Below are 144,179 nucleotides of genomic sequence, written 5' to 3'. Positions count from 1 at the left end.
GCTCGGTCCACTAAGTGTGACCGGCTGCAGCCGCGGAGCGCTGCTCCTGTTCATCCTTCATCTGAGATGCCAGAGACAGAAATGTACATTTCCTTCCTGCCGGAGCCTTCAAACCTGCTGACAGTCGTCACGGCCGTTTCCTCTGCAGCTGAGACGGACCGCAAAGCAGCTCACCTGGTGCAGTGAGACATGCAGCTCACCTGGTGCAGTGAGACATGCAGCTCACCTGCAGTGAGACATGCAGCTCACCTGCAGTGAGACATGCAGCTCACCTGCAGTGAGACATGCAGCTCACCTGCAGTGAGACATGCAGCTCACCTGGTGCAGTGAGACATGCAGCTCACCTGCAGTGAGACATGCAGCTCACCTGCAGTGAGACATGCAGCTCACCTGCAGTGAGACAAGCAGCTCACCTGGTGCAGTAAGACAAGCAGCTCACCTGCAGTGAGACATGCAGCTCACCTGCTCTGTGAGTTGTTGGGTGTAATTGTGTCTTGTGTCTGTTCAAAATTCATGTGTTGGCCTTTGGGCTTGTAATATTGATTCAACTCCAGTTAGTGCAGCTAATAAAGACTTCCTGGCAGCGCAACTTAGTGCTGGCATGCTCGCTCTGTAACGTTGCCAATAATGTGGCACGAGTTGACAGATAATATAGTAAAAATCTGTGTACTTTATTCCTTTGGCTGCGTCTCAGCTGCGCTGCAGTGATCCCTCTGCAGGCCTTCATCATATATACAGCCGTGTTTACGAGCAGCCTCGTGCTGCAGGTGTGAAGGATCTGGTGCTCGCTGCTTTTCATGTAAACACTTTTTGTTCATAAATTCAAACAAGTGTAATGAGTTTCCCTTTGATTATTTTACCCCTGACTGCTCTGGGTCAATGTCATCAGAGCAGCATTCATCACGCTGCCTCCACTGTGGGACCATCACTTTGTGTTGTTCCCAGGAGCGAGTCAGCCATGCCTCCAGGCTCCTCCCCCTCTCCTCTTGCAGCATCCTGCTCTTTCCAGCTGAGCGTTTGTCTCTCGTTGGGCAGAAGACCCCAAAACCCTCCAAGGCCGAGAACGGAAACATTCATAGAAACCAAGGAGACTGTGCAGAGCGCGTGGAGCACATGTTCATGGCTAATCATGCAGCGGTGCAGCGGAGGGCTCACAGCGAGCACGCTGAACTATGCACACCATACGAGGAAGCTTCTGCCGAACGCAGCCGAGCCGCCCGGCAGCTTTTCCACAAGCATATCAATCAGAGTTGCTCCAATACGATGACAAGTCCAGCAAGAGCAACACGGTGGAGGCCCTGCAGGACGAGCGCTGTCACATGGAGGGAACGCTGCTCTGCTGAGCGGCTGTGGCTGGAGACCTGGTCAGCATCCACACCTCTCTGAGAGCTGAACCTGTGAGGAAAACGTCGAAAGGAGATTTTGTTATCATGTTGTGTGTTTAATAGGACGGCCGATTGGTCGAAAGGCTCCACAAAGAACCCTCACAAGGAAATGTGATTTATCCCAGGAGACAAGGCGCCTGTGATCCAACAGATGCATGTCTGAACTGAGCTACAGAAGAACTCAGCGGTGCTGTGCATGCAGATCTGATGCTCCTGCAGGAGACCAGAGGACGTTTCCTCCATCGTTCTGCATCCACTGAAACATCCCATCGACTTCTCTCTCCCATTAACTCTGTCAAACCGGCTTTTGAGGAGAATTCTCTCTTAATTTGTCATTCCAGACAGATAAACACGGCACAGGTAGACACATAAACACGCGCTGCCAGAGCTCTGATGGAAACACAGTAAACACACATATTTCCTTTCGGGGTCGCTTTGCGCTTATTTATTTCCCTTTTCTTGCTTTATTTATGCATTTATACTCCATGTGAACCCCCTGCTTTCCAGAGGGAGAGACGGACAGTATTTATGGTCAGAGTAAAAACAACGACATAAACAAAAACAGCAGAAAGCTTGAACAGTTGTTAACAGTCCTTTTTAGAAAATACTATAATATTGTTTGGATGTGGTCATGGCAGCATTTCTCTGTGTCAACACCACATGCTGAATTATAGTATCAAGCAAACCCAAAAGGAAATGGGAAAAGACAAGGGAACAAACAAAGATTAGCATGTTTATGTGTCACGCAAAGAAAAACTGCAGTTTCTGGACGCTGGACAGGTTTTCAGTCTCAGATAACAACATGTTTCAACCCTGGTCCACTGCCCTGTAGCTGCAACCAGATTGTTCACATGAGATTGTACCTGCAAGGCCAAAGCAAGGAAATTCAACATTTTTTAAACTTTAGCTTTTTGTGAAACTTTAAAACTCCATTTAAAAAACATTAACATCAGAAACTCTGCATGTTTTTTAACAGCTTTTAAACAATTTGACCATCGTCTTAAAGTTTGCCGTTGAATTGTGAACTTGAGGCTTCTGCCCGTGTGATTTAATCTGGTCTTTAAGGAACTATCAGGAGCTAATGAACCGATCTGCGCTGTGACGCTCGATCCTCGTGTTCATGAACACTGGATCCCGTTTCTCTCAGCCTCCAGAAGCCAGAGGGTCGGGGTCTGGATTCCTCGCGTCTGCAACAACACCTGCTGGACGAGACACGCTGCAGGAGAGACATATCCCACATGCACGCCTTGACCCGGCAGAACTTAAAGGAACAGCACGACGGGCGCTGAGGCGCCTGCAGACGTGACGAGAGCCTCGTCCTGCAGCAGAAGCTCCTCATGTCTGAACTCTTCACAGAGCGGGTTCAAGCACAAGATCCTGCAGACGCATGAATGTATGAATTCAGATGGAAAAGCAGCTAGAAAAACAAACATGGATGTTTCTCCAAAAACAAAAAGCAAGCACATTTGGCCGAGCATGTTTGGGGGAAGCTGTGCGGGTCCAGCTGTCCGCCGGCAGCCTTCAGCTTCTCTGAGCAGCGAACGTGAGGAAGGCGACATGTGAGCGCCTTCACACACAGAGCGCCCTGAGAGCCGAGGGGTTAATCCTGTTTCAAACAAGCCGGGTTTAACCCTCGTCAACCTGACCACCAGCGCTGCTGACACCACCCAACCGGGATGGAAGGACCTCTCACACACACACACACACACACACACACACACACACACACACACACACACACAGTAGTTGTTCTACACACAGCGTGCGCGTTTGTTTGGTGTTCTCAACGTTTAAGCAGCTGCGTTGGTGGTCGAGCAGCAATGCTGACAGCTGAAGGCCTGTTTCATAAAACCTCCTGCCTCTCTCAGTTTAATGATATCTATAACTAATATGCTCTACAATACAGATAAACACACACACACACACACACACACACACACACACACACACACACACACACACACACACACACACACACACACACAGCAGGTGATGTTGGGGCTCATATGGACGAAATATTGTTCTTTCTGTTATGAACATGCATGACCAGGCGGGTGATCTGGTGTTTCTCACAGCCGGGCGGCCTGGGCGTTGGCGCGTTGGCCCCTCCCCTATCCGCCCCCCCCCCCCCCCCCCCCCCCCCCTCACCCCTTCCTGAGCTCCATAACATCTTTATGGAGCGACTGGCGACACACAAACTACAGAGATGCCTTGTTGGGCCACATGCTGGGGGACAGAACGCTCCACATTTCATTTTAATACATTTTCTGGTAAATTTCCAGCATGTCGAGAGGTCTTCCCTCGTAACCTTGTGAAATATTGAATGATTCAGCAGCAGCGGAGGAATCGTGGAAAACGCGATGAAAGCCACAGACGGCTGAATGAGGAGCGACCTTGTGTGTGTTGACCTTGAATATTTCTCTCTGACTTTATCACAGATTCCATGAGACAAAAGTCACTTTCTGTGTTTTTCCTCATGCGTCTCGTCCCCACTTGGAAAGTTTCTCTTGTCGGATACAAAAGAAGAATTTCAATTGAATTCTTGTTGAGCGGCTGAAGCGCCGAGTGTGGACCGGATGGTGTGTGTGTGTGTGTGTGTGTGTGTGTGTGTGTGTGTGTGTGTGTGTGTGTGTTCACTGCATGTTGTTCTGGAAGATATTTGGGTTTCGTGTGTATTCATCCGTTGCTGGCTAGTTTGCATTAATGTGACGTGTATTTCCACATTAATATTTTCTGCATTCTCAAAGCTACACATTCCATATTCCTGACAAAAACACTCTTTAAATGGTTCTCCAATATGTGCACTAAAGATTGCCTTAATTACGCATACCATTTCAAATTAGTTTTGAAAAGGTTGACAATAATTTCTCTCCATCAAAGTCTCTTCACGCTGGAGCGAGGCCAACCTTTGTGGGGAATATTACGCTCTACCTTCCAAGTCGAACGTTTTCTTGGGGAGGATGTAAAATCATTTCACAGAGAACAAATCAGTTAATAGCTTCTTTATGGCATCCCCTAAATGCCTCATTTAAAAAGCTTTCAACTCAATAGAGGTCCTCCCATGTGGCCTCACTATACAAAGATAATTAACAGACACTCCACCATATTAGCTTGAATTGGGAATGAACATTTTTATCATCCATTCAATGTTTGCTAACCATTGTTAGACAGTGCAGTCGCTTCTTTTCTCTCCTCCCTTTGTGCCTCAGACACATCTGCTCCGTGGTGGAGTTTGTTTTGCATGCATGCGTTCCTCCTCGTGACAGAAACCATCAGACGAAGACCAGCAGGATAGTTAATACTTTAAAGTCTCATCAAAATGTAAGAACGAAGATGCTGCGTTTCTTTTAGATTCTCTCTCCTGCCAATGAAATGGAGGATGTGCTGCTGCAGCGTCGCCTGATGAAAAATAAACTGCTGCCGAACATCCAGAGAACCTTCTGCAGGGAGAGCGTGAGGACGCGTAGCCTTCTGCATGATCACTGGCTGGTGGCCAGGCCTGCAAAGCACAGCTTGACAACGCAGTCAGAACATTGTTTAAAGTACGTCTGGAACTTAAATTGGCCTCATATTTCGTTAAGGAAATAAAAAAAAAACCTTACTCTGGATAGTCGACTCCCTTGAGATTGTCCTTTTCTCAGATTTTGTTCTTGACAGTGTTGAACTCTGCAAGACGAGTGTTTGTGTGTTCGGGCTGTTATTTTCTTACTCCTGCTCTCAGAGTGTCTACTTTAATTTCTTCTTAATATCAGCTGTCATGCCACGGTCCAACGAGTCATTAGTAAATCATTTTAACACCACATCCAAAGCAACGCTGGATTCTAGTGCTAATTAAAATGACTGGATTCTGCTTGACTTTGTAGCGCAGGAGAAGCGAGGTTTGTGCCCGTGAGAAAGCACGCATGAGAGACACTTTCAGCAGAAGAACAGCAGACAAAAACAAAACTCGGGGAAGGTGAGAGAGCCAACAGGCTGAACTGATGTAATTAACCTGCACTCATCCAGACAAACAGTGGCGGACGGGGAATCGAGGAGGCGAGCTGTGCAGACACTCAACAGGAGGCCGTAGCTTCCAGGCTAATGAGGACCGTGCTGTAGAGCGATGTGCAGGGGTTCCCATGCGGGGTGCTCATCCGCTGGCTGGGTGCACAGCCAGACTGCTCATTTGTGCTGAGGAATGACAGGGTGAGCCCGACAGGGTGAGCCCCGACAGACCCGACAGGGTGAGCCCGACAGACCCAACAGGGTGAGCCCCGACAGACCCGACAGGGTGAGCCCCGACAGACCCGACAGGGTGAGCCCCGACAGGGTGAGCCCCGACAGACCCGACAGGGTGAGCCCCGACAGGGTGAGCCCCGACAGACCCGACAGGGTGAGCCCCGACAGACCCGACAGGGTGAGCCCCGACAGGGTGAGCCCCGACAGACCCGAAAGGGTGAGCCCCGACAGACCCGACAGGGTGAGCCCCGACAGGGTGAGCCCCGACAGACCCGACAGGGTGAGCCCCGATGAGTCCATGATGAGCGAGAGGTACGCACTTTCAGACGACGGCAGCAGTGGAGATGAAAAGCTAAAGGAAAGAAATAAATAAGACGGTAAAATCAAAGCCAGGATGAAGGATAAACAAACCAAAACAGTTGTGAATGTTCACAACGCTTTTTTGCCTGATTTGAGGTTAATTAATTTGTGGTTAATTCGCTTATTCGCAACCAGTTGTGGCGGAAAGGGGGCGTGGCTTTCACCCCGTTACCCTAAGTTAGCAGCACATAGCCTCACTAGCTAACCTAAACTGACCCGGTCACCTTCCTGTAGCTAGCAGCACGTAGCCTCACTAGCTAACCTCAACTGACCCGGTCACCTTCCTGTAGCTAGCAGCACGTAGCCTCACTAGCTAACCTCAACTGACCCGGTCACGTTCCTGTAGCTAGCAGCACGTAGCCTCACTAGCTGTTGCACTGTTTTTCATCATGCCGACGACCTCATTATATAAATAATGTCATGTGCATTGAACGTGTAGCTTCTGGGATCCTCCTCTGTGGCTCTCCTGACGGTTTCTTCTCTTCTTCTCAGTTAAAAGGCTTTCCAGGAGGAGTTCCTCCTGAACAGATGAGAGCGTCGTGGGACCGAGTGTGTGTACAGATTGTAAAGCCTTCTGAGGCAAATTTGTGATTTTGGGCTCTAGAAAATAAATTGACCTGACTTGAATATCCTCTTCTGGGCTTTGATCTCGTAACAACCTTAAAGCAATCTCACGCACAGCGCATTAAAATCTTAGTAATGTCAGCAGCGAGAGGAAGTGCCATCCAGAGCGAGTGGTGCAGGACTCTCGTCTGCATGTACCAACAGAGTGAAGATGAAGAGCCCTTCACATGCACTTCCCTGCAGAGGCAGCAAGGTTACTGTGTGGGAGCTGAACGCGAGCAGAAGAGTGAAGCAGTATAATACACTTTCCACTGCTCCATGTTACAGTAGCTGCTCTGTAAAGACATGCGGCTTCTAAGCAGAAGAAATGCACCAATCACTTGGCAGCCGATCAGAAAATCAATCCCCTTTCAGCTTGTCGGCCATGACAGGTGACGGGACAATCGGTGTTTTATTTCCATAACATTTACACACATGTGAGACGGTTTGACTTCACACAGCAGCAGAGAGGTTTGTTCTCGACAGCGTGATGAAAGTATCTCAGAAGCGATGATGTCATGATGTTCTGGACGACTTGGAGCGACCCGTTGCTGTTAGACCGTCCTGCTGCTTTTGCTTTGTGAAAAAGGAACAGCGCGCTTTATGGGATTCAATCAGCACTAAGAGCCTGAATCCTGTGTTTGCTAAATTAATGGAAAAGTAATGCTGTTTTATCTGAATCAGGATGTGCAGGAGTCACTGGATTGAGTCGCTGTCGTTCACTTTAACCGGGTTATGTGTCAGCACAGCAACACCTTGAGCCTTCCTGGTATCAGAGGCTCTGGGTCAGGACGGCGGCTGCGTCGGCCATTCGTTATGAAATGTCAGAAGTTACAAGTCCTTTTCCTTTGGTTCAGTGTTTTCATTTCACAAGCTCAAAGTTTATTAAAGGGCACCTGCAGAGTTTAATGAACAGTATGCTGTGCGTTGAAGTCCATCAACTACAGTTTGAAAAAGGTGAATTAATTAATCCCTCTGGCCCAAATACTTGAATCAAGATCCAAGTCATTTTTTCAGTTCTGGATGAACAGTGATTAGAACGGGTTAGTTTGTGCACGTTGTTGTTTTTATGCAACATGCATCCAAAGCATTACGTTGTTTTTGTGAACGGAGAGAAAGTGCATTCTGCATTTCTTATCATAAAATGTTCAAATCAATCCGGGCTGTGCATGTTGTTCTGTGTTCTTAGTATAAACTCACCCTGAGTGCACAGCGCTTGTAAAACTGTGTTTATAAAGTTAAGTCTGTCCTAAAGTAAATGGCTCTGTTCTGTCGCAGCTCTTATAAATGGACTCTGAACTCTGAGGATCGTGTCCTTTGCTGCAGAACAAAAACTCTCCATTTGGTGTGAAAAGACTTTTGTCTCTCTCTTTGTCTCCACGCTCGCAGCGGCAGCTTCTCACATCGCTGTAGCATCAAGCCTCTGACCACAGCTCTGATTGCATAGCCGAGAGGAGCAATTTCAGGATTTCAGAGCAATTGATTGAGTGTTCTTAAACCAGATGTTTGGTGGGCGTCAAATCGCTTCCTGGAGGGAGGATCCTCTTATGAAAGCATGTGGAAAAAATGCAAACGTGTAAGAAGAAAGCAGTAGAAACGTGACAAAGTGTTAGCATGTTGCTAACGCGCCGCAGCCGCTTCCACCTCTTTGGTTCTGACGGGTGAGTTAACAGACAAGTTGGATGATTATGAAGTATCATGTGACTTTTATACAGTCAAATATATGGAAACATCCCATATTCTCACAAAGGAAACACTGAACGCAGTGACAGCAGATCTGCTCGCTCCAGAAAGAAAAACAGCGGCTGCCATAGATTAAGTAGTGTGATTACAGCCTCGATTGGGATCTGATGTCTAAAGTAGAGCGCGTACTGTAACACAGCTCCCTCACAAAGGCCTCGTTGTTCCAGCGGCTGGGGGGTCTGTGCCCCCCCCGCCCCTCACACACACACACACACACTCACACACACACACACACACACCACCCCTCCGTTTCCCACACACACCCCCCCAACGTCTATTAACTGCACTGATTCCCACTTCAAATTGGCCCCCTGTTATTAATCCCAATCACCCAGAACACATCGACCACAGCGCTCCACCAGAAACACATGTGCCCCCCCCCCCCCCCCCCCCCCCCCGGCTCGGCGCACTGATTCTAATTAATTAATTACATCCCAGGTGATTTTACTTTGAGATGGAGGGAAGAAAAATAGAAGAGGGGAAAAGAAGAAGTGCCTCCCAGAGGCTGCAGCGACTTGGCAGCAAGAGGAGAGAGGTTCATTACTGAGAGACGCAGCGTCCTGCTGCCGCTCTGCTGCCGCTCTGCTGCCGCTTCCTGCTGCCGCTCTGCTGCCGCTTCCTGCTGCCGCTCTGCTGCCGCTCTGCTGCCGCTTCCTGCTGCCGCTCTGCTGTCCAACAAGAAACACCAAGAAACACCAAACACACCAAGAAACACCAAGAAACACATGAGAAATACTAAGAAATACTAAGAAACACCAAAAACACCAAGAAACACCAAGAAACTCCAAGAAATACTACTAAACACTCAGAAACACTCAGACATGCTCCAGTGCAACTCGTCCTCCTGCCACCCACAACAGAAGTTGCCAAAAACACAAACTGGAACGAACCCGCAACAAATTGATAGCATATTTAAGTATTTATGAGTATATTTATTGAAGCGCCTGAATAAAGAAAAGCGGTTCTGAGTAAATCATATTTTTGGCGGTAGCTTTATAGTTTGAGGACTATTTAGCAAAGCTCTGGCTCTGTCTTGAATTAAAAGAACGACGTGTTTGATCCAGTATATCTCATATATTTGAAAGTCAGAAGGTTGCTTCCTGCAGGTTACTCTGCTCTCAACAAAAACTTTCTGTGACGTTATCAGAATAATCTGCTGATGTCGAAATGTTTGACTCTGCAAGTTTTTTATGCACCGTGGTGAAATAATGATTCTATCAACAATCTGAGCGTCTTCATCTGCAGAGTTCAGTCTGAGCTGCATGTGACGCGGCAGAAGTTTGCAAAGTGTTGTGAAATGATTTCAATCAGAGCTTCAGTCGGATATGAGATATGAGTGACAGGGTGAGGGCTGAAGTGACAGGGTTATTCCTGGGAAGTGATTCTCAATAAATCAGCGTGAACTTTTGTTGAGAATTATTTACACATTGCTCATGGACCCGAACTGTGAACTGGACTTTAACATCCAGAAACATCATTTATCAATGAACCTCCCTGAAAAGAAGAAATGTTTAATAAACTATAACAGAAGCTGACGATACTGAACAGACTCTGAAGCCATGAATGTGTGTGAAGGGGTTGATTTGATAAAAATCTTAGTTTGCACATAGTTGCACACACTGCTGCTCTTTTAAAGAACATTATTCTGGCTGGATCTGTAAAATAAATATCTTGTAAGACATATTTTAACAAAGGCGCTTGTGTTATGATTATCCTCCTTCTGGCTCTCTCTTCCAGTAAGTTAGCCGCTCACAGTTTATTTGAACTGTAGATTTTATTTTTTCTCAAGTGTCCAGATCCTTTCGTTGGCTCGTCTTCATGGAAGAAGCTTCTTGACATGCGGCGCCGGCGTCTCTCCGGCCGACAGCACAAAGGACGCCAGGTTTACAGTCACAACACAACACTGCTCCCTGAATCTGTTTTCTTCTATCGCACCTTATTGATGTCTGGGTTTTCATTCAGCAGCACATGGAGAGATGCTCTTCTCACCTCCATGAATCTGTGGAGCCTCCAGATGAACCGATAACCTCTCGGCGGCGCTCACCTGTCCTCTTCAGGCGCCTTGACCTCATGACCTCATCGCTCACGCAGGTGTTGATGAAGCATCAGAGCTCTTCATGTTTGTGGCGTCTGGAACAAGACGAGAGCTTCGAGCCCTCAGGCCTGAAGACGGAGAGCGATGCTCATCGACACTTTAGCTCTTTGTCTCTGCAAAGATGCTTCATTTGAAACCAGCGTCACGCGTGACGTAACAGCGTGAGCACAACATCCAGTGACTTACTGCCGGTCATACCGCTCTACAGCTTTGTGGAGGACGCCGCTCTGCAGGAGGTCAGAGGTCAAGGCTTCCTGCTGAACCGCCTCCCTGGAGCAGTAACGCGCTGAAGGACGCCTCAGTGGGCGTTTGTCATGGTGACACTTTAACCTGTGTTTCATGTGTGAGGATGCTCTCCTGCTGCCAGATGCATTCTGGGATGGGAGTGTGCAGCGTGAAGATGTTGAACCAGAACAAAAGATAAAGTGCTGTTCTGTTGCAGTGGCTCATATTTACTTTAATACATAAACTTATGGGATGAATTGTTGGTTTCAAGTTATTTGTTCCTTAATTTTAAGCACAATCTACTTTCACTTCAGTTCCAAAATGCGCCCGAATGAAAAGCTTCTTAATCCGAATAATAATGATGTAAAAACATGAATATTTCAGAGACAGTTCCTTCAACAGAGGGCGCCGTCTCCCACAGCGACTCCTCTGACAAACAGGTGGAGACGCTGCACAGAGCACCAACGTCTCCTGACAGACGAGCTGCTGTAAAACTGTGTCGTGTCCAACGGCCACAAATAACCAGCAGCTCCTGTAAGAGCACACTGACACTCAGACGGCGTTCAAGATGTCAAAGCCGGATCCTGAGAGACACTCGAGCCGAGCGCAAAGAGGCGCCGAGCTCGCTCTGGTTTGTGTTGGACGCCGGCGAGCGAGCTCTCAAAGCGCGTCGGGGTCGGCTTGAAACACAGAGCGTGGAGTTACAGCAGAGCATGTCATGCATTTGCATCGCCTATATTTCCTGGACGGGCTCCAGTTCTGGGTGAAGCTTTGTCGGGATGTTCCTGCAGGAGCGTCGCTGATCTCCATCTCTGGAATGTGGAACGGTATGCTGCTCCGCGAGGCCGGACACATATTTATTTGCTCATTCATCACTCCTGGACAACCTCTGACCTACTACTGTGTTCCTGCTCTCCTCCTCTGCGCGTTGTCTTCTTCTCTCTCCAGTTACAGAAAAACGAGGCGGTGATGTCGGCTGAAGCAGCGACGTCGAGACGGGACGAGATGCTGCAGACGGTTTAGCTAACAAGTGAGCTCAGGTTTGTGAGAGTATCCGGGCAGCAGGATCACGGCTCGGCGTGTGAAGGGAACGGGTGTTTGAGATGTGTTGGAGGTGTTGGAGCTGCTTCTACTTCACAGAGTCTGCTGGGAAACGGCGGTGAAGAGAGGAAACAGATGTTGCTGCAGCCCGATGGGATCGCCTGTGAAAGACGAAGGTATAGAGAAGCTTAGTGAAGGATAAATGTAAGAGTTTAATGATGAGATTTGAATCCTCTGGTGAGGAAAACACTATTCTGGGCACAGTGTGATCTTTGCAAAGTGGATATGGAGACGCTTTCTACACCAGAGGAAACACAGACGCTGCAGGATAAAAGTTAGAAAAGTAGGTTTGTGACAAAAGACGATGCTTCTGACGCCGGCTGAAACATCTGGTGGAAGATGAAGGGAAAGAGTTATTAGTTATTTATATAAGACTATATGTATTTATAGCTAATCTACTGTGAAACAATTGCAGAATAATGCACACAACAAATAGAGATAAAACAATAATCATGAGATCACAAACAGTCAGAAAGACTTTAGATGTTCCTTCTCTGGTCTTCAGTGTCTGCTTCACTTTGTTTCCTCGGCCTGTGAAGATGAAATAAAGTTATATGTTCGCTCTGAAGTCGATCTGCTCTTTAGGGCTGAAACACATCTGCCTCTGAATATTTACATCATGTTGCGTCTCAGCACTTAACTGCAGGACATGAACCTGGATGATCTGTTCAGCTTCATGTGGGAAGAAACAGCAAAACATCAAACATGTAAATATTAATACTGCACGTCTGCAACTTAGAACATTTCCTGAAACTACCTTTAAAAAAAAACTGTATTTGGGACATGGGATATATTTACTAATATAATATAGAACTTACAAGGGTTAAAAAAAAACAATACAAAATGTCCCCTCAGTGAGAGACACAGGTTGCATTACCCACAATGCATTTCAACCCCTCGTACTGTTGCTCATTGACTGTTTTATTCTGCTGTAACGAGAAGAGAAGAAAAGAAGAGAAAAGAAAAGAAAAGAGAAGAAAAGAAAAGAAAAGAAAAGAAAAGAAAAGACAAGACAAGAAGAGAAGAGAAGAGATGCTCTGTGTCAGAGCTTCAGACGGCTGCATGTTGGACGCTGAGTTTCAGACTTTGTGTTGTTTTCCTCTTGAATATTTATCACAAATCAACAAATAACTTGTTTATTTTCTCTGTTGGTTTAACAACAGTTCTGTTGCTGGATTTGTCTTCTTTGTGTGAGCGGCAGCAGAGACGAGTCCAGAGCTTCATTCATTCTGTGGACGTTGTAATTATATCGATTAATTATTGATTGTTGATAATGAGTGAAGCGTTTAGAGGAAGAGGAGGAAGAGGAGGAAGAGCCAGAAGAACCAGAAGCTTTTACTCACCAGGTTTGTTACTTCAGGGACCAGAGAGCAGCCGGCGTCTGATGTTGGAGAAAAGCATCAGATGGAGAGCAGAAGGCGTTCTGTACCAATGAGACCTTTAATACTTTTATTCCCACATTTGATCCTGATAAGGAATAAAAGGGGAGGAAGAGGATCTCTTAATTGAGCAGAATGAAGCAGTGTGAAGTTTAAGGACGTCTTGATCTCGCTCTTGTTCTGCACAACTCCGACACTCAAACACTCATTTCATGTCTCTTTGATCGATTTAAACTTTTCTCGTGAGATAAAAGTTCAGCAACTCAAAGTGAGGTCGCGCTGCAGAAGAGTTTCCTCCTGGAGCTTTCTTTCAAAAGGTTTCTGAACTTTGTAGAATCTGTTGTTGTTTTAAAGATAATGATGAAGTCTAGTGATTTATCCAATGACGACTATTTCACATAATGTAACCTGATGAATATGAAAAAGACTTTTTCCATTTTTACGCCCAAACGTCTTTAACTTCAAACAGAAGAAAAGTTTCATTCAGAATCACAGGAAACTGAATTATGCATAAAACACCTGCAATGGTTTATTTAAAGGTTTCATGTTAATGATGAAGAAAAGCTCGCTGGCGTCTTATTCTCTGAGGATTAGTGAAGAAACGATTTAAAATGCCTCGAGATTCTGAAACATGTCTGTTGTTTAAAAGCAGGAGCAGCAGCCTGAAAGAAGTCTGGAGACCAGGTGTCTGCTGGTCTGTGGAGCCGGTCCAAGGGCCCGCCGGCCCCCGGCCCCCCGGCCCCCGGGCCCCTGGCCCCCCGGCCCCAGGCCCCCGGGCCCCTGGCCCCCCGGCCACCCAGCCCCCGGGTCCCCGGCCCCCGGCCCCCGGCCCCCCGGCCCCCGGTCCCCTGGCCCCAGGCTCCCCGGCCCCCCGGTCCCCTGGCCCCCTGGCCCCAGGCTCCCCGGCCCCCCGGTCCCCTGGCCCCCTGGCCCCCCGGCCCCCGGGCCCCTGGCCCCCCGGCCCCCCGGCCACCCAGCCCCCGGCCCTCCGGCCCCAGGCTCCCAGGAACCGGCTCTGTAAAGGGAAAAGGGCCACTAGCAGCGTGGGGATGAGCTACATCGCTGCATCTGACCTGGTAAAACTGGAGCTCCATCGCCGTCATTCTAGGGTTCCTCTCCAGAGACGGAGAGTAATTATAAGAGCGCCGGCCCTCAGGGGCCCCGAGGGGCCTTCAGGGGCCTTTAGGGGCCTTCAGGGGCTTTTAGGGGCCTTTAGGGGCCTTCAGGGGCCGGCGCTCGAGGATCCGCCCACTAATCACTCATCACACAGGAGGATGTTCCTCTGAAGCTGAAGCAGAAACCTCTGATGGCTAAAGGTCAGACTAAAAGCTGTGTGTGTGTGTGTGTGTGTGTGTGTGTGTGTGTGTGTGTGTGTGTGTGTGTGTGTGTGTGTGTGTGTGTGTGTGTGTGTGTGTTATTTGTTGAGCTCAAGTGAAGCATTCGGAGGTGAAATGTGTCTGAAAGTATTAACTTTGATTATCAAACTGATTTTCCATAAAGTGAGCGTGTTGTTTCATTGTGGTGTAAAAACACGTTTAAAGGGTTAAACATGCGTCTGCACAGTGTTTCATGTTTTATGTGTTTTGATGTGTGTGAAGTCCTGACCCTCTTATTTATATTTCATTTCATGACAAGATGAGACGTTGTTCCTCTTCTCATCAATAATCTGACTCAAGTCTGCAGTGAAAAGATGCAACACAACTTCATTTGCTGCGTCCACATCGTCAGGGATTATTATTATTATTATTATTATTATTATTATTATTATTATTATTATTATTATTATTAATATTATTATTTTAATGAAGGAGGAACATGAAGGTGGAGTCGTAATATCAGAATGGAACAACTCACTTGTGAGGAACACACAAATAAAAAAATCCTTCTTGTCGTCCCTCATTTCCTTTCCTGTCGTCCCTCGTTTCCTTCTTGTCTTCCCTCATTTCCTTCTTGTCTTCCCTCGTCTCCTTCTTGTCGTCCCTCGTCTCCTTCTTGTCTTCCCTCATTTCCTTCTTGTCTTCCCTCGTCTCCTTCTTGTCGTCCCTCGTTTCCTTCCTGTCTTCCCTCGTTTCCTTCTTGTCGTCCCTCGTTTCCTTCCTGTCTTCCCTCGTTTCCTTCTTGTCGTCCCTCGTTTCCTTCCTGTCTTCCCTCGTTTCCTTCTTGTCGTCCCTCGTTTCCTTCCTGTCTTCCCTTGTTTCCTTCCTGTCGCCCCTCGTTTCCTTCCTGTCTTCCCTTGTTTCCTTCTTGTCTTCCCTCCTGTCCGTCATCCTCTTCTCTTCCCATCGTTCCCTCAAACCAGAAGAACTTCAAGGTCTCTGATATCGTCACTGCGGCTCTGCATCTGGTTCCAATCTTCTGCAATTAACCCGCCGGCTCGGGAATGTTTCTGTCTTTTTCATCATTCCTCTCCTCTTTCCTCTCCTCTTTCCTCTCCTCTTTCCTCTCCTCTTTCCTCTCCTCTTTCCTCTCCTCTTCCTCTCCTCTTCCTCTCCTCTTTCCTCTCCTCTTCCTCTCCTCTTTCCTCTCCTCTTTCCTCTCCTCTTCCTCTCCTCTTTCCTCTCCTCTTCCTCTCCTCTTCCTCTCCTCTTTCCTCTCCTCTCCTCTCCTCTTCCTCTCCTCTTTCCTCTCCTCTTTCCTCTCCTCTTCCTCTCCTCTTTCCTCTCCTCTTCCTCTCCTCTTTCCTCTCCTCTTCCTCTCCTCTTCTTCTCTTTCCTCTCTTCTTCTTCTCTTCTTCCTCTCCTCTTCCTCTCCTCTTTCCTCTCCTCTTCCTCTCTTCTTCTTCTCTTCTTCCTCTCCTCTTTCCTCTCCTCTTTCCTCACCTCTTCCTCTCCTCTTCCTCTCCTCTTTCCTCTCCTCTTCCTCTCTTCTTCTTCTCTTCTTCCTCTCCTCTTTCCTCTCCTCTTCCTCTCCTCTTCCTCTCCTCTTCCTCTCCTCTTCCTCTCCTCTGTCCGTCTCCTTGCTTCTCGTCTCCACCCTCTGGAGGACCTTCGTTCTTCCCTCAGATCAACGTTGTGTAGATGAGTTTCTTCCTGAGATGGTTCACACACAGTGAACCCGTGTTGTTCTCCATCAGGACGTCTTCAGATGTGTGACAGGAAGCTGCTGCTGAACAGACTCCTCAGAGAGAAATGGAGGATGACCAGAAACAGCGCGTGTCGCTCAGTCTGCAGTCTGTGGCTCTGCGACCGTCGTGTTTTCCTTGGTTTCTGTACAACAACCGTCTGAAAAGACTTTTTATTTCTTGCTGAAACGATGTTTTCCTCGTCTCGCTGCAGTCGCCCATAAATCTGATGCAGTGAGCTTCACGAGGCCAAGAGCTCGAGGAGAAGCCGGACGCAGGCGGACGTTTATCAACTTTATCAAGTTTATCAAGTTTATTAAGTTTATCAAGTTTATCAAGTTTATCATGTTTATCATGTTTATCATGTTTATCAAGTTTATAAAGTTTATCAAGTTTATCAAGTTTATCAAGTTTATCAAGTTTATCCAGTTTATCAAGTTTATAAAGTTTATCATGTTTATAAAGTTTATCATGTTTATAAAGTTTATCATGTTTATCATGTTTATCATGTTTATCATGTTTATCAAGTTTATAAAGTTTATCAAGTTTATCAAGTTTATCAAGTTTATCAAGTTTATCAAGTTTATCCAGTTTATCAAGTTTATAAAGTTTATCATGTTTATAAAGTTTATCATGTTTATAAAGTTTATCATGTTTATCATGTTTATCATGTTTATCATGTTTCTGCTCGGCTGCCGCAAAGTCTTCAAAAGCTTTTTCCTCAAGAAGCTCAACAGGATGAAACGAAGCACCAGAGAACGAAACCAGCGACGCTCTGATGATGCTGAAGGACGGCGTCATACGCTGTGGCCTTCACAGAGAATATATATATATATATATATATATATATATATATATATATATATATATATATATATATATATATATATATATATAAACCAAACTAGCACTAAAGCTATCTCTTTGTCAACATGTTACAAACCAACCTTCACTCAACTAAATACATATATTTAGATTTCAGTTGTTCTTGTAAACCCTAAAGCATTAAAACACGTCTTCATGGAGTTCAGGCTCATCCCGATCAAACGAGTATTAAATACATGAATATGTATGAAATGAATGAGTATATATTGAAGAGTGACAGCAGGTCCTCTGTTCTCTCTGCTCAGCGTTTCAGTGGATGAGCTCCTGTAGACCAGAACTGTCATGAGTCATGAACCTTTCCCTCTGATCAACAGCAGTTTCACTGTTTGCTCCTCGGCTGAAACTCAGCGTGTTTGTTTGTTTACTGGAACCTGAAACACGGACCTGAGCGCTCGTCCTGTCGCTCAGGTGGCAGTGATTCATCTGCAGTTTGTGTGTTGGTCTGACACCGGCAGCTTTGGGCTTCGAGCATGAATTAAGCAGAACAGCTGTGACGCCGGCGTCTCGCTGCAGGAGATGAAGAGTCAACGAAGGCCTTGAGGCTCTGAAGCGCCTCCAGAGGCCTCGAGCGTCGCCGTGAAGGACTCAGACGCCACAGAGCGACTCCCCTCCACCTCGCAGCCCTCTGACTTTGCCCTGAATAAGGAAACGCCGGCTTCAGCTTCAGCCGCGTGGTGTTTTCTTCGTTGTTCGTGGCTCTCCTTCACGTGGAACTTCACAGCGTTTCATTCACTCCGTCGCTGCCGCGCGTGATCTTTAAAGCAGAGGAGAGCGAGGTCGACGTCTCCGGTGTGGCATCATATTATCTCTGGGAGTCGAATCAGCCGAGCAATTAACTCTCCGGCTCGGCGCCGCAGCGCAAATCATCCGGTTCGGGGTCGGCCGGGTTCCTCTCCAGGCAATTAGCCTCCTTCATTAATTAAAAATTCTAATCAGGACGTCGGATCGATAGTGTGAATCACAAGCAGCTCACGCGGGAAGTTGCATCTCACTTCCACGGCCGCATCGACAGAGTCATCAGTCAAACTCCTGCTGGAGGATGAACGGAGGAAGAGTCGAGACCATCAGCGTCATTACAAATGTTCCACGATGAAACATGAACACGTACATGCAGAGATGGCTCAAACCGGAGCAGACGCACTGTCAACATATGAGAATGGTGCACAGACGGCTCATTTTTTATTTGGAGAAACTTTAAATGTGACGTGAAATCAGCCATAAATACAAGATTTATGGATTTAGAAAATATTCCTGTAACTTAAGAAATGACATCAATATTTTTAACACCAGGAAAAGTTGGCAATAGCTGAAAATAATCCAGTATTTGTGTCCCCTGTGTGCAGGTCATCAATAATAGAGGCTCTTAGTGTTTGCTTGTCGCTCTCACGAGCCGCTCTGGAGACCAATTACTCTCCAGCTGAAAGCTGAAAGGAGCTTTTTCCATTTTTCCAGCGTAGCATGTGTGCCATTACACACGGGCACACACTATGCACACTGTAGGCTGACACACACACCAACAGCCACACCCAAACACACACACACACACACACACACACACACACACTCTGAGCATAACGACTGTGGGCTGTGACTTTAAGCAGCGACAGAGTTTGTCTGCTTTCCAAAGAAGTCGTCGTTTTGTTTGTGGTCTCTCGCGGTCGGACTCAGGAAATATCCCCAGAAAATGTTCCCGATGTTCTGAGGTCCATTTGGGAGGAAAATGGAATATTTCTGGATCCCACAAGAAGTGAACACGGACCCGATGTGTCGCTGTCATCAGAGGAACACGACGTCAACATGATGATTCATCACCAGAGTCCCTCAGACGTCAGGATGCGGTTCCTGTTGCTCGCCTGTGAGCTCGAGCAGAAAATGTGCTTCTGGTCCGAGTTTGGCTGCAGGAAATGCTGCGAGAGTTACTGCAGGTGATGCAGGTGATGCAGGTGATGCAGGTCTGCAGGTGATGCAGGTGATGCAGGTGATGCAGGTCTGCAGGTGATGCAGGTCTGCAGGTCTGCAGGTGATGCAGGTCTGCAGGTGATGCAGGTCTGCAGGTGATGCAGGTCTGCAGGTGATGCAGGTCTGCAGGTGTTGCAGGTCTGCAGGTGTTGCTCTCTCACCAGTGTCTCATGGTCTTTAAAGCTTCGTCATCTTCTAGCAGAGAAGGAAACTTCCTGCAGAAAAGCTCTGCAACGGTTTTGCTCTCCACACCTTTGCTTCTTCTTCTTCTTCTTCTTCTTCTTCTTCTTCTTCTTCTTCTTCTTCTTCTTCTTCTTCTCCTTCTGTGTCCTCATCATCATGGAGTTAGAGAGAGTTTCATGTCTGCAGCGTCAAAGCAGCGACCAGGAAACTTGAGCTCTGCTGTCACGTCAGAACAATTTGATTGATATTCGATTTAGAATGAAATTGGGCCTCGTGTTGATATCTTTATTGCTGACATGGGGATGTTTTGAAACACCTTTGCTTGGAGGCCATAACTGCTTCATGTTTTGATGTTTATTTAGCTGAATCTTCTTCTCGTCCGTGAAGGATTCGGTCATATCAAGCGTACGCTGCATGTTGTTTCTAAACACTCGGGTTCAATCACTGATGGCTTCCTCACGGCGAGGCTTCATGTGGCATCAACAGGTTTCAGCTCTGGTCCCTTTGGTTCTCCAGAGTGTTTTCTCCTTGTTAGTTGAATTAGGAAGAAATCTGGGAGTTATTTTGCTGTAATGTGTGTTTTTCCTTCACTTATTCAGTCCTGTTGGAGTTGTGTTTTCATCATATTTTTGGCTGTTTACTTGCACTCTATTGTGTGTTTCCGCTGCACTAAAGCAGAGTCGTGCAGCAGCTTGTGCACATTCTTCTCCCTCAGAAAGAAAAGCCACAAGCGGCCGATAATAAATCAGCTTTCTTTCATTATCAGCAGCAGGAAGTGTCACGACGTCAGACCTGTGTCCAACAAGTTGATTTTCTTTAAATTTATGGCCTTGCTGATAACATGTCAGCTATCGCTGCGACGCTGTAGATCACGTCGCCGAGCCGATGGACGAGAACCAGAGCTGCAGCGCCCGAAGGCAGCGAGGGAGATGAAGCCAGGAGGTCTGAGCTCCACCTTCAGGATCACGTGGATCTGGAACGGGTCAATGCTGAACTTCAGCTGCAATCATTGTTTTTACTCTGAAGAAAAACCCACGATAGCTGCTCCCTTTTGTCAGCTTGATCTACGAGCTGCGTGACGACGTCCTCATCCAGCCGCCGGCCTGCAGGCCAGATCCTCAGAGGTTCATCCACGATGCAGGTCCCAGAGTCCTGCAGCGTCGCATCAAACCCAGAGCGCCCGAGATGGTGGAAAGATCCCTGATGTACTTAAAGATAGTTTATGACGTAAGTCTGAAAAGGATCAGACTGTGACGCTCGTCACTGTGAACAAGAGCGCGTCCTTATAAATACATCTGAGCCGGAGACGGATGGACGTCGGTCACCTCCCCGTTCCAGAGAGGACTCGACCTCCACGTTGACCCGACTTCTAATCGCTCACAGCGGTGAGGACGTGACGGAGACGCAGCGCAGAGGGTTTCCACGAGCTGCACTGTGACTTTACAAATTGTTAGAGAGGTGAACAACAGCAGCTCGGCCTAACGGAGCAGCGACAGCAGCTCGGCCTGACGGAGCAGCGACAGCAGCTCGGCCTGACGGAGCGGCGCCAGCAGCTGCTTTCAATACGCTCATGCAATCTGAAAGGAGTGATGTTTACAGAACTACGACTCGAGCAAAAGTTGTTTAGTGAAAAAGGAAAAAGTCCCGTAAGAGAAAGAGAAAAACGATCTTCCTCTCTGGCGTTTGAGACATTGCCAAAGAGATTCGCTCAGACATAACGAGGTTTCCTGTGAATCTCTCCTGGAGGGTCTCGGCGCTGCAGTTTTGTTCATATTTGTGTCGTGTGGCAGTTCACAGACTCACTGATTGTTATCTGTGAGGGACGAGGCGAGTCGGCGCCTCGCGAGGTCGCCGTCAGACGAACGGAGACGGTGAGTCCTCTGTGACCTCGAGTGCAGACCAACAGATGTCTTCAAATGAGGCGACTCGCTGCGAGGACACGAGCCGGCTGATCTGCTGGTTTCAGGCCTCGTCGTGGAGGAACGTGACCGTGATGACCTCCTGAAGGCTCCTCTGCTTCAGGAAGGAACAGCGACACACGTATGGATGTGTTTTATTATTCCAGAACTGAAATAAAAGGCAGAACAATTCATGTGCAGGTTTAAATTAATTCACCGGCTGCTTTGTACTCTTTTTTTTTTTTTAGCGTCCAAAACAAGATGGCGGCTCCTGAAGGATGTTATTACAGCATTATTACAACATTATTTCAGCATTGTTTCTGTATTTCCACTCAGATGAACACAAAACCGAAGCAATCGGTGATGAACAAGATGCTGAATCCTTCATTTCTAAAACTCCAGAGATTTACACGTCGTGTGTTAAACTGCTGACGCGTTAACATTAATGAACAACATTGATGTAACGAGGACGAGCTCCTTGTGACTCTGCAGGTTTTCTATCAATCGTCTGCTCAAAATATTCTTTGATATTCTTCAGGTGATTGTTCCTCAGCAGTATTTCTTGTTCATGTCTCTTTAAAGTGTTTTCCAGGAAGCTTTCTGCTCGGTTCCTCCTCCCTCTGGAGCGGGTGCAGATTGGGTTGAACAGAACCGGCGGCTATAACGAGTCCATCCTCCCTCCTCCTGCCTGTAAACACACAACCTACTGAGGCTTTTCTGCTTCACTAAACATCACAGATGCACAACTCTGCAGTGTCGCGTCGGCACAGAGACGCGAGCAGCAGAACTTTATATCTCCTGCAGTCCTGCAGCTTCCCCTTCAGTACGTCCGGCTCGTCCTCAGAGGAGAACATCTTTGTTGGAACGGCAGCGAAGGCGCCACAACAGAGTTCGCTCGTCATCCCGCTCGGTCCTCGCAGCCTCGCGGCGGCTGATGGCGCTCCGTGCGCTGCAGCTGAAGTGGACTCGGCGGCGGCGGCTTCCCGGCTTTGTCTTGCGGTCGCATTCGCAGGAAATTGTCCTAATGGATGTGTGTCGGCGTGTTTGTGTGTGCAGTTAAGAGCCGAACCCGCTGACTGCACTCCAGAGCCCAGCGCACGCCGACACGGTGCACGCCGGGCCGACAGGGGAGAGCGCCACTCCACTCCAGAGGGACCGCGGAGCTATCACCGTGATTACCTCTAATGATCGGGGTGGAAATGGCTGTTCAGAGGGCCGTGGAGAGGATGAGCGCCACGGCGGCCCAATCTGGAGGGCCGACGCGCCGCATGCGGGCCACGCCGGCTCGGGTAATGGTCCCCATGTGTAGCGCCGGGCCGCCTCCCATGGGGCGGCGAGCACAGGAGGCCACTTGAGAATCTGTGGATGCGGCAGCAATCAGAGGCAGAAGCAGCGCACGGGGAGTAATCTGTTCCAGCTTGTGGAGCGTGCCGGGTGGAGGGAGCAGAGATGGAGCCGAGTGCTGGTGGAGGAGGGGGAGGGCGGGGTCACGGTCAGTCACATGGCGAAAACATGTCTACCCCACAACACACACACACACACACACACACACACACACACACACTCCGATTCCAGTACACATCTTGGAGACAACCGCCGATTTGTGAGCGGCGCTGGCAGCGCGGCCGCATCATTAAAGCCTCCAGCGATGAGTTATAGGTGGTTTGTTGACTTCCAAGGACTTGTCATGTGCGGTAGGTAAAGCTCAAGATCCAATCAGGTTTGAGCGTCAAGCTGCAAATATGCAGCACGGCTCTAACCAGACGACATGTCAACCAACTGTGCCGTGTTCTCTCCTCCACAGTATTTCATGCTGTCATTTAAAAACGGCTGAAGGTAAAGTTTGTTTAGTTCACTCAGCAGACGATGCTGAAGACCAGAAAACCTCCAGAGCTTCTTCTCCCACTGACGACCTGCTGATAACTACACGTATCAATAATAAATATATGTTTATAGCTTTTTCAAAGCGCTCAGCTGACGTGGATCTAACGGGATCCAAGAAGAAGAAGAAGAAGAAGAAGAAGAAGAAGAAGAAGAAGAAGAAAGAGGGAATAATCAGGCGGTGACCTAGAGGAGGTCATGCTGAGCCTTCTGGGAGTCGACTAATGAAAAGTCCAATCAGCAGAGGACGATTAGAAGGAGCCCCGGGCTGCGATGGAGAGATGGAGAGACTGAAATGAAGGAGAAGAAGATGAGCAGAGAAGAAGAACAAACGCAGTGAACTCTCCTTCTGATGAAGCCGCTGTGGTCCAGATGAACAACACGTGTTCGTGCTTTGTGTTGCTTCATGACCAGGAGAATATTATTCATATTATTAATAACGGGTTTTATTTGCGCTCTGGAAGTTGTCGCTCTCTTGTGACGGATCCTGTAACGCGAGACTTTAACTCTCTGCTCGGGTCTCTGCAGCAACGCTGTTTGGCAAAAGAAAAGAGAAGAAGATAGATTTCACATCTGACATTTTAACAGACAATAAACTTCATGGACACGCTGCTCTCAAACATTTAAACATTTAAACATTTAAACATTTAAACATTTGGGCTTCATTACACGTTTTAAGTTAAAACGCTTCATGAGACAACGTGTTGAGTCCTGGAGGCCGAGACCAGAACTCCAACGACAAAGACCAGAGAAAGTTTCTCCTCCAACACGACTGCAGCGTCCTGATGGCTCTGTGAACACAACACAGACACACACACACTGACACACACACACACACACACACACAGACACACACTGACACACACACACAGACACACACTGACACACATAGACACACACAGACTGCCGGTCGGCTACATTCGTGCATTTCTGAACAGTTTGTTCACTTGCCGCAGTCTGACGTCACCTGCAGATGATGATGATGATGATGATGATGATGATGAAGATCAACATGTAAAGTTAACTTTCTGGGTCAAAATAGTTCCTTAAATAGAATTTAAAGTCAGTCGCTCTGAATTTCCTGCAGCCGAATGTTTTTCTGTTCATAAACCAGTTATTGTATTCATGGATCGTGTTCATATATAAATACTAAAAATACAACATAAATCCAGTTTAAACCTCAGGAGATGAACCTGTCTGCATGGACGCCGTGACGATAATGACTCTTCAACTCTTTGTGTGTCACGTTTGTTTACATTTTACTTTCAGTTTCTTTGTCTCCTCGTTTTATTTATCCATCATGCTAAAGCGCTAACATTTAGCTTTCATGTAGCTAAATTTATCCATCATGCTAAAGCGCTAACATTTAGCTTTCATGTAGCTTTCATGTGTTCAGTCTCTGCAGCGTTTGAGCTCCATAACGTCGTTCTACATGAGCAGTGAACACATGAGCAGTGAACACATGAGCAGTGAACACATGAACAGTGAACACATGAACACATGAATGGTGAACACATGAACAGTGAACACATGAACAGTGAACACGTGAGCGGTGAACACATGAACACATGAACGGTGAACACTTGAACACATGAACGGTGAACACATGAACAGTGAACACATGAGCGGTGAACACATGAACACATGAACGGTGAACACATGAACACATGAACGGTGAACACATGAACAGTGAACACATGAACAGTGAACACATGAACAGTGAACACATGAACACATGAACACATGAACGGTGAACACATGAACACATGAACACATGAACGGTGAACACATGAACACATGAACACATGAACAGTGAACACATGAACAGTGAACACATGAACACATGAACACATAAACGGTGAACACATGAACACATGAACGGTGAACACATGAACAGTGAACACATGAACACATGAACACATGAACAGTGAACACATGAACAGTGAACACATGAACAGTGAACACATGAACACATGAACACATCCCGTGGTCACTAACGGGTCATCTTGTTGGTGCGGTCACGTCCGTGGAAGCTTCCAGACTCGTGTATTTGACGTCTCTCTTCTTGCTGTTCTCCTCGGGTCTGGAGACTCAAACCAGCGCTCTTCCGGTCACAAACCTCTTTCCAGAACCTTGAGGGTTCTGCTGCCCCATAAATCTGTCCCAGCTTCCCACAGCGGCTGAGAATCGGGTTATGCAATGTTTAAGAAGAAAACTTCCCTCCCTCAGCAATTACTGTCCTCAAGCAAGGCACTTATTCCCTGAGCCTGTGCAGCTGCTCAGCAGCCTCAATGTGCTGCATGTTGCTGCTGAGGAGGATTATTCATCATATCAGAGATGAATAACACCCATCACCAATATGTAATGATTGATTAAACTCCAATATCAGCAAATGATCCGATCGGTTCAATATTTAAAGTTTCATACAAGCAGCCAAACTCTCAAAGCCTGATTTCCACAATGTGTTTGAACTTCTGATGCACATGATGAGGATACAGGTCTGCAGATGAGGAGTGAACATGAATATCACGCTGCAGAGTGCAGCTGTTTCATGGATTCATTTCAGTCGTGTTCATTCTGCAAAAGGGGAACAAAGACGTCCTCCATTCTGGTTCTGCTGGTTCTCTTCAGGCCTTGTGTTGCTATTGATTAAAGTCGGTCTTTTGTTTTCTCCTGCCAGTGTTTTCCTCAGCTTGTTGTGAGCTGAGAGGAGACAGCGACACAGAAAGAGGAGAAAAGAGGAGGAAAGAGTAGGAATGAGGAGGAACAAGGAGGAACAAGGAGGAAAGAGGAGGAAAGAGGAGGAGTGAGGAGGAACAAGGAGGTGGAGGAAGCGAGTTCTGGGTGCCTCCATCCATCCAGGGGACCGGCAGCGTCCCCCTGAGGCCAGAAGCCTGTAACCGGGTCATTATCTGGCACAGCGTGGCGCCTGCTTCCCTCACGATGCTTCAGTCTGCTGCTGCAGGTCCTGGGAGGCGAGGCCGAGCTGCGAGGCCGAGCTGCGAGGCGAGGCCGCGAGGCCGCGAGGCCGCGAGGCCGCGAGGCCGCGAGGCCGCGAGGCCGCGAGGCCGCGAGGCCGGGCCTCTGTGTGTAAATCAGAGCGGCAGCCAGGAGAAGCACATCTGTAAGAATGAAGTCAGGTTAATGTGGAATCATCTTGGAGGAGCAGAAATGCATCGGGGAACATCTGGTGAGACTTTTGGACTGCTGGCAGTCGACGTTTTTCTCCATTTATTGTCGTTCTAATTTTGTTGCACTGTTTTAGTGCCTTCCATCTAATTTATTGAGCATCTCTGACTCTGCTGCGACGCGTTGCAATCTTTCCACGGCTCGGCTATTAGTTTTTTTCTGTTTGTCATTTCTTTCTGCTGGTTTCTGTCTCCCTCCTCTCTCACCATCTGCTCCTTCCCCGGCTTTTCTCCGGGTGTTTTTCCTCCATTACAGCATTTCTCTTTTTCACACCACTTTGGCAAACCCTGTTCTCAGACTCTCAGAGACTTTCTGGGGGATTGTAAACAAGTGTCTGCAACACTGTGCAGACAAGAGCTGGTACTGATGTTACAGCTGTGAAGCAGCACAGTGAAACGAGACCATGAAGCAGACTGAGACAGACTGCACTGATTCCACTTTGACTCATTTAATCCATGTTCCATACATGCACATTGAATCTCCAGTCATAACCAAACACGATGGGGTGCTTACAGTTTGCAGTGAGGAACGACCTGTGAATACATATCTCTATATCTCTGGAGGCTGCATGCTTACAAGTGAAAAACTGCATGAACACATGCAGACTTTAATGATCTGCTGCTGTGTGGATGGATCGGTCATGTATGACACGTGTGACCCAGTAAACAAAGACTCATCAGAGGCCCAAGCAGGAGAGGAGTGTCGTCAATCATCCTTCACATTGACTTCATCAGCACCTTTAACGTATTCATTGCGGGTCCGGCGGCCGGGGCGCTGCTGGTGAGACTGTAGAGCAGCTCAGACATGAGTCCGTGCACAGGAGGCCAGATGCGGTTTGTTTTTCATGTTGCTACCATTAGCCAGCTCGCTGGCTGCTGCCTGAGGGGAAAAGTCATTACATGTAATCTGGTGGGATGGAGAGCAAATGTGAAGACTCAGGAGAGAGAATGTGTTGCCTCCATTTAAATGACATTACTGCAGAATTAAAGCAGATACATACATGCCAATGGCAGCAGTGTTCGTGGTGTAATAGCATGTTTTGTTTACATCGGTGCATGCATTCAACATTTCCAACCACTATGTCGCTCAGCACGGTTTGACCACTTTCAAGAATGCTTTACCAGAAATAATGGCACATGGAGATAATCCTCGTTATCATAAAGAAGTCAGATTTATTTTCAGATTTAAGTCAGATGTACATGTTCATCCTGGTGATGGAGGGAGGGACCTGGTGGGTAAATGGAGAGTAAAATAAGTCCAATAAATTCTGTCTGTGTCAAAAGAGGGACAGCGGGATATTGAAACGCAAAATAAGATGGAAAATGTTTGCAAACATTCTGAATCAGTCAGCATGAACATCAGGAGGAGACGGCATGAGAGAAACAACCCGTTAGCATCCCGATGGAAAGATTCTGTCTGTTCATGGGTTGTGTTTCTGTTGGTGCTGAAAAACTTCCCCGCGCTGCACCACAGCTAAAGTCCTCGATGACAGATTATGAATGCCCACGGTTCATTCTGCTTGTGAAAAACTGCCTGAGGCAACGTTAAGACTTTTCTCTTTTGAGTCCAAACCACACACGGCGTGGACAGCGTTTACCGCGCGGCGCAGAAAGCAGCGACTTAAAGCCTCAGTTTAAAACGCAGCTTTGTGTTGCTGAAGCGGGAGCTCGGGTCACGGCCGCGACCTGAAAGGTCAAAGAAGCCGACTCACAAGAGCTTCTGCAATTACAAACTAATGCAAGTGAATGTGAAGACGCAGTGAGAGAAGTAGCCTTGAACACAGAAACACGTTGAACTGAACAGCCCAAAACGAGGCGGGAGCCATGACGGCGCCATGTGGAACACCAGCAGGCAAATCATTTCTAATAGCAGCAACATAAACTGTTTTAAAGACTGCAAGTCAGGGGTTTCAGCTTGATTCATGAAACATAGAAAGTTCCTTGTTGACAGAGTTATAACGCTGAAGATTTGTAGTTCTTAAGTGAAGGATGCAGACTGTTTAGTTGTTTACAGAAAACTGTAACATCAAAGAACAAGTAGACAAATTATGATAAGTTATGCATCATTTTCCATCATATTCTTAATGATCAATAGGATGCCTCGCTATGGCATTAGATGTTGTTGCGCTGAACATAATTCATTCCCAACCCGTGCGGCCATGATCTCACTACGTGAAGAGATTCAGTGAACAAGTCAATTTCTGTTCCCACCTGCTACCTGATACGTGCACACTCCCATGTCACCAGAGGAGAACATCGTGAGAGCAAATTGCCTCGGTTTGCATGCTCAGCATGAATATAGTTTTCTTTTCATGATTGTCTGAATAAACACATTGACATGAAATAATTGGAGCTCCTATCCTGATGCAGAGGACGAAGGTAAACGCCGAGGAGAGTCTGAAGCTGTCGATCTGATGATTTAATTAAGCTATTTGAGGCTCACTCATTAGCAGCAGAGATCTTATTCCACAGGACGCAACTTTAATTAGTCAGTTCAATTAAAGACATTATACACATTTAGCAGCTGCAGATGACGATCTAATGACAGTTTATGAAAGTGGATCAGAGACTATTTTTATGTATCAATTAGAATATTTTATTATCACTTGATTTCTCTCTTTCCTCACTGGCAAACATGTAAAAATACAAATGTATGTCAATAATTAGCGGCTTTACTATTTCTTGCCAGTTTCTGCATCAGTGCAGCAAAGTTCATCCAATAATCAGCTGTTGCATGTAAAATAATACAACGGGCAGTTTCACATAAGTATCAAAGTCACTGCAGCAGAACCAGAGATATAGTTTTTTATTATTCCATGCATTCCTCTTGCTTGTCTGGTGCCAACATTACCCACAATGCAACGGGACCGCAGACAGTTTGGTTGAAGGTTAGCGTGTGTTTCTAACTCCACATTCCCAGACTATCTTCATTCTTTACAATTGCAATATTAACCCAACACGTTAAGATGCTTTTTCCACATATGAGGTCGTACTTCTCAATGCTCTCTCTCTCTCTTTTGATGAGTAAAGAGACGTTAAAACGAAACTAAACAATCTTTCACAAGTCCAGAGCCGTCACCTGCCAGCAGTGTTTTTGAATGCTAACCTGCTGAGAACCACATCCCAAGAAAAGGACCAGTGTCCAATAAATCTTGTATGAACAAGCGCGGGAGGAATTTGAGACTTTTGGCGCTTTGTTGGAAGAGAAAGAGGGAAAGTAGTTATGAACCTGACATCACGAGAGCCAAGCAAAATGCAGAAACCACTGTCAGTGATTAAATTACTGCACAAATCCACTGACACAAATCCTAGTAATTTGTTTAAAAGATCATAATTCATATCAACTCCATCCCATTTCATTTCCGTTTTTGACGTATTTTTAAAAAATCAAAAAAGCAACAATCACAACTGTTGTGTGGAGACCTTCCTCATTCAAACACACATCCAAACTCAGCGCATACGCCGTAAAGTGATCCCATCAACAACATCGCTAATTATCCACACGGATGCTGTCAGAATGAGAACCAGCCGCCTCTGTGACCTCGCTGTGACCTTCTCCAAACCTCAACATGGCATCGTACTTCATTCGCCCGGAGGCAAGTCAGATAAAGCCGCTGCTTGCTCCACGGGATAACAGGCGTGAGTCAAAATCCGATATCTGGCCTGTGCTTGGATAGGCGCTTGTAGCAGTAAGACATGATCTGAGACAAAGTTGTTTGACATAATGGAGGAAGCCGGGAGGAAGTGCAGATGGATCAGTCGGGAGGAGGCGATGGACAAAAACCCTGCACACCCGTTGTTCAGCAAAGTGCGAGTGCTCGATACCATGGATCTAAAGTTGGAGAATTATTGTTCTTCTTTGTAAATTGCAGGTGCGTTTGTCTGTGATTTGATGGATTATGTGTGTGTGTGTCTACAATAGAGGATAAGATAGTTTAAGCTATCTTAAACTACGGCCCCTCACAATGGTTGTTCTCATGAGTGTAGTGAGGGAGGATAGCTGGAGGTGGTATTTTGTCCAATAACACAACAGGAGTAGTTTGAAAATAGATTTTGTATGGGTATTGTGTTGTTGTGGGGGAATATTGAGCTGAGGGGTCATGACCTTTGTGGACACACCATACACATGAGTAACACATCCAGAGACTGGCGTTGTAATAACAGTGAGCTGATGCTACTGTCTGCCATTTGAGCTGAACTCAGTCTGCAAACTGGACTCTGCGGTTTGAACTAAATTCATAATGAATAGGTTGCCCTGATTGTCAAAGAAAGGTATGTGTTTGAACAATGAATCAATCTCAAGTTGCATCAGATTCGACCTCAGACACATGCGGAGGTGCCAAGTTCCCATCCAGGAACTTTCCGACCAAAGTGGTCTTCTATGTGAAGAATGTAAAAGTGAAGGAGGCAAGACATTTGGGTACTTTATTTGTGACAATGATACATCTGCACAACGTTTAAAGGGTTGCTAAAAAAATCTAACAATATATAGTATGTCCATGTTCAGAAAATAATTTCTTGGCAAAAATCTTTTATTTGGAAAAAGCAAGATTATACTAATATCCTTTTGAATTGCCGAACCAAACCTGACAACTGAAGCTCTGCATTGTATATTTTTGAGACGATCTATTATTGTAATCTAGTCTAGAGGTCTGATGTCAGGAGGCTGTTATACCGCCTGTATTGACAGTTTCTTTCCAGTTATAGTTTAGAACATATTTATTGATTTCACAGCACAGATGGCTGGCCACACACACACACACACACACACACACACACACTCACACACACACACTCACACACACACACACACACACACACACACACACACACACACACACACACACACACACACACACGCACACAGCCTGTTTTTATGGCAAATCTAATTATATTGCAACTCTCAGGGCAAAAGTCACCCGCGCCACTGCTGAAAATAAAACCCTGATGTCTTAATTTCCATATTTTACACGAAAAATACAACTTTGTGTTTTGTGGAAAGCAGCTTCAGTGTTTCTGCTGACAGTCACAGCGCTGCTGAGCGTTAGTTTTGCACTGGAGAATTCCCCCCCTGGTATTGACACCCACTAAGAAAAAGCATACTTGTTCTAAATGGTCAAAAGGCCAGCGTGCGTGGATGTTATGTCTATGTTTGTTGATAGTTGCCATACAGGGTTCCCGTCAATGTCCTTGGGGCTGGCCTGAAAATGGTTAAAGTGTGTTTGAGTCCAGCCTTTGTTACTCGAGGCTGGAGCTATTTTAATAGGTGTTACCGCAGGGGAGGCAGGCCATTGGCTTTGGGATTGAGTTTCTCTTGTGCCAACAGAAGTGGGTTAATTGTGTATACCTGAGCTTTAATCAATGCCAAAAAATGTTGAAAGTATCATCAGGAATGTTGGCCAATAGCCATGGGACCTTGATGAAATTGCTGGAGATATCTAAGGAAAGAATCCTTGCAGCCGGTCTCGACAGTCTGCAACGTTATGTTAAACTTACTACACACACAAAAGGGGAAATAGAAAAAAGCATGAAACGTGAATATATATATTTCCAGCAAACTTAAGAGTTTAGTGCATGTATTTGACATGATGGTCCTCAAAGCATTTCTCTTTAGTCATTATTAATATTATACAATTAACCTAATTCTTGTCTCTGCTTCAGCTGTGGCTCGAGTACAGTTTTTTTCCCCGCAAGTCCCTCTTTCCCTTAAAGAATGGAAGCTTTCGGGTTCCCTAATCTCTATATTTCTACAACGTCACTACGTACAAGAACATTATTGTATGGAAATAAATACATCCTTTTATGGTCTTTGTAGCATAACTGAGCTGATAAATTATATGATAATGTGATATTGGACTGGTGCATATGTGACAAGTTGAAAGATGTGTTTGACCTAATGTGTGTTAGACTAGAGGGATCTTTTGAGATTGTTTTGAAATCTGGAGTCTGAGATCGATTACTTTCGTCTTGATCTTTTATACAGGCTGTGATATTGATGTATATAACTGTTTAAAGCTGTGTTGATTTCATTGTCTGTCTCATTGGAAATGTAATATGTGTTAGAGGGATCGTTTTGAGATCGTTTTGAATTGTTTGAGATCGTTTTGAATCGTTTGAGATCGTTTTGATCTAGAGTCTGGGCTCGACTGCTTTGGTCTGCGCCTGTACATCGCTCAGGCGGGAATTCGCGGTTTTTTCACTTCGGTAAAGTTTTTGCTGAGAGAAGCTTTGTGATCACTCTCGTGATGATTCCTCCCGCTGTTTCAGGTAAGTTGTTTTATGGTTTCAGTATGGATGTGGGATGTTTCCTGAGAATGTGTCTCTATTTTGTTTACTTTAGAGTGAGTTTGTGTGAGTGTGTGTGTGTGTGGGCCGCTGTGCTGTGCTGTGTGCGTGAGTTCCTGCTAGCTGTAGCTAGCTGTAGCTAGCTGTAGCTAGCTGTAGCTAGCTGTAGCTAGCTGTAGCTAGCTGTAGCTAGCTGTGGCTAGCTGTAGCTAGCTGTGGCTAGCTGTGGCTAGCTGTGGCTAGCTGTGGCTAGCTGTGGCTAGCTGTGGCTCGCTGTGGCTCGCTGTGGCTCGCTGTGGCTCGCTGTGGCAAGTGTAGCTGCCATTTTGTAAATATATTGGGTTTTGTGTTTGGGAATATGTATATACCTGTTTGTATGTTGATTATTGTTTTGAGTTTATAAATGCTAAGTTTTTTCTGAGAGAAACTGCTTGATCACTCTCGTGATTATTTTTCCCGTTTCAGGGGTGTAACACATAGACTTACTTGGGAAAAAAAAAAATAAAAAATATATATATATATATATATATATATATATATATATATATATATATATATATATATATATATGCACACCACAACAATTATGTATACGCTCTGTTCAGTCATCCAGCAAGCAACAAAAGACTTTTGTTATTTTTAGGAACACCACCTTTGGGCTTATATTGATGGCAAGCTGCTTCCAAGAGGGGCAATTGGGTATGCAAGCCACATATATATTTCATTAGGCGCTGTATGAATATGTATGAACAAAAGATCTGCAGGGCACTTTATGCAAACTCACACGTTCGTCACAATCACTCTGACTGAAGTAAGATGGTGTTTAAAGAACTTTGTCAAGAGTTTATTTGTCAGGATCAAAGACTCACCACCATAGATGGAGCCGTGGTAACTGTGTGCTAGGTTTATGTGAGCATTATGGTAAAGAGGTGAAAACACTATTTAGAGGCGTGACAACAAGTATGATTCACCTCTTGTTTTCCTGAATCCCATTTTGTTTTGTATTGTATACATATGATAGTAATCCATGCACCTCTGAGCCAGAGCCATATACATATGGACACAGCATATTGTGCTAAAACTGTATTTCTAGACATCTTTCTGCGTTAATTAGTGGTCCGTAAGACTCTCAAAGAATATAAATCATGTAATGTATAATGTCAAGAAACTTCATATAACACGCTGACACGTATTAATTACCCTTGTAAATTTTCGTACTAAATGTGAGAAAAAACACTGCTGGAGTGTCTGCCGCTGTGCAGGAGATTGTATGCATGTCAGTCATCAGCTGAAAATACATCTGGAGTGAAGATTTAAGCTCTGCAAACTCTCTACTGTACATAGACTGGGTCCTTTGGGCCGGGCAAAAGTCACTTCATGCTTAAAGAAAAGTGTGTGCGGTCTATGACAAGTCTAATTACACCTGCTATTGTCCCCTTGGGGATTCATCTTTACTGCCCCCACAGGGACGAGCATACAGATGTTGAACATGTGGAGCCATCTCTGCAGTATTGTTGTGTCCATTTACACTGTTTAAACTGGTTCCCACTAAAGCAATTTTGTTTTTATTTTCTCTTCTTAGTGAAGACCCACTTGAAGAACATGTGGGAGTACTAAGTACTGATGAGCAACCTAACATTGTTGGCGAAGCTCTCACATGGTGACGTTTCCTCCTCAGTGTCTGTGAGCTGTCACAGTTCCCATCACAAATCTTGTCTAATTTATGGTGTGAAGTGTGGTAAAAAGTCTTCAAGAGCTTTTCCATTATAACAATAAGATGAGCTGGCCAAGATCACAGACGCCTGAGATATTTGCATTCTGTCTCCCACAGCTTGACTGGTGGGAATTTGGATAGAAACACGCGGGAAGCATTTTGTTTCATTTTCTGGGGTATGTCCTCTAAACTGTTGGCAAATTACTTTAGAGGTCCACACCCACTCGCCCCCCCGACTGCATTTCTGTCCCCACCAGTGTCGATGTGTTATGAGAAAACGCAGTCTCTGCTAAGTGTCACATCTGCATGGGAGAGAAGGAATGTGGGGGGAGGGGAGGGATGGAGGGTTCTGGGAGTTTGAAGATCTGTAATTTAATCTGAAGCTCTGGAGTTGGGGTTCACTCTGCGGGACAGGACGGGGACCGTCTGCGGATTCTGATTTAATTCAAGCCAAGAAAAACAACACATGGGAAATGATGGCGCTGCCACGTGTTACTCAGTTTCACACAATCAGAGCAACTGATAATTAGAAATAAGACGTAAAGAAGGACAAGGTCCCCTTATCTTATTACGGGTTAATATCTATTCAACAGAATCAAGGTGATCTATATTGCAGACTATTCACATTGTTGCTGTATTGATTAGAGTGGCACAGCATTTCCCGACTGACAATTTTGATTTACAGAAATCAACAATGTGCAAAATGTTGTAGATACATATAAGAGACACAAGATGCATATGTTTCAATACCCATAAGTGAGATCAATAACTTGGATCAATCAACTGGTAACTGTCCTTGTACAGTTTTACTCCCGTTGACTGTCACGTTTATACATTGCTGCCTTTTTAAAAGCCCTGATGATAGAAGATGGTGATTATATTAAAAAGACAGAAGATTGGTGGTGTTTCTATCTTTAGTTCCGACTTGTTTAAAGTCAGAACTAATGACTAAAAACTAAAGAATAGCCAAATGGGTGAATTAGCATTTTATTTGCTATCGAAAGCAAACATCTTTCCTAAAAGCAAATCTGCACATTTCTGTTGCAGTCTCCGATTGAATCAAGCCAAAGATTGTTTGGCCTTGATCTCTTTCTTCTGGAGACGATCTCGGCCACATGCCTTCATGGGGCTCTCATAGGCGTCGCTGTCTCTCAAACAGTATTTTCTGGACTCACGGTCGCAGAGGAAGAGTTTTGCATTCATTGGCTTGTATATGTCGAAAAACCTGTTCATATGAGGGCTCTGCTTTTTCTGCTTGAAATAATTATTTGTATGATGTTAACCTTCTGCTTTTGTGGTCTTCCCACCAGTCAAATCACTTCAGCACTACATGTAATAATTCACCCATTCATACACTGATGGCAGTGGCTGAGGCGCCATCAGTGTATGGTAAGCTAACATTCCTAGAGCGTCACACAGCGTAGGCACAGCGATGAGAGCAACTTGTGTCTTGCCCAAGGTTACGTGGGCAAGACAGGGATTGAACCGGCAATCCTCTGATTGAAGGACAATCGTTGTAACCACGGAGCCACAGTCGGCCATATTGTTTACTACCATTTCCTACAAACTGTGGCGCAGGCTCCATTGTTGGTTTGTCTACGTTTTGTTTGTTAGATTAAATCCCAATTTAGAGAAAACAGGTTGTATTTTGGTTTCGTTCTCCCCAGCCCACTGTGACTCCCGTCTGGGTTTGTGCTGGCTTTGTGTCGCCCCTGCATTGCACCTTTTTTAAAAAGACAAACACACAGCACCCATAACCCCTTATTTCCAGGTGTATCATTTGTATTAAAGATTCAGGATTGAATGGATTCCCCCGTCACCTTGAGTACTTTAGTGAATAACATCCTCATAACCCAACGGTGTGAGATCCTATTTTTATTTAAAAAAAACAACTATTCCAGCAGATCCCAGAGTGATTTCTTCTGGTTGTGTGTGCACACTAATTAAACAAGGTAACACTTCTACGTACTGTACATGTGCAAAACACATTTTCCTTAACAAGGCCAGGAGGTGAATCTTAATATATGCCATATTGTGGATGCTATTTAACAATGAAAAATATAAACATACATGAAACAATCTCTGAATAATTGAATGATGAATAGAAAATAGTATTGAATGCATGTTTCTCTGTATTTCTCAGTGTGTTGAGACTAACCAGCAGAACTAAAGGACAATGAAGCCGAGGTGAGACTATATTTACAGCACCGCAAATATAATAATTCATCCTGTAATAATTATAATCTTGAATTCTTGAATTCATCATTAGACTTGCAGACTATGAACCTAGACAACATCAGATAATTGACAAAACAATTTCAGAGATGGAAAAGGGCTTCAACCAGCTGTCACCAAACATTCCATTAGTGCTCAAGTAGATAACACTTCTATTAGCCTCCATCAAATTCATTTAATTTAATATATAATTTAAGCCTTAGCGACTTTGAACTTAGATTTTATTGCACTTGTGTTGATTAAAGCATAGTTCTGATTCATCATGAATATCTGAACCCCTCAGCAGCGTTTGAAAGGATGTTAAAAGGAAGCAGAAGTTGAGAGCAATGCTTGTGAAAGTTAATTGCGCTGAGAAAAGTTTTGCTCGTCACTGCAGTTCCAAAATCCTGTGAAACGGTTAAGTGACTGTTTGAAGTGGACAGTATATATTTTCGTGGGCATGGTTTTCAGACTACTTGACTTTCATTAGCATTGCTTTGAATGTTGTTGCTGTCACTTTAAAGCTGGAAACGGGATCAGCAAAAGAAGAACATTTCCACATTTTTACTCAGAGCGGATAAATTGCAGCTTTTGCTTATTTTAGGCAAAATGAATATACTTTTTTACTCCAATCAAAACAAAAAGCTAAACATAATGACTATTGAAAGGCCACAGTAAAGCCCTTTCCAGGGAATACAGCCAGCTGCATAATGGATGGCATGTCCTGTTCAAGAATCCTCTATGCAAACCAACGGTTTTAAAGGATTCATCAGTTCCTCCCAGTGCGGTTGTCTTACTCTGTCAGCGCCACAGTCATGCATACAGTCACTTAGGTACAAGACCACGGAGACAGATATCAAATCTTCAAATTATAGTGATCATTGTCGTGATAATTTCCATCCTGCATTCCGGACATGAATCAAAAAGGATCCAAGAGTTTTATGTTTTACCCCGAACTGCAACCATTTGAAGCAGAAAGATGAACATAAAGAATGTGATTGTAGTTGAAAAAGGGCCCAAAAAAATATGCTGATGTTAAAAAAAAAAAGTGTGTTAAATATACAAAACTAGTGCAACAATTCAAACCACCTGAGGAAACAAGTGTAAGTCAACGGACTAAAGCCAACACCAGCTCAGAAAATCAGTTCTCCACCAGCCAATATCAATGTCTCTCTCTCTCTCTCTCTCTCTCTCTCTCTCTCTCTCTCTCTCTCTCTCTCTCTCTCTCTCTCCATCTCTCTCTCTCTCATGTGATATGTTCAAAGTAAATATTTGGTTAAAATGTTTGTTTTGTGTAAAAGAGAAGGTAACACGTTTTTTAATTGCTCCTTCCTACATTTTCATGAGTCAGTGGGTTTTAGTTGCTAAACGTTAGCGACCACAACTGCATCCAGCTTCTCCTTCTCCTGTCATCCCCCTTTCTCTCGTCCTCTCTCTCTCCTGCTGCTCTCTTGCTCCGGGGGCTTGCTAATGTTCTGGAAAACTGAAGGCACCCCCACAGAAAAAGAAGGCCTTTCCTGTGTGTGTTGGTCTTGTTGGAAGTGATTAAAAAGGGATTTGTGCTGGGAGGTTTGGGATTGTTATCGCTGCATTTGATTTATCACCCTGAGCTTGTGCGGTGAGGGTCCTGCTGCTGCCGTAAGAAAACCACACATTTCCAGGTGCACCCGGCACAGAAACCCAAATGAAGTCCATCCAGCGCCGGCACATGTGAGACACACAAACACACAAGCGAGGCGACAACCCCTCGCCGTCTCACATTCTCACATGTTCTGTTGATGAGATATTAGCTTCTGGAGGTGGAGCTGTTCCAGTTGCTTTAAATCCAATCCAATGTGGCTATCGCCACTTGTGAATGCTATGTTATTTTTTAATTTACTTCTGTTGTTGCCCTATGAAATAACTATGTGACAGTGACATCAAATACAACATATTTTATATTAGGGATAAAGATGATTTAATTTCTTATGTAGAGAGCAGCAAATACATATTTCCTTTTTTTCCCTTCAAATTTAACATGTCCTGTCTAAAGTGAAATATTCCAGTGAGAGAGAGACACACACACACACACACACACACACACAGCGTGATGCCAACAATATGCCTAGTCTCCGTGTTCAACATCCGGGTCCTACAGGCGGTTAGTACAGTTGATTTATTTCCAGACTCCCCTTCTGTTCTCTGGTACGTTTCATTCAGATTGTTCAGAATCTAAAATCTGTGAATGAGCATCACTCAGGGCCTCTACATCACCTCAAGCACATGTACAACACACTTAGTGAGTCATCACCAGCAATTCCACTCAGAAAGTAGAGATAATATTCACCTGCTTTACTATAATGAGAACCGGACACATAATCAAAATGGTGGGAATGTTCTACGATGTAAAACCACATTTTTAAATCGGCATAAAAATATCTTCCTCCAGAATCCTTTTCCTGCTCGTTCATCTGGCGCTAATGGCTCAGAGCGACTCGGAGCTCCTGTCTCTTCACCACACCCAGGAGCAGAAATAATGAGCATGCAGGTTTGCTCAGGAATATCGGATTTCTTTTCTGGGAAGGAAGATATGCAGAGAGAATAAGGAATACATCATGTTTTGCCTGCATAATCCTCTTTTGATTACCGTCCAACCATAACACAGCTTGCCAATGACGCTGAGTTTATGCACAGGGGCCTGGACTGAGTAATAGGTCAATTAATGGATTTGTATGTGTCTGATGATACTACCAGAGCGTGTGTATGCGTGTGCGTGTGTGTGGTCAGGTAGGCAATCAAAGACGAGACCAAGAACAACAACCGTGTCGTTGCTGAGGCCAAACTATCCCCATACACTTCGAGCGTGGAATCAATCTCATGCTGGAAACGGGTCTAGAAGTGTGGTTTTGACCCATGACGACACTGAATAATGTAAACGATGATGTTACAAATGCATGCGTGTTTTTATAAACGCCTTCCACTGGAAAGTCGATGCTGTTTCATCTGTCTTTTTCCCCTCTCGTGACTGAGAACCTGAGAAATGTTTAAGATAAACACAAGTTTCATTATTCTGCAGGATGCATTTAAATTGAGTTCCTGTCATATTTTGACGCTGAAAACCTCCCTTCACTGTTTCGCAAGAGTTTTTATAACCATCAGATGGGATGTAAAGCAGCGCATCTGCTTGTGACTATAAAGCTGCTCCATCACGAGGGGGAACTGTGGGAAAAGAGAGGACTTTAACCTCCATTAGAAGGAACAGGGCCGGCCTTATGGGAGGAGACAGGGTCAACTGGGGGGATTCAGTTACATTAGCGAGGAGCGTGCTCCCTGAGTGGTGTTGCTGTGGGTCGGCCCAGAATATTAACGTACATTAGTCAGAACAAAGGGCCGTACCAACGGTGGCAGTGCGATGGGGGTGGAGCAGGTCAAACGCTGCTCGGGGCCAGCTGGAAACCATAACAGCCGGCATTTTAGATAAAACGAGGGATAATGCGGCGATGCCTTGGATCAGGGAGAGAGAACCAAACGAGGATGGACGGGTGAGATTGTCAGTGTCCTTCAGAAGAGACCTTTTGTATTTTCCTGCTGTGCACCCTCTTCCAGTCACCTTGAAGGATTTTAGTTGTGGTCCCGCTCTCCGATCAGATATTGGTTCTGAGCTAATAACCTCATGAGTATGACAGGAAAATACAGTCGGCTTTGCTGGCACAGCTGTTTAATGGGGGTAAACTCAATTATTAAAATGGAATTGACTGTAAATGCGGCGGCGAGGAGTTATGTGGTGATACTGACGTTATTTATTGAGGTGTTTGGGGTCATTCACTGGCGTCCATCTAATATGAAGGAGAAAGACATCGTCCATATGGTTGTTTAATTCTGTGCACGGCCTATTACACGTTCAGGAAATTAAAACAAAGCTCACAGAGCCAAAGGCCGTCAGCAGATTTTTTGTGGAAAACAGCTCGTTTTTTATGTCAGCCTCTTTCATGTTGGTTTGGGACTTTCTCTGCGTGTAGTGATCTGGAACACTGTCTGGACATTTTTCTTTTCCTCGTATCTGTGGATTTGTGTGTGTGCGTGTGTGTGTGTGCATGTGTTGAGAGTTTGTAGACTAGCGTCTGGTCCGGGCTGCATTCAGTAACCACATGATGACAGCGCCCGATGAAGTCACAGTAAACAGTGAGCCAGTCCTCATTATCACTTGTGTGTGCTTTTGGATTTACTTCAGCCAGTCACAAAACTCCCTACTGTTCTTCAGTCAATATTCCTCTGACATGTCTTGGTATGGAAGTTGATACGCAGCCCACACTGAGGCCAGAGCGTCCGAACACCATGTGACAGCTTCTGACAGCTTCAGACCTGAGGCCAGATCTGCCTCCTAATTGTTAAAGTCGAATGTGTGAAGCTCTCGGAGCTGTTGATGTGATACTGTTTGAACAGTAGAGCTAAAAGGCATGCAGCGTTGCTGCAATACTTAAAGCATGCACCACCACAGGTTTCACCTAACAAAAGCTAACACTCACAATATGCATTTTTTAATATTTAATTTAGTTGATTTAAAGCCAATAAAAACATATTTTCTAAAAACATTGAACACATAATCAACAATCAAATGTAAAGATTGGGAATAAGCACCCTTATTAGCTATTTAAATAAGAGTTTGACAGATAAGTCATTGTTGACTGCAGGGCAACTCAATACATTAACTTTTTTTTTAAATTTTAAATATTGCTAAACTCTGATTGGTGCATGAAAATATGTAAAACCAGAGAAAAGTGCACCGAAAAAAACTAAAGTGAAAATAAACAAAAGTGTTAACTCTTATAAGTGGTAGTCACTACTGGCCATTGTCAGCCTGATACAGTGGTACACACAGACACACACACAAAAACACACACACCAGCACACACCAGCACACAGCTCTTTTCTTCCTTTTACAGCATGTGTAACACAGCCACAAACTCTTTTCATCACCACTTCCAACAGCTTTAGCTTTGGTCTCCATCCTTCTCATTATCCGGCACTGGGAAATGAGGATTCAGTAAAAATACAGAGCATCATTAAACACTGTAAACTGTACACTTGGAATGGCAAAAATAGCCCCGTAAAAGGGCTGGAAGAGCGCCAGGGAACCTATTTAATTCCTCCAGCTGCTGGTGTGCGCCGCTGCAACAAATCACCCGTTCTACAGGTCTAATTTGTAAAAGACAACAACGTAAAACATATACAGAGCGTAAAATGTTCACTGAACAAAGCCACTGACTCTATATACTGAGATATATGAGCTGGTACCTGCCAGAGTGGTAATTCTACTCTTTCATGTTATCAACCCAAGACCGGGAGGATGCAAAAATGTGGATTAAAAAAATAACATTGAGTTAAAGTAAATTGACAAATATATGGAACACTGATTAAATGGAAACCAAAGTGTTAAAGCCAACAAACAAACAAAGATCAGCTGAAAATACAGCAAAGCTGATTAAAGATAAATATTTGGACAGCGAGTTAAAGTTAGTCTTTTCTAGCGCGGAGCCATGAATGATAAACAGATTTCACACACAACCTTGACTGAAAGAGCGTTTATGGGTGTTCTCTTTCCTTGAATAAGTCGGTCCAAGCTATTTAAATATGTGAATATTCCTGTAGCACAATGATGGCCATTGGACCTGAAGAACATTTCATTTGTATATTTCCAAAATGTTGCATTTTAGTAAATGTATTAAAAGCAAGCCATATGTGGATCTGACGAGAAGGAAGAAAACACTATTTAACGCGGACATAAATAGTCTCTTTGTGTGCACGTTGAGCTGGACCACGGGCAGGAAACCCGACCAGAGTATTTAACTTGGAAGGTTGAGGCGCTACGAGGCTGCCAGAGCGCACACCTCACCCAGCCGCCCATAAACTCTCGCCCTCTTCAGGCCCTCGCTCTCTGCGGCGCCTTATCCATACTCCACATTGCACTGGAGATGAGATCCTGGTACAGAACCGTGGCTTAATTGGAAAGTTGTGCGAGTGTGATGTGAAGTCAAAGTGCGGCGCGAGACACCGGAACACAGACCAGGGGACTGGAAACAGGCCGCGGACGATAAAGTGAGCTCCCGAGAGCGCATTTCTCAAGTCTGCCATTCGTCTATTTCACGTTGTTTTTATTTTCATTTAAGTGAAGGCACCGTAAAACGTGAGTTGCCTCTTACCCTTCAGAACTCTTTATTTCAGGCATATTACCTAAATCACTGGAGGTACGTTGGAAAAACAGGACACCCCATAAAACCCTGAAAATGGCCTCCTGTTTTAACATACTCAGGGGGACTGGATCACTCTGTGAAAAGAGACCTGTGTTGGATTGAAAGACAATGAAATGGGACAGGCAAACTTCAGAAGCATTCGTTTTAGTTTTCTACTGATTGAGACCGTTTGGACTCAGGAGGGAGATAAACAGTAAACTGTGACGTAACACAAGCGAGCCATCGTTTGCTTTTATTCAGAATATGACACAATATTTCCCTGCAAAGCGGCTGCAGTCCTGAGGTTTAAACCACGGGGGCGAAGGGGGACGAGAGCTCAGGAAATATGTAGCTCAACCTTCAATTTAGTTGATTGATGGAAGAGCCAACCTGCACCTTTTTATCTTGTTATCAGTGATCAGAGGGAGCGAGGGGGGGAAGTGGGTGAGGAGAAGGAGACAAAGAAAAATAAAAATACATTAGGACGGTCAATCATGCAGGTTGAAGGACTTTTCGTTGGTAACCCAATCTTGTAAAGTGCTTTAAAGATTTGACAGATTACTTCATCATTGCATATTTATGTGATTTGACATATGTGTATCAGCAGGTTCAGAACAAAGCGGGTCATTTACTTTACATTTTACTGTTTGCTCTGAGTTTTGGTGAAATACTGAAGGGTATGGACACATGTTTCCTACCAAAGTGAGGAATCATCTCTGAACCCCAGCGTTGTACATCTGGGGATCTGAGTCCATTTTGCTTTGTTCTCTAAAAATGTGGAAGTGCTTATGCGATGGATCCGTGAGGGCCGAGCTTTTGTTTAAACATTCAGGGGACGCATTAAGCCGCGAGTCTCTGGGAAGTTTGTTGCATTAAACACTTCATTCCTGCTTTCTGGCGCACTAATGTATGGTGGAACCGTTTGTATTCATGTCGAGGAAAAACTAAATTCACACGACAGGTGACCAAAACACTAAATTGTTATGAAATATAATGAAGTAATTGACTCTCGGACATTCTGTATTCTCTCATTTCATGTTATCTCTGCTGAGTGAACACAGATATGATTAACTCTATTGTCTCATTTGTTTGGGGATGTAAACGTGGATATTCACGTCAATGATGAAGTCACTGGACTGGACGAGGACTATAATAGCTCATAACCGACATTGTGTTCTCTGAGAGGCCATATTGTTTTGAGGAAAAAATGTAATATTGTGATAAACTCGTAATAAAGAATGATGGTATAATATTGCAAGAAAGAAATCAACCAATATTGTTCTATTGAGTCAAGACTTCTACTGAAGTATGGCAACACCACTTGGACAAACTACAGAAATGCAGTTTACCAAACTAACGGTAGTAATGACAATTTAAAATTTGCTCAATCGACTGGATATCTTTGTGCTTATTAAGGAGACTTGGCCTCCACCTATATATATATATATATATATATATATATATATATATATATATATATATATATATATATATATATATATATATATATATATATATATATTATAATTACAGCCTTCATCACTCTGCAATTATGAACCTCTGTACCTGACAACAAAGTCAGATTTTAAACACCTTTAACAGTAAATGTATGAAAATCAGCAGACGTCTATCACTTTCTTTTCAGTTTTGTTCTGTTTTTACCCTTTGAATGTCAAGTAAATGTCTGTAAGATAAAGTACATGACAGTATTACCAAGGCGGTTTGCTCTGTGCATATTTCAGAAATAACGGCTGCACAAATGAAGGAAACTCTCTTGATCTTTGTAAGATCTCTTCTGGTTAATCCCATGTAGACGACCTTGCTTGTGCGTCTGTCAGATCCACCCAGAGTCCCAGTGCATCGGGCGAGCGGGGACTCTCTTGTTTCATGCGGTAACTATAAAACATGCCCCAAGTACTTGCAGAAATTGCGCTCTAAGCCACAGCCACAGCACTCCCCCTGAAACACTTAAAAAGGGACAATTACAACCTCGTTGGAATAATGGCCGCATGCATTTGGGAGTTGTCGGAAGGCTCAAGTGGTTTTAAAAAACTTTAAAAAGCTGAAGGGGTTTTAAAATATTGCTATTTGTCTAAGCAACGGTAGTGAGGAATGTTAGCTCAGGAATGCTGGGATCACTGTCAAACACTGTTATACGATTTAACAATAGAAAAGCTGCCCGGCACAGAAATATGAATCCACAAATTCCCCCTGTTGTTTTAGTTTGAGCTTTGATGTAAATCATTGAGTCACACGTTATAATCAAATCAGGCAACCTTTCACTCACTTATCACATTATTTGGCCCGCGCTTCATGTGCAGATAATGGATTCCCGTGTGGAAAGAAAGAGATCGATATTTTTTATTGCCTGGTGAGATGTTTCTAACCACATTAAAGAAACCATCCAGTGTCAACACTTAACCCCTCGCAGGGATGATGGGATTTGTTTGCCCGGCAATCTGGTACTAATCTTTTTTCTTCTTCTTCCCATCTGCTTAGTGCATGGCGGGGAAGGAATGCAGCATTCATAAGCTGTTATTAGCTGAAGATGGATTTGATTTTCTTCATCTGACGGCCTCATCTTAAATCATCTCCAGTAAAGTCTGATACTTTATTTGTCTACATCTTATCCTGTCCATCTGACCCACTTTCACATATTCACACACCTTGACTGTGAATCCATATATATATATATATATATATATATATATATATATATATATATATATATATATATATATATATACACACACACACACCCATCAGTAAGGCCATAGCTAACATGCAGCAGATGCTGAGGCTGTGGGAGAGTGCAGAGCCAGCGAGCTGCAGAGGGAGGAAGTCAAGTGTACTGTTTTTTACTCTCATGCCACTTTTCTTTATTTTTTTTTCCAACTTGGCCAGTCCTGTTGTGGCCGTGATGCAGGGTCCCAGGGGCCCGGCGGTGAAATAGTAATATGGACCATCTGACACCTGTCAAAACAGCCCTGTTAGTTGAGCGTCAAGCCCTGTCAGCTTGCAGAGGAAAGTGCTATGCAGCCTCTCAATTTCCCCCTCCTTTTCTCTCTCTCTCTCATTCCCTCCATCTCATTTCCTCATATCTTCTCCATGCTCTACTTTGCCCATTTATCTTTGTCTTTCTTACACTCTGAATATATTCATATTGTAAATGATCAACTCTGAGTTTCTAGTCGTATCATCATCATTCCAGATGATATGCACTTTAGGATTGGAGCCACATCTGATACCAATGTGAACCGACAGCGAGGAGGTTGCATTTGTTTTCTTAACTTCATTTCTCTGAAACGTATTGTGAATATCATGTGTCTTCCTTTGCTCCGTGCAGAGCTGCTGAGCTGCTCAGGATGCCAAAATTAGGACAGAGCTCTCAAGCGAATGATGTAATATTTACTTGTCATGGCAACACTGACATATTCAGAGATAGTGGCATGTGATGCATGTATTGGGATGTGATTTAATGAGCAAAAAAATATCTTTGTTTGCGCTAGAAAAAAGTTAGTGAGCTATGTGTGACTCTTCTTTGGCCTTGGTTCCTCTTCCTCATCCTCCTCATCGGCCTCACCCTTTTCTCAAGGCTTCGCCTCCCACATCTCTTTCTCCTTCATCCTACATGTGCCTCATCTCACCAACAACTGCATATTATAAAAGTAATACCACAAGCTACCTTGAACTAAGTAGAAGTGTTTCTCTCCGTGCTTCCTCTTCCTCCTCCTGGTGTCTGGCAGCAGATCGCTCTGGAGGTGCAGAGGGAACATCAGGCGAGGAAACTTGTCCTGTCACGGTCTGTGTCAGTTCAGCTCAATTCAATTACTATCAGGCCTCTCTGTTTACGTTGGATGTTTGCGATGGCTCTCCCAGTGTGGAGCAGGAACTGGGCAGGGTTAGTTTGTGTGGTCTGCCTCCTCCCAGGCTCATGAGTCCTTTTGTGTTGGATATAAATTAAATAATAGAACAAAGTTCTGGGAAATTCATACAAGATCGTGGTAGATTTTTACAGAAAAAAAACGACAACAAATTTGCGGATGCATGGCAAACATTACAAATGTCAAAAAGTGGATGTTTGTATAGTAAAATTACGTAACTTCCCATAGTTAATATAGCAGATGTTCTGATAAAATCCTACACTCCTGATTTGTAAAGGCAACACTGAAACAAAACAAAGGTTGTCCTCTATGATTTTACCCTTTAGGTAGTTAAACATGGTGTTTTCATGCTAATGACGGGTCTTTTTATTTGGCCTAGAAAAGCAAAAGTGTGTTTTAAGAAAGCGAGGTCATATCAAGTAGTACAGCAGAATGCAATAGTTAAAAGGAAATAGTCAAGAAAAGAAACAAGACACAAACCAGCTTGCTCCTCATCTGTTCTTCATGTTTTATTAAAAGCATACCCCTGGTTAAGCTCTCATATCCTGCCTATTAAAACAAGGCGAGCTGGAACTGCCACTAAAGAAACTAAAGGCAATTGTTTCCAGTGTGGAGTCATTAGAAGTCGTAATGAGTCTCCGGCAGACGATTCCAATGTCCTTTCCAGTCGTCCTTCCTGGTTAACACTGAGGAGGAAGACGTCCACATTATTGCACTAATCCAGTAAAGCCTGAGATCCCTCCTGGTTATAACATTTGATAGAAGAAATTAATATCTAGACTATTCCACCCTGAACTACTACTGACGTCACTTTCTGTGACCTCGGTTGACATTGAGCAAAGCCCTGCCCTTGATTAGATGTCTCTGTGGCATTGATCGTGACTCACATGAGGCATGCTATTGAGGTTTTCTGCTTCTAATTCAAGCGCTGCCTGAAGCACCAACAGCTGATGTTGATGTGTTCCTGTTGCCTTGCCATTTTTCTCTTGTGAAGGCTCCACAGACCGTGAGCAGGAGAATACTTGCGGCAGCGGAGTGATTTGCTCAAATCGGCGTGACGGCGCGTGCCGTCGTGAAGTAATCTAGAAAGTGATTATTCTAGAAAGGCAAGAATGCTCCTATTGGATCTTTTTCCTGAGTTATTTTACTAGTAACAAAGTGACCTAAGTACTGCAAATGTCCATTAATTAAAGCGGAGTGGGTTGCGGGAGAGATGCCTATTCGCAAGCGAAGGGGAAACAGTCTGTTAGATTGAATGTAATTGCTTTGGTTAGACACACCAGGAAGCATATGAGGTGTTTCACTTCCCCTGCTCGCCTCTGCACACCAGTAACACCACTCTGTTGCTCCGTGAAAAGATATCATGTACGTTCTATCGCCCAGTTACTTTTAAGTACCTGCATTTCTATGTCGGGGTAATGGACCTCGGCACTGATACGTATGAGCTGTATCCGATTCAAGTGGCGTGCTGACACGGAGACGGCTGATGGAGCGTAGGATGGGAATGGATCCTGGCTAGCTTGGCTGATAAAATTATAGCAGAGATAAAAATAAACACTCCCCTGCACAAGTCTGAGAGAATAATAAGCATAACCCCAATCAAAGTTAATGATGTCGTATTAAACAGCATTTATTGAGCGAGAGAGAGACAACAGCTGTACCACCTTGCATTCAGAGGAGAGATGCTAAACAAGATGCGGCGGCTGGTGGCATTTACAGGTTTGCGAGCAGATAATAATGGAAGTGGGCGTGAGGTTGAGGGGTCAATGAGACTCAAAGGGATGCGGTGGAGAGATTGTAAAAGATCTTTGCTGCATAATAGTTATTTTTATCCAGCCACAAAGAAGCCTGCAGGTATCAGTTTCCTGCTCAACCGGCTGATTTAATCAAGATCATTCATATTCACTTTGAGCAGTTCAGCCTCGTGAAACGTTAGTGAACAAAGCACATAGTCGCTAACCCGAGATGCTAGCTTGTTTATTCTGAGTAGCAGTCGTCGGAAACTGTTTGGGAAAGGGCGGCAGATGATTGGATGAACCATCCTTCAATCAGTCTGGAGAATAAATACTCTCCAGTTCAGATGTAACTGATGCTCCTGCAGCATCTACGCTAACCTCTTCACAGCTACACCTCCACCTGGCCCAGGAGATGAGGACTGAGGCCAGACTTCTTGGCCCGTGCGGTCCAAAGCAAACAGGTGGCGCTGTATATTTCCGCGCTTGTTGGGCTGCCGCTTGCCATTGGTCAGAAGTAAGCATTTATTAAGGTGACTCAGCCACTCATAAACAGTTATTAGTGAGGGATTTACTCCGGCTCAGATTCTGCACGGGGCTTAGCGAGCCGGGGGACAACTTTCCAAACCATGACATCATCGTCGAGGCGCTCTGTGGTGACCCTCCGGCAAGAGGATCCGAAACAATAACGTCAAAAGTAATATGGCTGCTTCCCACACAACTCTTCTCGGTGTCTTTGCCTCTCGGAGATCACAAGGTCGGCCACACAAACGCTCGACTGCTGCCTGAACAAGCCAACAATTTAATGTCAGCAGTTCACATCTTTATCTCTCACTCCTCAACCTCAGAGTAAAATACAATTGTGTGAATTTTGCTATTTCCTCAGTCTTGACCAGGTTGAATTGTTTCCATCCCAGAATACTGTACCTCTCTACCATTTCCCATTATCTGTCAGTTTCTGTTTCACTTTTTGAATGAGAAGGCGTATTATTTTCCACTTTAATGGCACGATCTCTCCACACTGACTGTCAGCAGCTTGGAACCTGGTTTTCACTTTCACAGTTTTGTCCTCGCTTCAGTGGAGAAAACAGTAAAAAAATAACAGAAAAAAAAATGTCAGCAACAAAACAAGCGTGCGAGCTGGTTTACAACTGTACAAAGTAAAAGGCAGGAAACAGTGGGAATGAGTTGTTTGAAGATAAGTTTTCTTTTGGCCGCCCGGATCCTTTAATCATAAAAACAAAGAATAGTTGGAGTTGGAAATTGTTCAATGTTTTCACCTCACAGCTTTGATAACTGAGGTCGATAAAGTCTCTTGTATTTTCTTTTTTATTTACGTGAACACAGTGAGTATGAATCAATTAAAAAAGTTCACATTTTTAATTCAATCATTTTGTTGTATTACTAGTTTCAGTGTGAAGATAGATGTCCGTCTTTTACAGTTTTTAAATGACAGAAAATAAGAGTCTTGTCATTCGAGTAGTATAAATCAATAAATAATCCTGTTGGGCATTTTAGTACAGCATTGTTGTTTATCATTATGATATGCAAAACCAATAATTTGTTGTTTATGCTTTCTCTTTCATAATGACCGCCATGTTGCACACTATCATTTAACCTTTAGTTGTACTTGTGTCGACCTCTGACCTCATATTCAAGGATAAACGTTGACGGTGATTGTTGAGTTTTAACGTATAACTTGTCAAGGTGTTCAGATCAAGCTTCCATCACCCAAAACTACATCATTTCAACACATGTCTGGGGACAAGATGTCATAAACCCTCTCTTCCTGTTCATTAATGTTCATGTAAACATGCTTGTGCATTACTCACTGTAAACACGACCCCGATTCAAAGCATCATTTTGTATTTGCACAGCTGCATTACCGGTTTGCAGATGTGTTCCAATAATATATGCATTGTTTATATGCAAAGCAAGTGGAGGCATTGATTAAAACAAAGCCTGTTTTCCACAATGCAGAGAGCCTCGTACGAGTCACCAGCTGCCCTGGTGTCGGTCTCTCTGCGTGAAGGTGTGCGTTCATCTGTTGTGAGTCACAGAAAGAATGATGCTTGTTTTTGCCTTGCTGGCCGCAGAAAGAGCACGTCTTCATTATTATGAGTTCAAGCAGAACTCACCAGAGGGTTTTCTGCTCTAGAGCTGCTCCAACCAACACTGCTAATTAAAGGCCTTTGGTCCCCGGTCCAGTGTTTGTGCTTCTCCACGCGTCCTCAGGGCCCCGAGCTCAGTGAGCATCGGGGCCACTGAGGAGCTGTGTGGGGCAACGGGGCTGTTTCATAGTGGGTCACTGTTTTTACCCAACTGAGCTTTGCCTCTTGATCGGCCCCCAACATCAGGGTCTGCTGCTCACACAAATTAAGGGGCAATTAAGGCCGTGAAACAGCAGATAGATCAAAGTCACGACTGGAAAAGAAGCCAATCTGGAGAGTTTTGCAATTTTACAAAGCAGCCATAGTCCGACTTCATAGGAATTTCACCAACGTAGATGCATAGTATTGTTCCATATTATTGCAAGTCAAACAAAGGGAGGATTGTTTTAAAATAGGTTTGATATTTTTCACCCACTTCCTGCTGCAACTTTGTTCAGACTGTGAGCTCAAATCATTTTTTTTTTGTTTCCACATCCAGATTGATTTTAGAAAGTCTGGGCAGCAAAAAGAAATCCCAAATCCAATCCGAATCACATTGTTAGGTAATTTGAAATGAGATTACAACAGCTGTGTTTCAGTCCGGACGCTCCGGCCACTCGCATCATATTCTGCTTCCTCATTTTAAAAGTGTGTCACCAGCGTTGTGATGTCGTCATTGAAGCCACATTGTTACTGCAGCTGAACCAGGACGGTGATGGACACACACATCCTGCAAACAACAGTGTTGATGATGTGTTTTAAAGATCTGTGGCAGAAACCAAGCAGAGCTGCTCCTGCAGGAGCTCACAATGTGTTTTTGTGTTGGCACAAAGTATTGTTCAATCCAGCAGGGAAACTTTGGTTTTACTGCCGTGTGCTTAGTAACTAATGCCAATATCAGACCAGTCAAATAATGTCTTCAATGAAATTAGCTTTATTGATTAAAATACAATTTGCTAGAGTTTCTGAAACTGTATTGTGTGTAAACACAAGTGCTTACTGAGTTGAGGCTTGAAGGCTTTAAACGGCTCTTTGTAGAGAGGCTGATGCTTGCAGATAAGCCTGGCTGCTTTTGGGAGAACAAAGAGCTAATTTAATTTGTAAACGTGTGTGACAGTATTTCCTGAGTCTGTGTGGCCCCGTTTACCATCGGTGCAAAGACCCGGCATGTGTTTGTGTGTTGATGTTATTACGTGTGTATTCATATATTCAATATTTATTGTCTGTTCTATTCTTAACAGAGAAACAGACACAATCATAAACCACAGTATTGCGTCACTTTAAATCTTCCTCTCAGCGTAGAGTGTGACACGTTAAAGCACAGCAGTGGGCAGCCACACCTGTCTGGTCAGGAAACGGCATAACTACATTTGTCCGCATGCCTTGTTGCCCACAAATATGCCAATATCGTCCTGTGACTTCTATCTGTGACACCCAGAGAGCTTACGTTGATATATGTGCATCTCACTCAGCAGATTCACCCGCAGAGAAAGTATATCCCTTGAGAATGCGTGTATATTTATAGGAATGTGTACTGTGTGGGTACATTTGTCTGTCCACAACCGCATTTGTCTGCTTGTGGGAATATCTGGTTGGTGTTTTGTGTAAATGTGTGTGTATTCTCAGAGATTTGCATGCTTTATAGTGCTTCCCATAGACCCCAGCCGCACACGGGCATTAATTCAAACGCAGCATTGTGTTTGCTATGTGGGAGCGATGTGAGCGGTCGGGGTTAGCTTGTATCCACTGAGGTTGTGCAAGTGTGACCGTTTGTGTGTTTGCTAAGAATGTCCTTGGCTCTGTGTGAGCCGATCTATCTGTCTGAGAGCATTTGTCTGTCTGAATAGCTCCTCGCATGTGTGTGTGAACATGCGTTGGTGTGTGTGTGTGTGTGTGTGTGTGTGTGTGGGAGATGTCTCGTCTTCCTGGCGTGGGGAGGGTTTTGCCTCACTGCAGAGTGAAATCCACTGAAAGTCCTCTGACTAATTTGTTTCATGGAAAAAATGATCAAACGCCGTTACCAATTCTTCCGTTACCAAATCTCTGGACCACAGCATACGAGGATGTATAGAATGATTAAAAATCATGATGTCTAGAGCGCTGCTAGGATGATAATGGTATAGATGTAACGCTACTCTTTAACATTCCCAAGAAATAAATACCAACTTCACTTTAAAGACAGTTTAAATCTCTCCTCTAACTGGTTATGGATGAGGACATTGATTCCTGCAGCGGGTCAAGCCTTTAACCTCCTGGTGATACTTTATTGATTGATATTTGACCACGACTCTGTGCCTTGAACATAAATCTACACCCGCTGACGTGCGAACCCAATCCTGCATTAGGAAGGACTTGGCACATGCTCAGTACTGACAGATCCTCGGCAGCCATCTTGAGATTTAGAGCACCAGACACCAACATATTAAATATTCAAGCGGCAGGGGGAAGGTTTGAAAGGTTTCTAAGTGTTACCACTTTGGTCTTTGTATTGACTTATTGCTGCTTAATGGTCAACCCGTGCTCGGTGTTTGACAACGTGGGTGTGAAGGGAAAATCTGATAAGCTGGCCACTCAGAACAAGAACTACAATCCTCACTACATTTGGCCCGCCATTAAAATGTGAGCGGGGCAATCGATAAGGAAAACAGATGTGTGAATTAAATCATGAACAGCATGGGCGTCCTGACCGTCCACAGCCATCGTAACATGCAGACCTCTTGTGATCTGAACCCAACATCGTGTCTGACCGTTGGGGAACAGCAGGGAGGCGAGGGCTTGTGCATGTGGATGCTGACAGGAACGGTGCAGTCTGGACTCAGGGCTTAAAATAAAGCAGCTAATAAAGACCTCTGTGGCGAGGGAGCGCTGAGGTGGAGTCTGAGTGGAGGATCTGTCGGTCTCCAGGGTCGTTGGTGTGACTGGGTGCTTCAGGGCGAGCTACTAAAGAGGTGCTCGTTACAGGAAAGGGTGTCACGCAGAGCAAGAGGCTCACCCCACCCAAACATTACATCGGCATCACAGGCCCATCCATCTCATTGACAGGTCGGTGGCGTCAAGTGCCAGGGGGGTGTGACATTGCCGACACTGGAGTGTGCCCTACACCCCCACACACACACACCCACACACACACATTACTGGAGCCTCAGGATGCCCCCCTGACTCACATCTGGAGGGGGGTTGGGTGGTGCAACCTGATCCGTGTCCAGCTTGGGGGGTCGCAGCAGGAAGGACGGGTGGGGCCCTTTCACTTAAGCTGATCCCCTCAATGCAGCTCTGTGGCACTTACATATGAGGTCAAGATCGTAAAGTCTCAGAATGTACAGTTGCTGGTTCTGCAAGGCCCTGTCTGCAGGGGGTCGTGGGGGAGGGGAAACCTATTTGTGTCCGCTGGTGCTTCAACATGTTTAGATGTTTGTGTGCACGCTTTGGTGTCGTAGCTTCTTCCACAATAAAGGAGCGGGGTTGGAGAGGTGAGCCAGGTTTTATGGTGTGACTCGCTGTGAACGCAACCTCTGTCCTCCCGTTGCACAAAACCACGTAAACATGAATGTGCGTGGGTGGTGGTGAAAAGCAGGAGTTCCCGGGGCAGCTGAGACTTTGCCCAACCTCAGCTGACCATATCTTCCCCCGTTCCTCCTCGTCATGCGGACGGCGTCGCACGCATGTGCGACTGCCTGACTTTCCCCTGTAATGAAAATTCCACATGTGGCCCATCAGACATGGTTGACGTTAGCTGTCGTCACTCCTCACTGCTCATCCTGGTCTGAGGGGCCGCTCCGATTGCACACACTCGCACACAAACGCACACAAACGCACACTAACGCACACATACATGCATACATGCATGCATACACAAGGCCCCTGGAGAAAAAACGACAAATGTTTCTCCGCTCGACATTCCCTTGGGAGATGTAGTGACAGGCTGAACTGTTTAAGCAAGAACTTTTAAACCTCTCTGAGACATTGGAAACTTTCCATGGCTTCTCTCCCTCAACAGATTATCCAAATATGTTTCACGCCATTGTCCCCAAGATGTGCAATGTAGTGATTCTGAACAAAATTCTCGTCAAAATAATGACTTTTAAAGACACTACGGACCTGTTTGAGAGAAGGGTCGTCCTCGTTTTCAGAAACGTCAAAACGTTCGTCGATGTTTCTTGGTTAATGGCTGATCAATGCGGCGGCAGGAGCGTCTCTACGCAGACGCATTCCATTGAGCTGCCGATCGATCAAAGCAAATTACCAACAAGTGCATGAATCTGAGCGAACATCTCACGACACAATGCAAACCTTTATGTTCCAGAGCAGCGTCGCAGCATAGCAGCAGACCCCACTTCCTAACCGCTCGCTTCCTCTCTTTTCCTTTCACTTGCTCCCTTCTCCTCTCTGCACGCCGTTGGCAGTGGATGTGACGATGCAAGGCGATGGATCTTTAATAGATTTGTCTCAGGCAGCACAATGGGAGGAAGGATCGTTGTTAACATTATAACGTATCGATCTCTTCGACTCCATTTCCCAAGGCCCTGTCAGACAGGAGCCATTACTCACAGCAGTCAACCCCCCCACCAGCGCACAGACACACACATCCCGTCCTCGTGGCTGTGACAGTGGCTGTCTGCACCATTTCACTATGTTCATGTCTTACGACCCCTTTAACCTTCCCTGTATCCAGCTCGGCTACAATTCAGTCTTTCCTTTCTCTCATCTGCTTAAACAGGCACTGTGGTTGAGCTCATGGTTCTTGCTTGAACGGATGCACTGTATGCGTTTCACTCAAAAGATGATTGTTGCTTTGTTAGCAGAATTATATGAATGCACTGAAGTGTGGTGGTCATGCCCAGAGGCCCAGCGGCCCCGTTGGCCACTGAATATTAGAAAAGAAGCTTGAGAATTAATCAGGAATGTGCGAATATTAAACTACCAACAAGCATCACAGAACACCAATCACATTATTTTTTGAGAGACATAACTGAAATGAATATGAGCTAACTGTGTTTATTTCACACAAAGGTCAGTGTTCAGCTCACAGCAGTGAGCTAAACACACTTCCAATAAAAGTGGAAGACAGCAGCTGGACTTTTAGGTTTTTATTGGAAGCCGTAAAGCTATGAAAGCTGGGAAAGCATAATATGGGATGCCATAAACAAAGAATAGATCAAAGGTATCGTCATTAGTGTGTGGTTGTCTAATGAGTTGCAGTGACAGTTAGCAGACTGTAGTTGTGTTTTCATAACCATCAGATGGTTAAAACTGGATCCCCTCCACGTACAATTTCACATTATACACCGTCCTTTCTGAAAAGAACTTCAGATACTACCATTTGTATTTCTTCATCCCTTTGTTTTGTATTTTATTATTCATTTATGTATTTATGTATATAACTTATGTATGTATTTAATCAATTATGTATTAGTATTGGTATTTCCCTTCTTTTTCTCTTTGAGTGAGCAGCATTTGATGTTTGTTGTTCTTTCTGTGCGTTTTATCTGAATATCTCGTGTACCAAGACTACAAGCGGTTAAAACATGGACAAAGAAAGTACCCGTCTCAAAATGCTGTTGTGTTGTTGTTAAATAGTACAACACACCCGTTAGTGTATCTTCTGCCGTCTATTGGAGCGCATCCAAAAGGTTTTGTCAGGCTGAGCTTCATGGCTGAAGATCGTCCCTTTCTCACAGCACCATGTGCTAATGTCGCAGCTTCTCTTACACTAAGTGTCTCAACACGTCACAGCATTCAGGAACCGTATTCTCAGGAGAACCTTTAGAAAGGAGAACACTGCTCTAAACTAGTTGGACTGAAGTTAACCTGCGGGACATTTAGTGGTGTTCTCGTCTAAGAGTTAAGGTAATGTAATCTGATTGGTCGAGTCTCGCCGATAGTCTGTTGAATCAAGTCTTACGTTTTCTTTCTAATTGGTCCCCCTCTGTTTACGCTTCATGTACCTGTAGAACTATAAAATATACAACACGGTTGGCTATGATACCTTCAGCTGTCAGAGTAATGATGGACGGTCTGTGTCATGGGACTAAAGGAGCGGAGATCGGTACACAAACACAAGGTTATGCTGCTTAATTGGTTGTGAGAAAGACTTAAGGTCATTATTCTATTTTCCCCATTGTCACAATCCACAGGCAAAAGGGAAACGATGGAAGTGATGGACAGTCAAAAGGAATTAAAGAGGCAAGCACACAACAGATTGCACCTCCACCAGCTGATTTTCATGGAAGCCCATTTTCGACACAAAAAAGTCATAACTGTGACACAAAAATAAAAAAAAACATTATGACAAAAAAAAGTCATGACCAAAAAAAAGTGACAAAAAACAGCACGCGCACTTGCTATCTCATTTTTTTTTTTTTTGTCATACTTCTTTTTTTTGCGGAAATGGGCTTCTATAGTTTTTGGAGAATAATTTGTAAAATCCACAAACATCTGCGTGGATCTGTGTGTGCTACGCTCTTATGTGAGAGCACTGATTAAAGACTGTCGGCCTTTTCTTTGATTCTTAAATATCCATCTTGTTGTTTATGAATCATCATTTATTTCATTACCACATTTCCCGGCAACAAAATGAGGTTGAATTGTCCAACATTTACATCTGCAGAGTCACCCCGAGTGTAATCCTGAGACAAATTAGGCGAAATTTTAAATGAAATAGAATTAAACAATTCATGGAATTATGAATATTTGAAGAATTGATCACACAGCTTTCATGTGGTCATGTCTTTCTTTTTCTTTTCCTCCTGCCGGTTTTCACAATTTGATTTCCATCATAAGTCTTTTACTTAACGCCATTGTTCCAGATCTGTACCATGACGTGAATGTGAGAAAAAGAAACGGCAGTTACACAACTCAACATGTACAGGGATGACATGTTGTAGAGCAACAATCCAACTGCTTCTCTTGACAACATGCCAACGGGGCTTTACATGGGATGTAGGAAACAAGCTGTGGCAGATACAAGTTTATGATACTCATCCAATACACCACAGTGGCATAATCACAAGTATACATGCATGCCAGTATACATGTATACATGCATACATGCATACAAGTATACATGCATACAAGTATACATGCATACAAGTATACATGCATACATGTATACTTGTATACAAGTATACATCACGGGCCTGTGGAAGCGACTTGTTGACGTTGTTTTGTAGATTAGTTTGGCCACTTTTTAGTTTTGCCTTTTTATTAAAACACTTTAAACTTTCAACATTCAAGAGAGGGGGATCCATTCATGTATTTTATTTAACCAAAGACCCAGAGACTTTTAAGGTAACTGGAAAGGGAACAGTCAGGATGCTGAAGCATAACTCGGCCGTTGTCCTGAGCTGGAGGCGGATGTGGAGCAGCAGGTAGAGTCGTCTCTCTGGGCAGCAGACGTCTCTGAGCCGGCTGCTCGTACACAACTGACAGGCTTGAAACGTCCAAAGACAGTCGGCTTCAGAGGGACTGTCCAGGCCAATATGCAGAGCAATGGATCTCCCCAGATGTTGATGAGGAGCGATCGTTACCCGGTTACAGGCTTGACCTTGTTCAAAGGCCAAGTTGTGTGTGTGTGTGTGTGTGTGTGTGTGTCAGGCTAATAGAAACACACTTTTTCACGACAGACCCAAGAGACAGTACTTTTCTTTTTCAAACAAGTACAAATATGTCTGTTCTCACACACCACGCTCTCCAGAAGGTAAAGCGTCTTCGTCCCATCGTTCCCATCGCTTCCACAATGAAACCCGCCCAGCAACCAGCAGCGGATCCATCAGGATTGGCGAATCCAATTGCCCCGGCCTCCTCCGTCCCTGCCCATTTGATGACCTGCTGAAGATTGATGACAGAGTGCTGCAGGGTCAGCAGATACCTCCTCTGCCCCACCGCCATGACGCTGGAAACCTGTCTGTGATCTTCAGGCTGCGATCCGTCCTCTTCTTTCCTCCCGATCGCGCTCGTTGAATGATGGCATGGAAAATGGAGAGTGAGGCCCGATACTTAAATATCAATTTCCCAGACGGTCACGCATCACCTACAGGTTATCTGTCTCCTGTGTTATTCTTCTGAGGTTTGATTTACTCTCGGCACTTATGTGTCCCAGGCCTGCTGTTGGGGAAATTTATTTCAGAATTGTAGTTCTTATTTGGGGAACGGAGTTCTGCTTGTTTATCAGAAACGGTTCAACTTTGAAGGCTTCATTGTTGTCTTAACAACTCATATTTGCTGAATGGACTCATTAACACACTGTAAGTATTGCCAGATAGACTTCTGATGTCAGCCACAGCTAGATTTATACTCTCCACCTCTCAGCTGAATTACTAAATCAGACTTCCTGTGCCGGATCATATTGTGCCCACAGTTTACTTGTGTCTGCTTGATTGGGCCTCGCGGTCTCACAACTGGTTGGTTTCAGCCTTCAATCAAAGAGATTCATTTCAAATTTCACAAGTGTGTGTGTGTGTATATATATGTGTATGTGTATATATATATTATTGTTATTGTAAAGTGTGACTCTGCACATATGCACTCGTGTAAATGTGTGAGATTGTTTCTAAACATTAAACATAAGAAGGAATGTCTGGATGTTTGTCCCCACATGTCCAGTTCTTTCAGAGGTGACCCAGTGGAAGAGGAGTGGTGCACGTCGCCATCTCTTGCATTCACCCCCGTTCTGAGATAATTAAAGGCAATAAAAAAGGAAACACTTCCTCTGCCCACTCTCCCAGGACATGTTCTGGTGAGCATCTTTTGTGGACTGAGCTCCACAAAAGATGCTCACAAAAGGCTGAATGAGTGACTGCACAGCGGCTCTGAATGCCGACTGCAGGACGGCCCACTGAACACATCGCTGAGCGCACGTTGGGAATGTTTGCAGGAAGCCCAGAGAGCTCGCACCGGCTGGAAAAGCAATGAAATCATCTTATGGAAGAGTCACGGCTCAGAGAAACAGCTGATCCAAACAAGCGCCCCGCTGGTCACGACGGGTTCACACCTGCTGTCTGGATCCAAAACATATCGCACAATATTTAGAAATGGAGTCGTGATGAATGCGATGAAGCTCGTGGTGCGTCTCACACTGATGTGCAGACTCACAAACAGCACGATCCAAACAAGTGAGACGCTTGGAAGATCGACAAATATATGGCTTTAAATCTGTAAAATGACAAATAAATGGTAAAACAAATTCATGTGCATCAACTTTATTTTCGTCATACCATTTTATTCAAGCTAGATTTATTTGCACCACAACTAATTCAATTAAAATAACCAACTGCTTTGCAAAAAATGTTTTTCAACTTATGAAATACGGTATCTGCTTTGGAAAAGCGTCATAAATCAGATGAATGAGAAGAGCTGAAACATGAATACTAACTGAACCTTCAACCTGATTCTGTGCCGACCAGAACGCTTCAACAGGACCATGTTTACTTTGACTGTCAGTGGCTGAATATCTGAGTTCCCTCCTGTGTCGTATTTCAACACCGCATCTCATTTCCACCTGTTCAGGGTGATTCATCACACTTTCCCACATTCACTCGTTTTATTAATATAACAATATGCTCTGTCTGCTGTTTCGCAGCATCTGGCAAGAAGAAAGAGTCTCTCCTCTCGTGCCCTCTGTCTCTGTAACGTTCCTCTCTTCCTCTTCCATCGAGGCTCGTCTACCTCTTGCTTCCTTTGTGTTTCATTTCTTCATCATGCATGTGCTTCCATTTTCCTGGACGCGCTCTCCTTCGCGTCCCCGTCTCTTCTTCTTGTCCTCCATTCAGCTTCCTCTTCTTTGTCCCGGTAGTCGTGCCCAGAGGACGCCAGCTGGCCATCCTTGAACCCGGCGCCGGGGTCGAGAAACTCATTTGTCCACTGATTTGGAAGCCACCGAGCCCGGTCGCCGGCCCCGACCTCGCGCCGTCCGCCCCGCATTTTAATCGCAGGTGGAGGAGGAGTCGGGTCACGGTGCCGCTGGCAGCGTCGTCCACACCTGGAGGACAACCTGTGACAGCCGGCGCCGCCGTCCCCGAGAGAGAGAAGTAACCACAACGTGTCCGAGGATGGAGAGAGGGAACCGGGCCATTGGAGCAGAGACACATTGACAGCATGCACACACTCACGCTTCATAATATTGTGCAAGGAGGACTCACACGCTGCAGACTGACGTGATGCAGCGACGGTGTCACTCCACGTGTTTAGAGAAGCCGAGACGGAGAGGAGAAGATTCACAGATTGATGTCGTTGGTGTGTGACTGAAGCAAACATTCTCATTCCTGCACAAGCAGCTTCATGGATGTTATCAGATGATGTGAACCACTGAGCGTTATTTAAGACAAGAGGAACACGTGTTTGTGCTCTCTGACGATGAATAAATGAATTAAGTTGTAGGTTGTTCATAATGCAGTTTCCTTCTTGTTGTCACAGTGGGGGACTTAGTTCTATATGTGCGTTTACACACAGTCATGAAAAACATGAATAATTCCTCTGCATCAGATCAGGCAACGCAAGTTTATCTGTGTTTCCACAACAAGGCGGCAGAAGGGCCTCACATCAAAACATGAAAACATAATGCAGAGAAAACGGGATTTAAAAACAATTCAAAAAGCGAAATAACAAAAAGTAAGAAAAGCTGCCGTCTCAAATCCTTTAATTTAAAGGTTGACGCAACATTTTAGAAAATATTCCTTCTGGCGCAAATTTAGGATTTGAGACATTTTGTGAGTTAACCGAGTTTCTTTTTTAAAATTCAGACGTATGCAAGGAAGAAGTCTTTAATAGGACTATTTCTCCATTTGTCTGAGTTGGTTCTCGCTCATTTGGTTAAAGCATCGTGAGCTTTGCTCAAAGGTTCCAGTCATTTTGTATAAAATACCACAGAAATACTTTCTCCATGTGACAGATCTCATCACTAAATGATCTCTAACAGTCTGCTGAGAGCCCACTAACTCTCTCTCTCTCTCTCTCTCTCTCTCTCTCTCTCTCTCTCTCTCTCTCTCTCTCTCTCTCTCTCTCTCTCTCTCTCTCTCTCTCTCTCTCTCTCTCTCTCTCTCTCCGTCCTCCCTCCTTCCCCAACACTCAGTGTGGGTTGTGCTTGACTGAAGCATTATAATAGCTCAAGGAAATGGCTCTTCTTGAGAAAGTTTCAGGGAGCTGTCAAAGGCAGAAGATTAATGCCTGACCAGGCTCTCCAGGGGACGGCCCCCCTCCTTTACTCTCTTCCTCACCCATTTCTTTCAGCCCTCGTCCTCCTCCCCGCTCATCATGTGCTCACAGCCAACAATGGCATCTCCCAGCAGCAACAGATTCAGTAACACGGCTCTAAACGCCGTGCGCACGTTCCCTCAGCTCGGCCTCGCCGTCCTGAAACCTGCTCGTGTTTTATCTCTCTGGGGACAACAAAGTGCTGTTGGACAATGCAGCGCTGACGCGCTCGTTATCCCTCCCCAGACGGCTTCATCGCTCTCAGGCCGACATGATCCAACCGGCTGTCGTTATCACAACGCGCTCACTTTCATCGTTTAGAGGAAGGGAATTCATCTCAGAGGTAGAAGCTGCTGCTCACTCCTCAGACTGAAGGAGCAGGAACAGGTGAAGAACATCCATCTGCTCACGTGTTGGCGCTCTTCTGTCCTTCAGGCCTCGTCATCAACACGCCACTTCCTGCGCTGGACTCTCTGCACGTGGACGACTCTCTCCAGGACTTTGTTCTTCGCTGTTTCCTCTCGCTTTGTCTCTTGCATTTCCTCTGTCTCTTCTCCATCCATCCCTCACTCTGTCCAGCACATCCTCCCATTGATGTGCTGAAGAGCTCTCTCTCTCTCTCTCTCTCTCTCTCTCTCTCTCTCTCTCTCTCTCTCTCTCTCTCTCTCTCTCTCTCTCTCTCTGCATTGTGGCTGTTAAGTCTGAGCATGATGGAAGACTCAGGTGGACCTTTTTCTTGTCCTGCCTGTGTTGTTGTGAATTCTCCCCACAGGATTCAGTGGCATCCTATTTGTTCATAAGTAAGCAATTGTGTTCGGCAATCGAAAGCAAATGCACGAGAATCCGCTCAGCGTTCTGTGTGTGTGTGTGTGTGTGTGTGAGTGTGTGAGAGAGAGATGAATCCATGTTGTTCCTCAGAAACACGCGTGTTCACACGCTTCAGGACTCTGACCCGTCCTGCTGCTGAAGAGATGGGAGGATGATCAACTACTCAAACATTCCTCTCTTCCCTCCAATTCTAAACACACACACACACACACACACACACACACACACACGCACACACACTCCCCCCTCGCCTTCCCCACTTCTCAGAAAAGCAGAGGAAGTCTCAGCAGGGGGTCTCTCTCTCTCTCTCTCTCTCTCTCTCTCTCTCTCTCTCTCTCTCTCTCTCTCTCTCTCTCTCTCTCTCTCTCTCTTTCTCTCTGCTGTAGAATCAGTCGTCCTCCTCAGGGACGGCATGTTTGAACTTTCAGAGTCAGAATTTGTAACGATACGCAGCGAAGAAGAAGAAAAAGAAGAAGCCGCCGCCATAGCAGAGCGGCGCCCATCAGACCGAGTCGAGGAGGGGACAGATCAAACGCCCTTTAGGGAGCGATGATGAACCTCGGAGCAAAACCGTCCACAAAGTGCGTCTGCATGTAAGACGCCTTTTTGTCTCGCACGCTTTCCAAGTGTGTGACCTCAGTCTTTCGTTTGCGTTCAGGCGGCGTAAGCTAGCGGGTGTTTTGAGCGGCGTTCCCCGGCCGCCCGCACGGCGCTGAGAGAATTCAGCCCGGGAGGCGATGCACCCGCTTTGAACAAAGAAAGCAGAAACTCCTCTGCAGGAATTTCTGAGCCAGATCTTTTTTTTTCTAACCCACTCCCAGGTCGCTTGTGGACATTTGTGTTGGCTCGGCCGCGGTGGCGGCGCGATAGAGATGACAGCGGTAATTACACAGCTCAGAAAACGTACTCAGAGGAAGGAAAACAACGTAGGGCTGAAGCAGAGAGCCGGCGGCTCCGACCCCAATATCACACCATATCATTCTTCACAGAGGAGGCAGTGCCACGGTGCCACTCGGGCCGGTCCGCATTTTGGGATTGTACTGGTTTTAAGTTCTGCCAAGTCAAACTAATGAGTTGGAACCAACAGTTCTTTACTCTTAAAATAATAGATTACACAGCCCCGAAGAGAAAACCCTCCATGAAGTATCTGAAGGCCGAGTCTGGACCTCAGCTGAGTGTAAAGGGAACTCGCTAAGGAGACCTCTAACATCAGGTCTTCATGGATTATGGGGAATAAGTATCAAGCTTTTCTATAAGTGCTCTGAGAAATCCTTCTCTGCTGGAGCGAGTAACTGTGTGTGTGTGTGTGTGTGTGTGTGTGTGTGTGTGTGTAACTGAACTCTAACAGCTCAGATCTTTGTGAGAAGGCCAAAAGAAGGTTGCAGAGGTTTGGCATGTTTTTCAGAATTTTGATTTCAATTTGATTCAATAAATGTCAGGATCAATTCTCTGGCTTTGTTGTGTTTGTTTGTGTTTGTTTGTGTTTGCTCCTCAATGCAGAGTGAACCCGGTCCGAGCTGCAGTGAAACGTTTGAGTGTCTGGTCTGTGTGTGAATGCAGCGAGACCCCATTCAGTGATGAATAAACATGCACAATGTACCTAAACATCTAATAATCCACAAGCAAAATGAGTAAGTGAAACGTCTGGATTGTGGTTTTGATAAAATGTGTCATCAAAATTAAAAATATTAATTTAAAGTTTGAAATTGCACAACAGATCGTCCCTCAAGGCTGCTTTTTTAATGAATTCATCTTTTTAACAGACTGACACGGTCCAACACATATTACTGCAGGGTTCATTCACATCAGGAGGAATTAAGCTGCTTCAGCTGCGAGTGTGAAAGGTGCGTACAGGTGTATACAGGTGCATAAAGATGCATACAGGTGCATAAAGATGCATACAGGTGCATACAGGTACACAGCTACCTTGGTTTGTGCTTTGTAAATAAATAAGTAAACAGCCTCTCTCACACTGAATGCAGTCACAGTGTGTTGTGTATGTACACGTTTAGGTGGATGTGTGTGTCCTGCTGAATAACACACAGCCACGGAAACACAAGTGTCTGTTCTTCTGACTTCAAAGATGATCACTGGGACACACACACACACACACACACACATACACACACATGACTCTTGCAAGTGTGTCAGTCTGCATACATGAATTTATTTAACTTCTTTGATCAGCTTCTCAATCTTCTGTTTTTGTATATCAAGTCGTTCCTTCCCGTCTCGCGTAGTCGCACACGTACACACGAGGCTCACAAGACACACACCTGCACGTGTGCATACAGATATACGTGTGTGTGTGTCTGTGTGTGTGTCTGTGTGTGTGTGTGTGTGTACAAGGAGGAAGAACAATCCCTTCGTACAAAGTCACTCTCACTTCCTCTCTTCTCTCTCAACCTGCCGCACGGTTTGATTTCCTTTTGAAATAATAATGTCTTTCCTGCTTATTTATCCAGCTTCACAGACTCTTTGCAGACATTAAAAAGCATCTGGAATGAGATGATGAATATGGAGTTTGAAATAATTTGTTATGACACGTGCACGGTACTGTGGGCCAACACAGATTCAGGTTTTAACCCCATGGAACCTCCACGCTTTCCCTTTATTTATTTATATTTATATATATATATATATATATATATATATATATATATATATATATATATATATTTATTAATAACAAGTAAAAGGTTCCAGCTACTGTGGCCTCTTTTTACCAAGTCAACACTACTCTATATGTTCTTGCATGAGCGACTGTGTCCTCTAGAAACTGTGTGTGTCTGTCGCCTGAGAGGTTGTGTACTTGTGTGTTGGTCCTTGTTCCTCAGCGGGTTGAAGATTCTTTAAACGTGATGTCATGTGAGGACAGTTCAGGGACTATTTACATGAACTGCCAGGCCACTGTCAATCAAATTAGATTCATTCACACCCACACGACACATTAGTTTCACTGTGAAACTTATTTCATCCAGACTTTGTAGACGTGAAGACGGCTTCATCAGGTGGACCACCAGAACGTTCTAGTGGCTGCCGTGTGTTTGCCTTTATCATCAGGGAGATTGAAGTAATTCAACAAACGGTTGACATGTCCCCATGAGGTACATTAAGACCATGGGGGGTCTCTCAGTTAGGGGATCGATGGTTCGAGTCCCGGCTGTGCGAGACCTTGTGTCCTTCAGCAGGACACTGAACCCGTCGCTGTAGAGAGCAGACGTGTGCATACAGATATACGATATATAATCGTAGTCGTTGCAGTCAGACCAGCTGCAGACGTGTTATGGAGGACCAGCTCAGGCTCCATCTTATGACTTATTCCTGGTGCTCCTCATACTTTATCAATGATGGATAAAAGATAAAAGGAACATTCTCACTTTCAGAGTCCCGTGGGTTGGAGGTGATGGTGGATTTATAATAATGAGGTTAGTTCATGAAAGATGCATTGAGGTTAAGTATAGTGGGATCAAACACATTGGTTGTAACTGCCACCCTTCGTGGAAGACATGCCCACACACACAGACTCACACACACACACACACACACACACACAGACGCTCACGTGCACTCATTTCTCACCTCCTGGCTTCCAGCAGTCTCTGACGCTTTGCTTCATCCCCCGTCCACCCACCTAAACACCCACTCGCTAATCTCCTCGCCTCATTGGTGGCAATCGCTCGGTGTGACTTCTGGCAGATAAAGTGGCCTTCAGATCATCTCCCGCTCGCCGCCTTCCTTCCCTTCCTTCCTTCCCTTCCTGCTCATTTCATCACTTCCCTGCAACCATTGGACTTCAGCAGACGGGCCGCGTCCTTCATCCGTGTCGGGATTAAACTTTTTTAACGAGGGTGTGACAGGCAGGAGGACCCGGCCTTTGAAATGCAAAGTGAACATAAATGGGAGGTAATAACCTTTTTTTGTTCTCTTCTGCATGTGAATGTTGGTCTGAATTTTGTCAGGGATTAAATCCATTGCTCGCTGTGTATCCACTCACTTCTGGAGTGTTTGTTCTCAGCCTCCGTCGCCGCGAGGTTAGCGCGCCTTTGAAGTGGTTTTGTTCCAAAAAAAAAATTCAGCAGCATTTCTTTAAGCTCCCAGAAATAATAAAAAGTCCGTCGCTGGAGAATGAAATCACTGGGCCGCTGCATTCTCATTCATCATATTAGAAGAACGCAGTCATCCAGGAAGAAAAGAATAAAAACACACACACTGGGATCGACGGAACAATCCTGGACCGACTCAAGCTCGGACCCTTTTTCCTCTTTAATTACAGGTGAACAGGTCACTTTGACTCTATGAAGGCAGGAAGGACGGCAGCAGCCGCCTCAGGACGAGCCGGACCTCTTGTTCCTCTCAAAGAGTCAAACCACACGGCGTGTCGGGTCCGTCCGGCCGTGTGGTGACGCGTGGGAACACGTGGTCAGCGGGTGGAGGTGTCAGCGCTGTGAGACTTAAGAGTCCTTCAACCCGGAGGTGGCAGGAGCAGGAGGTGTGACCACCAGGACGTCCTGTGTGACTCCTTTTCAAAGGGAAGGAGCTGCAGACTGAGTGCAGGTGTCCACCAGTCATTACATCTCCAGCGGTCACATCTCAAAGGGTTAATCTGTAAACCACCAAAAGGCCCCACGCCAAAACAAGACCTGACTCTGAATAAAGCAATTATGAGGTGCACGCTTCTGAACATGAATAATGAATGACTGCTTGCTGAATAAATGCATTCCCAAACCTGGCTGAAAAAGCGCCAGTTTTATGTGTTGAAAAACTCAATTTATGTTAATTTCCATCCCTTCGTATACAGCACTGCGAGCAAAATGGTTTGCATGTCAATGACAAATCCACACTGAGCCTCCACTCAGACATTTAAATCCAAAGTTGGAATTTCAATTGGAGAATTTTCAATTCAGGTTCCTTAATCTCCCAGAGAGCCTCCCTGCCGGCATGCAGCGCTCCATCTGATGGACATGCACTGCTTCTGTCGGTGTGATGCGATGGATGTGAGCTCTAAGGACAACCACATAATGAGCAGGAACGCTGGTGATTGTGGCAGTGAACAGCTTCCAGTGAGCAGCTTCCAGTGAGCAGCTTCCAGTGAACAGCTTCCAGTGAGCAGCTTCCTGTGAGCAGCTTCCTGTGAGCAGCTTCCTGTGAGCAGCTTCCAGTGAGCAGCTTCCAGTGAGCAGCTTCCTGTGAGCGGCTTCCTGTGAGCGGCTTCCTGTGAGCGGCTTCCTGTGAGCGGCTTCCTGTGAGCGGCTTCCTGTGAGCGGCTTCCTGTGAGCGGCTTCCTGTGAGCGGCTTCCAGTGAGCGGCTTCCAGTGAGCGGCTTCCAGTGAGCGGCTTCCAGTGAGCGGCTTCCTGTGAGCGGCTTCCTGTGAGCGGCTTCCTGTGAGCGGCTTCCAGTGAGCGGCTTCCAGTGAGCGGCTTCCAGTGAGCAGCTTCCTGTGAGCAGCTTCCTGTGAGCAGCTTCCTGTGAGCAGCTTCCAGTCTCATGTGATGGATGCAGACCACAGACAAGCTGTGAAGAGCCATGAGGAAGATGCTCACTGGAGCCAAATGATGGTTCCAATAAAAACATATGAGAGAGATCAAACCCAGAGATATGGAGGAGAAGCCATCTTGTGTCCTTCAGCTCTCCGTCATGAGTTTCACGATCAGCCTTCGATCCTCTCGATATCGTCGCCATCTTCTTCTTCTGGACTCCTGAGTGCACTTCTGCACATAATGAAATGAAACCTTGCATTTAATTCTGTGCCAGCGAGTTACTTTTCACATTTACATCATGCACTTAGAATGGAAATTGTAATTTAATCATACTATGCATTATTTATTTGCATTTTTCTAGGGCAACATATTATAGAGTCGCTGGAAAGAGAAGCGGAGAGACAGAAAGATGGAGAGAAGCTAATGTTCAGAGAAGGAATCTGATGTCTGCTGGAAGGTTTCTGCACATCGCGCTCTCGTAGCAGGAAGATGACATCATCATCCAGTTAAACACAAACCACGTTCTCCTCAGACGTTCATCTCTGACCTGAAGAGAAACCGTGAAATATCAGTTTAATGTGTGAAATACGTTGGTTTGTTGAGCTGTGACTTCCTGCTGTGAGAGACAAAGCTTCAGGTTAACTCATCTAAATGTTCACTCTTCATGTCTTTTGATTTATTTCTTTGTTAAAGTCTTTTCAAAAACACAACGAGGCCTTTTTTCTGCATAGAGGAACGATTCAGCCTCGACATCTTGCTTTAATGTGCAGTCCATCTACAGGATGTTGTCCAATATAGTTACAGGTTTATTGGAACAATATGGAAGAATATCATATTTGATTCAGTGAAGAGACTTGTTGGAACAATGCTGCATAAAGATATAATGCTGCATAAAGATATAATGCTGTATGAAGACATACCGCTGTGTAAAGATACGACACACATGAGAGGACCACAGCTTTGTTCAGATGAAACCTCAAAGGCTGAAGTTCAACCTGGAGTTGGAAACCTTCGTCCTCCTCTTCACTCCTCACAGGACGTCCAGGATTAAAAGCACGGCACAAATTCAATCAAGGAAATGAGTGGAAGGTGCAAGGAGGGACGACACGGAGGCTACGACATTTTAATTTGTTTTTCTCATTCCAGGGACGGGGGCCCGATTCCCCCCCTCCCCCCTCCTTCCCCTGCGAGCACCTTTCAATTTGCCAGATTAGCTGCTCTTGTTCCTCTGGCGCTGCAGACGGGCGGCGGCACGCCGACCCTCCAGAACTCCGCTCAGCTCCTCCGACCGCTCTCTGCCTCCCCGATCTTATTAAGCTAATTAATTCTTTCACCAGTTTCACTCCGTCTCATCAGCTGCTGCGTCTTTAACGCGTTCAGGATGAACTCAAAGCCTCCTGCATCTCCTGCATCTCATGCACCTCATGCATCTCCTGCATCTCATGCACCTTCATCTCCTGCATCTCATGTATCTCCTTCATCTCGTGCACCTCCTTCTTGTGCATCTGCTTCTCCTCAGCGCTGAGATGAGCTTTCTGTTGGTCCAAACTGTCTCCCCTGAAAAGGGAGAAAAAGCCTCTATAAAACCAAAAAATATTCTGTTTCCATGGCAATGTGGTCTTAGTCAGGCTTCAAGTGGCATAACATATGAGGTTTAGATTTTACTGTTGCTCCAGCAAGAGAAGAGGAGACACAACTGGGCAGATTCTGATGATCTTTTTGTTCTTTTTGACCGTGAACTGCTCGCTGAGGATGTTTCCTCTGGATGATTTCCTGCAGCTCTTGAGCAAACATGAAGCGACACGATTCAAACCTGCAACCCAACAGCGACACCAATAGAGACTCGACCTTCTAGAGGTCAACGCAGCGTTTACGGTGCAAACTCAATGGGTATCACCTTTGACCTGAAGCACGTTTATTTTATACTTTTCTAATAACCAACGCTCAGAGAGCATGAAACCTGACGCAGAACTGTTCTCTGCATTTCATACACAACTCATAATCTCTACACGTCTGCTCTGTTGGGAACTTCTTGATATTTCCAACTCAAACCAAACACTCGAGCCGAGAGTCGAGCTTTTTCCTCGACACGTCCGTGGATCACATCCCGGGACAGACAGGTGGAACGTGACATAAACATCTCTTGTGTCTGGTGTTTAAGCAACATGAACACAAAGGAAGCGAGAGACTCATGAAGTACATATCTGTCTGTCCGGACTCCTCTTCCAGGAGGAAGTGACCTCTTGCCTTCAGGAAGGAAAACCTGCTGCTGATGAGACACTTCATGACAGACTTATTCCAGGAATCCGGGTTCAGAAAGACGCTCATAGGAAAGATTGTTGAGGTTTGATCCACAAGCAGATGCATCTTCCTGCTCATCACAGAGCAGTGCACGTGTAAGCAGTGCACGTGTAAGCAGTGCACGTGGTGGGAGTGGACCTCCTGAACATCTACAGTTGTAATGTTTAATAAATCATAATTCTACATGACTGTATTGCACCTGAACTTCAGTGTACCTGCAGCCTCGTCTTTGTCTGGGCTTCATCTTCAGGATTATTGGAGTCTTCTCACCTTGACCTGCGCGCCGGCTCTTCAATGGGATGAATAACCGCTCGTCACGTTGAATGATTTCATATTTTTCTACTGAACAGAGTTTTCAACCGCCTTTGAAAACATGCCGCGTATGATTTTATTTTATTTTATTTTTTAATCTTTCAAAGATTTAGTTTCCTTTTTAACTCTGTGGAGACGTTCGTGGCTGAAATGCAGCTCAAACTATGAAGTTCAGCGTTGAACTGGAATCTTCTGAATGTGAAGAGCAAAGCTGTCGGACAGCAGCAGGTCAAAGGTTATTAACCCTTCACCCGCCAGCAGGCCTTCCTACGGACTAATACAGGACTTCATGGGGACTTATTGACTGAGTTCATCAAATGGCAGCGGCTCTTATCATAAACTTATTACCTCATTATTGTAATATTTTCATTTCTGCAATTCTGATTTTGCAAATGCATCTCCGTCTGCGCCGCCGGCAGCAAACAGACTGAATCTCCGTCTGCTTTGATTCATTCAGGTTTCACAGTTCAGCCGGAGCGGCTCCAACAGAATGATTGACACCTTTTGATTCTCAGGTCAGAAATCTGTCTGAACACAGATATTCTATCAGAAAAGCTTGGCAGCTTCTGAAAATCATCTCCACGCTGACTCTCGGTGGGAAAACCTTCCAGCTGATCCAGGACGTTCAGCGCTGGTTTGTGGTCACCATCCAGCTCTCAGAAAGAGATGTCAGCGAGGCGTTGGCTTTTCTGCTGTATTCTTTCACATAATTAACTTTTCCTGCCAGAACGTAATTTTCCTGAAGCCCAAAGCAAACCCCTGTAACGAGGTTTCACAGCTTCATGAGAACGGAGGATGACTGTTGTCTGTGAAGGACTTCTGACCCGGATGGAGGGAGAGACTCAGGAATGAAAACCCTTTCACGAGTAGTCGACAACCCAGCTGTCCAAATGTTGTCTAAATGACACTGGTCACATCATCCTGAAGCCTGCGTTTGAGAACTGGAATATTTCATGCTTTGTGCCTCATCATTTTCTGTTTTCAACACGTTAACTCCTGAAGCTGAACCAAGAGAGCGCTTTAAAACAAAGACACACCGAGCCACACATCCCCGACCAAGCCGTGATTTTAAAGTCTGAATCCTGCCTTTTCTTTCCACAAGACCCCCCGTGAGTTATTACAATAAAACAGAGAGAGGGAAGGAAGGAAGGAAGGAAGGAGGCGCCGCTGGTTCTGGTTCTGCAGACGCCACGTTGTCACCCGGGTGTGAAGTCCTGGGACTGGACCTCCGTCTGGTGAATAGCTGGAGGGAGGAAGCGCGTCGGCCTGTCTGCCCTCTCTGTTCCCGGGCCGGGCCAGGAGAGAGGAGGCTTATCCGCGGTCGCCGATGCCCAACCGACCTCCCCGCCGACCTCTGTTGGCGCCCGGCGGGGCGGCGGCCATGACGGTTTGCGCGGCGGTGGGGCGGAGAGGCCCGGCTGCAGCGCCGTGCGGCCCGAGCCGAGGCAGGAAGAGCTTTGGTACGAGGTGAATGTAACAGCACCCGCTGGGACCGAAGGCAACAGATGAAGAAAAGGCATCAAGTGAATGAAGCGAGCAACTCACCGGGTTCCAGCGCCGTTCTTGCCTCAGCGCCTCGCTGTAGTTGTCAGTTGATGTAATGGGAGGAAACACATCCTTTGATGACAAAGGGAAGCGGATAATGGACTCAGCTGTCAACTCAAACGCACAGCTGTCACCGCAATATGGCTGCAAGGCCGCCTGAATATTTTACATCTCGCCTCCGCGACACAAAGCAACAGAAACCAGAGCGCCAGCTTCTGCTTCCTGAGCTTCATGCATTGATACGAAGGTGAAGATGGAGAGCGACCAACTTTGCCAACTAACCCGTTTCCATTTCATCAGCGGGGCCTCGACCTTTACCGGCCGGGGTCGCGGCGCCCTACATCGCCTCGAACTTTGTGACACATTTCTTCAATAACAGCCCATTAATTAGTTGAGCTCGTTGCGCGTTGGGAGGTGGGACAGATCGCTGCCTGGAGCTGGCCACCTCGTCTCAGGTGGGTAGACACATGCAAATCTGTTTGTTTCATCAAGTGTAAACTCAATTTGCCGGGTTCATTTTAATCTGGAGCACCTTTGCCCCCAGCGCATGGGAGGAGGCCACAGAGAAGTTTTGATGAAAGAGAGTGAAAGGAAGGGCAAAGGGAGAAGCAGAGGAAGAGGAGGGGGGTGAAAGGCGGTTGTTTGGAGGCAGAGGAAGACTCGAGGTCCTGCGACCTCAGGAGGCGACATGACATGCTGCCGGCGTCGCTTCTCTGCCGTCGGCCCTCTTGGGAAACTTGTGCCGTTCACACTGAAAAGAGACAAAACGACAAACAGTGACAGATACAGGAGCGACGGCTGGAGATGAAGAACAGAGATGAAGACACACAGATGAAGACACACAGATGAAGACACACAGACACACACAGACACACACAGACACACACAGACGTTAGCAGCATTTCTGTTCCCGCGCTCGCTGCTTGTTTCTGTTTTGTCGGGTTGCTTCTCACTCGTCTGTAGAACATGTTCTGCTTTACCCGAGGAAACAAAGGAACAGCACTGCTGAACAGGAGAGGAGGAAGAGGAGGTAGAGGAGGAAGAGGGAGAGGAGGAAGAGGAGGTAGAGGAGGAAGAGGGAGAGGAAGAAGAGGAGGTAGAGGAGGAAGAGGGAGAGGAAGAAGAGGAGGTAGAAGAGGTAGAGGAGGGTCTCTCAGTCCCTCCTGGAAAGTTACTTGAAAGCTTGAGAGGAGAAGTGTCCTGGATTTATTCACCGAGTTGTGAAGGAATCCGTACATTCTCTCACACACACACACACACACACACACACACACACACAGACGTAAAAACACACTTTGATCCGTCGTCTCACACACCGAACACACACTGCTAGATACACACTCCTGCAGCATGAGCGTTGTTCTCATTCATGCTGCCGAGTAAACACAAACCACATCACCACACACACACACACACACACACACACACACACACACACACACACACGGCTCAGACTCTCGCTCGTAGCGCCGGTTCATTCTGGTGATTCAGAGCTCTGGAATGTGTTTGCAGTCTAAAAGAAGACACCTGACGTTCAGGTGCGTCACGCAGGTCTGGTGGGCGGAGCCGGGCGTGTCAGCGGCGATGACAGACGCCGACGGCGCGCTGCCGGGGAGGCGTGCGGCGACACGACGGCGTCTGTCATCGCATGGACGTGAACTCATCACAGCGGCTGCAGGACGACGTCGGATGAGTAAAAGCTTGTGGACGTCTGAGCAGCTGCATGACCTGCAGTCTGGTGTGATGCATTGTGGGTACAACATGACGTCACAGCTGCTCACCTCGTGACGGGATGGAGCTGTTCCCTCATTTACAATCTTTCCTCTTGGTTTTGGGGAGAGAACCAGAACAACACGTGTTCAGACGTGATGAACTGTATTTTTATAAATGATATCTGGCCGAGAGTCTTGGAACGAGTTCTTATAAACAAAAAGAGCAGTAACACCAGAGACATCTTATCTTATCTTCATGGTCCAGCTGGAGGATGAAGACACTGCACATCTTCATCTTCCTCTTTGCTGCTTCTAAATAAAGTGAAATAAATGTGAACGACACGTTGAGTAGAAAACAATTCAAGTAGAACTCAACAGTGAATTCAATGAGTTTCATGTTTGTCCTAAATGTTTTCTCGTTTCTGTTATTTGTGTTAACATGAAAAGCTTAATCACATGAAGCCTTCACGTTGTGACTTTAAGTTGTCGTTGTGTATCCGTAGCAACACAACACCAACTCACAGCTGCACGAACAAATCTGAACTAACGAGTTATTGTGTTTCTCAGATTATCAGAGCACGCTGGCTCTGGTTTAGCTCCGTGTGGCTAACTGCTGCGCTAATGACACACAACCTGGACCAGGACACACAACCTGGACGAGGACACACAACTTGACACACAACACGCCTCACAGCCCAGCGATCCCACCGTGTACTATTACACTGTGTGTAGACTAAACACACGGCCAGGTGAGGGGATGACGGGAAGTCTGAGTGTGTGTGTGTGTGTGTGTGTGTGTGTGTGTGTGTGTGTGTGCCTGCCTGCTGACCCGCCTCACCTCTCGTCTCTGGCTGTACGTTTGTGGCGAACAACAGCCTGCGTGTGTGTGTGTGTGCGTGCCTGTGTGTGTGTGTGTGTGCATAATGCAGAACAGCCCCGCCCCCTCGAGGAGAGAAAGCAGTCGTCCCTCGCAGCCTCTTTGAACCTCCAGGTGCATGCTGGGTAAATCCTGCAGAGTGTTTAGGTTTCAGCGGCTGAGGAGGAGAAAGACCAGACGGCCTCGAGCTGCTCGCAGCGACACACAGAGATCACTCACAACGCCGTGGGTGACAGACCTCTGTGTGTGTGTGTGTGTGTGTGTGTGTGTGTGTGTGTGTGTGTGGTGGGAGGGGTGGAGTACTGGGAGCTCTGGGAGCACTGGGCAGAGTCACTACACACCCCATGATGACTTACAGCAGGGAGGCAATGCAGCAACGCTGGAAATGAGCCACTTTGGGGAAAACTGTCTGTTTGAACGGCACCGATTCTACACACACACAGACACACACACAGACACACACACACACGCTCATGCTCTTCGCTCTGCTTCTCTTTGTTGACACACTGTTTGTGTTGCAAACATCTCAAGTTCCTCTTCATCGCCGAAGAAGACAATGAGGCCTGAACGAGAGTCATGTGGTGGTTTGCAATGAATCTCTTCTGACACACAGACACACACAGACACACACACACACACACACACACTCAGCCACAGAGCACCTTGTCTCATGAAGTCCATCACTGCGCTGACAGTGAATCTCTTCTGTCTTGATAAAACATCTCTCGTTTCTTCTTGGCAGCAGCTGCTCAGAACAAATCTCAGACTTTCTGACTTGTTGCCTCCCGGCTGAGCTTCTCATTGTCTGTTTGTATCGTTGTGCGGTCGTTGTGCGGTCGTTGTGCGGTCGTTGTGCGGGTCGGCGCTGGCAGAGCGACTATTTCCTGTGTGTGTCTGTGCATCAACACGGGCGGAGCTGCTCACCAGGGAAAACAAGTCGGCAACTGGTCTCTGTCAACATGTTAGCATTGAGCTATCTGCATGTGACTGAACATAACTACAGTTATGAGTGTTGTCTCTAAATGAATATATCTCAGTATCCTGATTTCAGATCCCAACGTTCCTGAAGTTGCTGCCTTGCAGTCAGACTGTGTGTCTTGGTGGAAGTGAAGCTGCTTGAACTCGGCCTCCTGCGTGTTGCTGTCTGTCAAACGCTCGTTGGGTACAGTCGTGTGTTTGTGCGGCTGCACAACTGCATGCATTCATGCTGCCATGTGCACGCACTGCAGGCGTGTCTGTGCACGGCGAAAAATGTTTCAATTACATTCCAAATGAGCGTCTCTGCCAGGGATCTGCCTTCCTGTCGCTCTGCCAGGCGGCCGTCACCGCACGCATGAGTGGAGTCAGAGCGCCACGCGCTCGCCCAGCGCGCTCGCCCAGCGCGCTCGCCCAGCGCGCTCGCCCAGCGCGCTCGCCCAGCGCGCTCGCCCAGCGCGCTCGCCCAGCGCGCTCGCCCAGCGCGCTGACGGTAAACTGTCATGACCTCCAACCTGCAGCTGAGACGCTTCGGGAGACAAACAAGTGAAGAATCAAAGTGACGCAAACTAAACCATCGATGAGCGAATACAAACCGCCGAGAGCGTGAAGATGTTTTTCTTTTTTATAATTCAAGTTGAGTACAGGTTGAGTCAACATTAATTGACTGAACGTCGTCTGCATCCTGATTGTTGGTTCGGCGGCTTCCTCCGATACCAGACGAGGACGTGTGAAGCATCCTCTGCTCGTGGCAGCGTGTTGTGTGATGGACGCTCATCTCCAGCGGCAGCAGAACTCATGACTCATCAGCAGGTTTCACTTGTTGCCTTCATAGTGATGATGTCATCGTGTGAGTCATGGACACGCCTGAAGCTGAACTGTGATTCTGACTGAAGCTGCAGTCGAGTGTTTGTTGCATGACTTCATGTTATGAAGACAACATTCATATTCAAGTCATGTAAACACTGAACTGTGCAAACAAACCTCAGAATGTTAAACAGTTCCTCTGTTTGTCTGCTTATTGTTTCATTTACATTTACATTGTTTTATGTCACACAGACTTTAATAGTTATTTTATATCATCTCCACTCCAATGAATCCAAGTTACAATATCAATATTAGTTTAATTAGTTTAATTAGCTTAATATGGGATTACCTTACGCACCTCTAACATTCATGTTTAAGTTTGTTTTATTATTATATTTTCTTGGTTTGTCTATGTTGTCTGAATATATTGTTTTGTATTAATTAATTAATTACATTTAAACATAAACAGCTAACTGCTGTTTCAGAAACAATGTTGACTCTAGTGAAGTTATAATTGTTTAAAATAGATCTGTCACTATTTCCTCTGCAGAAGGTAGTTTACTAGCAAAGTGTTTATGGATCATGAGTAATAGATCAATACGCCTCATTACTGCCGGATGGTTCAACGTGTCGGTCGAGTCCTGTAACTTTCCAGAACGTTCCAACGTCGGTGAGTAACTCATGTCGCAGGCGGCGGTCAGAGGTCTGAACTCCTCAGAGATCTTCTTTCATCCAACAGAAGTATTTCTCTCAGGTTTCACGTGAACAAGCTGCATGTGAGCAGCTCAGAGCGCTCAGCGTGGCTTCCTCCTACGAGGGTTTGTTGTCTTCAATGAATCAAAGATCTGGATGAGGAGAACCAACACTATACAGATTAAACATGCTTTGCATTATTTAGTGAAACTAACCTTCAGGACTGTGATGCAACGTCGTGTTTCACTTTATTAAACCATTAAAAACCCTCCTGTGTGAGCTTTAACATGTTACAGGCTCTTTGTGTACGTTTGTGTTGCTATGTGTGCGTTTGTGTCCTCACAGTCACGCGTTGTGTTGCTGAACACGATGACGGTTCTCAGGGAGTCTCATCTGCATGAAGGAAGAAGGACACGCCAGGGAAAGAAGTACCCTGCTTACATTACGCATATGCTAAGGTAATAAGGACATAGCACGCACACACACACACACACACAGACCACCTCACACACACCCACACTGAGGCAATAAGGGCTTGGCTTGCACATAACCACACACACACACACACACTCAGTGCATGACTGCATTATGTTGCCAGGTGCCTGCTCCCTCACAAGTCGTTAGCATGCTATGCTAACAGCTAACTGAGCGACCAGCTGGCACCTCTGCAGGACTCTCTCTCTCCTGTGGTCCAGCAGTCATGAGGCAGTGAGTGAAGTGTTATGAGCGTCTATGTGACGGCGTTTCCTCTTGTCCGTCCTGCGCTGGTTGACGCGCTCTGCTTCCCTTTACGCTGCGTTGGCGTGCCGTGTGTGGCGGGCGTGACCACGCCGTGTTGCATGGTAGCGAGCGCTAAACTGAAACCATGTGCTTCTGCAGGACCTTTGTCATGACTAACTACCTGTGGGACTCTGAGGGGAGGAACTCCCTCCTCACGAGGCCGACAGGAACGAGACAGCACCGCTCGTTGAGGGTTGATGCTCGTGAAAGGAGGCGCACACAGCTGACCTGCAGTCGCTCCTCTGAGACGAGTCTACAGCGACACCGTCGCTCATCGTGTCGCTCTTTCAGAAAACTCCTCGCGGCCGCTTTAAGAAGTTATTTCCCGGCCGATGTTCATCGTGACCTCCAACCAGCGACACAGAGCATCTGCCGGCGTTCGCCGCCGCCGGCGGCCCTCAGGGTCACAGACTGCATGCCAGATTAGGTTTTGCAGCTGGACGTGCTGAAGGATGGAGGGTCCCCAGAGGGCTTCTGGGTAAGAACGCTGCCCACGAGGGAGACGGCGTGTTTACATTGTGTTCCCACTCTTTGATCGCTGTTGTCTCAGACGGCGAGCGGCTCTGAGCCAATTAATCATCCTGTTATTGGACCAGCAGCGGTGATAACTCATCCTGGACCTCTGGTAGCGGCTGACGTCCGGTGATTCCTCCGTCCCGCTCGTCTGGACGCCGTCCTTGGGAATTCGTCACGGACGCTTTTCCTTCATCACACTTATTGAAGTAAAGTGAGGTTTCTTTGCTCAGTCCAACATGGAAATAATCCACTGTCCAAGTCCAAGATGTTCAAGATGTGCAAGATGTTGAAGCTCAGCCGTATGTGAGGAGACAGGATGTATATGTACATATTAATATGTATATATTAAATCTGGAGCCTCTGGAGCAGCTCAGGAAGAGTTTCCTTCATGATGATAAAGCAACTCCAGCTCAGTCGTGCGTCTGCAGGACGAAGCCGCCCTGAGCTTCAGCCACCAGGACAGAAAGTGTGAGAAGGATCGAGCGTTGAGAGGAAGTTTTATGGACTGATGTGTGTTTGCTGCAGGACTCTGAGTCCATATCCATCATGGAAACACGCTGTTGGATAAAATGATTCAAAGTTCCTTCCAGACAAGTTTAAAGTCGCTCTGCTGTGAATATTAATTTGTGTCTCATGTAGTTTTTATGCAAAAAGTCTCAATTGTTCAGTAAATAAAATCTTTAAAATGACATTCCCTTCAATGTCTTTAAAGTGAAGCAAGGAGGGAAACTTTATTTAAACTTTATTTAAACAGGTAACATCTAGGATGCAGCAAGTAGATCCTTTAAAAACACTCAAACAATTGTTCAACACACAAGTGATGTTGTACAGCCACACAGTGTGTAATGACACAATATGTAATGTGTGCACATGAAACACACACTCGCCTCTCTCCACACAGAAACAAGGACAGATATGAACTGTACAAACAGTGGAGAGGATTTGTGTGTGTGTGTGTGTGTGTGTGTGTGTGTGTGTGTAATGGGGTCTTGAGCTGGTTCAGTCAGGCTGTGTTTGTGATCCTGTGTTAAGTGCTTGGTCAGTGGTAAAGGCCTGTAGGATTCGACCCCCCACCCCTTCAGCCCCCCCCCTTCCTCAACACACACACACACACACACACACACACACACACACACACCCCAAAGAACAGCCCACCACTCTTTTGGATTCCAGCTTTGAGGCCTCGTGAGATTCTCCAGAGCCTCCTCAACCAATACTACCAGTACTGCCTACACACACACACACACACACACACACACACACACACACACACACACACACACACACACACACACACACACACACGTCAAGAGACACTCTAACATAACCAACGGCTCACCATTCCCTTAATATTGCCAGAGTAAAGCGATCCCCTCACACTCACAACACATTAGTGCTGCGATTAGACCGAACCCAGACATGAGGGCTGCAGAGTGTGTGTGTGTGTGTGTGTGTGTGTGTGTGTGTGTGTGTGTGTGTGTGTGTGTGGAGGCTGCCAGGGTTTTATGCATGCTAGAGGGGTGACTGTGTGTGTGTGTTTGTGTTTGTGTCCGGGTATGTGATTTGTGAGGGAGGAAGAGAAAGAAAAGTTAAGTGTGTGTGAGAAAAGGTCTCGGGTCTATCTTGGTGTGTGTGTGTGTGTGTGTGTGTGTGAGACACAGACGCTGGCATGAGATGAGGGGGAGGAAGGATGGATGAGGTCTGGAGGTGGAAGCCTGATGCGTTTCCATGTGGAGGTAAAATGTCTGCCACTTCACTTCTTGAGTTTCTAATGTGTGCCAGGTGCTCCTCACACACACTGATGGACCGTGTGTGTGTGTGTGTGTGTGTGTGTGTACTGTTTGTGTGTACACATATTTGTTTTAAGTCACATTTAGACCAAAACTCCAAACCAGATCATTCGCTTCACATTCAGGAACATAAAACATCCTCTCGTTGTATCTGAGGAGGTTATGGAGTGAAGGTGAGGGCACTAAGGGCATGTTATGGTTACAGGGAGGAAGCAGCAAGGCATAAAGAGTGTGTGTGTGTGTGTGTGTGTGTGTTCGTTCTGCTCTAGTCTTGACCCTCTGGAGTCACACAGAGCAGCTCGGCTCCACAGCGTCGCTTCAGAGGAAACTCTGGACGGTCAAGATGACAAACTGTGAAGTGTAGAGCAGAAAACCTTCACTGGACGTTCTGTAGGAACCCGACCATGAAGCACGGAGCCGCTGATGTTTTCATGAGGACGTTCAGGCTGAAGCAGCTTGTTTTGGGTCTGAGCCGCTGGAGCCGCTCTGAGGCTCAGCTGATCTTTTGTTTATGGAACACAGAGCACGTTGGTTTCTGACCTTCTGGGAGTTTCCTTTAAAGTGGAGACGATGAAGTGTGAAGTGTAAAGATCTTTCTCTCCTTCTCAAAGCGCCTGGTCCTCCTCGCTCCGTGAGCGCATCAGAGGAGCTGCATGGCGTGCTGCCGCTGCTCTTTAATGGCGTCCAGCAGCTTCCTGCTCTGCAGCGAACTAAACGCCCTCTGAAGACGCACAGCCCGCTGACGGCGTCATGACGCCATGTTGCCTCACCAGACCGCTGAGAGGTTACAGGAAGCTGACGGAGGTTACACACAACACGCAACACGCAACACACAACACACAACACACAACACGCTGCAGAGGCTTTTAAGTTCTTTTATAATGTTTCATAACGTTTTTCTCCTCTGATGCTTTTTAAGTCCAAAATGATAAAATAATCATAGAAAATTCAAAAAAAAAAAAAAATGTTTGGGGGACAATTACTTAAAATAGACTTACAATGTAGTACTATTTGTTTTATCTGTGTGTGTGTGTGTGTGTGTGTGTATATATACATCTCTCTCTCTCTCTATATAGATATATATATATATATATATATATATATATACATATATCTATATTTATCTATATATATATATATATATATATATATATATATATATATAGATAAATATATGTATATATATATATATATATATATATATATATATAGATATATCTATCTATATATATATATATATCTATCTATATATATATATATATCTATCTATATATATATATATATATATATAGATAGATATATCTATATATATATATAGATATATCTATCTATATATATATATCTATATATATAGATATATCTATATATATAGATATATCTATATATATATCTATATATATAGATATATACATATATATAATTTATTGTAAAAACAACTCATTATTACTTCTAAAAGTAAACTGTCTGTTTTGACATTGGCAGCATGTAAAAAACAGCAAAGCAGCATTAAAAGGTTGTTTTTGTTACAATACAGTAAATAAATATTATTTTCATAGCACCAACATGAACTAATGATGCAGTAATATTGTTGTGTGTTATCGTGCTGGCTTTAAATAACATTATTTATAATCGAGCAAAAGAGACAAAGAATTGTTTTAATGAAATGTGTAAAAAGCCACGTTTGTATTTCCACTCAGTGTTTAGTTTCCTCTGATCTCTTCTCAATAACAACCATGTGACTTCATAAAGTGTTCCTCTGCTCATCTTTATGGTCGATCAGAGACGTTTATGTTTCATGTTCTGCAAACATTAAAGAACACAGAGCGTTGGAGACGTTCCTGTCGCTCTCCTTCATATCAGGACTAACTCCTCTTCGTGTTGTTGCTCTCGCTCGCTCTGACGTGGTGATGCAGAATAGTTTGAGTCATGGAGCCGCTTGAAGGACTGAACCCAACACTGGAAGCAGAAATACAAACAACAACAACAACAAGTGCTTATCAGTAAACATCTAAAGAGTGGACGTGTGTCTTCCTCATGGAGTCAACTCTTTATATAAAATATAGCTTCAAAGGAAGAAAGAAAAAGATTATAATACAAATATAGAACTTTAACAAGTTATTTAACTGCAGAACAACTTTGCTGACACTGAAATAAGTTCCACACATTATCCAAATGGCAGAATATTATCATATATATGTATATTTATGTATGTGTGTGTGTGTGTGTGTATATATGTGTGTATATATATATATATATATATATATATATATATATATATATATATATATATATATATATATATATATATATATATATATGTGTATATATATATGTGTGTGTGTGTGTGTGTGTATATATATGTATATAAAAATATATATATAAATAAATAAAAAAAAAAAAATATATATATATATATATATATATATATATATATATATATATATATATATATATATATATATATATATATATATATATTAGTATTTAAAAAAATATGTATTACATATGTGCAGAGCAAACAAATTCCATGTTATGAACATGATTGTTATTCTTTTCACAGATTCCAGCTGAAGCGGAAATATTCTGAACTTTCGTACTAATGACGTCACGTAAGCAGCTCCACTTCTTTTCTTATCTGCAAAGACACAGAGAACACATCAATATTCAACACTATTAATAATGCAGTCCGCTGCTGCTACAGCCAAGTATTAATGCTGACTGCAGCTCGCTGCTTCTCATCCATCAGCTGCTGAACTCTGAGGAAACCAAGCGACTCAAACACAACATTACGCAATGAAGTAAGGGTCGATGTCATTGAAATATTATATATACATAACCTGTACCCTGTGTGCTGCGATGTCCCAACACGTCCCATCTATATGATTAGTATTATTATAATATTGTTATTATATTTCCATCAACGCATCACAATGAGCTCTGAAAGTGAAACATTGAGCAAAAAGAAAGAAACGTTTGGATGTTTAACTTGTTTTTACTGAGAAAAGACAATAAAACAAAAGACAATGAACGTTGAGGAGAGAAGCAGCAGAGTCGTGATGATGGTGATGATGATGATGATGGTGATCTCCTGTCTTCTTGAAGGAGAAACTGGTCTCAGCTCTAAAGTGCTGCAGGAAACAAACTCCGTTTTGTTCGAGTTGAAGTTTCAGAGACAGAAGCGCAGCGATGTGCAGAGCAACTAGTTGCTCCTCCAGAGAAAAGTTCGCGTGCGGGAAAGTTTGATCATCTTTGTCTCGGAAGCTTCGGCGCCTCAGACTCTGATTTACAATTTCACATAAATAATTATTGATATTTTGAGTATTAAAATGAGCATGCATTTGATTATTTCCATGTTTTAATTTAGATGTGTAATAAAAGCGCGTGTGTGACGTCGCTGTCCTGCACTCACAGCTCAAAATACCAAAGGTGCGTTTTAATTCCACAATGTTCACCCGAGTTTTTTTTTACAAATTATTTAGTATTTTTAAATTGACGCAGTTGAAGTAAAACTATATTTGAATTAAAAGCAAAAAGCAGCAGAAATGTTCTTTCTGTTTGCGCCGAGACGCAGCGACCCGCCGGGAGGCGCTGTGCGTCCACGGCTCCAGAGGAGAGTCCACGGCTCCAGAGGAGAGTCCACGGCTCTGAGAGGAGAGTCCACGGCTCTGAGAGGAGAGTCCACGGCTCCAGAGGAGAGTCCACGGCTCTGAGAGGAGAGTCCACGGCTCTGAGAGTCCACGGCTCTGAGAGGAGAGTCCACGGCTCTGAGAGGAGAGTCCACGGCTCTGAGAGGAGAGTCCACGGCTCCAGAGGAGAGTCCACGGCTCTGAGAGTCCACGGCTCTGAGAGGAGAGTCCACGGCTCTGAGAGGAGAGTCCACGGCTCTGAGAGGAGAGTCCACGGCTCTGAGTGTCCACGGCTCAGAGTCCACGGCTCCAGAGGAGAGTCCACGGCTCTGAGAGGAGAGTCCACGGCTCCAGAGAGTCCACGGCTCAGAGTCCACGGCTCTGGCGCTGTGCGTCCCGGGAGGAAAGACACGCTGGAACACACACCAGCAGACAAAGAGCGACCTGTCCACTGAGCCGTTCACGTGAGGCTTCATGACTCGATTCAACATATAGAATTAAAACAAATGCTAAGAAAAATATATCCAGGAATGTCAGGAACTTGTATTTGTGTGACAGAAAAGAGCTGCTTCTCAAACAAAGACAGTGAGAATGTTCACTACGAACCTTTTCTTTACGCACTGATTTCATCTGGATAATAAATGTGAAACTAAATGATTGTCAAGGTAGAAATTCTTCTCTTCAATGCAGCTGCTTCAACGGTAACCCCCCTCACCCCCCCCCCTCGCTCTCTCTCTCTCTCTCTCTCTCTCTCTCTCTCTCTCTGCCCCCACCCCCCCCCCTCCCTCTCTCCGTTATTCCTCCCCGGCAGTGAGCTTCATTCCAGCGCATGAGCCCAGCAGAGCAGTCGCTCCTCCCGCAGCTCCACCAGCTCAATCTTTCGCTCAGGGAATAAAACCGTCTGGAGGCGCGCGGCCGCGTCTCTACAGGAATACAAGCAGCAGCAGCGGAGCGCGGGGACGCGGGTGAGCGTGCACATGCCCGGCCGGGACCTTCCACCATGGCTGTGACACCTCGGCTGTCTCTGCTCCTGTGAGCGCGGGGAAAGTCTCCGGATCTCCTGCTGATTCTTTTCCTCCACTGACTCACAGCCTCGCATTTCTTGGGAATATCCTCCGGATGGTGGCCGCGGCGTGGACTACCTGTTCTCTGCTGAGTAGCTCGCTGCGTGGGGACGCGACCGGGAGGGTCGAGCCCGCTGCCTTCTCTGTGCTGTGAGGAGCCGCGTTGGAGACACTGGACACGGAGCCGGGCTGCTCCCTTCACGCGCTTCTCTCTCTCTCGGGGTGTTTCCCCCCCAACACTCACCTGGGCGTGTTTTTGGTGAATGGGGTAACTCTGGTCCTGGAGGCTCGACACCGCGGGGACCGGGACGGCGCTGGGTGCGCGGAGCGTGGGATCACCCCGGATTGTGTTTCCCTCCCCTCTCTCGTGGCTCTGTTTACATGTCCGACCTGACTGCTTCATGACAATGGATTACTTTCTGCTCCTCTGCAGCCTCTTGCTGCGCGCGGTGTCCGCCGTAGAAGGTAAGAAATCCCATCTTCCGTCGGTGTCGCGTATCAGGAGAAAAGCTCGTTCTCAGCAGCGGGCGAGGCTCCTGCTTTGTGCCACATTCTTCTTCTTCCCGAATTTAAAGCAACGTTTCGCTTTCAAAGTGTCCGTCAGCTCGTTTGAAAGGCTCCTTCGTGGCATTATTGGCTTTACGCGCTGAGGCGGCGCGGCTCCCAATACACAACTGTAATGCGCATTAAACTCCGTTTCAAAGGGAGTTGTGTATTGTGTGTATTGTGTGTATTGTTTTGCTCTCATCGGTTATTCCCCACAGCTCGAGCCTCCTCCGTCCCTTACAGGACGTCTCCTCCACGCCGCGTCTCTCCGGGAGCCTCCTCGGCCCCTCGGGTCGGCCGCGTGTATTTTGGGGATGTGTGTGTGTGTGGCCCTCTGACGTGTTTACTGCAGTTTGAGGTCAAAGTATACACTCCAAAAAAATGTGGTACTATTTTATACTCAAACACAATTCATTAGAAAAACCGATATATGATTTTTCAAATTTAAAAAATTGCTTTAAAACGCAAAACTGTTATTTAAATAAAGTCAAACGAGCCCTCGTGGATCTCTGTTGATTATATTTTTCGTTTGGTTATTGTTGGTTCATAAGAGCCGTCGATTGATTATTTACATTTTAAAACTCTTTTAAAAACGAAGCTTCTGTTTCGCTGAGTTGCTGTTTGGAAAATCCATGAAAAATTCTCGCTGTCGATTTTTTTTCGTCTTCCACCAGCGACGTGTTTCACTTTATTATTCCTCTCCTACATTATGGGATGCCTCGCTCTGCTCTGGAAATAAGGAAAGGAACAGTGTAAATAAGGAAAGGAACAGTGGATAAGGAAAGGAACCGTGGAGAAGGAAAGGAACAGTGTAAATAAGGAAAGGAACCGTGTAAATAAGGAAAGGAACCGTGTAAATAAGGAAAGGAACCGTGGATACGGTTGCGGCCTCGAGCTGCTGCCAGTAGAAAGTAGGACAGTGGGCCACAGCTCCGTGAACCTCTCTCTCTGGTTCAGACCTCCGTGTCTCACGTCGTTCCTGCTCTTCAATGTTGGAAGACGTCTCGTGACGTCACAGTGAACGTGTATTTTTCAGGGCGAGTTGTATTTTTGACAATAATTGTTTAGTGACGTCAGAGCGAACACACAACGTGTTGCGCGTCTTTGTGTGTGGTGAACAGCTATACAGGTTAAAATGATGATTATTATTATTATAGTAGTATTATTAGTAGTATTATTATAGTATTATTATCATGGTGTAAACAGGCTGGAAGGACTCTATGAGCTCAGTGGACCTTCATGTCTTCACTGGTGCCAGAGTTACTTATTCAACACACTTTATTATTAAAATGTTTGGTTCTCCGGTTCCTGACAAACTGCTTCATTCTTCATGACGTCACCGTGTGTCCCCACAGGGGGGATGTTGAAGCATGCAGGGTTTGCTGTTGTCCTGGTTTCACTAAATCTCACAAAGAGGCTGAAGCAGAAGTGACTGTTCAGGTATTTGCGTCAGCAGAGAGGAACCATGTGAGTGAAGCTGCTTCATTCGTGTCCACGTGGAGGTGGAGGCCATCAGATGGTCGCTCTGGACCCCCGGACCGTTCTCTGTGACCCCAACAGGTCAGCGGACCACCAGTTGGGAATCTCTGACTTAAAACACATGGCTGGAGTCGATGAGTGGATGCTAGTTGTGCAGAAGTTGGAGGTAGAGAGAGAGGTAGAGAGAGGTAGAGAGAGAGTTAGAGAGAGGTAGAGAGAGAGGTAGAGAGAGAGGTAGAGAGAGAGGTAGAGAGAGGTAGAGAGAGAGGTAGAGAGAGGTAGAGGTAGAGAGGTAGAGAGGTGTACTTTCCTGCCAGCAGCGTCGGCTGCGCGCGGCTCCTCGTCGGTGTATTTCGTGAGGACAATATATATATATATATATATATATATATATATATATATATATATATATATATATATATATATATATATATATATATTCCGTCCATAAGTGAAGCCATAACTTGCACCAGCTGACCTGCTGAAGGTTTACCAAAGCTTTTAATGCCGCTCGGTGATTTATGGCCGCTGCTGGAACTTCTTTGGGTTTATTGAGACTCCGGAGGAGCTCGCGGCGGCCGGGAGGCTTCCCGCGGCCCGCGCGCGTCTCTCCGGGTCCCGGGGTCACGCGGCCCGCGGAGAGGCTCCTCATGTATTCATGTTTACTTTGCTTTTTCCTCCCTCCTTTTTCTTTTTGTCCTTTCTTTTTCTCCACATCCGCCCCTTGACTTGCCGTGTAATGGTTTGAGTAAACGCTTTCAATCGTTTAAATGTAGTTTAATGATTTAATTACGGGCCCATTACGCGCAGCTTCAGAGCTCTTACTGCAGCAAACATCAACACATTTAACTTGTTGGGTGCGTTTATTTAAATAAAAGCTACAGACAAAGAATAACGTGTTATTATAATAACGTGTTATGTTGTGCAGAATGTTGTATATTCTTAATGTCAATATATTTGTGATTAAACATCCGGGTCATTTGATTTTGCAGTTCGTATATTGAACTGTGTTTAATGTGTTAAAAGTCTGAGGACCACGACCTCTCATTCCACTTCAGTTCCTTTCATTAGAAAGTGAGCTCCGTGGTGTTTGGACCCAACGGGAGGCCGCTGGTGGGCTCGTTGCTCTCGGCCTCACAGCGTCACAGAGGCCGGTGCTGGAGCTCTGCAGCGCGCGGGCGGCGGCTCCTGCTCGGTGTGAATGACGTGTGATGAAGGGAGGAAGCGCAGGAACAAAACGCCATGAAACGAGTCTTTATAGCGACATTCCGGTCTGTTTCCTGCTCCAGATTCATGTGAGTTTATTGTCTCTGCGCGGCTTCCGTTGACAGAGTTCAGTTTGTTCGGTTTCAGGTGAACTCCCTCACGCGGGGTTCCGGTTCACGAGCCGCATGAATAGATTTATGTCCGTTGAAAAAGTTTTTGAGGATATTTATTATGACAAAAGCATCAAGCCCGTTTTGCACTTTAGCCAGAAGCACGCGCCTCGTGCACGGGCCTCACCTGGAATCACTTTCTGTCTGAAGTGCAAGACAAATGGCTTCACGGCCGCGGCTCGGGGTCCCTCGCGCTCCACGTCGTTGTTTGCTGGGTGTTGGTGGCGCTGCGCTTCTTGGAGCGATTACGCGCAGGCTGGACCTTTGAAGCGCACATGTTTATGTTTTTATGTGGGTGAGATCACACCTCCACGGGAGCTTTCCTGTGCTTGTTTGCAGTTGGCACATTTCTCATCCAACTCTCCTCCATTATTCATTCTCTTCCTGGAGCCGAGGAGGTTCCCTCTCTCCTGCATCACTGTTTACTGCTGATGTGACCAGGCGGGAAGCAGAGACACGGCTTATGATGGGACGGCTTTATGCTGTACATTATCAGGAGAAAAGCGTCCACAAATATGTAAAAAATAAATACAAATACATGAATAAACATTCACATATTAAATGTAACTGAAGAGATGTTACGTTATTTTTAAGGGAATACTAATAACAAATACAAAATGAAACGTGGGCATTTTTAGAGCGTTGGGGCTGTTTCTTACTGACATTAATGAACATGAAGGCAGATAGATAATAATACTAATAATAATACTACTAATACTACTACTAATAATAATAATATAATAATAATGTGAAGCCTTGTGACGTCATGAGAGCTTCAGATGATCTGAACTCACAAAAAAACTGCAGAACATTTACAAATTACTGAACAAATGGATTTAAGGACACAATGGAAGAGACAAACAACTATCTATCTATCTATCTATCTATCTATCTATCTATCTATCTATCTATCTATCTATCTATCTATCTATCTATCTATCTATCTTTATATCTATCTATCACACACATTTATTTATTTCTATAAATTTGTTTATCAAGCAGAAAACAAACTCATGTTTTTGTGTTCAGAAATACAATACTGCTGGTAGAGACCAGAGGACACACACACACACACACACACACACACACACACACACACACACACACACACACACACACACACACACACACACTCATTGATCGGGTGCTGCAGCTCTCTCTTGCTGCTAGAAGTGCTGATCAATGCATCAGGATATTTATCATCGGCTCTTAATCAATCGGCTGAGTGAAGTTTGAACTCCTTTATGCTCTTTACTGCACGTTAACACAAACGACACGCACAACACAAATACTACATACATTTAAATAATATTCCCGTTAAGTATGACTTCAGACTTAAACACTATAAAATCAAGAAATAGCAGGAAAATATAAATCATTTGAAAAAATATCAGTATGAAATGTGTTACTGAATTATTATAATTATAATAATTATAATATTAATTATTATTAGTGGTCAACTTTCTACAAAGTGTAGTTTTAAATAGAGTCAAAATGATTTCATAACCTTAATAACATTTTCAAACTGTCCTACTTATTATATTCATAACATTGAGTCCAGATCCGTCTCAACATTTACATGATATCCAAAAGACTAAATGAATAAAGAATAAACGATGACGTCCTGGTGCTCTGACCTCGGCAGCCCGGCGGTCACGTGCCGGGCGGCGGCCATGTTGAACAGATGCACCGGGCCGTGGTTCAGACGTTCAGGAGGCGGCGAGAGCTGCAGAGCTGCAGAGGCACCGGGCCGCGGCAGCGCTGGAGTGCACCGACCGCCGGCTCGCATGGCGGCTCGCATGGCGGCTCGCATGGCGGCCGCACGAGCCGTAATATGTCCAGACCGAGGTCCGCTTCACTGTCCGGCCTCTCAACAAGCAGCAGAATTATACTCAAGAGAAATATGAGTGCATGTTATTATTATGTTATTACAATATGTTCTGCAGTTTGTTATTTTCAGTGACTTCATGCAGTTTAAACATTTAAACACAGAAACTTCCAGACAGAACAGGATTTTTTTGTCCGGACAATTTCCAAATCAGTGAGTGCGTATGCAGCTTGCATGCTTTGCTGTTTTTGGATATGGCATCTGTGTGTGTGTGTGTGTGTGTGTGTGTGTGTGTGTGTGTGTGTGTGTGTGTGTGTGTGTGTAGTCCATCCTGGCATCCGACAGAGGGGCCTTGTGGGACGGCAGGTCTTTGACACCCTGTCGAGAGCAAGCGAGGAGGGCAAATGTGTCTGGGCCTGCTCACTGCACACACACAGTGCTGGTGTCTGCAGTCAGCCAGGCAGAACAAGGGAGACACACACACACACACACACACACACACACACACACACACACACTAAAGCAGAGAAAGAGAGCTTCTGCACTCGCAGCGAGCGAGATGGGTGGTACATCTAGAGGGCAGGAGTGTGTGTGTGTGTAATGGCGGTTGCAGGGTTGGGGCTTGTTGGTGTGTGTGTGTGTGTGTGTGTGTGTGTGTGTGTTGCTGAGTGTACTTCTGTCTTTGCATCCTGCTGCAGTCCTCTTGCAGAACGCGCTCCACACATTCATGATCCGGCTCGTTGCTGGAGGGATCCGAGTGGATGAGACCGAATAGTTTCTGCAGATTGTGTCTGGATGGCGACATCGTCCTCTGTGTTCATCTTTAAGAACAAAGGTTCCCTTCTTTTAATTAAAACTTCTCTTAAAGGTTGAGGTGTTTCACTCAGCTGGATGTTCCTCCGCTCTGAACAATATTAATGGCTTTCAAAATGTTTGACTTCATATTAATCGCTAGACGAGTTGACATTTTATCCGGACGTCCCTGAAGTGCAGCTGAAATGACCACATGTCAAAATGTCCAGATTATGAAGTGAGGGAGGACCCGCTGTGCTTTGCACCGCGCCCCGTGACCCCGACCCAGAGGTCACGGGGCGGCGGGGGGGTGGATGAATTGGGAAGCGGCTTACTCTCCGAGGCTGGTCTTGTTCCGTCTCAACAATAGTAGTTCTAACACAATCGAGCTCCAGGGGTTTTGCTCTGCAGCGGTGAATAAAAATACACAGGAGGAGGATGTGTATATTTAGAGGCATCGACTGTGCAGCTTTCCACGGCTCGTTGACACTCAGTTGGAGGCGCCGTCGGGTCAGAGGCGTCCGCCCGGCTTCTTCTCCACAGATCGGGCTCTTTGCACGTCGGACCCGGCCACCGGTGTGGACGCCCGGCGGCCATTTTGCCCACAGAAGAAACATTCAAAGGATCGCGGGGTGCAGTTTGGTGAAGCAGACTTCAGAGCCTCCCTTTTCTTTACGAGCGACTGACTCTCCTCATGAATTTCTGCTGATGGAGCAGAACGAGGTCTTTGATATTTGTCTTTTAAATAATAACCAGTTGGACGCAGCTGGAGAGCAGCGAACCTGGAGGAGAGAAGCCGCTTGTCCTCTGTCCTCTCAGAGGGAAACAAAGCTTTGTTACTGACGGCTTCAAGGGAAAAGCAGAGTTCACGTGGGTTTAAATGTCCGTTGTAAAGAGCCGTATTGCGTGTAGGGAGATGAACGCTGCTCCTTTGACTTGGTGAGGGCTGCATGAGTGTTCCTGCTCACGGCGTTGCAGATGTTATTCCACTTCTCCTCCTCGGCGTCAGGACCACCGGCCTTCTGCACTTCATCTGCACTTCAAAAGGCGAGAGGCTCCTCGCTGCCGTGACATATTTCTACCTTTTGTCTCCTGGAGGGCGGCAGCAGGTTGAACCAGCCGGCTGCTCGCTGAGCTCCAGGTTCACCATGAACGTCCTAAACTCTGCTGCACGGCTCACACGGGACGCATCCAACACATGTCGGTGGTCGCCGCTCCAATCACACGCGACCTTTTGTCAAGAGATTTGCATAATCCCCATAGTTCCTCTCTGCCAGCTGTGAGCAGCATGTATTTAACTGGAATGGAGTTTCAGTGACTTCATGTTTAAGTGAGTGTGATATTTAGATATTATATATTTAGAGGGCAACAAAAGGAGGTGAAAGCGCCCGGCTGGCTGCTGTTACGACTTCAAGGCAGCAATCCAGCAAATGTGCAGGTGTTGCTTTGGGCTTTTGTTACTTGGATGGTCTTAACACCTGTCCATTTGGTGCGGGCTGTAAAGTGCTGCATGTGTGACACAGATACACTCCTGGTGTGTGTGTTCACGAGCAGGCGGAGGAAGGGAAGCGAGGCCACCCGCTGGGTTTGCAGCTTCAGTTCACAGAGCTGCTGGAAGGGAAGAAGTTCCCCAGCAGAGCTTCTTCATGTCGATAGGAAGATGCAATCAACTGCAACTATATTTTTATTTATATTCTATTTTACCGTTACGCCTCCAAAATATCTTTTCCTCCTTTTATTGTTGTTTATTTCGCTGCAGACTCAACTGTGGATACAGACTGAAGTTAATAAATATCATGGAGTCAATAAACACTATAAATATGTGGTGTGCACATGCGGACACGTCCGGTTGTTCGCTGTGATTTCAACAGGAACCTGACCAGCGAGGCGGCGAAGACTAATTACAACGAGTCAGATGAAAGAGGAACAATACTGACCTCCTTCTGCGCCAAGTCAGCCCGTAAACAGCTTCTCTTTCCCCTCTAACACCCTGAAATCCTCCCTGACCCCGACCCCCACACACACACACACACACACACACACACACACTTAACACACTTAACACACATGAATGGTGACAGTTGCTTAATCTCACGGCCAAACACACACATGCACACATTACCTCCACCCAATACACATGCACACAAGCCCCCACGAATGAGTCACCCACACACACACACACACACACACACACACACACACACACACACACACACACACACACACACACACACACACACACACAGGTTCCTCAGGGTCAGAGCCCACGTCCTCTCTCTCTCCTGCTAATGAATCAATCAGCTGGTTCCATTCATTTCTCTGCTGTCAGCCTCCATCGATCAGCCCCCCCCCCCCCCCCCCCACCCCCAGAGCAGCAGGGGGGCTCAGAGATTGAGGAAGAAGAAGAAGCTTGAAGCATCCTGGCAGTTCAAAGGCTCCTCATTTCTTATCCGCTTTGGTTCCCCAGAAATATGGCGTTTTGATGGTGTGTGTGTGTGTGTGTGTGTGTGTGTGTGTGTGTGAAATGAAAGAGAGAGAAGGGATTAAAAAAAGATCAAGAAGGCAAGACGTCGTCTCGTGGAGTCAACGCCCGGCGTCTGACCTTCCTGTTACCTTTGCGAGGCTAGCGTGTTAGCACCGCGGGGCCCAACGTGGCGGCTGCAGCTAGCAGGTAGCGGCCTTCAGCCAGGTGCGGCACGCTCGTCGGCTTCCAGGGACGCCGCTTCTGGGCGGCGAGGCGTCCACGGCCCCGCCCCGCTCCGGCGCTCCAGCCGCTAGCTTGGCGAGCTGAGCGATGTGCGCGGTGCGTGCAGCTCTGGCCGAGCTCCAGTCCTCCACCCACCGAGGCAAAGTCAGAGAGGTTATCGGCTATCAAAGCCCCTCAAAGATGGAGCTGTGTGTGTGTGTGTGTGTGTGTGTGTGTGTGTGTGTGTGTGAGAGGCCATGCTAAGTGAGAGAAAGGGAGACAAGAGACGGGTTTTCCTTTTCAAAAGCCACTTAGTTCTGTTCATTGGTCGGTGAGTTCATTTCAAGAGGTGCTGAGAGAAGCAGCAATGCAGGCCAGAGGTTGCAGGGAGCCAAGGTCATTATGTTCAGGTAGGAGGAAGAGGAGGAGGAGGAAGAGGAGGGTGTGTGAAGAGCAGAGGAACAGAGCAGCAGTAGGTTTGGAGATTGTGAGATCCAACGCAGCAGAGAAACTGTAATCTCCGGATTTGGACGTTTGCCACCAACCGAGCCGCCGCTTTCACACCGTGCAGCTTCCTGTTGGATGCAGGACTCTCTGGGAAGAAAGACCCGACGCTTTCCAGCAGAACCTTTCACCACCCCTCTGTCTCTATCTGGCCCACACACACACACACACACACACACACACACACACACACACACACACACACACACACACACACACACACACACACACACACAGGTCCCAGATGAAAGGTCCGGGCTTTCGAGCCGTCTGGAAGGAATCTGCCGGCGTTATTTTAATGACTCTGACAAGCGAGCCGGGACAGATCAATTAAAACATCCTGTGACGATTTCAAGACGCGATCTCTTCTTGTGTTTCTTGTGATTAAAGTTGAAGAAAAGGCTGCGAGCGAGTGAGTCAACACACGACTCATACCAGCTTACCAACAGCCCACCTTGTGGTTTTATGAGCTCGCAGGTGAACGTCTGAGCATTTCAAAGCCTGAAACGAGGTCATCAACGGGAACAAAGCACGGAGTCAACATTTGGGTCATTTGTGGGATTGTTTTCCTTTGATTCACATGGTCGTTGATTTATATGGACCAATAGAGTTTATTGCTATTTGATTTGAGGGTTTTATAACTGTGGTTTATCAGGTACCTCAAGGTCCTCTCTTGTAGTCTGTCAGCCAGACAGTTTGGCGCTTCGGCCTGCCAAAGAGGAAGAACTCAAAGTGTTCAAGGCTTTCTCCCAGAGAGGTTGCCATTAAGCAAAAATCCTCTCCAGACAAAGCCGCCTTTTATATGCTATTTACCTTCCCTTTCTTCCCCTGTCGCTCTGCTCGGCCTTGTCTCTTCCAGCTCACAGTCTATAATCGCTCTGCTGCCGCTCTTTAACTGTCATTCTGCTCCTTTGTTCTTTCGTCCCGTCCTTTTTGTCCATCGTTCTGCCCTCTGCCCCTTTTCTATTATCACTGTTACAGTATGTCCTCGTCGCAGTATTATTTTCCTTTCCCTGTTATCTCGCACCTTTGTGATATCAACCAGTGACAGTAAGCAGCCAGGAGACATCTGCTGTTTACTACTAAGAGAGGCTTCCTCTTGCCTCCTGCTGGATAAGGTCTTGAATGTCAAGAGGACTTCCTCTATTGTGCACGGAGAGAGGAGTCTGCAGTTGAAAGGCATCGCACATGCACGTCCTCTCCCCTCGTTCCACCGCCCGACAACGTTTCCTGACATGACAGGTCCGACATGCACTTTTCTTTCAGCGCGTCGCCCTCGGCTTTTTCCACAAAACATGTTCCTTGCCTGTCAGCTCGGACAATAAAAAAGATTAGCGCGAAAGGAATGGATAGCAAAAAAAAAAAAAGAGGAAGACGAGAGTGCCTCAGTGGGCCGTAACACAATATGTCGCCTCGCTGTGTGACTGCAGGGCGTCTGAATGAGGCGTCTGGGTTTTAAATACCTCGGCCAAACGGCTCAGAGTGTGAAAACAATCGGCAGAGACATGAAAGTGTGAGCGAGAACACACACGGGGTCAGATAACCGCTGGGCAGATGGGGATGGAGGAAGGTGGTGGGGGGTTGAGATGTTTACGCCACGAGTGTCGGGAAGGCGATAAAAAATACAAAAGCATCGCGCCGCTGCGCCTCTTTGGGCCTCTGGAAGTCCCCGAGGGGCCGGAGCTAAAACGGTGGTGATGATTAGAGATTCAATTTGGCTGGCTATCAATCAATGCCACGGAGACGGACAGGGCCGCTGCCGCTAGCCCGCTAGCCGCTAGCTCGCTACCAGATTGGGTTTGTGCCTCTTGGGAGTCACGCCTTTTTTTCACGCTTTGTTAATTAAGCGCCCGAGCTGCCCCTGCACTTACTTATTTATGAATCCTGGCTGCGACCGGAGTGGAGACCACTTGGTTTCCCCTAATTAGTCCCTGACTAATGGCTCTGCTTCCAGACGATCCATACCGTCAACATCCAGCCCGCCGACCCCCCTGCTGCCCACGCTCACACACAACCATGGCGGCCACGTGACCTTGACGTTACACAACCCGTGTTGTGTTTCTTCGGTGCTGGATGAAGTGCCCCACACGGGATAATGAGGCAACACTTAGAAAAAATCAATTTCAATCTCCGTCTGTCTCAGTAATTTCTCACCTGTTCATTAGCTCAGAGCCCAGATGTGTTCGGCCTCCACGGTCGTTACAGCGAGCGGACTTGAAGGAGACGCTTCGTGTCGGTGAAATACGAAAGCTGCAGTTTTACCTCTGCCAGGATTTATTGAGACGTCCATCTTCTGTTGAGCCGGGACGTTGAGAGGAAAAAACAACACATGCATGTTATTAACTGCACAACACCTTTTGGAATGAAATATGCCAGCAGCATGACATCATGACTTCAAGCCCAGCTTATAATTACTGGAACTACCAATCCGCTCTGCAAACACCCGGCCCGAAAGCCTTTTTCCTTCCCTCAATGAAGTCACTGTTCAGGTTCAGCTGTGGCCTTGTGTGCTGCGGTTTGAATCCCATAAACACCGGTCCCGGCTCACAGTCAGTTTCAGCCCGGCGGCTCTCTGGGATTCATTGGTGCTCGACCCACTTCGGCCGGTTCGGGGGCAGGACGATGACTCATCGGGTCGGATCCGCACCCTGTTGAAGCTTCCCGGCACCGGCGAGCTCACTGGACCTCCAGGAGGTCCGGCCGGCGCTGGTGTGTGTCGAAGGAAGAAGCAACACACACACTCGAGCTGCACGGTGTGTTGGGTCCATCTCATTTCAGTCCGAGAGAAAAAACAACAACGTGCACCTCGTTGTTGTTTATTCCCTTCAGACTGCATCGCCAGCGGCCTCAACACAAGAGAACCAGCTGAGCGCCGGCGCTAATGGGTGAGCTTAGGCATCGACATCGGGCCTGTTATTTTTTAACTAGCTCAGGTGGCCACAGGCTGTGTTATAAGGAGCAGGAGGGGGAACTTCTGGGCAAGTTATAAAAAGTTAAGTATTGCTTCTCTTGGCCAGCGCTGTCCAACAACATGCGTCTCATTTGTGTTCACCTACATGTACACACAGAGATATAAAGATATGGACTAGCTGTACATGGACATATAAAGATATAAATATATAAAGATATGGACTAGTTGTACATGTACATATAAAGATATAAATATATAGACTAGTTGTACATGTACATATAAAGATATAAATATATAAAGATATGGACTAGTTGTACATGTACATATAAAGATATAAATATATAAAGATATGGACTAGTTGTACATGTACACATAAAGATATAAAGTTGTACATATAAATATATAAAGTTGTACACGTACATATAAATATATATAAAGTTGTACATATAAATATATAAAGTTGTACATGTATGTATATATATATATATATATATATATATATATATATATATATATATATATATATATATATATATATATATATATATATATATATAAGTTGTACACGTACAGTAAAAGTGTTTTTCAGTCTTTCTGGTCATCACATCGTTCAGATAATATTATTTTAAAGTGAGTGGGCTGTGAAAACAGAAGATGTTAATGTACACGCTGTCTGTTGATAGTTTTTATAACCTTTCCAGCCAGCGACCTCTGAAGTACATGAACACAACTCGTCCTCTTCCTCTTCATCTTCCTCGTCTGCTTATTTGAAGAAAGTTTTTTATTTATGTTCTTTGTCTCTCGAGCCGCCAGACCCCACATTTGGTTTTCCAGGATGTTTGGCACACCACAGTACTTGTGTATACACACACACACACACACACACACACACACACACACACACACACACACACACACACACACACAGCTGCTGGTCTGCTGGTGATAATGTGGCACCTCCATTATACATCTGTGGTCCTTTGAAATTCCCAGATGACCTTCTGTGTCCTTCCACACACACACACACACACACACACACACACACACACACACACACACACACACACACACACACAATCAAGTTTTAGATACATGAAAATGTGAATGTGTGAATGTGCTTGAACAAATGTGTCAGTGAATAAATCATCGGTGCTGTGGCCTTGTGGTAGAGCTGCTGTGTGTGTGTGTGTGTGTGTGTGTGTGTGTGTGTGTGTGTGTGTGTGTGTGTGGAGGCCTCACTCTCTCCACAGCTTTAGTTGCACGTCAATAAAGGTGCATAAAACATGATTGAGGGAAGCCATATTCCCAAGAGAAAGACAAAGGAGACAGATGACAAAACCAGAAATATGTAGACTTCATATCTTCCATAAGGAGAAATATAATAAACTATATATATATATATATATATATATATATATATATATATATATATATATATATATATATATTAACCAGAGTTCCAACCACATCTTTCAGTCAAACTGTGAAACTTCAGTCTTCCTCACTTCCTGTTTCCACAGCGTCTCTTCTCCCTGATTCTGATTTACAACCTGCTGTCCTTCAGGTTCATGCTGCTGTTCAGGTGCTTTGAGGACAGCAAGGCGCCATGCGGGTGAAGCGGGGCGCCTGCGGGTGAAGCGGGGCGCCTGCGGGTGAAGCGGGGCGCCTGCGGGTGAAGCGGGGCGCCTGCGGGTGAAGCGGGGCGCCTGCGGGTGAAGCGGGGCGCCTGCGGGTGAAGCGGGGCGCCTGCGGGTGAAGCGGGACTGGAGGCTTTGCGCTGTGGGTCCAGTGACTTGTGACTCTTCATGCGAGTGGTTCTGTAATCATGATGCGACATTTAGACATCCGCCTCACTACGACCAAGATGTATGAGCTTCTGTTTGTGTGTATGTGTTTAGTGCTGTGTGTGTGTGTGTGTGTCCATGTGTGTGTGTGTGTGTGTGTGTGTGTGTGTGTGTCCATGTGTGGCGTTGCTAACTGCTGAATGATTGATTCTTTCTTCCTCTGGTGTTGATATCGGTCCCTGTGGTGCATGCCGGTGCTCAGAGGTCTTTATGATGGAGGGGGCCTCTGAAAGCTGCCACCTGGACTCCAGGAGCCCGGCGTCGATCTGCGCGTCCCTCAATTCCTGTTAATTGCCCACAGCCCAGAATCTGTGCCGCTATCTATAGAGTGGCTTCTCTATAGATTACATGCATTAATAAGTCATAAGGTTTGGGACCTCAGGGGTCCCTGACCTGATATTATAGTACACTCAGAGCGGGGCGTGTGTGGATGCTACCGGCTGCTGTCATGCTTCTATATTCTATGTTTTAAATCAATGACTCTTTGAGATCATATTGTTCAATGCACTAAAAGTGAGTTTGGTATTGTTTACTATACACATGTAGTTGTTTTGGGTCATTCAGTCGCTTCCCCTGTTTGCTGTAAAGTCACAGCTGTGTAATCTGTGTGGTGATTTATTACCTTCAGATTGCGTCAACACAAACGTGTTGTTGCATGTTCTTCTGTCCTCTTGCGATAGATTCTGAGGCCGCTTTGCAGGAATGTATTTAAATGAAATGTCCGCGTGGTTGAGCAGATATTAGCATGGCTGTGACCACACGTGAGGCTTTGCTCCTGACTGGTTCATTACTGGTGCTGTTAGCGGCTGAAGAGGAGAAGTCCATTTGCACAGAGGAGGTCCAACAAGTCAAGATATTACAGCCGCCAAGTGTGAGATTAATGAACTGGCCGGTGATTAAGAACGCAGGTCCGACGAGCATCTCAGTGGCTCAGAGAGACGCAGATACACAGATAGAGAGGAAAAGAGCCGCGAGGCCGCCGCTAATCAGCGTGATTAATCTCAGCTGCCGTTTGTGGGAACGTGGCGTTGAGATAGAAAATGAATAATAATGATCTGGCCCTTGCACCTCTTACTTTAAGTTAATGATGCCACATCACAAATAAACGTCTCCGCTCCGCCCGCTGCACAATTGAAAAGAAAGGCGGCCCCAAAAATAAATCTATAAACCCTTTTCAGCGATCCTCCCGCAGCTGTTTGTCATCATGGAGCATTAACCGTCGCCCACAGCGAGAGGAAGGGCAGACAGGGATGACGTGGAGAGAGCGATGCCGAGGCTGCAGAGACGGTGAAACTGGAACTACTTCACCCCGAAGCTGGTTTGTGAGCCAGCGAACACACACCTAGAAGAACAGAGAGAATGCTGGCCGTGCACGTATGAAGGAGAGGCATAAAGGTAGAGACACAAGAGAAGCAAAGGAAAGAGGAAGAAAGGATTACTGAGGGGGAAAGAAAGGAAAGCAAAGGACCAGTTCTCCCAGTGCTTTATGGACTGAACACAGCGTCTGGTGTTTGTGCATCTGGGCTATTGTTCCCCTTCCTGTGTGCATGTGTGATGCCACATGAGGACTTTGTTTTACATGAAGCACCACTCCCACACCTCTTTGTGTGCGAGGGCACAGCCGAGTGAGAGATCTCCGAGCTTTCATGTCGTCTTTGTGTCTCTGGATTTGCGGTCTGTGACCGGGCGGATGTGTGCGTGCGGCAGCGTCTCCGGCCCGCAGAGCGCTGACCCGGCGGGTTGCATTCCTGACTTTAACTGCGCTAACCTCCCTTTTGTTCTCGGCGTCTTTGACCTGAGCGGCTAATGACGGGGCGAGCAGGTAAACTGTAACCAGCCCTCTGTCTTCTTGAGGAGCATCAGTCTGCCTGCAGGCTCTGCAGCCACCTGGTCCTCCTTATCCTCCTCCTGAAGGGAGAGGGCAGGGTGGTGGTGATGTGCATGTGTGACGCTGGTGGAGTGTAATTACTCATCAGCCCGAATTCCCCATATGCCATTTTCTAGCACTTTTCTTTTTTCCCCCCGACCTCCTCCTTTTCTTTTTTTCTCCCTCACAGGTAAATGAGGGCATACCTGGGAAATGAACATGACCGGCGGTGATAATTGACTTGATAATTACCCTGCAACATCTTCATAAATCATGAGCGGTTGCTCAGTGAGCCTTTAGCATGTGGAGCTAACAGGCTCGTCCACGGCTCTGCTGCGTCTTGTTGTTCATCTCGTCTGCAGAACAGAAACGAGCTCAAAGACTTTTGGTGTCCACCACCACGGTATGTTTTAAACTGTTTTAAAGTCGCTGGAGTCTCACATCGCGGCTTCGCCCCGAGCTGCAGACGCACAAGCAGCTGCTCGGGTGCAACAGGAAGCAGCCATCTTTAATCAAAGTCAACACCATCATTACCTGCTGCTCTGGAAGGTGATCTGACCTGTTGGCAGATGACTGAAGGAGAAGAGTATAGAAACAGAGGGAGAGGAGGATGAGGAGGATGAGGAAGAGGAGAGGGAGGAGAGGCCGGTGTTTGTTAGACTCATGCTATTGAAACAGAACGGCAAAGCCGGCCGCTAAGCCCTTCACTCGTGCTCAGCCATTCAGAAAGCCACGGCTTCTATTCAATGGCCGGTTCCAGCTCTTTCTGGCTCCACCCCCAGTGAACACACAGGACCTGTGTGTGTGTGTGTGTGTGTGTGTGTGTGTGTGTGTGTGTGTGTCTTAATAACACGTCTCGTTTTCTATTTGTCAGTGTGTTGGTGTTATTATTGCGTAATAACGTGTTGTGCGTATGCTGTGTGTGCGTTAGCGTTGTGCGCGTGTACAGTTGGGGTTTGCGTTCCCGTGTGATGGCGTTCTGTTTGGTGAGTCAGCCGTTGCTGAAACCTGCTATTAGCGCTGTGAGGTAACCGCTCACACACCATCCAGCCGCTCGCAGCCCACCGCCGGCGAACAAAAGCGTGTCAGCGTCTCTTTGTGCGACTGCACTGAGCTTGTTTATGCTTCTGGTGCTTCTGAGACGCTCAGATAATCACCAGCTTCCACCCAAACAAGCAGCGACTGCTTCATTCACACAGGTGATGTGTGAGTGCACACACACACACACACACACACACACACACACACCTGGGCACCAATGAAATGCCTCCATTGAAGTTCACACATCGCTCCCCAAGGAGACGATGGAGCCGCGATCACATCTCCATACGTTTGGTCTGCGAAGCCGTGACGTTATCTTCTGTCTGCTGCCAGAGCCGCCGAGCACATAGGAATGAACGACCAGGTTAGGAGAGGAAGAGGAGGAGGAGGAAGAGGAGGAGGAGGAAGAGGAGGAGGAGGAGGAGGAGGAGGAAGAGGAGAGGAGAAACTACAGCAGTGAAGTAGATGAAGCTCCTGCAGTAAAGCAATGAACAAAAACAGTTCCCATCAGGCCGCATGTTGAACACAGACAGTTCAGGAAGACACACACACACACACACACACACACACACACACACACACACACACACACACACACACACACACACACACACACACAGTCTCTGAAGGCCTCTGCCTGTCAGCCAACAGAACTGTGGCAATGAAAGCAGCTGTGAGGAACAAACAGAGGAGAGCAAGTAGCAGCTCTCCATCCTCTCCTCCCTCCTTCTCTCCTTCTCTTGTGTCCTCTCCTCCCTCCTTCTCTCCTTCTCTTGTGTCCTCTCCTCCCTCCCTCTCTCCTTCTCTTGTGTCCTCTCCTCCCTCCCTCTCTCCTTCTCTTGTGTCCTCTCCTCCCTCCCTCTCTCCTTCTCTTGTGTCCTCTCCTCCCTCCTTCTCTCCTCTTCTCTCTTTCTCTCTTCTCTCTCCCTCATTTGATCCACGACTCCTCTTTCTCTCTTTTCTCTCCTCCTCTTTTTGCTGAAGTGGAGAGAAGCGACGTCGGTTTAAATGTGTTCACTGCCTTCAAAAACAACCACACCCAAAGCTGGGAAAATCTCTCTCTCTCTCTCTCTCTCTCTCTCTCTCTCTCTCTCTCTCTCTCTCTCTCTCTCTCTCTCTCTCTCTCTCTCTCTGTGTGTTATCTTGACACATAATCCCATATTCACTAGTTATTTCCTTTGTGTTATTAATCTGGGGGAGTGATGCATTTCAAATGGTTGTTGGCTCTTTTATTAGTTTCACATGCTTCATTCCTCATTCATTGCTTTTTGTTTCCCACATGGATTTTTGAATTTTACTGCTGCAGATTAACTGAGATTAGACCAGATTAACAATCACTGAGCAGGTAGAACTTCATTTTCTGTCTTGATGGACCTCATGATCCGACCTCTGATGCGTCTGCAGTCTGTTTGCTCGGGTTGACGATGATGAAGTGAAGAGCGGCTCTCTGGCAGACCTCACCTGACGCTCACCTGTCACAGAGCTCACCTGTCACAGAGCTCACCTGTCACAGAGCTCACCTGTCACAGAGCTCACCTGTCACAGAGCTCACCTGTCACAGAGCTCACCTGCAGCCAGGTGAGTTTCTCTCAGACAGAAGCTGCAGAGACAGACGACTAGAGCGGGTAGAAGGTTGCAGACACACAGCTGGATGTCTGCCGCTCGTACCTGCGAGCCACTCTGGCTGATTAAAAGCGTTTTGTAATGAGGATTTCAAAGTCAAAAGAGAATGAAGCTTATTGCACGACTAATTAAATCATAATCTATTTCCCCGTTTCCTGTTTGACCTCGGAGGCGCTTCATGTTCACGCGGCTCGTATCAGGTTGTGTGTTTGCTCATTAACCGTTTCCTCCGGTTCGGCCAGACAAAGAACATCGGCGCGTCTTTATCTCGTTGAGTAAATGACTTCGCCGCCCTCCTTTATGTCTCTCTCTTTGAAGATAAACTCATGAAGAGGCGGTTGTTGAGCGTCAGTAACGCACTTTAAGTCAACGCCAGATTACATGAAGCGAGAGATGAAAAAGAAATGTTTCAGAAGATGTAGAATATTTCCCGTCCTGCTGCTGTGTGTTAACAGAGAGGTAATGACACACAACTCATGTCAGGAGGCGTGTCGGCTGCGTGTTTCCTTGGTATGTTGTCAGAGACGTCTCTCTGTAGAAGTTTAAAACGTGCACGTTCGTGTGTTCATGTGTGTGATTTTCTTTCTGCCTTTCATCTGCAAGACAGACTCGTAAATCAACCAGAGGCCGAGAGTGTTGTGTCTATAATGCAAACTGTGTTCCAGGTACACACACACACACACACACACGCACACACACACACACACACACACACACACACACACACACAGAGCTTGACGAGGGGATCCATCTTGCATCCATATTCATACACAAACCTGCTTTCACTTCCCTGTTCGCATGTTTCAGAAGCCGAGACATCAGCCAGGAAATCAGATCATGTGACTCACGCAGAACTCGTCACCCTCAGATTCAGCAATGCAAATCATAAGTATAGCGTGTTATGATTAGAGAGAGAGAGAGAGAGAGAGAGAGAGAGAGAGAGAGAGAGAGAGAGAGAGAGAGAGAGAGAGAGAGAGAGAGAGAGAGAGAGAGAGAGAGAGAGAGAGAGAGAGAGAGGGGTTTGGAGCTTGTGAATGAAACGTCGCTTCATTTCTACTGAGGTTGAGTCGTTTCCATGCTCGCTGACGTGAACATCCTGCAGAGCTTCTGCTTCCTGGTGAGACGTGATGCCCGCTGGCGTGACCACACATCAGCAACACGCCTTCACAAAGCAAAGTGGAAGAGAGGAATGTGACATCAAACCTCCTCCAAACCAGGCGACAATGAAGCCGTCCTTAGTGGATTATTACTCAAATGTGATTTATTTTAAGGCTTTTGTTCAGCAGAGGAAATGGGAAGAGCTGTTGCAGTGACAATGTGCTCGTTTACTGGAGCTGAGAGAGTTGTGTTTCCATTTCACGTGATGTCACTACCGAATGCATGTGAGAGTCTGAGATGAATGCTTCAGTGAGGGATGAAACCAGTCAACTGGACGTCAACCAGAGATGTACAGCTTTAAAAACCAACGTGGAGAGACGATGTGTAACGCTGTGATGAAGTGACCAGAGTGTGTGTCATCGTGTGTGTCATCGTGTGTGTCAGCAGTTCTGTGCGAGCAACAAACTCGTGCAAACCGTCTGTGTACAGAGAAGACAAGAAGACACACTTTCAACGTTGTGGACGATGAACAAAAGCTTTCACGCCACCTCGAAGAGCCAAATGTTAAGGTCGGCGCTCGCAGTGAGGGAAATGAAGCGGTGGCTAAAAGGTTGCAGGTTCAACGCTGGCTCAAGCAGCGCTCCCTGAAAACACCTCGTCAGTCAGCTCAAATGAAGCAGTGTGTCTGCAGCAGTGTGTCTGCAGCAATGTGCTGCGCTGGAACGTCCACTTCAACGCAAACAACAACACAAAATGTGCTGATTAGCTGCAAGTACACAAGAAGGAACAAAGGAAGCTGAAGTGCAGACGCACACGATGCAGGACGCACACACAACTCCTCCAACGCTGCCGCCGGGAAGGTGCTCTGAAGTGCTTCTGTCAGAGGAAGTGGCCAATAAAGCAAGTGCTAAAGGCTTCCCCCAGTGTGTGTGTGTGTGTGTGTGTGTGTGTGTGTGTGTGTGTGTGTGTGTGTGTGTGTGTGTGTGTGTGTGTGTGTGTGTGTGTGTGTGTGTGTGTGTGTTATTCTTGATGAAGGGGCTGTGACTTGTTCAATAGCAACTCAACACAGAGCCGTTCAATGAACAAACGGGACAAAGCAGACAGCTGTGGATTCCAGGTCCGCGCCGGGTGAAGGGTCGCTGGTTAACTAGGAAGCTGAGGATGGAAAGAGAATGCACTCATTCACACACACACACACACACACACACACACACACACACACACACACACACACACACACACAAAAGGGAGGTTGCTAGCTGGAGGTTGTGAGTCAGAAAACGTAGTTCCCGTATCGACTTAGTGTTCGATGAACATTTTAACATCTGCAGAAAGAAACTAAATAAAGTCCAGTGAAGTGAAGTTGTACTTGAACCATTTGGAGTAAATTCATGGTCTTGGTATCATTTGAAAGTAAAAACTCTGAAGTTTTTCCCCTCAATAGTCTTAATCACTTTAAGTGCTGCTGACACAGAGTTTGAAAATAATAAATATAAGATTTTTATTTGTGCCTAAACATTTATTGGTAAATCTATGCTGCAGTGACTATGACTGGGATTTAAGAACTAAACAGCACAATGGAAGCATATCCTGAAGCCTAATCCAGCCTCATCTAAAAGAAGATCCAGAAAATTATATTTATATTTGACACATGTTTTTCTAATGAAATATCTAGACGTTTTTTCCATTTTGAGAATAAAAATATTCATTATATATGTACTTTATGTCTATTAAAAGGCCTAAAGTCTTGTATTTACTGTAAGTACTGCTGACGCAGAGGAAACGTAGTTCCCCGTATCGACTGAAACAGTGAAAGCTTGAATTCCTCAGAGGAACAAAGTAAACGGTGACAAAGCATCACACTGACACTCAAACAGACACACAATCACTCACGCTCATCACACACACATGAGCATCGTCATGCAAACACACGCTTGCTGACACACACACGAGCACGAAGGCACACCTGGTCTGCAGACAGCGGCCTCGGGGCTACCTGCTCGTCAGATCCTCTGTGCTTTGTAATTAGGAGGGCGAGCGAGAGGAGGGGAGGAGAGAGAGAGAGAGAGAGAGAGAGAGAGAGAGAGAGAGAGAGAGAGAGAGAGAGAGAGAGAGGGGAGAGAGGGAGAGAGGGAGAGAGAGAGAGAGAGAGAGAGAGAGAGATAAAGACAAAGAGGCCCAGTCCATCGCACAGGAACTAGACCAGACTGTGTGAGCCCTTGAGAAGGCAACACACTCCTCGGTTGCAGCAAACACACACACACACACACACACAGTCACACATACATGCAATTTCCAGTTGCAGCTGTGCAAGCTCACGATGTCCTCACCGGGCGATCAAAGATGTTCTCACCTCCACTCCTCGCTCCCATAAAGCCTCCGACAAGAGAACGTTGTTGTTTTTGTTTTTGTTTACTCATCACAGGTCCCAAAGTCATCCGGTAACAGACGCTTGTGAGCGAGAGAAGAGGAAAGAGATGGAGATAGAGAGAGAGAGAGAGAGGGAGAGAGAGGGAGAGAGAGGGAGAGAGAGAGGGAACAGAGCTCATGTCCTCGGCATCAACAGTCACCCTGTTAGCATGTTAGCACACAGGCTAACCTATTGTGTGACAACCATTGTGCGATGACTGACAGTGAGTGTTAGCGGGGTGAAGTGTTTGTGAGTGTATGCGTGTGTGTGTGTGTGTGTGTGTGTGTGTGTGTCTGATTGAAAGAGGGGGAGTTGTCATGAGAGGCGACTCGTTCAGGAATTCCTCAGAGGAATCACCTCCTTGGCCTGTCCATGTCGCAGCAACCAATTACCGTGACTGTGTGTGTGTGTGTGTGTGTGTGTGTGTGTGTGTGTGTGTGTGGGCGCTGAAGGGGAGGTCTCGCCATAAAATGGAGGGGACTTCTCCTAATCATCGCTCTCTGGCCCTGCACAAAGGCAAAAAGGCTGCTTGGACCATTTGAATGTGAATGGCGTCTCTCCTCATGCTCTCTCATTCCCCCCTGCATCTCTCTCTTCTTCTCTCTCTCTTTTCCCCCTGCATCTCTCTCTTCTCTCTCTCTTTTCCCCCTCCCTCTCTCTTCTTCTCTCTCTCTTTTCCCCCTCCCTCACTCTTCTCTCTCTGCTGACAAAAGCGGCGCTAACAAAGATTGCGCAGAAGGCAATCAGGCTAATGGCGCTAATAAGTTGAGCGTGGGGTCCTCGCGCTCAGTGTTGACACATTTCTCTGTTTCTCTGGCTAAACAGAGGCTCGAGTGTTTGGCAACCAGACGCAGAGTATTTTAATGGAGTGGCTGCCCCATGCCAGGTTGCCATGTGCTGGGTCTGTTTGACTGCAGGAGAATACAACAAAAGCAGCTCGGGGACGAGGTGGGAGTAGATAATTAACCAGTGGAGGAGCCGGAGGGAAGGGTTTCGGGGAAAGAGTCATCGGGGAGGCTTGACGGGTTTTCATTACATTCCTTCTGCCCGAAAACAAAAATCTTTCTGTCATCGCGAGTCATTAATACAGCGGTTAACGCTAGGAGGAGAGGAAGCCATTTTGTTTTGTGCTTGTAGCAAGAAAGCAACAGGAAGCGGTGAAGTCGGCGCTCTGCCGCCGCTCTGCGTGCCGGTAACACTCGCGTCTCGCAGGTTGTGGAGACGCGTCTGCAGGTTTGGTTCAGTTCTCTTTCTGCTGTCACGCTAACAACGACGAGTAAAAAGCTCAAAGTCGCTGCGGCGAGATCTTAAATCCTTCACCTGTCGGCTGCTCGTGAAGCGACGACACATTCCTCCTCAATAACAGTCTTTCTTCCCTTTTCTTCTTCCCTTCTCTAAGAAGTCTGCTTGTTTGAACAAAGACATATTTTAGGAGGCTGTTACTGTGGGGGGGGCGGGGGGCTGTGTGTGTGTGTGTGTGTGTGTGTGTGTGTGTGTGTGTGTGTTGTATGTGGCCATAGGGACTAATGCTTCAGTGCCCTCCCCTGTTATTAGGCCTGCCCTGTCATTATGGGATTAGAGTGAAGGGGTTTGCTTTGCGTGTGTGTGTGTGTGTGTGTGTGTGTGTGTGCATGCATGTGTGTGTGAACACATGTATTTGCCTGCATATGATCTCCCCCAGCCTGTTTGTATTCCTGCAAGTCTTCTCACACAGTCGGAGCGAGCAGAGAACACACACCCCTCTGTTTGTTATGCTAATCCCAGGTGCATTTGACCTCAATCATAAATACCACTTTTCTGCAGAAATCCCCGGGTTACTCAAACAGTAACTCTCTAATTGAATAGTCTTGGTGAGCGGCGGGAGGTTGCGATGCGTTCCCCTGCACCTCACAAGTCACATCCATCACAGCGCAGCGTGAAAACAACAGCAGCACCGATACAGAGATGTGCCACGGGAAGGAGGAAGGAAGAGGAAAAGACAAATGAAAAGAGGTCAAACCCATCACTGCTGAAGAAAAGCAGTCAGAGAAAGTGAGTCACGACGGGGGATGAAGAGAAAGATGAGGAATTACACCCCGAGTTTCACCCGGAGGACGAGATGGAAACCAAATAAGAAAGAAGCGAGCGAGGAAGACGGATAAGCAGCCGTGTGCGTCTGCGTATCCTGATCCGGAGCGTCCACATCGTGCGCTTCGGTGTCTCGCAGCTCAACATTTTGCATGTTCATTTGCTTGATGCACTCAGTTTGCTTGCCCCCCCTCCCTCTCCTGTTACATGTGTGCTGTGAAACACATCCAGCTGAGAGGCAAATGAGCGCTGCCTTGCTCACGGGGAGGATCTCCGTCACACAATGGCTGTTTCTCCCCCAACTCGTCCTTCTGGTTTTCTTTCTATCTATTTTTCTTTTCTCTCTCCCTCCCTCGGCCGAGCCTATTAGGCGAGCCGCCACATGGACTTAGACGCTTTCAGAGGTTGTTTGCTTTAAAAAACAACAACATACCTTTCGCTCTTTAATCTGTCTTTGGCTCTCTCCCGTCCTTCATCATCTGTACAGCTGCTTTTGTCACTTCGGCACAGACACAGTGGCTTCCAGCTCGGTTTTCTAGTTTGTTCTAGCGTGTGTGTGTGTGTGTGTGTGTGTGTGTGTGTATTTTCAATCACTGTGCAAGTGTCTACATTTGCTGCACAGTCATGAATATTGTATTGCACCTCTATTACCTATTGTGTGGTTTACACACACACACAGAAACAAATGAGCATAACAGCCACCTGCATACACTCACACACACACACACACACACACACACACACACACACACACACATACACACTCTGACAGAGAGGTCGGGGTCATTCAGTGCTTTAGCTTTGGCCCATTGACTCTGGATTGGTGGTCCACTTTGGACACAATGCAGAGCTCTAATGCACAAACGCACACAATTGCATACACACATTCATGCACACACACACACACACACACAGACCTGGTGGGCTGAACAATGCAGATGCATGGAGAAGAGGAGTGTAACTGCTGCTCATGCACTTCCTCATGCCATTGAGCCAGACGGCTGCAGCTTCATGGTCGTCTCTCCGCTCTGGTTCTGTCTCTCTTGTCTCCGTCTACACTCTCTGTGACTATCAGTGTTTCAGCGTGTTGTTTCCAGCAAGGTCAGCTGTAATGACAAGCCACTACACCGCACACGCCGGCCAGTCATAATAATAAACACCGGGCGGCCCAGGTGTATAATTTCCACCTCAGCGGCTCACCTGCCTGCGTAGCTAGAAGCTCTCAAATCACACACTGTCAGGGATGAGTCAGAGGAAGTCCCGCAGACGATGTGCGATGTTTGAGAGATGAAAACACAAGTAGAAACGTATTCAGGCGAGCGACGCGCGTCTGACTGCAAAGAGACAGACGTCAGGCTTTGTTTGAAAGCATCAAGGAGAAGATGAGAAGCTGAGAGGCGAGAGAGGAACTCCACGTCCTGAGAGACGGTCGAGGTCCAGCTTCCCTGTGGAAGCAGCTCAGTGAAGCTTCCAGACCTCTTTGCCCACAGTTCCCCTTTGCCCACAGTTCCCCTCTTGGAAGTCATGTTTTCTCACCGGCGTGGTCGGTCATACACACTCATACTGACTCATAGCAGGAGGGAGAGAGTCAACGGGAATTTCCAGATTCAGGAGCAAGTTGTCTCTGCAGAGTTGGACTCACAATGGGGCTCTGAGTTTGAAGGTATGAGGAGGGAGGAGGCGGGGGGCTTTTTTATTTTGCTCCCAAGTCCCGTTTCCTGTCAGCTTACCAGGACCAACAAAATACAAAGCGAAAAGGAGTGAGATGAAGGCAGACATGCTTCTGAGCGGCGCAAAGAGCTGAGAGGCGTCTTCAGGTTCATCCCGGGAAGCTTCCTCCCAGCGGCGGCTCGAGCGCCTCTCTGGCGTTTCATCATCTTTTACTGTCCTGTAGCACAGAGAGGATGACGGCGGCCGCAGGTAGTAAAGGACTCAACGTTTAAACTGTTCCTCTCTCTCAGGAAGGAACCAGAGGGAGGAGAGGAGGGATTTACAGGAGAGAGTCCTGACCACCATTTTGTGTGTATTGTAAACACTATACGTGTGTGTGTGTGTGTGTGTGTGTGTGTGTAAAGTTGAAGTGCATATGCGCTCACGTTATGGGCAGAAAGTCAATCCAATTGAAGTGTTTCGACCTCTGTTCCGCTCAAAAGCTCCTCTTTTGTGACGGCTAGCTTTATAACCCCTCTTCACTGAAGCCTCCTGTTGGGTCGTATATCTTGAAGAGTTTTACAACCTGTTGCTGTACGTGTGGGTGTTATCAAGTGTGTGTGTGTGTGTGTGTGTGTGTGTGTGTGTGTGTGTGTGTGTGTGTGTGTGTGTGTGTGTGTGTGTGTGTGTGTGTGTGTGCCCTGTGGGAAGCGGAACCGTTCCTCAGCGAGACTCGCTGTTGTTTCCTTTCCCTCGTATGAAAGCAAACGTCTAATTGAAACAAATTACCAGACAAGGAGCGGCAGTAAAATGTCACACAATCCCCCACACAGATCCTCTTCCTGTCACACACACACACACACACACACACACACACACACACGCAGGACTCCTTTGTCTAATTGAATCTAATGCCGCTCTGAGCCCGCACTTTCTGTCATTCATTTATTCAGCCAGTTATCTGAGAACGACTTTGGTCAAAGCTTCTTATCTCTCCCGCGGCTCATTTTACAAGTTTTATGACGTTGTTGTGAAACTATTGAAAGTTCTATTGATCCGCTGTCACCAATGTTCCTCTTTGTCTGACCGGCTGCTTTCTTTCTGCTTCTGTTCACAGAAACGCTGATGGACACCAAGTGGGCCACGACAGAACTAGCCTGGACCGCACACCCTGAGACCGGGGTGAGTGTGTGTGTGTGTGCGTGTGTGTGTGTGTGTGTGTGTGTGTGTGTGTGTGTGTGCTTCTACACGCAGTGTGTCTGCATTCCTCTCTAAAGTCACACAGTCCTGCATGACTCCACATTAAATGTGTTGGGGATTCATCAGGATGTTGTTTTCAACGAGCAGCGAAAGATGCACTGTCCAGTTGCACAGCTGTTCTCGTCCCCTTCAAGCTTTGCACGGGTAACACACAAAACCAGCAGCTTCCTCATGAACTAACCTCTTAAACACTCAGATGTTTCTTGCCTCCACGTCTCCCACACAAAGAGGCAGCGACGCCCCGTCTCTCTTTCCCATCAGAAGCCTTAAAGAGTCTCGACCCTCAGCTGTACTTCAGAGCCTCAGCTCCTCCTTTGCCTTTGTGTGGCCCTTTGACTCGGCCCTTGTGTTGTAAAATGTGGGCCCCCATCTTGCACATTTAGTTTTCACCCTGCAGTTGCAGCAGGATGCCTCCCAGCTGTTCTGCTCTTCTCTTGCTAGCTGAGCGCTAATGAAGCCAGACACACAGCACACAGCTCACGGCCTGCAGTGGCCTCCTTCCCCTTCAGCCCTCTTCCTATCCGTCCATCTTCCTTTGCCTTCATCCCCCCCCCTCCTCCTCCTCCTCCTCCTCCTCCTCCTCCTCGTTAAGCTACAATGCATAGTGATGGTCCCGCTTCTTTCCCAGCAAACCCACAACAGATGCTCCTTTTCAGTAGATGTACGTACAGTGGGGAGCCTCTTGCGCTCCAGATTTCCCATCATCAACCAAAAGGCTGGAGTAGAGTTTCTTCCCTGCCTTTTCTTTTGCAGCAGAATATCCTGCAGATGGTGATTGTTCCCCAGTCGTCTTTCCACCCTGTTTCTCCTCCTCTTACTTTTCTTCTTTCCAACAAAATCAATCCTCCCTGCTGTCTTTCTTTCTGTCCGTATGCACAATGTATTGTGCGTGTGTTTACTTGTGTATGCTTCTCGGGGAGCGTCCTGTACTTGTTAAAGCTGAGGAGTGTTTAAAAAGAAGCGACACTGAGAGGACGCACAAAACACACAACAGTGAGCGCTGGAAGGGAGAACAGTGAGACTGAGATGAAGTAAAACCACAGAAGTGTCCAAGCAGAGAGAGAAAGGACAACATCTGAGGATAAGACTCTCTCACACAGACGTCTGGCAGCCGGCCGGCCGGTCGAGTCTGAGTCACAACATCTCTGTGTTTCAGTGTTGTTGTAAGCATCTGACATGAAGATACACACAGGAGATGTAAACTGCAGCTATTTGTGACACATCTAATTATTAATGTGTGCAAGGCACTGACATCACGTGTGTGTGTGTGTGTGTGTGTGTGTGTGTGTGTGTGTGTGTGTGTGTGTATTCTTTCCCCTCTGTATCTGTGCTATGTGGATTTCTTTGCAGACCTGCAGAATCTGTGCGTCCTTCATGTGCATTTCAGTGTCTGTGCACGTAGAAGCTGCACGCATGCTGTTGCTTGCTTTTCCAATTGTCACTGTCTCCCTGCATCGTGTGTGTGTGTGTGTGTGTGTGTGTGTGTGTGTGTGTGTGTGTGTGTGTCCATATACTGTATTATTTGTCATCCGAAGCAGAGGGTGGTATTCCCCTCACAGCAGAGCTGCCATCAGACGTGTAAAGACAGCCTGCAGGGGTTTCCATAACCAAACTGATAACAATGTACCAGCTAGTTAGCGTGTGGAGATAATAACTATTGTTCAGTTCAGTTCAGATCTCCAGCACGCTAAAACATGTTTTGAAGAAGCTAAAATGTCTTTAAAATGAGCCTCAGAGAGCTTTTTCATAGCAACAACAAACAGAGTAAAGTACACAAAGGCCTGTGGGGGCTACAACATTTCAGCTAACGCACAAAGCTAACGACACTCATGGAAAGTTGTTGTCTCCTTCATGTGTTGAAGGTTGATGAACGTCAGGTAGTTAAATCTACTTTCATCATTACGTTTGTTCCAAAGAGTCACATGACAAAGTAAATGTCTTTCATCTTTTGGATGGTCAGTGAAGCACACAGGTACAGTTCACCTGGGAGTAACAGTGAACGCTGCGATTGGAGAGGACAAAGACAAAATGGATAACTTGCATAACGATTCATCTTGTTGGAAATCAATGCCAAGAAACGTGTCCCTTTTGCACGTGACCTACTTAATTCATTCAGGTTGTGTGAGCAGCGCTCAGTGTTTGGTCAGTGGAGCGCGTCTCTGGGGGATGACCTCTTTCCAAACGCACACACACACACAAACAGACGCACAACTACACCTACATACTCTCAAACAAACACGCAGCGCAAGTCGACACTCCGGCAGACAGACTCACACAAACACACACAGTCACACACACACACACACAGTCACACACACACACTTGGCTGTGCGGCTCTTGTGCGGCGGTGATTTATTACACTGAACTAAATACCCGATGACACTTCATCCTTTGAGCCGTCTCTTTGACCCGCCGCTGGTTATCGATTCCCTCTCGTCGCCGAGCCGTCGCTTCAATGCAGCGGCCGAGCTTCTCTCTCTCTCTCTCTCTCTCTCTCTCTCTCTCTCTCTCTCTCTCGCCCCCCCCCCCTCCCCCCCCCCCCCTCGTGGCCTCCAGGGTCCTGCATGAATAGACTCGTCTCAACCACATCAGCCTCCGTTAAGATGCTCGGACAGAAACTCGGCTCTGGAGATCTCAGTCAACCGCTGGTCCTCAGAGTGAAACCACGGACTCGTTGTGTGTTGTCAGCGTCTTGGACTCCATGAGTGAAGCATTCTGGTCCTTCAGGGGGGCAGCAGGACAGAGATGTGACCTGTAACCCGGAGGTCACAGGTTCAATCTCATGGATTTAGGTTGCGGGTCCAAAGACAGGCCTGTGAAGTAGAACACTATCGTCTTTCAAGCTTCTCCTCATTTATCTAGTTGAGTTTACTTAAATTTAATCTCCCTCCTCGTTGTTTCTGGATGATTTATTCATGTCCATGCCCACTGCTAAACACTTGTTTGTCAGGTGCTACATATGCTAATAGCCTCACTAGGCCGGGCTTAGTTAAAGCATGAACGCAGTGTGTTTGTCTGGTAGGAAAGGAGAGCAGATCCCTCAGCACACACGTACAGAGATGAATCACTATTTGAAGTGCAATGATTTAATCTCGGTGTCCTCATTCCAGATTGAAAGTGCATTAGATTACAGTCTCGCAGCAAAGCTTTTAAGTCGAGTTTGCTCGCGCTTATTTAATGAAGCTAGTAATCAAAGTTTAGAAAATTTAATCCCATTTCATCCTGAGTAATTCACCCCCTGGGTGCTGCACCAGCATTGAAAGATTTAGAAGAGTGCAAAAAAACACAAAAATCCTGAAGGTTAACTGCCGTCTTCATTAGAGGACGCTGCAATCATTGCTCTGTAATTGAAGCGTAATTGGTTGTGAAGCGATGTGACTGCTACTTCCAAACAGATATGAGGTAAACATGCTGCGGTGGCTCTGTGGTGAGCAGGTGACAGGCTGCTGTAATGGAGATGAATTTGCAGCTCGTCCCTTCACTAACCAGAGATGAACAGCGCAGCGCGGTTAAAGGCGAGAGGATGGGACTGAAAATACCCCAAAAGCTGAAAGAAAGTCTCTGGGTATCAGTCCAGGATGTCGATGCACATGTACAGCCTCTGATCTGCTCCCGTGTCTCTTCTCCTCGCAGTGGGAGGAGGTGAGCGGCTACGACGACGCCATGAACCCCATCCGGACCTACCAGGTCTGCAACGTGCGCGAGGTCAACCAGAACAACTGGCTGCGCAGCGACTTCATCCCCCGGAAGGACGTGCTGCGAGTCTACGTGGAGATGAAATTCACGGTGCGCGACTGCAACAGCATTCCCAACATCCCGGGTTCCTGCAAAGAGACCTTCAACCTCTTCTACTACGAGTCCGACTCCGACTCGGCCACGGCCACCAGCCCGTTCTGGATGGAGAACCCGTACGTGAAGGTGGACACCATCGCCCCGGACGAGAGCTTCTCCATGCTGGAGACGGGGCGGGTCAACACAAAGGTTCGAAGCTTCGGGCCGTTGTCCAAAGCCGGGTTCTACTTGGCCTTCCAGGACCTGGGCGCCTGCATGTCGCTCATCTCCGTGAGGGTCTTCTACAAGAAATGCTCCACCACCATCGCCAACTTTGCCGTTTTCCCCGAGACGGCGACCGGCGCCGAGGCGACCTCCTTGGTCATCGCGCCGGGGACCTGCGTCCCCAACGCCGTGGAGGTGTCCGTGCCGCTGAAGCTCTACTGCAACGGAGACGGCGAGTGGATGGTTCCCGTGGGAGCCTGCACCTGCTCGTCCGGCTTCGAACCCGCGATGAAAGATACCCAATGTCAAGGTGAGTGACTTCACAGCAGGTATGTTGAGCCAAACCATGACGTCATCATGTAGCGTTTGTCAGAGTGGATCCATCTCGGGGTTAAAGACCAAAGCAATGAATCTTTACACATCTACAGAGCGGTGCGCTATTATTTGCATATTTAGCATAGTTTCCTTCCTCCTGGGGGGGTTCCCTATGGCGATCAATAATATATCGCATTATTACTGCTGAGAAAAGTCACATTTGCATCCAGGCTCATGGTATCAGATGGTTGCGTGCGTGAGGAATGACAATGAGCGAGCGGCGAGGGGTCAAAGTCTCGCTGAAGGACGCTTCATGCAGGATGGACGCTGTGGACACGCTGATGGGCACGAGATGGAAGCGGCATTGTTTGGGCGACGGGTCACAGCCTCTATCACTAGATTGTCCATCTCCCACATTATTACGAGCCATTTATTTGCCTCGTGTTCTCACATTAATCCAATGATGACAAGGTAGAATAACACACACTGGATGCACACACCGGATGACACAACCGCTCGCTCCTCTGACCTCGGTTTTGCTCGGCAGCTGCTCGCTAAATAAATGGAAGTGCAGGGGAGGCCGTCCTCTCCTCAGAGGGCCGCATGATGCTTTCAGGTCTGATGGGAAACACGACGGGTTCAGAGGGTCGAGAGCGAAGGTGGCTTCAAACAGCAGGTCTGCACTGAAATGGAGTGCAGGTGATCGCACGGAGCCGGGAATAAATGAAAATGTGTGTGCTGACGGGTACGGGGGCGTAAAATTAGGATTAGGTCAAATGGAGACCGCCGAATGAGACGGAGAGAGAGGGGGGGGGGGGTACTCGTCAATGTGAGGCGCTCATGTACTGTGTGTGTGTGTGTGTGTGTGTGTGTGTGTGTGTGTGTGTGTGTGTGTGGTTTGCCTGCCTGGGTTCACAGGGCTCATTCTTCTCCGTACAGCACTAAGAGATGAGGTGGAGAAGACCTTTAAGTGAAGTACCAATACTGGTGATGATCCAGAGAGCAGATACTTTACGCTGGCAGCTGCTGGCAGACCCTAAATATGTGTACTCGCCTCAGAGAAGGAGAGAGTGTGTGTGTGTGTGTGTGTGTGTGTGTGTGTGTGTGTGTGTGTGTGTGTGTGTGTGTGTGTGTGTGTGTGTGTGTGTGTGTGTGTGTGTGTGTGTAGTAAATCTAAAGCACGGTGTGTGTGGTTAAAAACTCATTTGTTTGCTCCCGGCAGCTCAAGGTTAAAGCCCTGGCGACTCTAATCAGGCGTCAGTGGAGACCAGGAGGGATAAATCTCGCTCTCTTCTTCTCCTCTCGCCTCTCCTCTGGTCAGCTCTCTGCTCCACACCCATTCCTCTTCATCCTTTTCTCCATGACTCCTCCTTTCTCTGCTTCTCTGTCCTGGTGCCAGCATGCAGCTTCCTCTCCTCTGCGTCCTCCTCATGGTGAAGGCCGTTGCTCTCATTAACACACTGAGGATATCTGCATTAATATTAATGTCTCTTCCTGCTTCTCCACTTGTTTGCTGCACGTTCTGCAGCCTCGATATTCTTTACTTTCCTCGTCATGCTCCATACTTTCCAATTTCAGCATATATTCTAATCAGTTGCTTAAGCTCAATGTTCTGCATGAGCATAGAGGATGAGACACAGGGGAATGGGCACAGGGCTGCAGGATTAGCATTTCTGCCTCCACCTCTTCCACCTCTCCTTCCCTCTTTCTCTCGCCCCTTGTCTCTCTTTCTTCCTCATTCTTAAGCCGTTTTTCTGAGGGGAGAACTGATGAAAGGAGGAGGATGACCCCTTTAATCACTGGAAGTTATTGATCAGCACTTTCAGCCCTTCCTAAAAATTTTAAAAAAGCTCCTTTTAATAGGAGCGCTCCATCAAAACCTTTCATTAGCCAACATGTTCAAACGCTCCGATGCGCTCTTCCCTCGGTGTTGATGGATCGCTGCTGGTTCACTTTGGAGAACTTAAATGAACTCGATCACGATGTCAAACCAGAGGAGTTGTTCTCCCTGAAGCTGGAGGTTGTTTCTTATCTGTTTATCAAGCGGTACTTCCTGTTCGCCGCTGGTGTGGGCAACTCTGATTAATGGCGGAAGAGCAAATACACTTAGTGTTAATGTCCACGCTGCAGTGAGCTGCTGGTTTCAGGCTAATATTGAACTTAGAAACAAAAGACACAGAAGTAGCAGGAAGCTGTGGCTTTGACCTCCAGCTGGCTTGTTTTCACAGGCGGCGTAGAGAGAATGATGGTTATCATTCACAGGACAAACATGGCCGTGTGTCCTTGACATTGACGAGCTGACGCGCCGGCGGGTCGGCTAATCAACCGGCTCCTGTAAACTCACCTGCGCTCGTCTTTCTTTATTAAGCGCCGCGGCGAACTCGTTCATCTTTTAACGAGACGGTTCATCACAGACGTGGAGGCCGCCGCCGCCGTCTGCGTTTCCCTCCTCGTCTGTAAGTCATCGCCCGACGTGTGAACGTCCAGAGAGCGGCCGCGCACGAGGAAAGGGCGTCCACGGAGAGCAGCGGCGTTCAGATGGAGTGTCAGATGAACCTGTTTCACCGATTGAGAACCAGTTGAAGTGAAGTTAACTTTGTGGAGGACGTTTTAAAGACAGACGGATGCAGACAAACAGAAATGGAGGTGTGTGTGAACAGACATAACTGTTTGTACAGTCGAGGTCAGACCTATGTTTGTGTAAACCTCAGCATGTGTCATTTGATTCTCTGTGTATTTCATAACCGAGTGAGTTCAAATGGAAGCGTTTCGGCTGTGAGGGTTGTGTGTGTAATGTCGGATGACAGTCTCATCGCGTGAGCGCCGCTTTAAGCAAATAGCGACATGCTGCTGCAAAGCGTCTCCACTCGCTCCCACTGCAGTTTGCCATCGCTGCTCTCCACCATGGGAAACAGAAACATGTGGGTTTGAGGGAGGAAAGAAACACAAATCAGCTCCATGTGCACACATGCACATAAACAAACACGCAATAAGCGGTTTTATTTATGTCCGTGAGCTGGAACAGTGGAATGTTCCTCTGGCGTTCAGATGGTTCTTCATGTTGTGGACGGTGATGTCACACTGAAGCACGCCGGAAGTCACATGTAGTGTTTTGGCTCACTGCCCATTTGAAAAATATGAATCTGTTGTATACATTCCTCATGCTTATTCACAGTTTTCCTGCTTGTTTTTATATTGTTGTCCATCAGCCTGCAGCCCCGGCACCTTCAAGTCCAAACAAGGAGACGGCTTCTGCCTGCCGTGTCCGGCCAGCAGCCGGGCCAGCGCCGCAGCGGCCAGCGTCTGCTCCTGCAAGAACGGCTACTACCGCTCCGACACCGACTCGCCCGACTCGCCCTGCACCAGTGAGTGAAGCCGGAGATGTGACGCATCTTACTGACCATGTGCAGCGCCGGGATGGCAAAAAACAAAACTATTGACGGTGTCGTAGATATTCTGTCTGAGCGATGCTCTCATAGCAGGTTCCCACCGCGCCACATGCATGCAAACAAGTCTGCTTCATGTCCCAACGTTGCCCAAGACGTTTATGGTCATGTTCAGGACAACGTTAACATGAACATTATCCTAAACGTTGTCCTGCAACCCGTCACACACAGCCGAGGGTTTCTGTCTCTCTGTGCCTTCGTTAATAGCAACGACTCGCATGTAGGAACTAATTCATTCACTGGTGAAGAGAAGAAGATCCTTTTTTCTGCTGCTGTGGGGTGTGTGTGTGTGTGTGTGTGTGTGTGTGTGTGGGGGGGGGGGGGGTGATGCTCCCACAGTGCAGCCAGAGATAAGGCTCCAGTAATTGGATAAGAATTGCCGAGGCTCTGCCAATACTCCGTTTGGCTGGTTCCCCCCAGCACTTCACACTCTGGAAATGAGCACGCAATTTAAATTTGAACTCCTGTACTCTTTTTTTTTTTTTTTCTTCTTCTTCTTCTGGGAAAAACTGCTGGAAGAGACTCTTGTTATGTGGGAGAAACAAAAAGTTCTAGTTAATGCATGAAGAATGTGCTAACAGCACAATGAAGACTCTCAGGTCACGAGTTGTGTTGATAGCAGCGATGGAGTAATGCAGTGTGTAACGACATGTACACTTTGCTGTATGCATCTCGGTCTACAGTCTGCAGGTCTGACTGCACGTTGTGTAACACCGATTGTGCGTGGAGATGAAACCACAAACCCTCTCATCCACGCTTCCCTCTCCCTGCAGCCGTCCCCTCGGCGCCGCGCAGCGTCATCTCCAGCGTGAACGAGACCTCGCTGGTGCTGGAGTGGAGCGACCCGCGCGACCTCGGCGGCCGCGAGGACATCTTCTACAACGTCATCTGCAAGAAGTGCCTGCCCGAGCGGGGGATGTGCTCGCGGTGCGACGACAACGTGGACATCTCGCCGCGACACCTGGGCCTGACGCAGCGCCGCGTGGCCGTCCGCAACCTGCAGGCGCACACGCAGTACAGCTTCGAGATCCAGGCCGTCAACGGCGTGTCCAACAAGAGCCCGTACACGCCGCAGTTCTCCGCCGTGAACATCACCACCAACCAGGCCGGTAGGTGCCGGCTCACCTGCTAACGATCGATAGTGAACGAACAAAGGCCTGAACAAGACGTCAGAGAACATGCTCTCTGCATAGGAGATCAATTTATTGTGTGCGTGTAGGAGTGTGTTACGTATTTCCCTTTGAACGGGGCTTGAGAAGGAAGACGATCTTCTGAATGAGCTCAGAAAGAGACGTCTCTCTCGCCCACAGCGAGCGCTGCAACGCTGCAAATAGCTGCAGCGAGGCTGCGCTCAGCGGGTTGAACCTCAGAGTTCCTGCTGCCCACCGATCCTCCTGCACACAGGAACTACACAACCAGGCCAATGGAGCAACCAGTGCTTGTATATTTATATTCATATACATAATATATGAGGAGACGCCTTCGCGGGTGCTTGTTAGAGTTTTCTGTCACTGAATGAACTTTATTTTTCTACATGCAAACCGGGTCGTAATGATACGCTAATGCTTGTATTCCTCGTATCAGCAAGATGTACGCTATGAGTGTAATTTTAGGGTTAATGATCTGGCAATAAAAGAGGCAGATGTGTTGGCAAGAAGGAAGGTAGATTATGTTTGTAATTACTATATAATTTAGCATTTTAATTTGGTTTAATTTGCCTTGAAGAGCCTCGGCGCTGCTGGCTGGCTCGTCCCTTTAGTTCATATGTGTTGGTCTCTTTGGTGAGGTTCTCCTCAAGCTCTTAAATTATGCCTCAGATGTGTTTAGTCGTGAATTTACAATTTCTGCAGGTTTAGACACCACCGAGGATTATCCCTTCCTCCTTCCCCGTCCTCTCTCCTCCCTCCACGGCCGTTTCCTTCTTCTTTTAGGAAGGCCTTGTGTTTGGGGTCTAAGACCCAAAGGCCCTGCAGGACCCCCATGAGGGCCTCTTTGTCTCACAAGGGGTTCAGCTCCGTCCTGATGGGACCGCTGTCCATCCGGGGGTCAGAACAAGAGGTGAAGGGAGAGGAGGGTGCAAGAGAGCATCAATGTGATCAGATTATCTCCTGGTGGAGTCCCGAGAGCATCCCCACATGTGCATTCACCTTTTAAGAAGCAAAATAAATACTCGGGCGGCGATAAGCCCCGGGGGCCACCTCCATGGTTACTCCACCGCCTCCGCCCCGAGGAGGGCCCCTAATCCCCTGGATTGAGAAACCAGGGATCTGCCCAGGAAGCATTGTCTTCTCGGGGAGAAAGGGAGACGTGGTGGGCCTTGGCGGAGAGGATGGGGGAGGGAAGGAGGCAAGGAAGGGAAGGTTTAGGGTGCAAAGAGAGAGAGAAACACAGTGAGAAAGAGACACAAGAGGGAGGATGAAAGAACAAAATATTGAGGATTAAAAAGATGGAAATAGGGACTAAGACTGAGAGGAGATGGAGGTAAAGGGAGTGAAGAGGACAGAGGAAAGGAAAGAAGGGGAAAGTGTTTTTTATTTGTTTTTTATAGAAGCCACAACTGAAGATTTACAGTTAAAGTTACGAAGCAAAAGCTAATGAGTTGGAAGATGCTAAAGTACAGAATCTGATGTGCAGAACTGAACCAGGAAGAGAGAGAGAGGAAGACCACACTTGGGCGTTCATTGATGTGAACAAAGCATTAAAGCTCAGGAACTATATAAACTATCACTTCTTAGTTTGAGTGTAGTAACAAAGCAAATGATGCACAGGATGTATAATAACTTGGAAAATGACCATTAAAGGACAACGTGACCCAAACACTTCCTGAATAGTTTGCAGCAGTAGTTTGTTTTGAATGCCGTGGAATAAAAAGTGGAGACTCTGCATCTGCATGTGCAGCGCTGCTGCAGCAGGGCTTTGGTTCAGGGAACCAGAGACGCATCCATCAGGTTTTCAGTCTGATTCTCTTCTCTGGGGACAATCAGACGTCCTCTCTCCCTCCCTGAGGACTCGCGGGGAGCTCCTGAGCCTCGTGGTGATGGTTCTGCATACTAACGATCAGCAAAAGCTCGTCACAAAGCCCTCGGCCTGAGGCTTTGCATGTGGGCTTCTGTGGACATACAAAGGGCATAGAATTAGAAAAAAAAAACACACAACATAGGAAATGATAACTAAAGCGGGTTTTCCTCTGCAGCTCCCTCTGCAGTACCCACGGTCCACCTGATGGCGGCCACAGCGAGCACCATGAGCCTGTCCTGGCTGCCTCCAGAGAAACCCAACGGAATCATTCTGGATTATGAGATTAAGTACCACGAGAAGGTAAGCGGCAATGTAACTCAACGCCTCTAATTCAATCCCATTTCATTGACTCGCATGGTCTCGGTTTCACGCGTCGCTGTGGATGAGTAAACAATGCTCTGCTGATAAACACATGGCGGCAGCGGAGCCGTCTCCATCTCAGCTCGTGTGATCGAGCTCCCGTACTCATGCCCGTCTCCTTATCGCTCCATCCCTCCTCCCGCTCATCCCGATCCTTTTGCGTTTCCCTTCATGCTGTGTCCTCCTCTGAAGCCCTAACACCATCTCTCCCTCCCTGTCATCCTGCTTCCTCTCTCTATCCACGCGTTACAAAAGTTCTGGATCCTGCAGGAGCCCAGAGAGTTGTGTCTGGATCTGCCTCGCTGAGAGAACAAAGGTGTTGTGTGGGTATCTGCTGTGTTTGTGGTCACGTCCTCCTCCCGTTGAACTAACACACAACCTGTCTCTCTCTCCGCTTCCTTCTCTTTGCCTCTGCAGGATCAGGGCGAGGCCATCGCTCACACCATGACGGCCCAGCGGAGCAACGCCCGCATCGAGGGGCTGAAGGCCGGCACGCCGTACGGCGTGCAGGTCCGCGCCCGCACGGTGGCCGGCTACGGCCGCTACAGCAGCCCGGCCGACTTCAGCACCAACCTGCAAAGTACGTTACGCGCCTTCATTACCCGAGAATACATTAGGAGATTTGTGGCTTAGCGGCAATACCTCTATAATAGTGCTGTGCAGAAGTATAGGAACATAATGGAGGCTCAAAAGCTTATCGAGCTAGAAGCTACGATGCCTATTCATGCAGAAAGAAATCCTTGTAGAGAATTTGACTTATGATTTGGTGAAAATCTACTCGGGGCAATCAGTCATTTTTACTCTCGTCATAGTTTTATCAAGCGGACAAAGAGACTAACTGAATGATCTATGGAGCAGTTTTCATGAATGCATGTGTGAGTCTCCGGCTGCTCTCGGTTGTGCGACACAAATACGACACAAAGGCACTCTCTCTTGTGTGTTTGTGTGTCCTTCAAGTCACAACTCTTTCTCTTTGCCCCCTGAAGCCGACCCGCCAAAGTCGTGGCAGGAGCAGCTGCCGCTCATCGTGGGCTCGGCCACCGCCGCCTTCGTCTTCATCATTGCAGTTGTGGTCATCGCCATCGTCTGCCTCAGGTGAGGATATTCATAACTCCCTCCGCCTCTTGAACACCACAGCACATCAAAGAGGAGAGCGCGTCCATGTGGACTCGCTTACGACAGAATTTTGTTGAAACAGGACTTAAATTTGTTGCCTCCAAGTTGAAAGAAACCAAACAGAGACAGCTTCAAATGTCAACTTTGTGTGCACGTCCTCCAGAAGCGCCTCAGCGGACCGAGCCGCATGCGAGGCCGCCGGACGCCAGATTAGCCTTCTGACTGTGTGAATAATAAACAGCTTTGGCCAAAACGCTGCTTTGCTCACTGGACACGGCGGCGGAGCAGCTGCCGGGCCCGATAGGTCTTTTCTCACGGCCACAAAGAACCCAGATGTGGGACCGTCTGCTGCGTCCCATTGACCGGGGAACGGCGCTCGCAGCTTTCAAAAAGCCCGACGCCGCATCAGCCGGGTCCAACCGCGCTCATTTATTTTTATCCAGCACTCGTTTGTCAAGCGGAAACTGCAGCGCATGTGTGTAGAAGTGTGAGAGGTTGGCACCCACCGCTGACTCGCTGACTCGCGCCCACCAGGTTTCCCTCCACAAGCCGGTTCAGGCAGCGTCTGACAAGCGTGGGCATCGGTCACGCTAGACTGAATAATAATCTCTGGCTCCCTCCCTCCTCACCTCCTCCCCTCCTCGCCTCCTCGCTCTCTTCTATTTTCTCCACATTGTGTCTCTCAGGGTCTTGGCTTAGCTGCTGCTTTGACTGCCGCTGAAGAAAAAAGGAGAAAATAGTAGTAATACAAAACACGGCGCTTTGGCATATGCCGGAACCGAATTAGAATTAGAAATAAGATGCAAATGGCCGTCGGGTATCATTGCCCTGGTTACTGGTGAGACAACAAAGGAAGCACATTAACATGTCACTCCAACAAGCCGGCCCCCTCGCTGTCATCATCCACACCTCCGTGAAGGAAGATGAAGATGCAGAACAGAACAAGAAGAGAGAAGAGAGATGGTGAGGAGTGACAGAGCGTCCGTGAGGAGAAGAGCAGCCGCTCAGCGTGACGTCTGCAGGGAGAAGAAGTCGAGACGGCTGAACTTGCTGCCGGAGTCTGCTTTTGTCTCCTCGGCTCATTTTTAAGGGTACCGAGAGTAAACGGCTTGCACTCGCTGCTTCACACAAAAGCGCGATATGGTGTTTTGTTTAGACTCGTGTTCCAGTCCCCGAGTATGAATATTTGCACCAGCAGTCATTGATCCAATCTTTTGTTATCTGCAGAGCATCTCTTGCTTCAGAGGCTGCGCGGCGCCGCGGCGACATCTCTGCAGACGTTATTAGGGATCTGTTTTCTGCGCCCGCCTTTGTTCCGTGTCGGCGTTTGCACCCTGCTGTGTGAAGCCCACGTGACTCAGTTTGTGTTTTCATCTCTCCACAGAAAGCAGAGAAACGGCTCAGAGTCGGAGTACACAGAGAAACTGCAGCAGTACAGTAAGTCTCTTTGCTGAGATGCTCGTCCTCGCTGCATTATTCACATTCCTGAAGCATCTTTATACAGTTCAGTCATTACTGCTCAGCAATGGCTCTCGTGAAATGGCTTCCAGTGCGATAATAAACGCATCGATCTGCCCTTCGGCTTGATAACATATGCATTCAGCACGTTGAAACCTGGCTTGACGTCGTAGATTCACTTTCCCGTCCTTGCCACTGAATCCCCTATAGTCACACCGGGGATGAAGGTCTACATCGACCCCTTCACCTACGAGGATCCCAACGAGGCCGTGCGCGAGTTTGCCAAAGAGATCGACGTCTCCTGCGTGAAGATCGAGGAGGTCATCGGCGCAGGTAACCCACCAAAGCTCCTGAGCTACAGGGGGAAGACTGCTAGTCACCTCCAGGCCATACCGTTAGAGGACTTCACACCAAGCGGTACTTTCACTCAATTCATCGCTCGCCCTCTCTTTGCTCCCTCCCTCTCCCTCTCCCTCTCGTCATGTCAGGAACCTTTTCAGTGTGACACGTCTCCAGCGCTGTGTGAAGCGTTATAGCTGCAGCGTGTCCTCTTTAAGTTGCCGTCACTCACATAGTTGTGCGTTTAGCGTAGCTGCAACACTTCCTGTACGGTGGATTATAATTTCACCCTTTTCCTTTAAACGGAGCCCAATCCTGGATTGAGAACAATGCTACGAGAGGAAATAATTTCTGTTGAAACAATTAACAAATGATTGAAAACGTGATTGTAAAGGAATCAGATTCATCCTGCAGACAGGGTGTGTTTCTTTATCAGTGTTAACTACAGACCTGTTGTTATTGGACACTCGTCTGCTCTTCCTCCTTTTCCTTCTCATGCAGATGCTTTGTGTGTTAAAAGATAACTCTTACTATTTGAAAATTAAACCTATAACTTGTTGCTGACATACAGTTTTTATTGAGAATCTGCCGCTGAGGCCTGAGGAGAGTCTGGTACAAAACTCCTCTTTCCAAGCAGCACAGCAGATATTTATCTTCTGCATCCAACAGAAATATAGATTTCTGTCTGCATGGGGCGTAACACATGAGATCATCTCGTCCAGGACTGGTGGTCTCTGACCCTGCACACCTTTAGCGTCTTGAGAGCCTCTTTATGAAGGAGCTTCTCCTGGATAAGAACATGTGACCTTGTTTCCAGCATCGTGTGCTTGTGTCTCCTCCTTTAAAACCCTCCCCAAGATGTTGTAGATAGTATGTTATGTGTATGACATATTTGATAGTAATATCTCTGCTCAAAAGCTGCAGGACTGTTCCAATTGAGGTTTTTTTTAGCATTGTATCTGAGCCAAAATGGAGGACGTTGTGATGGCAGAGATGGAGTCCCTACTACTGCTTCTGCTACTACCATTACTGCTGCTGCTTCTACTACTGAGGCCACTACTTGAAACCCGTCGCTTCCCAGCATTCAAAGTGACGAACCCTCAACCCCTGTCTTCCCTGTCCCCCTCCTCCCCCTCCCTCCATCCATCCATCCTCCCCCCTCCTTCCCTCCCTCCCTCCCTCCCTCCCTCCCTCCTCCACATCGCCTGACTTGCTGCACACGCTTTCGGCGTAGACTCTAAACGTAAAGCGTCTGCGACCCCGAGAACCCCGAAGCTTCTGTCTCCACCTCTCTCCTCCTCCTGTGCTCGCTTCTCCAGCCACTCTGAAGCATAGCACCCCCCCCCCCCCCCCCCTCACCCGCTGACTTCCCGCTTTCACCATTTTTTTTTTTTGATTTCAAACGCATTTCTCTTCTCACATTTCGTCATGACACCTAAAACTCACCATGCAGTTTCTGTTAATCCGTAGCGTAACAGCACAGAGTCATTGTCTGCTCCCATCACTTCCTCTCTGGCCCAGAGTCCCGGCTTATCTTGCAGCTCCCTCTGTCCTCCCTCCTGCTACCTTCCCTGGCTCCTTGGTTCTAACCAGTTAACTGTCCCCTCTCCCCTCTTCTCCCCCCACTCTCCTCCACTCTTCCATCATGCCTCTCTCCCCTCCCTCTCTCTCTCTCTCTCTCTCTCTCGTTCCTTCTTTTACCGTTTCCTCTGCCTGGCTGGCGTCGGGCGCTCGCAGGAGAGTTCGGCGAGGTGTGCCGCGGTCGCCTCAAGCTGCCCGGCCGCCGGGAGATCATCGTAGCCATCAAGACGCTCAAAGTGGGCTACACCGACCGCCAGAGGCGGGACTTCCTGTCGGAGGCGTCCATCATGGGCCAGTTTGACCATCCCAACATCATCCGGCTGGAAGGCGTGGTCACCAAGAGTCGGCCGGTGATGATCGTGACGGAGTTCATGGAGAACGGAGCGCTGGACTCTTTCCTCCGGGTGAGGACTTAAAGTCACACTTTACGCACAAGAACAGCTCTAATAATAGATATTTATACAACATGTGGATGTGATTTCATCAACAGTACAACGCTATGCAGCAAATAAGCCCAAATCCCTTACCTTCTTTCTCCATGAAAGGTCTTCTAAGCACTGCTGCAGACTCCTCACTGGTTATCTGACACGTACCGCTTTCAGGCGATCGGTGACATTTACAAAGAGCTCAGTCTCCGATGTATCACTGCCTCAAAGTCACATCATGTCTGCCAGAGAAAGGGTAAGGAAGGAAGGAAGGGAGGATGGATAGGCAGCAAGGAGAGGTGGTAGCAGATGGAAGTTGCAGAAAAGAGGGCGAGGAAAGTACTGAGAGAGAAGAGAAAGATAGGTTTGGCAAAAGAAGGGAAAAGGCAGGCGTTGCTCTGAATATGCAACCTTCATCTAATATCCTCGTCATCCTCTCTCTTCTCGCGCCAGCTCAACGACGGGCAGTTCACGGTGATCCAGCTGGTCGGCATGCTGCGCGGCATCGCGGCCGGCATGAAGTACCTGTCAGACATGAACTACGTGCACAGAGACCTGGCCGCCCGCAACATCCTGGTCAACAGCAACCTGGTGTGCAAAGTGTCCGACTTCGGCCTCTCTCGCTTCCTCGAGGACGACACTGCAGACCCGACCTACACCAGCTCCCTGGTGAGGCTGCAGGAGTGTGTGTGTGTGTGTGTGTGTGTGTGTATTCATGTTTGGAATCAATGTTTAAAGATGCTACATGTGCTGTTCTGACATCAATACATCACCAAGTATGTTCCTTTGAGCTCATTTTACAGCATCGGCGAGTTCGAGCGCATTAAAACAATAGATGTGTGTTCCCATGTGACATCACCACCACGGTGTGTTCCCATGTGACATCACCACCACGGTGTGTTCCCATGTGACATCACCACCACGGTGTGTTCCCATGTGACATCACCACCACGGTGTGTTCCCATGTGACATCACCACCACGGTGTGTTATCCTTAACCGACAAACAACCGGCTCGTGTCCTGTGAACGATGGATTCCTGCTTCTATACTTGTGTAGAGTTAGCAGAGCAGACACAGCTTCATGAACGGAGGCTGGTGATGTCTGGATGTTTAGAAATACAGTTTGCAGCACATTAAATATTCTCCTGGCGTCATGTTTGTACGCATCATTCTGTGTGAGTGTGTTGCTGTCGTGCGTGCACAGTGTTTGGGTTGTACAGCGTGCGTCCGTGTGTCGAGCATCAACATTTCCCTCAGACTGTGTTTTTCTCACCCTCTCTCTCCCTCTTGTATGTGTGTGACTCTGTGTTTGTGATCCATCCCTCCAGTATTTCATGCTCACCTACTCATTCGCATATCCACAGGGAGGGAAGATCCCCATCCGCTGGACGGCGCCCGAGGCCATCGCCTACAGGAAGTTCACCTCGGCCAGCGACGTGTGGAGCTACGGCATCGTCATGTGGGAGGTGATGTCGTACGGAGAGCGGCCGTACTGGGACATGAGCAACCAGGACGTGAGTGGATGAAGGATCTGGTTACTGAACGTGAAACATGCATTAGATGGAGGGATGGATGGATGGAGAGATGGATGGATGGATACATAGATGGATGGATGGATAGATAGATGGATGGATGGATGGATGGATGGTAGATGGATAGATACATAGATAGATGGATGGATAGATGGATGGATGGATGGATGGATGGATGGTAGATGGATAGATACATAGATAGATGGATGGATAGATGGAGAGATGGATGGATGGATACATAGATGGATGGATGGATGGATGGATGGATAGATACATAGATAGATGGATGGATAGATGGAGAGATGGATGGATGGATAGATGATAGATAGATGGATGGATAGATGGTAGATGGATAGATACATAGATAGATGGATGGATAGATGGATAAATAGATGCAAACTATGTAAATTATATAAACACAATAGAATACAAAAAACTATCCAGTGTATTAAGGAAATTTATTTGAATGTAAACATAGTATGCAATTAAAATGTGCAAAATATATATTTACAAATATATAATATCTGTGACATGACATGTGATGTATATTTATAATTTCCAAGAAATGGTATTCTGTAGTAAATCCAGCAGCATTTAGCTCTGGAAGTTTTAAATGTGTTAAATGCTCCAGAAGCCATTTTCTCTCTGCGTCTCCGTCCTCGGCTTCAGCTCATCTTCCTCTGGGCTTCACCTGGTTCTCTGCAGCCGTCGTGTCCTGTTTGTCTCTGAGTCCGTCTCCATCATTTCTCTCCTTCATCCTCCTCTTGCTCTCTCCATCGGCCGTCTCTCTCGTCGTGTCGTCCGCTCTCTCTCTGTGATTACGAGCGATTGAGGTTCCTGCTTCGTCCTTCCTCAGGTGATAAACGCCGTGGAGCAGGACTACCGGCTGCCCCCCCCCATGGACTGCCCCACGGCGCTGCACCAGCTCATGCTGGACTGCTGGGTCAAAGAGAGGAACCTGCGGCCCAAGTTCACCCAGATCGTGGCCACGCTGGACAAGCTCATCCGCAACGCCGCCAGCCTGAAGGTGGTCACCAACAGCGCGCAGTCCACCGGGTGAGTTGTGATTCTGACGCACACAAAGTATGTGGGTCACAGAAACCCCAGCGCGTCCCTGTGGAGATGAGCTGGAGATGTTGAATCTTGTGCAGCTGCTGTGATGCTGCTTCTCTTAGTTTCTCTGGAGGCCTTGATGAGTTTCAGTAAGTGGATTAGTGATCTTTGCAAAGGGTAATAATGTCACATTATGGTCATCTCATCATAGATATTAGTGCTGATTGCTTTGTGAAAATCTTTCCTGAGGTCATATGTTGAGACCTGCTGACTCTAGTAATGTATTACAGTCAGAGGTCACTAGTTTATTGAATGAAGTCACTTGACTTTAACTGGCAGAAGCAATTTCATTTGCACCCGAGATGATTTCCATTGTGCAAACATTTCTTATCCGAGTTGATATGGTGTACGTGAGTCACTCTGACTCCGCTGCATCAAGCTCTTAACTCCTATGAAGTGCAGATTTCTTCCCATGCAACTCTTCAATTCTCACAAATGCAGCCTGAGCTGTTTATGCAAATCGATCTGATCGGTGCTCGATGCTCGATGCCGCCCTCAAAGCAACTCTCCTCCTGCTAATAAGAGCTTCCTCAATGATGTCACGTCCACATTTAGCTGCACAACCTTCCTCCGCAACCTGTTTCCTGGAAATGATTTGAAGGGAAGAAGGTGGAGTGGTGGTGGTGGGGGGGGGGGGTGACCTAGCTATCTGTCCATCGGGGTCTGTCTGTCTGGAGGGAGGGCAGCAGACAATCCTGGTTTAGGCTCACGGGGGACAGCCGGGTCTCGGTTGGCCACCAGAGTGACGTTCTTAGAAGATTAAGCGTGCGGTTAATTAGCTCCATTAAGGCGACGCGAGAAGGACGGGAGCGCCTTTTAATTAGCCACTAACGAGATTTTAAACGGGCCAGCGGAGAGGTGGCCTCCTGCCGACTGAGCCAACGGGAGGAGCGAGAGACGCCGCCCTGAAGGCTGGATTAGAGGTTAGCTAACACTGTCTGGGATTAAAGTACTTGGGTTGTGTGTGTTGTGTTGTGTGTGTGTTGTGTGGCTGCGTGTCGCGTCGGAGGCGTGAAGTGAAAAGAGCAGCGGAGGTTTGTTAGAGTCTGGGCTTCATTTCTGCTGCCGAGTCTTTGCGGACGCAGACGTTGGCGCTCTCTCAACATGTTGAACCTGCAGGAAGGTTGAACAGACCCAACCTGAAGGACGTCACGGTCCCGCCGCTCACCTTGCGTTCAGGCCGGGTCGCGGCCTCCTGAGCGAGCGAGCAGCGTTACCTAACCTCTCTGCTCGTGGCTCACATGTGGCCATCGACGCTCTGGACCCCTTTGAAGCCGACTTTCCAGACGGAGGACTAACAATACTCTATTAAGAGAAGCCGGGTCTGCGTTAACAACAGCCTGAGGGCTCCACGGCACAGGCCTTATTAAAAATCCCTCCATCTACACCACTCAATGGAGCCTCTGTACCGCTGTTATTAACTCCCCCTCATGCCTTTTCTGTGTTCTCCCTCTCTCTCTCCATTCCTCTTTTAATTGTTAATGAATCTAATGCCATCAGAAAGGATGACAGGGATCAGCAGAGCAGAGAGCAGAGACAGGGCTGCTCTTTCTTTCTGCCCCTCCTCCTCCTCCTCTTCATCCACTTCTCTCTGAGTTGTAACACAGTTTTATTAAAACTCCCAAGGTGGCCTCTGTATCTACTGATCAGCTCCGGGTTACTTTCTTCTTTAAAAAGGCCCTTCGGCGCCGTCAACAGGTGTGCGGGAATATGCAAAACACACTGCGACACATTTTAATGAACACACACACTGAAGGTCTGTGAGTAACTCCCATTGTTGAGCTCATGAGTCACATCACACAAACACGTCAGACAACATCTGTGTTTACATTCCACAGATATCAAGAAGCATTTAAAACGTCTTTCCAGCTCTGGCATGTTTAACCCTTTCACGCAGCCACCTGGCGCGCAGGACACATGATGGTGATCAGATCATTAACGCACACGACTCGTAACGCACCGGATGAGCTCGTTCAGACCGAGACACACAATCTGGTTTGAGTTGACCAGGACAAAAACATTCGAAACCCAAACTTCCCAGATCAGATTTAAACACACTTCATGTGGTTTGAAAGTGGAACTCAGTACAAACTCTCAGATTGAGTTTCTTCTCTGTGATGTGCGTCCATGAACACGGCGACGTCTCACTGGAACGAGACAAACAAACAGGAAGAGAGGCGTCCAGATGTCTGCAGGGAGACGTGGCACATCCTTACACCATTGATGCTGCAGATTAGTGCAGATTATTGCATTCTGGATTAAGAAACCTATCCACTCGGTTACTGTGAAGGTGTTTATTGCAGCTTGTGTTCAGCTCGCGGCCGCAGCTTTTAGCATGAAAGCTAAAATATATTAAAAGGAAACGGCCTGCTTTATATTATCTGCCTATATTTCATCATAAATTGTGGATTTGGGGCACAAAAAAGGGAAAAAGTTCCACTTTTAAATCAATAAAATATAAATTCTTTAATTCAGGGTCCAACGTGTCGTTGGACGCACGGTACATAAGTACAACTAAATATCCATTATAGCCTCGTTAAGAAATTATGAATTGCTATTTGCAAATAAACTGCCCAGGCTAAACAGACCCCTGTAGTTGTTGTTGTTGTTGTTGTTGTTGTTGTTGTTGTTGTTGTTGTTGTTCATACATCAAACGATCATCGTTCCCCGATGTGAATCCTGATCTTTGACGTCTGCTGTATGAAAACAGCACTTTGCCTCAGCAGCTTCAGTCTCGGCCTCCAGCCAGAGTCTCCACAGTCATGATGGTGACCCCCCCCCCTCACCCTCTCACCCCCTCACCCCTTCACCTCCTCACCCCTCCCCCTCCCCCCTGCACACACCTCCTACCATGAGGAGGAGAGAGGAGGAGAGGAGGAGAGATGGAGAGGTGGCGCTCAGCGGGGGGCGTTGGGGGTGAGGTTGGCCTGTAGAGGCAGCAGAGTGACGACCTTAACCCTCTCTCTCTCTCTCTCTCTCTCTCTCTGTTTCTCTCTCTCTCTCCCCCCCTCCCCCCTCCTCCCCCCATTGTAGGGTGTCCCAGCCCCTGCTGGACCGCTGTGTGCCAGACTATACCACTTTCACCACTGTGGGCGACTGGCTGGACGCCATCAAGATGAGCCGCTACCGCGACAACTTCGTCAATGCCGGATTTGCCTCGTTTGACCTGGTGGCCCAGATGACAGCAGAGTGAGTGCAGAGACGCTGAATCAGTGCTTTACACGGGAAAGAAATGTTACACTGAAATGTGTAAAGAAAGTAAATTAAAGCACAAAGCATGTGTTGGTACATTTAGATCTCAGATTTGTATGAAATGTGCCACGAACACAGACTGCGTCGTCTCCAGTTAAGCGACATAGAAAACGTGTTTTAAAAAAAGCAAAATGGAAGATTTACTGGAAACTTGACACGAGACAGAAAAGATTGTGCAAAGCACGAGATCCTCGGCGTGTTTCCTATAATTTGCGAGGTAATCAATCAGAAACAGGAAGGATTATGTAATCATAGGGGACTAATAACAACCACCTGTTTCAGAGGCTCAGACACGATTGACAGATCCATAATTCATCAGCGGAGAACAATTCTTCAGCCGGCGCTCGTCGCCGCTTCTTTATCTGCGATCTCCAGCCGACCTTGACGATCATCCACCTTCTGCTGTTTACAAACAGGAAATGATGTAATGGAAGTCATGGAAATTGGAGGCCAGTGATGATCAAATAAATTAATTAGGATTATAATGATAAATAAATTATCCTCATTAGCGGTATAATAGGGAGTGGAGGTGGGGGTAATCTGTTTCAATTTGGCCGGGATGACAGGTGTGGTGTGCTGTGGCTCTCTGCTGCCCTTAATGGCCAGTAATTCCTCTAATGGTTCCCATTTATTATCATTTCATCCTCCACCGCTGCTCTGATGGGGGCGGCCAAATATGAAAACACCCAAAAAACACCATTTATTTGTGTGACATCACGGTGATTGCACCCTTATTTTGCTTTGGAGACGATGGATGTGCAGTCTGGGGGTGTGTGTGTGTGTGTGTGTGTGTGTGTTTGTGCGTGCGTGTGTGTGTGTGTGTGTGTGTGTGTGTGTGTGTGTGATTTTCGGTGCACACTTTTGCACTAAAATAAAATGGATGGGGCCACAGAGTCATTGAGACAAGCAGAGTGTATGGTGTCTGTGTGTAGGATTAGATTAGCCAGTATTTGTGTGTGTGTGTGTGTGTGTGTGTGTGTGTGTGTGTGTGTGTGTGTGTGTGTGTGTGTGTGTGTGTGTGTGTGTGTGTGTGTGTGTGTGTGTGTGTGTCTGAACGGAGAGGACGCAGACTGTGGCACAGCCCCAGCAGTTAGCTAATCGCTGCCCCAGACGCCGTCCGCTCTCGCTATCGGCTGGGGAAATCAAACCAGCGAGCGGAAAAGAGTTGTCGTGATATAATTGTGCGGCGTTAAACCAACATGGCCACCACGATTAGATTATGCTGACTGACTAATGACGGCGGAGCAGGTGCACTTTCCCAGGCCTTTCCTTCCAGGCTGCAGTAACGATTCACATGTTCCCACCGTGCTCTAAACGCAAGACTCATCTACACTTTCCCGTCTTGTTTGCTGTCGTTTTTCTTGGATATTTTTGTGCACTGAGGAAAGTGTGTTTGCAACAGCGGCTGAGCTAAAGCTGATTCACTGACTCACAAACACATGCTAAGTATGAATGACGGGCCCCAAACTGAGTAATCTGTTTAGTATCTTACACAAAAAACCGATCCTGTGCTTCCTGGTCTCTCCAGCGAAGGCAGACTGTGAGAATCCTGCAGCTGCTGAACAGTAGCTCAGTTTGCTGTAATCATTAACTCTCACATCGCGGCTCTCTCTTGCCCACCTGCCGGGCAACAGCAGCACGTTGCATTAAGAGCAACGCTCTCTGTATCTGGATGTGTTGACTTACCCTGGATGCCCTTTTATGGGCGACACCAAGGTGTTCACACCTGGGTGATTGTGTGTTTACTCGTGGGTGCAAAGTGAAATGTGCACTTCGGCTTTCAGCTCGTGATGTTTGTCTACTTTTATTATTTTCTCCTTTACGACTCGGCCACCTGTTCTCACCCTCGTCTCTCCTCAGGGACCTGCTGCGGATAGGCGTGACGCTGGCCGGCCACCAGAAGAAGATCCTCGGCAGCATTCAGGACATGAGACTACAGATGAACCAAACACTTCCTGTCCAGGTGTGAGCGACGGGACGAACAGACCGATGCCGTCGACGGGCGGCCGGGACAAGGGGGGCTGGACTGTGCCAGAGAGCCAATGGAAACCCTCGCTGCCTGACCGTCTCTGCCAATCAGACGCTATGAAACTGGCTTGCAGTGCCTCTGACAATTAGTTTTCTCCTTATTTCACGACCACTTCCATTTCCTGTTCCTGCTTTTTTTTTTTTTTTTGTTATTGCTCATTGGTTCTTTTTTTTTCATCCAATCAGAATTTGTGTGTTTTTGAAAGAGGAGCCAGAGTTACCCCCCCCCCCCTCTTATATTCCATGCGTGCCTCACCAGCTCTGGTGTGGGTGGACGTTTGCATGCATGTGTGTTTTAGTGAGGTCGGCCTCAGCCCTGTAACCCCCCTGTGACCCCTCAACCCAGCGTTGAAGGACGTGATTCATAGCAAAGGATGAACGCCCTGGTATGAAAAAACAAAAAGTGACCCAAAAGGTTCACAAACAAAAAAAACAGGAAACAGAAAGCAGAGATGAGCGGCGGTTCTCTCCTGGAAGAAGCTGTTTCACTGAGCGAGTCATTCTCCATCTTCATATTGAAGGTGAGTAGCGTGAACGGGCTGGAGAGGAGGAGGAGGAGGAGGATAGAGATCAAAGGTCAAGAAGAAGACAGGGGTCAATAGGTCAAAGGAGGGCAGTCACATGTTTGGACTCTTGTTCTGGCTGCTGGTCCTCAGAAGGTCACCAGATGACCTCTTCACCCCGAAGAGACTCAGGATCCAGAGCTCCACCTGCTCATCAAGGCTGTTTTTACACATGACATGTTTTTTAGTTTTGTTTTGTCCACACACCTTTTTTTCTTCTTCTTCTTTTTTTTGGCTTTCTTACACATTTTTTGGGAGATTTGTGGTTTCAAAATGGCCGGTCGAACCCGAGTTCCCTCACGGACGCTTCATGTGACGAAGGGGCGACGAGGACTGTGGCGACACTATAGAAAGACCACTCGGCCTTTTGTGTGCGTTTTTTTGTACGTGTGCGTGCGCATGTGTGCGTATACGTGTGATTTGGTGTGCTTGGATGTGTGGGTCTGTCACGTTGCACACAGTATACTGTACAATACAGCTTCCGCTATTGGCCACCGTGGAGAATTACCGCATGATGAACAGTGGAGCAAATATATCTGAAACAATTACGCTATATTCTGTGGACAAACCTTCTTTTTTATTGAACCCAAACAAGTTAAATTAGGATATATACATATATATGTTTATATATATGTATATATGTATGCAGAAACTGAGAGAAACCACGAGGGACACCTTACTTTCTACGTATTATTATCTGGATTTAGAAATAATCAAAATTCTTGTTTTAGTTTCCTGACATCCCGCCCTATGTATTTATTTGTACCCCCCCCCCCTCCAGCACCAGACGGACTGTTTTCTGGAGGACTTGAAACAATCAGAAGGAAGAGAAACTCCAAGAGGATTCACCTGATGAATTGCTGATTATTAAACAAAAGAAATTGCATATAAATTGGATATTGTATTTTTGTTGTTGTTCTAAACAGCCTGTACATGTTTTGTAACAAAAATACGATAAATAACAAAAGAAAAATGGTGTTTTGACAAAATGGAATTGTTGTTATTTTTCAAATCTAAACGTCCTCCAAACCACTAAAATGCAGCTTTCATAGGTTTTAATCGCAGCTCTTCATTAGGACGTCCAGCGACGACGCAGCCGGCGCATCCTGTCACTCGCCACCGAGGCGACGAGCTCCATCCATCCATAGCTTCATAACTTCATAGATCCAGAGCTCCTGAGCTCCTTAGCTCCATCCATCCATAGCTTCATAACTCCATCCATAGATCCATAGATACATAGCTCCATAGCTTCAGAGCTCCTTAGCTCCTTAGCTCCATCCATCCATAGCTTCATAACTCCATCCATAGCTTCATAACTCCATCCATAGCTTCATAACTCCATCCATAGATCCATAGATACATAGCTCCATAGCTTCATAGATCCTTAGTGTCATCACTTCATAACTTCATAGCTCCTTAGCTTCATCCATCCATAGCTTCATAGCTCCATAGCTCCACAGCTTCATAGCTCTTTAGCCTCATAGCTCCTTAGTGTCATCACTTCATAGCTCCATAGCTCCATAGCGCCATCACTCGTTAGCTTCATAGCTTCATAGCTCCATAGCTCCTTAGCTTCATAGCTCCTTAGTGTCATCACTTCATAGCTCCTTAGCTCCATAGCTCCATCACTCCATCACTCCTTAGCTCCATCACTCCTTAGCTCCATAGCTCCATCACTCCTTAGCTTCATAGCTCCTTAGCTCCATAGCTCCATAGCTCCATCACTCCTTAGCTCCATAGCTCCTTAGCTTCATAGCTCCTTAGCTCCATAGCTCCATCACTCCTTAGCTCTATAGCTCCTTAGCTAGCCCGCTGCTTGCCCCCTGCAGCAGGATCCTCTCCACAGAGCTTCCAGAGAAAGCTATTGGTCTTTGTGTGTCACGTCCATTAATGCAGCAGCCGGTCTGGCACAGCACGGATACGAGCGCTCAGACATACGGCTGGCTGACCTATCATTATCTCTCTTCATTTCCTGTTTGGCCTGCAATCATCCTGTCCCCGCTCAGGCTGCGGCGTGATTAGTACAGTGCAGGATCAACAGCCCTGGCACGCACAGAGCCCCGATCTGCAGACCCCCTCGTGCTAAATGATAGCAGCTGCATCACGGACAGCAGACTGTTGGCTCTGCTAGCAGAGCGGTGCTGGATGAAGGACGGGCGGCACCGCTGCTGTGATCTTCCAGAGAGTCTCCACACTGTTTGGGTTGCAGCCGATCGATGCAATATGTGAATATTATTAGTTAGGTGTGTAATAATAGCGTGACGTCGGTGGCCGTGCATATTGCTTTTGTCAGCTTCTCTCAGTTCCTGGAGGATATTATGCAAAACAATGTTTATTTCCATTTTAAATCGTTTCATCCTTTTCCTCATATGGATGTTTTTCCTACCGCTCACTCACTTTGTAAAGGGCTTACTAACCCGTAACATTTGTAGTACACAATCAAGTAGTGATTATACTGTTGTGAACACAAATCAGACAGGAAGTATATCATATCCCTAAATTGTTAAAGCAATGGCTGAAGATCAGCAGGTTCTGTCAGATGTGTGGTCACAACAAGAAAGAGTTAGAAGAGCAAACATGCTGCAGAACCGTTTAGTTTCAGGGAAGAGTGACAGTCTACTGTTGGAGGAGAGAAAAGAGCAGAATTAATGCAATCAGAAGCTCACTTTCACCCACAGTCTCCCGGGAACATGCAGTAATACTCCCTCCTGCCCTCGGCTCAATCACCAGGCAGCTCCTCTGCTGCAGGAGTCGCATGTGGCACCGAAACAGACTCAGTTGATGAGCGTGAGCGTGAAGCAGGAGGCGAACGAGGGAGGAACGCAGGCAGATGCAGCTCTTAGACATGAAGCGGTGATGAGGTGCACGTGGTGCACGTGGTGCACGTGGTGCAGTTGTGTTCACTGAAGTCAACCGGCCGTGAGTGATGAGCGCACATCTTAAAATGATTAAACTGCTCCCACTTCAACTGCTAACAATTATACTTTAACTGGATTTTTTTCCCCCACATTTGTGGGAGTGTTTAATATTTAAAATTCACAGAAACTTCTGATAGAACTCGATGCTGAAATGAAGATGGACTGTTGCGTGTGTGTGTGTGTGTGTGTGTGTGTGTGTGTGTGTGTGTGTGTGTGTGTGAGAGAAATAGGAGGATTGACATTTTGTAAAAACACTTTGATCATCAGAGTTTTAGGTCTTTGTCAGATGTGGTTCTCTTCTTGTGTGCCAACAGGATTCAAACTCTCCCAACATTCCTTCCACCTTTCTCTCCCTGCTCTACATCCTGCAAAGACACACACACACACACACACACACACACACACACACACACACCCCATCAGTTACAACTTTATTTTCTTCCGTCTCTTTTAAATAAGTATTTACTGTCTTTTCTTCTGCCTCCTAACGAGCTCTCTCTCCATCTGTCTTTTGAACTCTTCGTCCAGGAAGATGTTTCAGAGAGAACTGTACATGTGTGATCTGAAGCGCTGAGAAATACAACTGTTAGTTCCTCTTTGGTGAGCATTAAGATGTATTTAATGCTGCAGACACACACAACAAATTACTAAAAAAATGATGATGCATTCTTGTAGAAATATTTTTAAAATACCCTTTTGCAATTAAATTATTTAAGAAATGTGACCGGATGTCCTGAGTCTTTGTGTTGTGAATTGATAATTCATAAGTGCACATGTCCTCCAGCCGGGTGAAGACTCTTCTCGCTCCTGTAACCGCGACCAGAACGTCATGTGTTTGTTTTTAGCAGTTATCACAAACCCGTTTCTTGTTGATAAAGTGTTGAAGACGAGCGGCTGCAGATGAACACGGGTTTCACTCTGCATATCGCTGTCAGTGTGCTGAGACACCTGCAAGCAGGAATTGTTCTTTTTCCATCCAAAGCGCTGTGATTTGATGTTTGTCTTCCAGGCGGGTTCATCCTGCGTCGTCCTCCTGGCCCTGCAGCAGCCTGAGGGTCTTCAGACGAACGCTGTCTGTAAAAATACCTTTTGTACCGCGTCTCTCTTCATTTCTAGCTACAGGCGTCTGATGAATGGATATCGATCCTCGGGAGAAGTTACCCAGAGTTCATCTATTTCTAATGCTCCTTTAGTTGCCAAGTTAAAGACCACTATTTCTAAGTATTTTTTGCCAGATTCAGCTGTGAGTTAAATTGCACAATCTGACCAGAGGAAAACAAAAACGCAGCTAATTCCAAATCGGATCCGATTTCACAGAAGTTACCTTTAAGACCGGGTCGAGCCGCTCTCCGCCTCACTCGTTTGCGAGGCGTGTTGTCAAAATGAAATCAGAAAGTTGTCGGTCCACAGCGCCGTGCCAATGCCACGCAGCACTGAAGCTGCATATTGTCTTTCAAGCCCACTAATTTATCTGAGCTCCTCTCATCTCAGCCGGCTCTGAGCCAACAGTCTTGTTTTTCCAGCAAGAAACAGAAGGGAAGCGGCTCAGATCATAGATTCTGCCTCATCCGGCCTCACCGCGTCCCCCGGCTCCTCTCTGCTGCTTCTCTCTGTCCAATTACACACCGAGCGCTCGGCCTCGGTGTCGGGCAGATATTTTTGCAGCGTTCCCCTCGATGCGCTGCAAGCTCTCAACAGAAGATTCTGTGGGTTCTTCTTGTGCTGCAGTCGTCTCTTTCTTCACCGCTGCTGTCAGACGACGTGACCACGGTTTCACGGTTTCATGGACAAATAATCAGCATTTTAGTGGCCGCACTTTAACAGAGGATACTTTAAAACCTCCATGTACAGAAACATAGACAGCAGCTCTAAGTATCCTGTGACATGATTGGCTACGAATCCTTTAGGTGAAATATGGAGCGTCTTCTGCCTGTGAGGTCACACACACACACACACACACACACTCACACTCACACACACACACACACACTCACACACACACACACACACACACACACACACACACACACACACACACACACACAGGCACTTTACTCTGAGCTGGAAGATATTGATTGTATGCAGGTCTGTTTCATCAAAATATGCCATATAATGTGAGGGGGTTTATTGAGACGTCAATTAAGATCAATTCATTATCCCTTCTCGGTCAGTAAGGCGGCATTAGCATAAATATTGCAGCGCATTAGCACGTCTTAGCCACATGTCGGTCAGGAAGAAGATCAATGAGAAACATGATCACACAGCCACTGCAGAAAAGAAGAAATCCGCTCCCTCAAACCCTCAAACCCTCCTTCCTCACTCCTTCCTCACTCCTTCCTCACTCCTTCCTCCCTCCTTCCTCACTCCTTCCTCCCTCCTTCCTCACTCCTTCCTCCCTCTTTCCCCACTCCTTCCTCCCTCCTTCCTCACTCCTTCCTCCCTCTTTCCCCACTCCTTCCTCCCTCCTTCCTCACTCCTTCCTCCCTCTTTCCCCACTCCTTCCTCCCTCCTTCCTCACTCCTTCCTCCCTCTTTCCCCACTCCTTCCTCACTCCTTCCTCCCTCCTTCCCCTCACTGCTTCTCCTCCTTTCTCACTCCTTCCCCTCCTTCCTTCCCCTCCTTCCTCCTTCCTCCCTCCTTCCTTCCCCTTCTTCCTCCTTCCTTCCCCTCCTCCCTCCTTCCTCCCCCTCCTTCCTCCCCCGCTTTCCTCCCCCTCTTTCCTTCCCCTCCTTCCTCCTTCCTTCCCTCATTTCCAAAGCCACACTCGGTCTCCTTCATTCTTCCTTCTTCATTCTTCCTTCTTCCCAGCAGACGATCCCTCGCTCAGCCTCCTCTCACGAGCTGCAGTAACACCCTCCTCCCCTTCTCTCCTACTTCTTCCTCCTCTCCCGTCTCTTCTGCCATAATCCCTCTCTTTCACTCGGCTCAGCTAATTGGTCCGTGTGACTCGGGACATGATTGCTGGACAAACAGCGAGGCGTTTAGCTTCGGACCGTCTGAGCTGCACAGAGACAGCAGCCGACCGGAAAGCCTGATTACAACCTGGAGCCGCAACGTGCTAATTGGCAAATACTTGCAACAAAAAGGTATCTGTGTGTGTGTGTGTGTGTGTGTGTGTGTGTGTGTGTGTGTGTGTGTGTGTGTTTGCTATCTTTCCTTCCTGTAGTTGAGGTTGCTATGAAACAAAACAACAAGAACACAAAATATCACACAAAAAGAAATAAGCAACATGAATCACAACATGTGTGATTGATTTCTCAACGTTGCGTTTCACATTTCTTGTCGTATTATTTTGCTGTTTGTCGTGACGATGTGACTTAAATGTCCCGTTTGATTGGATGAGCTGGTTCCAGACTTCCTCCTCTCACCAGCTTTCTTTGTTTCACTCTTGTTGTTTTTCACAGTTTTCTTAAACGCTGCATCTTCCCAACACGTGCAGACCTGATTGGACTCATTATCATTTCTCAGGGTTTTTGGCTTTTGATTAATTCCTGTTAGTTTAACAATTGGACTCATTATGTTGTTTTCCCCTTTATGTATTTTGACCTTTTAGCGTCGTGACAACTGAAACGTATAGATGTTATATTACATACAAACATGAGCAGAAAGTCAAGTGTTTTGTCCTGAACGAGTGCTCCAGGCCTGCAGACGCATGCATCGTCAGTAAACAGGTTTCCTCTTCGCTTCCTTTCAGAGCGGCGTCACAGAGGATTATCCTCCTGCAACCCTGAAACACCCGGCTCACATCGGCCTCTTCCCCAACGAGGGAGCCCAGATCTTCTGCTCCAGAACAAGAACCTCATTGTTGTTTGTTCGGCTGCAGCTGCGCTCTTTCTGTCGGTCCGTCTGCCAGGAGAACAATGCTGGACGGGAGGGATGGCGAGGCGACCCGGAGGTCACGGTCGAAGCTGCACAGTTGGTGGGAATCTGTCACATGTGAGCGGCCCTCAGGTGCAGCGAGGCCGTGAAGCAAACACACCGACACGCCGCCGCCGCGAGACAAGATGTCCTCATGCAGCCATCAAGATGGAGCCTCAATTTACTGTAAACACAGCGCGACGCAGAGATCACAGATTAGTGGAACCGCTCTGACGCCGCGACACGGGGAACGGAGCTCACGCTGCGATGCACGCGTGATGCATGCGCGATGCATGCGTGATGCATGCGTGAAGCATGCGCGATGTAAACGTGATGCATGTGTGATGCATATGTGACGCCAGGTGAGATGAAGATGCCGCTCGCTGAGCTCCCGTCCTCATCGTAGTTCAGCAGACGTGTCGCAGCGTCTTCATGTGAACCGAATACATGATTCATATCTGGCAATGTGAATCTTGTATTTTATTGATAAGGTTGAGACTCTGAACTCAAGGATGGGAATAAAGAAAACACACTCTGAGTGTTTCTGACGCTATGAGGCAGAATAATATCCCAGAAAGCATCTGCTCGGCGCTCGTTGGTTGATGTGAGGGATCCGGCCGCTCCATCCATAATCTTGCTCAACAACTAAAGATAATTGATAGCTTGTGCTTCACACACGTGGAGACGTCGTGACTTTGGAGTCGAGGTCATCTTTCCTCTCCGTTGGTGGCGTCGGTGGCGTGGAGGGAAGGGCCTCGTTCCCGCCTGACATCTCATTAACTGCTTGTCGATATTTATCAGTCTTAATCAGCGGCGCGGCGGCTCGGCTGTGATTACTTCCTGAGTGTGAAAGCAATCGCACCTCGTCCTCCCCGCTGTCCTTGATTCACGGAAACAGTCTGGCATGTTTGAGAAAGTTTGAGAGGGATGTTTAAAAAAAAAAGAAAAAGAATATGGAATTGAAAGGCTTCTGCCTCCGTTGTGCTTATTGAAAACATAACTGCAGGAGATGCAGCGCGTCCGAGCTCGACA

The 144,179-nt window shown here is 46.8% G+C and overlaps 1 protein-coding gene across 5 annotated transcripts; it reads left to right on the top strand.

Annotated features, from left to right (window-relative positions):
• The first annotated feature begins 32,390 nt into the window (after positions 1-32,390).
• On the top strand, positions 32,391-137,263 carry LOC137793677 (ephrin type-B receptor 3-like). Of its 5 annotated transcripts, XM_068589971.1 has the most exons (23): positions 32,391-32,431; positions 63,869-63,999; positions 64,132-64,212; positions 77,417-77,529; positions 80,769-80,961; positions 82,718-82,766; positions 82,904-82,955; positions 84,595-85,312; positions 111,687-111,751; positions 115,463-116,135; positions 119,350-119,505; positions 120,360-120,695; positions 122,780-122,904; positions 123,382-123,544; positions 123,951-124,059; positions 125,465-125,517; positions 125,749-125,955; positions 127,615-127,862; positions 128,337-128,552; positions 129,212-129,397; positions 130,272-130,471; positions 133,562-133,717; positions 135,641-137,263. In XM_068589971.1, the coding sequence occupies exons 8-23, from the start codon at positions 85,249-85,251 to the stop codon at positions 135,747-135,749; spliced, it is 3,066 nt and encodes a 1,021-aa protein (XP_068446072.1). In that variant the 5' UTR covers positions 32,391-32,431; positions 63,869-63,999; positions 64,132-64,212; positions 77,417-77,529; positions 80,769-80,961; positions 82,718-82,766; positions 82,904-82,955; positions 84,595-85,248; the 3' UTR covers positions 135,750-137,263. The 5 variants fall into 5 exon arrangements, with proteins under 5 accessions (XP_068446072.1, XP_068446076.1, XP_068446075.1 ...); XM_068589975.1 differs by lacking the exon at positions 133,562-133,717 and having other exon boundaries at positions 125,749-125,871; positions 129,248-129,397; XM_068589974.1 differs by lacking the exons at positions 32,391-32,431; positions 63,869-63,999; positions 64,132-64,212; ... (2 more) ...; positions 82,718-82,766; positions 82,904-82,955 and having other exon boundaries at positions 125,749-125,871; positions 129,248-129,397.
• The last annotated feature ends 6,916 nt before the right edge of the window (positions 137,264-144,179 follow it).

Source organism: Clinocottus analis, unplaced genomic scaffold, assembly GCF_023055335.1.
Source record: "Clinocottus analis isolate CAN_PGR_092001 unplaced genomic scaffold, fCliAna1.0.p SCAF_23, whole genome shotgun sequence".
NCBI lineage: Eukaryota > Metazoa > Chordata > Actinopteri > Perciformes > Cottidae > Clinocottus > Clinocottus analis.
Note: the sequence above shows the minus strand (reverse complement) of the source record. Positions and strands in the feature narration are given on the sequence as shown.

What these genes read in the sequence shown, in the direction of transcription:
- LOC137793677 (XM_068589971.1), top strand. Translation starts at nt 85,249, where the DNA reads ATGACAATGGATTACTTTCTGCTCCTCTGCAGCCTCTTGCTGCGCGCG. An exon ending in CGCGGTGTCCGCCGTAGAAG is followed by an intron (nt 85,313 to 111,686) that starts GTAAGAAATCCC and finishes TTCTGTTCACAG; the next exon opens with AAACGCTGATGGACACCAAG. An exon ending in ATCGCCATCGTCTGCCTCAG is followed by an intron (nt 124,060 to 125,464) that starts GTGAGGATATTC and finishes ATCTCTCCACAG; the next exon opens with AAAGCAGAGAAACGGCTCAG.